Source organism: Lynx canadensis, chromosome A3 (assembly GCF_007474595.2).
Source record: "Lynx canadensis isolate LIC74 chromosome A3, mLynCan4.pri.v2, whole genome shotgun sequence".
Lineage (NCBI taxonomy): Eukaryota > Metazoa > Chordata > Mammalia > Carnivora > Felidae > Lynx > Lynx canadensis.
This window is the reverse complement of record NC_044305.1, coordinates 14,521,218-14,661,802: the sequence shown is the minus strand read 5'-3', so window position 1 is coordinate 14,661,802 and position 140,585 is coordinate 14,521,218. Positions and strand designations below refer to the sequence as shown.

General features: G+C 50.3%; 4 protein-coding genes across 6 annotated transcripts; 3 read left to right on the top strand and 1 right to left on the bottom strand.

The window, feature by feature from the left end:
- Positions 1-14,797: 14,797 nt before the first annotated feature.
- On the top strand, positions 14,798-22,116 carry MMP9 (matrix metallopeptidase 9). Its single transcript, XM_030309477.1, has 13 exons — positions 14,798-14,972; positions 15,469-15,701; positions 16,061-16,209; positions 16,494-16,622; positions 16,711-16,884; positions 17,141-17,314; positions 17,964-18,140; positions 18,242-18,397; positions 19,227-19,500; positions 19,624-19,763; positions 20,081-20,231; positions 20,324-20,427; positions 21,801-22,116. The coding sequence occupies exons 1-13, from the start codon at positions 14,835-14,837 to the stop codon at positions 21,917-21,919; spliced, it is 2,118 nt and encodes a 705-aa protein (XP_030165337.1). The 5' UTR covers positions 14,798-14,834; the 3' UTR covers positions 21,920-22,116.
- Positions 22,117-26,797: 4,681 nt separating this feature from the next.
- SLC12A5 (solute carrier family 12 member 5) lies at positions 26,798-61,250 on the top strand. 2 transcript variants are annotated; one of them, XM_030309475.1, is made up of 26 exons: positions 26,798-27,056; positions 40,139-40,233; positions 40,539-40,670; positions 40,982-41,128; positions 42,554-42,608; positions 43,103-43,233; positions 44,324-44,565; positions 45,308-45,519; positions 47,136-47,306; positions 47,601-47,699; positions 47,841-47,898; positions 49,758-49,932; positions 50,543-50,661; positions 50,969-51,067; positions 52,009-52,128; positions 52,391-52,495; positions 53,628-53,796; positions 55,622-55,817; positions 56,685-56,854; positions 57,269-57,400; positions 58,294-58,401; positions 59,526-59,648; positions 59,747-59,946; positions 60,289-60,303; positions 60,544-60,677; positions 60,884-61,250. In XM_030309475.1, exons 1-26 carry the CDS (start codon positions 26,936-26,938, stop codon positions 60,973-60,975), a joined length of 3,420 nt encoding a protein of 1,139 aa, XP_030165335.1. In that variant the 5' UTR covers positions 26,798-26,935; the 3' UTR covers positions 60,976-61,250. The 2 variants fall into 2 exon arrangements, with proteins under 2 accessions (XP_030165335.1, XP_030165336.1); XM_030309476.1 differs by lacking the exon at positions 26,798-27,056 and adding an exon at positions 34,289-34,510.
- A 2,894-nt stretch (positions 61,251-64,144) lies between these two features.
- NCOA5 (nuclear receptor coactivator 5) lies at positions 64,145-95,076 on the bottom strand. Of its 2 annotated transcripts, none has more exons than XM_030309473.1 (8): positions 94,948-95,076; positions 82,028-82,094; positions 72,997-73,323; positions 71,490-71,626; positions 70,384-70,510; positions 68,344-68,543; positions 66,673-66,993; positions 64,145-66,210 (listed from the first exon to the last, which is right to left on the bottom strand). In XM_030309473.1, the coding sequence occupies exons 2-8, from the start codon at positions 82,063-82,065 to the stop codon at positions 65,621-65,623; spliced, it is 1,740 nt and encodes a 579-aa protein (XP_030165333.1). In that variant the 5' UTR covers positions 82,066-82,094; positions 94,948-95,076; the 3' UTR covers positions 64,145-65,620. The 2 variants fall into 2 exon arrangements, with proteins under 2 accessions (XP_030165333.1, XP_030165334.1); XM_030309474.2 differs by having other exon boundaries at positions 66,650-66,993; positions 94,948-95,075.
- A 17,153-nt stretch (positions 95,077-112,229) lies between these two features.
- CD40 (CD40 molecule) lies at positions 112,230-123,710 on the top strand. The gene is made up of 9 exons (XM_030309472.1): positions 112,230-112,333; positions 116,094-116,172; positions 116,506-116,631; positions 116,886-117,032; positions 117,386-117,479; positions 120,079-120,140; positions 122,278-122,364; positions 122,475-122,503; positions 123,123-123,710. Exons 1-9 carry the CDS (start codon positions 112,283-112,285, stop codon positions 123,285-123,287), a joined length of 840 nt encoding a protein of 279 aa, XP_030165332.1. The 5' UTR covers positions 112,230-112,282; the 3' UTR covers positions 123,288-123,710.
- Positions 123,711-140,585: the final 16,875 nt, after the last annotated feature.

The following is a 140,585-nucleotide window of genomic DNA, read 5'->3' as shown; positions in this document are numbered from 1 at the left end:
GTTTCAGGAATAGTACAGTGAGCACTCCTGTAATCTTCATCTCGATTCACCAGGTTTTTGTTTGTTTTTTGTTTTATTTATTTTTTGTTTTTGTTAGATTCACCAGTTGTTAATATATTGACACATTTGCTCCTTCTACGTTTAGATTTATGTTCATTTATGTTTATATTTATATATTTTAAAATTTGTTTTAATGTTTATTTATTTTGAGAGAGAATGTGCACGTGGGCTGGGCAGGGGCAGAGAAAGAGGGAGAGCGAGAGAATCCTAAGGAGGCTCCATACTGCAGAGACTGATGCAGGGTTCGAACTTACGAATCACCAGATCATGACCTGAGCCAGAAGTCAGCCGCTTAACCAACTGAGCCACCACATATACACATATATATTTAATATTATTTTGAGAGAGTGTGTGTGCATGAGCAGGGGAGGGGCAAAGAGAGAGGGAGAGAGAGAATCCCAGGGGGCTCAAACTCACGAACCATGAGATCATGACCTGAGCTGAAATCAAGAGTTGGAAACCAACTGAACCACCCAGGCGCCCCTCTGTTTATATTTTTATAAATATACGTAATACTTTTTTCCTGAATCACAAGGGAGTTAGTTGCAGACATGTTCATATTTCACCCCTAAATCCTCCACCTCAATCACTGAAGAATATAGACCATCGTCTACACAACCACAGTACAATTATCCAATATAAAATCTAAATTCAAATTTCTCCAATTATTCCATGAATATCCCTTAATATGGGCTATTTAAGCCTAGGACCCAGTACGCGATTTCATATTACTTCTAGTAGCCATCTTCTCCTTCTCCTTCTTCTTCTTTTAATTTTTTTAATGTTTATTTTTTGAGAGAGAGAGAGAGAGAGAGACAGACAGACAGACAGAGTTGAGTGGGGGAGGGACAGACAGAGAGAGGAGACAGAATCCGAAGCAGGCTCCAGGCTCTGAGCTGTCAGCACAGAGCCTGATGCGGGGCTGGAACTCATGGACCATGAGATCATGACCTGAGCCAAGGCCCATCACTTAACTGACTGAGCCACTCAGGTGCCCCTCTTCTTCTTCTTTTTTAAATCATTACTGGGGCACCTGGGTGGCTCAGTCGGTTAAGCGTCCAGCTTCAGCTCAGGTCATGATCTCACGGTCCATGGGTTCGAGCCCCGCGTCGGGCTCTGTGCTGACAGCTCCGAGCCTGGAGCCTGCTTAGGGTTCTGTCTCCTCTCTCCATCTGCCCCTCCCCCACTCACACTCTGTCTCTCTCTCAAAAATAAAGATTAAAAAAATTTAAATCATTATTACTGCATTTAAATTTTTCTGGCAAAATGAAAATTTTTCTGGCAATTTTTTTTAAGTAATGTCTACACTCAATATGGGGTTCAAAGTCATGACCCCGATATCAAAAGTTCCATGCTCTACGGACTGAGCCAGCCAGGTGCCCCAAAGAGTTGCCAATCTTGTGTCCTTTCCCAAATATTTTTGAACATGGACTGGTCCTTGACATTCAAAATCTGCCAGTTGCTGCTAGAGACTAGCAGCACAGTTCAGGGGAACTTTCTGTGATGATGCCAGTGACCTTTAACCTGCACCGTTTGGTGGGGTCGCCGCTAGCCACATGTGGCCTTTGAGCACTGGAAATGTGGCTAGTCAGACTAGGGAACTGAATTTTACCTTTTATGTAATTTTAATTAATTTAAATTGAAACAGGCACATGGGCCTCGTGACCATAGGGGTCGGACAGCCTGGGTCTAGACCAGCCGGTACACAAAGCTGGGAGCTCAGGCAAGGTCTGGGTCTGAGTATTCCTGTCTTTAGCCGGTCATCACTGTCACGTTACAGACAGAGACATCCGAGGTGCTGAGTGGTGGGGGGTCAGAGAGGGAGAGGGAGGGGCTCTGAAGTGTCACTTGGCCCTCCTTCCCGTCAGCCCACTGGTCCCCACGTCACTTCTTCCTCTGTGCTCCACACACATTGATTTAAATTTTTTTAAATGTTTATTTATTTTTGAGAGAGAGACAGAGTTGAGCGGGGGAGGGGCAGATAGAGAGAGGAGACAGAACCCGAAGCAGGCTCCAGGCTCGGAGCTGTCAGCACAGAGCCCGACGCGGGGCTCGAACCCATGAACCGTGAGATCATGACCTGAGCCGGAGTCGGACGCTTAACCGACTGAGCCACCCAGGCGCCCCTCCACACATATTTATTGAGCACCTACTTTGTACCAGGCCCTGAGAATAAAGGATGCGTGGTCTCCACTGTGGCTCTATCAGAGGGGATTGTAAATGTCTGCGAATGTGTTTGTCTTACACACATCACTCTGTCACTCACTGAGGTGAGGGGCCCGGCTCAGTGCCCGAAACTTAGAAGGAGCCTGGTAAACGTCTGCTGATTGACTGACTGATTGGGTAGGAGGAATGAAGGTAGGGGTAAAGTCTTCCAGTTGTATTCGAGAGGCCACGACCGAGAGGACAGGAGAGAAGGTGCTGTTTGCCGAGAAGAGTGCTGGTCCGATTCAGGAGACCCAAGTTCCCGTCTGGGTGCCGGCCCTGACTTGTCCTGCGTTCTTGTTCTTGGCAAACTTCTTCCCTCCTCCAGCCTCAGTTTTCCTAACAGTAAAAAGAAGTGGCTGGGCTAGATCAGGCCTCGGGGTCCTTGCGAGGGACATGGTCAACAGAGGTGGGAAGCAGAAGGACACCTCTTCATCTGTCTTATATACTGGGGATTTCTTGAGATCCAGTTGCCTAAAAGCGTTCTGGGCCTTTAAAAGTTGGGAGACTCCTGAGCCAGAAGAGGATCCCAGAGTTTGTTAGGTCAGGCTGAGGACAGCCTGCGTGGGGTTTTTGGGGAAACTCCTCGGCTCTTCTTACAGACTCCAGATCTGTGCTGGGCCTGCATCTGCCCAGAGATGCGCTTGCTGGGACCTTCCTTCCGAGGTGGTGAGCCAATCCCTGTGAGGAACGGGGGCACAATTCAGGAGGGAGCCTTGAGTCTCGGGGCAAGAGGGGAGGGGAGTGTACGTCTCACCCACGCAGGGACCGAAGGACCAGAGCCCCAGGGTGTGTGTAACCTGCCTCGCCCCACTCATGCATGACTCAGGCTGAAACTGGACGCTAAGGCAGTCACTCTGTCTAAGCCTCATAGGCCAGTATCTGCAGCACCGTTCAATTTCCTTCCCTCTGCCCTTGGGGAAAATGCTGTTGCCTTGACAAATTGGAGGTTATCAAGTCTGAAATCCCCCGCTCCTTTTCCACATGGCAAACTCCTATGCAGTCTTCAAAATCTGGCTCAGGTGTTGTTTCTGAAGCATTCCCTGACTTCTGACTTCTCCATAGAATCAATTACCCCCTTGGGCGCCTGGCAGGCTCAGTTAAGCATCTGCCTTTTGATTTTGGCTGAGGTTCGTGCGCTCAAGCCTGAGTTGGGCTCTGCGCTGAGTGTGGAGCCTGCCTGAGATTCTCTCTCTCTCTCCCTCTCTGCCCTCCCCTGCTCATACGTGCTCCCTTTCTGTCTCTCAAAATAAATAAATAAACATTTAAAAAAAGAGTTAATCACCCCCTCTTCCAATATGCAGACTCTGGAGCCAGACTGCTTGGGTTTGAACCCCTACTTTGCCACTTCATAGCTGTGTTTCCTTAGGTGAGCTACTTAACTTCTCTGTTGTCTCTATTTCTTCATCTGTGAAACGGGAAAAATAATAGCCCCCGCTCACTGAGTAGCTGTGAGGATTAAATGAGTTAATACATATAAATACTTAGGACAGTGCCTTAGGATAGTATGAATTAAAAAAAAGCTGACTAGCATGACTATTATTTTTCTGTGCTTAAGAAACACTTGCGAATATAGTGAACACAGTGGATAAAGGTCCTGTCCTCATAACCATCTCAGCCTGTGGGGAGAGATAGATGAATAAACAGGAAATTCACTCTGAATTATGAAAAATGCCACAGCAAGGGAAGTGGTGGAGTGAGGGGAGTCATGAGAGCACAGAAGAACCCCACTTCCCAGGTTGGAGTAATCAGCAGTCTTTTCTTGGAAGAAATGATATCTCAGCTGAAATCTGAAAGATGAATAAGATTTAGCCGGACACGAGAGGAGGGCAGAGAGGGGAGGTGTGGAAGGGTTGAGGCAGAATGGGGTGGTGGAAAGTGCAAAGGTCCGGGGGCCAGAGCGTGATGCCTTCTAAGAATGAAGTAGCAGGAGTGGAGGAGGTGGGTGGGTGCCCCCCTGTGTGTATGCTGGTTATTGAATGCATGTCTTTGTGATCTGTCTCCCTTCCTGGTTTGTGAGCGCCTACAGGACAAAACTCACATTTCCTTTCATTCCATATGCCTGCCTGATGCCCAGCACCCAGCCCAGCACTCAGCAGGGCCCAATAAATGTTTACTGAATGGGAATGAGAGATGAGAACCTTGCCTTTCCCATCGGGGGGCCATCCCCAGCAACCTTTCCATTTGTTCATACTTGTGAGTTAGGCATTCTTAATAGCCCTGGGAAGTCAAGTTCATTCATTTGTTCAGAATTGTCATCTGCTGTGCAGCCCCAACTCCTGTGAATTGGATGGTTCTGTCAGGACAAAGTCAAGTTTCTGACCCAACCAGGTGATGACAGGTCCCACTCCTGTGAGTCCCTCTCTGGATACCATTGGTGCCTGTCACCTTTCCAGCTTCTGTGTGCATACAGATCACCTGGGGTCCGTTCAGGTGACACAGATTCTGATTCAGCAGGTCTGGGGCCTGGCCTAAGTTTCTGCATTTCTTTTCTTTTTCTTTTTTTATTTTGAGAGAGAGAGAGCGCTCAAGCAGGGAAGGAGCAGAGAGAGAGGGAGAGAGAGAGAATCCCAAGCAGGCTCTGCGATGTCAGCACAGAGCGCAACGTGGGGCTGGAACCCACGAACTGCGAGATCATGATCTGAGCCGAAATCAAGAGCATAAGTCTTTTTTTTTTTTTTTTAATTTTCTATAGTTTATTTATGTTGAGAGAGAGAGCACACATGTGCAAGCAGCGTGGGGGCATAGAGAGAGGGGAGACAGAGAATCCTAAGCAGGCTCAGCACTGTCAGCACAGAGCCTGATGCGGGGATTCAGCTCACAAACCAAGAGATCATGACCTGAGCCGAAATTAAGAGCGGAACTCTTACCCAACTGAGCCACCTGGACGCCCCACATTCTGCATTTCTAACAAGCCCCCGTGTGATGCTGAAGCTGTAGGTCCAAGAATTACACTTTGAAAAGCAAGGCGCTAGACGATGTTGTCATTTTTCCTGGTCACAGTGCTGAGGGTACAAGGAGGCCTTGGCTGCCAGGCTAAGGAGTTTAGTCTTTATTCTGGAGACACTGGGGGGCATGGAAGCTTTCTGAGGGCTGAGCAAGAAGCTGAATTTGGGGTGTGGGTGCTGGGGGTTAGGGGGGCTGAGCTATAGCACTACCAGGTAGGAAATGGTACCTCCACGCAGAGGGTGGAGGGTGCTCTGGGCTGAATTGTGCTCCCCCCCCATTCATATGTTGAAGTCCCAACTCCTAGGACCTCAGAATGTGCCTGTATTTGGAGACAGGGTCTTTAAAGAGGTAATTAAGTTAAAACAAGGTCATTAGGGTGGATGCCAATCCAATATGACTGGTGTCTTAGAAGAGGAAGAAATTAGGACACACAGTTGTTCAGAGAGGGGACCACGTGCAAAGACACGAAGACTGCTGTCTACAAGCCAAGGAGAGAGGCCATAGCAGAAACCAACCCCGTCGACACCCTGGTCTTGACCAGGATGTCCCTGGGGGGCTCAGCTGGGTATCCAACTCTTGGTATCAGCTCAGGTCATGATCTCATGGTTCATGAGTTCGAGCGCCGCATTGGGCTCTGTGCTGACAGCGCGGAGCCTGCCTGGGATTCTCTCTCTCCTTCTCTCTCTGCTCCTCCTAGGCTCTGTCTCTCAAAATAAATAAGCTTAAAAAACCCAAAAGGGTCTGTTGTGTAAGCCGCCTCCTCCCCCACCAGTCTGTGGTACTTTGTTATGGCCCCCGAGTAGATGAATACAGACGGATGGATTTAAGAGAATTATACAGTTTGCCACCTGTTTGGATGACACGGGAGATGGGGCACACTATAGGATTATATACAGATGGTTGGGAAATTGGGAAGACCAGGGAGGAAAGAGTGCTATGAATGGCATAGAAGCAGGCAAGGGAGCCTGGGGGGAGGAGCGGGGCTGGAGAGAAGCGCATCAGAACCAGACACTCAGGAGGGTGGAGGAGAAGGAACAGAATGGTCCTTGTGTCAACTGGGGGCCTTGGCTGCAAGCAGGCAAAACTGGTTGGGTCTACCTTAAAAAAAATGAAAGGGAGGAGAGGGGAGGGGAGGGAAGGGAGGGGAGGGGAGGGGAGGGAAGGGAAGGGAAGGGAGGGAGGGAGGGGAGGGGAGGGAGGGGAGGGGAGGGGAGGGGAGGGGAGGGAAGGGAAGGGAAGGGAAGGGAGGGAGGGGAGGGGAGAGGGGGGAGGGGAGGGGAGAGGGGGGAGGGGAGGGGGGAGGGGAGGGGAGAGGGGGAGGGGAGGGGAGGGGAGGGGAGGGGAGGGAGGGGAGGGAGGGAAGGGAAGGGAAGGGAAGGGAAGGGAAGGGAAGGGAAGGGAAGGGAAGGGGACTGAAAAGGATTCTGGAGGCTAAGTGAGCCAGAGGCAAAGGAAGCTGGCCTGCTGTGAGCAGGGCGGAACCATGCTGCAGGGACAGCCCGTGAGGACTTGAGGGCTCCTGGCACCCCCTCCGCTTGCACCCGTTAGCAGATTCCTTCCCAGCCTCCAAAGGGGTCTGGAAAAGATATTCGGTCCGGGGTGGCTCTCATCACTGCGTAATCAGATTATTGCTCCCGTTATAAAGATGAGGACACTGTGTGAGTGGGCAAGGGGCAGGGAGAGAGAGAGGGAGGGAGACGCAGAATCCGAAGCAGGCCCCAGGCTCCGAGCTGTCAGCACAGAGCCCGATGCAGGGCTCGAACTCACCAACCCTGAAATCATGACCTGAGTGGAAGTCTGACGCTTAACCGACTGAGCCCTCAACCTGGGTTCTTCTGAAGCTGGGAAGGAATCTCAACTACCCCTCCCCACCCCCACCCCCTCCCCCGCCCCCTCTCCGAAAGCCTCTACTGCTGCTCTCGTCTTTTCCCATTGGAGAAATCCCGCATTGCCTCTCATCAGGAGCTGGGCTCCAACCGCTGGTGCTAGACCTCGGGAGGCCTCCTGCGTCTGCCTTCCTGCTGCATCCACGCTGAGCCCGTGCTATCGGCCCTTCAACCCGGCAACCCGGCTTCAGGTGTATCAAAGTCCCAGCGCGGCAAGAGGTTCAAACACATCTCGGCAGGCTTCGTGAATTCATTAGTTTTATTTCTCTCCTCCCTTCCCCCCGCCCCCAACAAGCCACAGGGTTGGGCGTTGGAGGAGGAAGGGGGCCCCTGGAGCTCAATATGCAAATGTATGCAGATCACATCTAAATGAGGGTGTCCCAGGATTAATGGGAAAGAAAGGCAATCAGAGCAGGCCTGGGGCTCTGCTGAGGTGCAGCCAGGAAAGGGCTCCCCGGGGAGGGTGTCTTAGGCTGTTTCAGAGCGTGTTCTTTGAAGCAATGTCTCTGCAGCACAGGGGAAGGAAGAGCTGCGGAAATTGGTTCTGGATACTTCCTGGCAAAATGTTCTTGGTTGCTTCAACTACGTTGCGGGTGGGCTGGAGGGGGGGGCGGGTAGAATCTCTGAGCCTCTCTCAGTTACCACGACCTGCAGGGGCTGCCCCTGTCGCTGATTTCTAAACCAGGGGAGCTTGGTAACACCCAGTTCTGGGCCCCACTGATTACTGAATCCGAATCTCTTCAGAATCTGTACTTTTTTTTTTTTTTTAAAGTCCACAGCCTTGGGAAATACTGGTACAAACCAGGGGTTCTTAGTCTGGAGTCTCTTACAGGCTTCAGGGAACCCGTAGAGGATTGTTTTCAATCCTGAGTCACGGGTCCTTTAAAAAAATACAAAAACAAATAAACCCACAACGACGCCCAGGCCACGACCCAGACCAATTAAGTCAGAATCTCTAGGGGATGAAACCTAGGCATCATTATTCAAAAGAAAATCCCCGGAGACTCCACAATGAACAGTCAAATTTGAGAAGCACAGTGGAACAGGTACTCTCATAAGACGTTTGTTATGAGAACCTACGTTCTCTTTTGGGCTGTGTAGCTCCAGGCCCTCTACCCGATATGCAAGTTTCAGGAACCTCTCCTGGGAAGCAAACTACCCTTAGGGCTGGTGTTCAGCTGGTAAGCACAAGTTGTTAAAATATTGAAACATTTCCTTGCCTACGCATTGGTAACAGGTCCTACTCTGAGCCTTCTAAATGCCCCAGAGCCCTAGCTAGCAGCCCCTTCTCCCAGACTCCTAGAACAGCAGATCCAGGAACAAAAGGGTTAATAATAGTCACCCCCCCTTTCCCCCGCCCCCCTCCAATGAGGGGCCTCTTGAAGTTCCTTGGATGGAATCAGTCTGATCCGTTGGGGTCCTGGTTGTTAAATATTTGAAGTCATTAGTCCTTATAGTGCTGTGGGAAGCATCAACTTCACAATCAGAAAGGCTAATTTTAGTACTAACTGTGTGACCTCGGGGCGAGTGGCTTTTTCTCTCTGAGCTTCAGTTTCCTCATCTGGAAATGGCTCTAAAGCCCCTCCGGTCAGCAGGGGGATGCAGCTGTAAAGCAGAGGTTTCACACTTGAGCCTGCATCAGAACCACATGGCAGGCTTGTTAGAGCAAACATTGCTGGGTCCCACCCAGAGGTGCTGATTCAGTAGTTCTGGGGTGGGAGCAGTGGACCATCTGCATTTCGACCAAATTCCCGGTGGTGCTGATGCTGCTGGTCCGGGGACTACACTTGGAGAACCGTGGAACTAGAAGATGCATGAGAAAGTATGCCTGGCCAAGAGGAGGGGCTCAGCGCAGGTTTGGGAAAGGGGCAGTGAAGTCACCAGTTGTCCTGTGTGCAGTGTGGACTTCTCCCTCCTACTCTGGTCCCAAGGCTCTCGATTCATCAGGCCAGGACCGACTGGATGTTTACCCTAGGGTTCATTTTTTTTTTAAGTTTTATTTATGCATTTTGAGAGAGAGAGAGAGAGAGAGAGCGCGCGCACGCAAGCAGGGGAGGGGCAGAGAGAGAGGGAGAGAATCCCAGGCAGGCTCTGCACTGTCAGTGCAGAGCCCGACAGGGGGCTCGAACCCAGGAAACTGTGACATCATGACCTGAGCTGAAACCAAGAATCCGATGCTTAACTGACTGAGCCATCCAGGTGTACCCCCCCCCCCAACCCCCCTCAGCTCCCTGGATGAATGTTCGACCACTGAATGTTTAACCTGGGATTTCCAAGGAGTAAGGCTTTCCTCAATCCCCTACCCATTGTGAACAGGACCAGATTTAGACCTTTAGGGGCTGCTACCCCTGAGAATATGGTGCCCTTCCCCATATGTCATTCAAAACAAAACAACGCCAAACCCTGAAATGACTATATAAGGAAATCCCCTGAAGATCCGACTTTTCCCGTGCTGGCTACTGTAAGGATTTTTTTCCCCAAATATCGACAACAGTCTTTGTGACAGGGAGCGATGAATAAGCGAAGCACAGATGATTTTTAGGGCAGCGAAACTACTCAGTATGATAGCACGGTGATGGGGGCACGTCATGCTGCATTTGCCCAAACCCACGGAACATACGCATTGAGGCCTTGCACTATGTCAATGCAGGTTGTCGGGTCATACCAAATGTCCCACTCTGGTGGGGGATGTTGATGATGGGGCAGCTCTGCCTGTGTGGGGACACGGGGCATGCGGGAACACTCTGGGCTTTCCTCTCAATTTTGCTGTATAGCTAGTAAAGCTGCTCTAAAAAATAGAGTCTTTTTAAAAAAATGTTTATTTATTGGGACAGCGCAAGGCGGGGAGGGGTAAAGAGAAGGGGACAGAGGATCTGAAGTGGGCTCTGCGAGGACAGCAGAGAGCCCGATGCGGGGCTCAGACTCAACAAACCGTGAGATCATGACCTGAACCGAAGTCGGACGCTCAACTGACTGAGCCGCCCAGGTGCCCCTTAAAAAACAGAGTCTTAATTTAAAATACCAACCCAACAAACAAAGAGTCTTTTAAATGTGTATTTTGGGGCTGCACCTGCTTTGCTGGGAACCCATGCATAGCAGTGGGTGATACAATGTCAAGGGAACTGGTCCCAGGCCGTCTCTTTCCCGGTCAACTGGCACATCCCCTCTTATAGACACAAACCTCTCACTGTAACGGAACCTCCCTTAGACTGTTCTCTGCCCTGTCCAGCCCCGCTTAATATTTTATTTTCCTTTTTATCCCCCCATTTTTCTCCCTACAGAACCCAGCCAAATATCCCACACCCATTCTCTCTGTTGATCCCTCCAGCTTGACTTCTGGGGACCCCACCCTGCCCCAGGCTGCTTCCCCCACTGACTTCCTTCTTGTCAGATCCAGTGACCTGATCTTAGCACGGGATTTGGAGTCAGAAGGGCTGGGCAGGAGCTCTGTCACTCACCGGCTGTGTGACCATGAGCAACCTGAAGCACTTCTCTGGGCCTCGCGTCTGCCACCTTGAAAATGGGCCACAGTCTCTGCCTCCTGTGAAAGCTCAGACTCAAATAAAATGGTAAGAAGTTCTGCCATTGGATCCAAATCAGAGGTAATAAGGTACGTGACAGCGCTGGAGAAAGAGTTAAGTGGATTGTGCATGGACTACGGAAATGGATGCCCACCGAGGTGGTTAGCAGCACATGCCGAATGTGGTGGAAAGAACAGGGTGCTGGTGCCAGGTCTGGGTCGAATCCCAGGCCTGCTCCTGGCTGGTTGTGTGGACCTGGCAACTCCCTGTGCCTCACGGGTTCCTCACCAGTGAAAGAGGTTTGTGAATCCTAATTCTTAGCAGAGAGAGCATTAAAATAGCAGAATCATGACGGCTAACGTTACTTTTGGTGTGTGTACCTACCGTGTGCTAAAAACTCGCAATGTACACTATCACTTGATCCCCACCACAACCTTTTGGGTGAGGACCGTCCTCCCTCATTTTACAGATGAGGCCATGGAGGCACAGACAGGCAAAGTGACTTGCCTAAGGTCACACAGCCAGATGTAGTAGGAGCTGGAATTTGAACCCAGGAGGTCTGATTCTGAGGTCTACACTATATGGCTTCCTTTTGGAGGAGCTAAAAAGAGATAAGGGGGAGGGATGAGATTATTATTAAGGCCTCTGAGAATCGACCTGGTGATCGCCACTACCCGGGGCTAGTGTGGGTGGGGGCGGGTGCTTGGGTGGTGCTCTATCCCTGGGGCAGTGTCTTACAGTATACCCACACCTTTCTGCTTCATCCCAGACAGAAATGTCTTTCTCATTTCCTGCCAGGGCATCTCAGGCCTGGCCGCCCCTCCCTTCTCTGGCAGGTTCGGGAGGAACAGGGTTGGAATTCCCCATCCTAAATCAGGGGAGAGGTTCCTCCCCTCGTGAGGCTGACCCCAGTCTGGGGGCCTGGTGTTACTAAGGGCAGCCCGCAGGGCTGTGTCATCCAGCTGGTGACTCAGGGCTCCGGGGTCAGCCCCCTCCCCATCTTACGGGGTCTCCACCTGAAGGAGGGGCTTAGAGTCCAAGCTACGACCCTGGTCAGGGTCAAGGGGTGCCCACCTGGAAGAATATCCTGCTCTCTGCCTCCTCCTCTCCCAGGGCCTTGGCTAAACTTGTGGTATTGGAAGGAGGGGCTGAGGGAAGTGGGGAAGGGGATGTGGTAACCAGAACCGCTTCCTGCCATTGCCGTGTTGAAAGCCAAGCTCTTCCAAGTTCCTCTTGATGGGGGCTGGGGAGCCAGGGGATAAAGGAGGAAGCTGGGAGGGGGGTGAGAAAAGGAGGGGTCTTGTTTGGATTAACTCCAGGAATCAAGCCAGAGGTTCCTGGCTAGGTGCCCTCTTCCTGTCCCCCCCCCCGCCCCCCCCAATTTGGTCAAAACAGCCAGCTGCCTAGAGGCCATCAGAATTAAAGTAGCAGCAAGCACTTTTTCCATGTGCCAGAGACTTTGTACCTGTTAACTCATTTGATCCTTACAACTCCATGAGGCAAGCACTATGATCACCCCTGTTTTACAGATGGGGAAACTGAGGCACTGACAGGTTATGTCAATTACCCAGCTCACACAGCAAGTTGGTGCCAGAGCTGAGATTGGAACTTAAGTAGCCTGGCTCCAGAGGGCAGGCTCATAGCTGCCACTCCTTAGTGTCCCACCCATGCTGTCCCCGGCTTGCTCTGGTACCTAAGAGAGGTCAGTTCTCTACTCTGGGCCCGCAGTTTCCTCATCTGCATAATGGAGATAGTTGGAGTAGATTGGTACACTTCCCTCTTGTGACGGTTGTCTCTCTGGTAATTCATTCAATTTCTCCCGTACTGGACTCTGTTCCACTAGCACAGTGACAAAGCTATCTTGGTCACTACCGTAGTCCCAAATTCTTAGCACAATGTTTGGCCCATAAAAACTCAACAAATACTTGAGTAAATGGTCTTTACAGACTTGAGGATCATCATCAACGGTTTGAGTATATGATAAACGTTTTGAACTCTTTATATAAAAAAAAAAATCAACGTACATCAGTGGTTCTCAACTGGCAGTGGTTTTGCCCCTCCCACCCACCCAGGGGACATTTGGCAATGTTTGGCAACATTTCTGGTTGTCACAACTGGCAGGGGGAGGTGCCACTGGCATCTAGTGGGTAGAGGCTGAGGAGGCTATGAAACATCCCACGATGCACGGGACAGACCCTCAAAACAAAGAATTATTGGGCCCCAAATGTCAATAGTGTTAAATTTGAGAAACGTGACATACATACATACATATGACATATTTTGTACAATTGATGGTAAGTTGGGGGTGGTTCGTGGATTCGCCTAAAGCTTGCGTCTGCCACCAGGTGAAGACCCCTGGATTGGAGGGTCTCTTTGTTTCCATCTCTAAAATGATATTGCTCAATGACCTTGAACTCTCAAATCTGGAATATAGTTCCCCTGGGTCCCCTGTCCTAGCCTCTGGTTCCCCAAAGGCGTGAGCCTGCTCCCTGTTCTTCTGTGGGTGCAGGGAATTAGGGGAGAAGGTGCCGGGTTTGAGGTCTCTTCTTCCTCCCTGCCTCCCCTGGCCATGTTGGTTCCCTGTAAATGGCGGTAAATATGAAAGACTTCAGAACCAGGCAGCCTTAGGCTTGAATCCTGGTTCTGCGAATTAACTCTCTGTGTGGTCATAGGTGAGTTCCTTAACTGCTCTGAGCCTCAATGTCCTCCTCTAAAAATAGGAGAGGGTACTCATTAAATCTACCTCGCAGATGGTGGAATGAGATGCTTACAAGCAACTTCTCACAGTAGTCTCAAGAAATATATTATTATTATTATGGTTTGGAGGTGAAGTGACTTGCCCAAGGTGACACAACTGGGAAATGGCAGAGCGGGGACTGAACACCAGATCTAAAGTGGATGCCCATTAATTAGTGAACTCTAGAGCTTCAGCTTTTCTAGAAGGGAAGCGAAATGTCCTCGTCTCAAAGATTCATTTATTCGACAAGCACAGAAAGTGCGTGGCACGTAGTGAGCCCTTTAAACCCAGCTTATTGGACGGCTAGCGTTGCCCTTCCCAAGGGATTCCTCCCGGAAGGCAAACACAGATCCTTCCCCACCAGGGCTGGCTGGGAAGAAGAGAGGGAGGTAGGCACAGGGGTGATAACCGGGGCTACAGCTTGGGCTCCTGGAGAAGGGCTGGAGAACTGAAGGTTCCCCAAGATCGTCCCCTCTCCACCATTTTGTAGTTGAAGAATCCAAAACCCAGAGAGAGGAAGACATTTGTTGTAGCTCACATGGCAGATTAGAACCCAAGACCCTCGGAGTCTCCCGATTCCAAGTTGGAATCACCATCTTCCCCCAGGTCATTAAAAGCAACCATGGCCATTCTTGAGAAATTGCACCATACACTGGAGTAAGCACTGTGTAGGTATTTGATCTCATTTTATCCTCCATCAATTTAAGGACAAAGGGTCCTTTTTTATAGCTGAGGAAACAAGTTCAGAGTGGTAGGACATTTGCCCTAGGCCCTGAAGGAAGAGAGTGAGGCCTGTGTGCTGGCTTCCAGATGCCCTAAACTTCCCCCTTTACTGTCCTGAAAGACTCAGCCTGTGGAAGACGGCTGGGTGGGGGTGGGGGGGTGCCCTGGGGGAATCCCGCAATTCCCCAATTCCTGCTGCTCCTTCCGTCCCTAGGTGAGGCAGGGAGAGGAAGCCCCCCACCGTCGCCCTTGGGAAAGGCTTCAAGGGAGGAGAGGACAGAGCCTAGCAGTGTGGGGAGGGGCCCATAGATGGGGTGTGACTGGGAAGGGGGAAATCTCTGGGTTCAGGAAGAGGCCTCGGGGAATCTCTCATCCCCTTCCCTTAGGCTGACCGCTTGGGGCCTTCAGGCACAGAGCTCAGGGAGCCCTCCAGCCTCCCTTCCTTGCTTTCATTCAGTTCTCCTAAGCTCTGCATTTTGCAAAACCCAACCCTTCCCCTGTGGGCCTGTGGTTTCCTGTGGGTCTGGGGTCCTGCCTGACTTGGCAATGGGACTGTGGGCAGTGGGGACAGGAGGAGGTGGTGTAAGCCCTTTGTTTGCCTGCTCATGCTGGGGCTGCCCCCCCCCCCAAACACACCTCATCCCCTGAGTCAGCCCCCGCCTGGCAGGGAGGGGCGGGGTTACTGATTCAGTTAATAGCGCCTGCTTAAAGCCCCCACAAGGACAGCTGCACCTAGACACCGCCACCCTCACCATGAGCCCCAGGCAGCCCCTGGTCCTGGCGCTCCTGGTGCTGGGCTGCTGCACCGCCGCTCCCAGACCACGCAAGCCCACCGTTGTGGTCTTCCCAGGAGACGTGCGAACTAATCTCACTGACAGGCAGCTGGCAGAGGTAGGCTAATACCCCTGCATGTAGTTAGGGAGGGCTGGCCAGGAGTCTCAGGGAGGGCGTGAGGCTTCAGAGGAGATTCTATCGGGCAAGTTGAGGGTGATGGTCGTGCCTGGAGGACAGAGGTATCTGGGATCGGGCCCTCAGGGGTCCTGTGGAGGCTCTGGACGGGCGATGGCCAGGAATGGCTAATAAGGGTTTCCTAGGTGGGTAATGGGACGTGATGGGGGTGGTGATGCTTTGGAGGGTTCTGGAGTGGGGTGAACAGGGGTAAAGGCTAGGAGGCCCTGAGGTAGGCTGGGCCAGGGGCATGCAGGGGTGGGAAGGAGACGAGGATGTCTACAGGGGAGGGAGTTAGTGGGTGGGCATAATCACTGGTATCCAGGGTACCAAGTCCTGGAGAGCTGATAGTCCCCGAGTGCCTGGAGGATGGAATCCTGGCCCGTTAGGGCCGGGCAAGAGTCAGGGCTCTGGAGTATCTCTGCCCTTCCATCCACAGGAATATCTGTATCGCTATGGCTATACTCATGTGGCGGAGATGAGCGACGACCAGCAGTCCCTGAGTCGGGGACTGCGGCTTCTCCAGAGGCGCCTGGCTCTGCCTGAGACTGGCGAACTGGACAGAACCACCCTGGAGGCCATACGAACCCCGCGCTGCGGCGTCCCAGACCTGGGCAAATTCCAGACCTTTGAGGGCGACCTCAAGTGGCATCACCACAACATCACGTACTGGTGCGCGGCAGGGCCCCGAGAAGGCGGGGGAGGGGGACGGGAGGGCCAGACCCCGCGCGGGCGGCGGCGAATTCGTCCCTCAGACAGACCCCTAGGTTTCGATGTGCAGCCTGGGGCAGGTGGCTCCGCCTCTGAGCCCTCTGTTTCCCCTTCAGGGAAGTGGGCCTGGCAATCTGAGTCTTCCTGCTAGGGCCCCTGTGAGTGTCCCAAGAGAAAAATGCGTCTGAAAGTACCTTGTAGGTGAGAATGTGGAACGCAGGGAACATCGTGCCTGCTGAAGTCGCTGAGACACCGGGTGTCGCTACCGCCCCGGCTCCGGACTCACTTCGGACCTCTGTCCTCTCGCCTTTCACCTGTAGGATCCAAAACTACTCGGAAGACTTGCCGCGCGACGTGATCGACGACGCCTTTGCCCGCGCCTTTGCGGCCTGGAGCGCGGTGACGCCGCTCACCTTCACGCGCGTGTATGGCTTCGAGGCAGACATCGTCATCCAGTTTGGTGTCAGGGGTGAGAAAGCGAGAAGGGGGAGGCCGGGAGGGTCTCGGACGGGGACAGCGGAGGGAGGGCCACGGAGAGAGGAGAGCGGGCACTGGACGCCGCTTGGTCTCGCCTGTCCCTGCAGCCCTGGCCGCCTCTGGCTTTATGCGCCCCCTCCTGCCCGACACGGCGCAGCGCGGGGACGCAGGGCTCGGACAGCTGCTGTAGGCGGGACCTCAGCCCACGCTCAGGGCAGCGCACGGTCTGCACGACTGCTCTCGGCCAACCCCCTCCTCCTGCACCTGCTTCTCTAGAGCACGGAGATGGGTACCCCTTCGATGGGAAAGACGGGCTCCTGGCACACGCCTTTCCTCCCGGCCCAGGCATTCAGGGAGACGCCCACTTCGACGATGAGGAATTGTGGTCTCTGGGCAAGGGCGTAGGTGAGATCCCGAGCCGCCCGGGCTCGCATTCCCTTCTCTTCTCACGCCCATCGCCAGCCGCCCTGACCCGGTGCCCCTTCTCCTGCAGTGGTTCCCACCTACTTCGGAAACGCAGGTGGCGCCGCCTGCCACTTCCCTTTCACCTTCGAGGGCCGCTCCTACTCGGCCTGCACCACGGACGGCCGCTCCGACGACATGCTCTGGTGCAGCACCACCGCCGACTACGACACCGACCGCCGGTTCGGCTTCTGTCCCAGCGAGAGTGAGTGCGGGGTCGCGACGGGGGTGAGGGGCTCCCACCACCCTCGAGGGTTCGAGGTTTTAATCCCGGCTCGGCCACTAGCGCTGTGTGGCCTGCAAGTGACCCTCCTGTTTTCTGGGCCCAGTTTCTCATCTGTGAAACGGGGAGAGGAGGAATGGAGTACAACCGATGGTCTGTGGGTCAATAAACTCGTGACATCCTCCCCCCTCCCCCGCCTCCCGTCCTCCCCTCCCCTTAATTGTATGGGCTTCCTCAGGACTCTACACCCGGGACGGCAATGGAGAGGGCAAGCCCTGCGTGTTTCCGTTCACCTTCGAGGGCCGCTCCTACTCCGCCTGCACCACCGAGGGTCGCTCAGACGGCTACCGCTGGTGCGCCACTACGGCCAACTACGACCAGGACAAGCTCTATGGGTTCTGCCCAACCCGAGGTACCTCTGCCCCGCCTACCAGACTCAGCCTCGCCCCCTCGTTCCGCACTGGCCCCCGAAACGAGGCTCCCCCACCCATCAGCGTGTCTCTCCACTCTTCGTTGGTCCTCAGGATCACCGTGTCTCCGCCCGCGATCACGGCCCCTCCCCCTGACTTCCACTTGCCCCCGCCCAGCCGCATCCCTGTGCCTTGGCCTTTCAGCCCAGACAGCTTCCTCTCCCTTAGTCTCAGGTCCCCAGGCCCTGCCCACCAGCCTAGCCGGGTCTCAGCTGTGCCCCCGGCACCCTAGGCTTTTATAAAAAGAACACCAGGGGGCGCGCCCGGGTTACTCAGTCGGCTGAGCAGCCGACTTCATTTTATCTCAGGTCATGATCCCAGGGTCATGGGATGGAACCCCGTGGCCTCCAACCCCCAGCTGGGCATGGAGCTTGCTTAAGATTCACTCTCTCTCTCTCACACTCGCTCTCCCACCCCCTCTGCCCCTCCCCCACTCGTGCGCGCGCGCGTTATCTCTCTCTCTCTCATAAATAAATTAGTAAGTAAATAAATAAAATAGGACACCAGGATTATCCAGCTCCTGTGCCACCAGCCTCTGGCCCCTTATTGGGCCCACTCAGCTGGTTCACTCAGCACCCTTTGTCTCTCCAGCTGACTCTACAGTGACCGGTGGCAACTCCGCTGGGGAGCTGTGTGTCTTTCCCTTCATCTTCCTGGGCAAGGAGTACTCAACATGCACCAGGGAGGGCCGCGGAGATGGGCACCTCTGGTGCGCCACCACCTCGAACTTCGACAGAGACAAGAAGTGGGGCTTCTGCCCGGACCAAGGTGGTCAGGGTTCCAAGGTTGGGGGCAGCAGTGGTGGGGGAGGGATGGCCAGGGCTGGGAGCTCGGCTGGGCTCACATCTCAAGGTCCCTTTTCCCTCCAGGATACAGCTTGTTCCTTGTGGCAGCCCATGAATTCGGCCATGCTCTGGGTTTAGATCACTCATCGGTGCCAGAGGCACTCATGTACCCCATGTACAGCTTCACGGAGGGCCCCCCCCTGCATGAGGACGACGTGAAAGGCATCCAGCATCTGTACGGTGAGGTTATTGGGCAGGGATGCAAGGAAGGGCGGTGCCTTTGCTCTTGTACCGAGAATGGGGAAATGGGGATCAGCGAAGTGGGGACCCCTCCACATTTATCTGCGGAAGAGCCTGGGGTCAGTGGGTCCAATTGCTGTCGGGTCAGTGCTTGGAGAAGATGATAAAGAGCCCAGATTCTAGAGTGAGACAGATGTGGGTTCAAAAGCCAGTGCAGCCACTTCCAGGCTAGGTGACCTGTGGTACGTGACTTCAGCCCTCAGTTTTCTCACCTGTGAAATGGGGCTAATAATGTTACCTGCCTCATTGGGTTGTGAGGAGGTTTAAGTGAGTTTCAATATTGTCTGACATATAGTAAGCACCGTGTAAGTGTTTAATATTTGTATTGTTATCATCACTATGATCATTAGTATTATTCCCTCATTTTAAAAATGGGAATAGTAAAGAATCTATTTGATTTTTTTTTTAAGTCAAATGAACTAATGTAATTTTATAAAGCTCTTAGCACTAAGTTTGCCACTCAGTTTGAGTGCTCAAAACCCAGTTCTTTCCCACTAGCCTGGAGAGGGGGAGAGCTCCTCCATGTCTTCTGTTCATAGGGCCTGGCCCAGACTTGACATAGCCCAGGGATTAGATAAGCATGATCGGAATGGAAGGTGAATGTATGAAAAAAAAAAAAGCCAGCCTGTGATTGGGGGAAGGTAGGCTCCAACATCTAGAGTGAAGACAGTGAGTGCCAGGGGCCTCACTGATGCGTTTTGGGGAACATACGTTCCACCAGCACAGGTGTATGTAGCAATAGAAGGTCTCATCCAGTGTCTCTCTTTAGGTCCTCGCCCTGAACCTGAACCACGGCCTCCAACCACCACCACACCTGAATCCCAGCCCACGGTCTGCACTACGGGGCCTCCCGCCACCCGTCCCCCAGAGCGCCCCACTGCTGGCCCCACAGGCCCCCCTTCAGCTGGCCCCACGGGTCCCCCCACTGCTGGCCCTTCTGAGGCCCCTACAGTGTCTTTGGATCCAGCAGAAGATGTGTGCAACGTGAACATTTTCGACGCTGTTGCGGAGATCGGGAATCTTCTGCATTTCTTCAAGGATGGGTGAGGGGGCAGGGATATGTGGCTGGGGGAGGGGACTCAGGGGAGGGCCCTGCCTGTTCCTCTCCACCCACTGGCCTTCGGTTCAAAGTTCAGTGGCCCGCTGGTCCCTTCTCTCATTCCCAGGAAGTACTGGCAGTTCTCTGAGAACCCAGGACGCCGGGTGCGGGGCCCCTTCCTTATCACCAACAAGTGGCCTGCGTTGCCCCGCAAGCTGGACTCCGCCTTTGAGGACCCGCTGACCAAGAAGACTTTCTTCTTCTCTGGTTAGTTTCCTCCTTTCTCCTCCCCCGCCCCCGCCCTCCTCATCCTTGCGGATCTAGGAAGACCCGCAGATCGAGTAAAATCCGTGAAACATTTCATGCGGATTAGGAACAGGCGCCCCCTTCTGGCGGGTGCAATTGAGCAGCTCTTCACCGTCCTCGTGCACCGTCCGACGGAGCGGTGGGTTCTGCTCCTTGGGCACCCAGATTGCCGGCAGGTCGGGCGCGGAAAGGTCTCGCTGGGTTCTTCCTCTTGACATTCAAGGACAATGTGTGGCCACTCCCTGCCCCCACACCGATGTGGCTCTCCTCCCCCGCAGGGCGCCAGGTGTGGGTGTACACAGGCGCGTCGGTGCTCGGCCCGAGGCGTCTGGACAAGCTGGGCCTGGGCCCGGAGGTGGCCCAAATCACTGGGGCCCTCCCGCGCAGCGGGGGTAAGGTGCTGCTCTTCAGCAGGCAGCGCTTCTGGAGGTGAGAGTCTCGGCGACCGCCGGCAGGGGGACCCCGGGCGCCGTCCGCCCGCCCTCCGGCTCAGCACCTGTCTCTTCACCGCCTTCCTGCAGGTTCGACGTGAAGACGCAGACCGTGGATCCCAAGAGCGCCGGCCAGGTGGAGCAGATGTTCCCCGGCGTGCCCTTGAACACGCACGACATCTTTCAGTACCAAGGTGAGGGCTGCTGATGGGGGTCAGGTCCCTCCCCGGGACACTTCCCACACTTGCCTGCCTCAGTGATTAGTCAAATTCTGAGGGAGAAAAAAAAAAAATCCCCTGGAGATTGAGGCAAATGCTCCAGCACAGGTACATTCCCCATAGAGGCAGGGACCTTTCCCAGATCATAAAGGGACACAGAATTAGAACCCAGATTTCCTACCCACCCCACCCCCCAGCTGGAAGTTTACCGCCTCCCCCCCCCCCCTCCAGTACAGAACAGTGGTTTGCATGGAGGCTCATTCCTCTATTAGACAATATTTATCAAGTGTTATAATATGCCAGGCATTGCGTTGACGCTGGAGATACAGTGATAAAAAAGGCACTTCATTACTCTGCGTCTTTGGGCCAGTCACTGCTGCTCACAGAACCTGTTTCCTCATCTGTAAAATGGGGACGCTAGCTGGGGTTTTCCTTGTCTTTTGCACCACTCACATGCAATCAACTGACAAGTTCTGTTGACTTCATTACCAGAATGTTCACTTCTCACCATCTCCCTTGCAAACACCCTTGTTCAAGCCATACTGGTTGCTCAATACCATTACGATATTCTCTAGGAGTAGAGAGTGGTTAGGAGTAGAGGGCCATGGTCTTGGGGGGAGACTCCAGACCCATTCCAAGGTAAAAACAAACAAACAAAAGAAAACTATGGGGATCTGATCTGCTCCTCAGACCCTCCCAACACTCTCCTGTCATTTCCTCTGCTCCACACCATCCACACCGGCCTCTGGCTGCTCTAAACACAGCAAGGTCAAGGTCACACCGAGCTTAGGGCCTCTGTGCCAGCTGGTCCCTCTGCCTGGAGGTTTTCCCTCAGACTGTCACTGGGCTGCCTCCCTTTTGCCCTTCGGGTCTCAGTACTTAGGCTACCTTTTCAAAGAGGCCGTCTCTGACCCTTGTTCTGTATTCACTGACTTGCTTTTATTTCCTTCATAGCTTTCTACGTTGCCACAGTCTCATTTATTAAGTGTTTGCTTGTTAATCATCTCTCTTACCCCACTAGAGTGTAAACAGCAGCAGAACTGAGATCATGCCTGCATTTTTTCTCTCTGCTGTATAACAGTGCTTAACGCTATAAATATTTGATGAAATGAATGAATGAATGAACGTTGAGTGAATTGTTCTGAGCACGTGCTGTGTGCCAGGCTCTGTGGCGGTGCTTTGGACGTGGAGGTTTTCTGCCCTCCGGCATCTCTGTGGGGGAGATGGAGGCATTGTATGAAAGATCTAGAAAGGGCAAGAGGGACGATTGTAGAGATCTTGCTCCTGTCTCTGTGTGTGTTTGTGGGAGGGTTGGAATCACCCCTCTTGGGCTTGTCTTTCCCCTGCAGAGAAAGCTTACTTCTGCCAGGACCGCTTCTATTGGCGTGTGAGTTCTCGGAACGAGGTGAATCAGGTGGACCAAGTGGGCTACGTGACCTTTGACCTCCTGCAGTGCCCCGAGGATTAGGGCTTCCCATCCTGCTTCAGCGCTGCAGAGTGGGTCCTCTGGGGACCATCCCAATGGGGAAGGAGCCAGTTTGCCGGATACAAACTGGTGGGTCTGTTCTGGAGGACAAGGAGGAGGCGAGGTGGGCTGGGCCCCTCTCTTCCCACCCTCCTCTTTTGTGGGAATATTTTTAATAAACTTGAATCCTTTAACCTTGAGGAGCAGATTTCTTTACGTATGTATGCATGCATGTGTGTATGTAACTGATAGGGCGCCTCCTGTGTGCCAGGTAGTGTTCTAAGCACTTCATAAATATTAACATTCATCCTTCCTATTAGGAAGATATAATGTGATTACTCCTATTTTACAGCTGGGGAAATGGCCAACCTATTATTCATTCATCAAACATTTATTGAGCCCCTGCATGGAGCCAGGCTGTGTGCCGGGCCCTGGGGAAGGAGAGATGAGTTGGACTATGTTCCTCTCCTCAAGGACCTCTCAGGGTCCTCCAGCTGTAGGTCCATGAGTGCCCTCAGGACTTGCTTAAAATGCAGACTCCAGGCTCTGTCCCCAGAGAGTCCCACTCAGTTACCAGGATGATTCTTTGCCGGGTGGGGGTGGGATCACCCTTGGAGAGTGTGCAACGTGTGGTCCTTTATTCCAGAATAATGGTGCATCTCTGTGATTCTGTATGTTGTGGTTGAAGGCAGGGAACGTTCCTCAGCCAAGGTGACGTCTGAACTTGAATCTGGAAACATGAGCAATAGTTTCTTCCCGTGCAGGTAGAAACTGTCTTCTTACAGGGTAATCTACCACAAACCATTACACCTAAATATGGGCCTACTCTAACTCTCACACACGTGTGCACGAAACGGCAGATAGAAGGACATTGATTGCAGCATGGTCCCAGTAGTGAGAACCTGGCAAAACCTCAGTGTGCCGAGGTCAGGCGGGGGATAAGTGAAATATGGATCACAGACATGATGGTGGTATTCACCCCGGGCACACTGACTCTGCCAGACAAGGTTCCATGTGCTTGATGTGTGTTGACACAGCTAATCTTTAAAACAACCCTAGCAGACAGGTACTACCCTTACCTTATAGGTATTATTGCCCTCCCCCCTCCCCCCATTGTACAAATGAAGAAACTGAGGCACACAGAATTACACAACCCACCTGAAGTCCCAGAGCCAGTGAGTGGCCACAGTGGGATTTGACTGTAGGCTCTCGGGGCAAATGCTGGGAGAGGAGAAAAAGTGGGGGGGCGTTTGGGGGAAGTACAAATGGCTCAGAACTCTTGTGTGTGGTTTTAGGGGGTAGATGAGAGGGGAGCAGAGAGGATTCTGGAACGGTTGAGGTAGAAACGTTGGTCTGGACTAGATGAGAGAAGGTCGGAGTGCCAGGCTGAGGATGCCACAGGACAGAGAGGGACTGGACTGAAGGGTTGGGGCAGGTGAGTGGAGGCGATGGGCTTGTTCAGATTGGATTGCCTTCCGAACTTGGGCCCAAGTGGGAGCGTCCTCCTGAGATTCCTTTGGGTGGACTCACACCCACCTCATCCATTTTTTTTAAGATTTTATTTTTGAATAATCTCTATACTCAACGTGGGGCTTGAACTTACAACCCCGAGATCAAGCGTTGTATCTTCTATCGCCTGGGCCAGCCAGGCGCCCCCCCCCCCCACCTCATCCATTTCTTACTGAGAAATGACCCATTCCCATGGGCATACAGACATTCCCTCAGAAGGCTTGTTTAAAGCCCCTCTGAACCTCTCTCCCTCTCTCTCTCTCTCTCTCTCAATACAGTTCCATTTCTCTACCTCTCGCCCCCACCCACAGTAAAACTTCCCCAAGTACAGTCTCCACTCACGGTCTCCACTTCCTCAATTTCCATTCCCTCTGCAACCCTTTTGAGCCTGACTCGCGCACCTCTGAAATTTTTCCTTTCAAAGCCACCTATGCGTTTCCTGTAGCCAGGTGCCACGGGCACTCTGTGCTCAGCCTACGCATCTCTCAGCTCGTTCGACACAGTTGGTAATGCCCTTGTTCCTGAAATTTTTCTTCACTCGTTTTCTGGGTCACCCCTTCCTGGGTCTCCTCCCAACCTCACTGGTGGATTTTCCTCTTTGTGACCTCTAGATGACAGCACGCCCTTGCACTCAATCCTTGGACTTCTCTGTGTACACTCATTGCCTGTGATCTCGCCCAGCCCTACAGCTTTGTATCTCTCTACTAAAGACTCTCAAGTTTATATCCCTAGCTTTAACCTCTACCCTGAACTCCAGATTCCTATGTTCAAGGGCTGACTCCACATGCTCCTTAGGTGCCTGACAGTCTTCTCAACCTAATGGGTCCAACTGAACTCTTTGGCTCCACCTTCTGAACATGCCTCTGTGTTAGTCATCACTACCTTGATAAAGACATCACCTGCTTTCAGGTCGGTCCTAAAATCTAGGTATCTGTTAAACTCCTCATTCTAGTAAGTTTCTCAGCCCGGGCACTCTTGACATTTGGGGTCAGATTTTCTTTTCTTTTTTTTTTTTTTTGGATTATGGGGAACGCTATAGGCTGTTTGGTGTCTTCCTCCAGGAGGTCGTGGGATTGTGGACAGATGGCAGACCCACTCAGGGTCAGTCCACATCTCCCCACCTCATGTCCCAATGTGGGGGTGTGGAGATGTGATGTGCAGGGAGGAGATGGGGAACGTGTGGCCGACTTAGGGCAAGCCTGGATGGCACAAGTGGCATCTACCCACTTGATGTTCAGTAACACCCCTCTCCAGCTGTGACGATCAAACATGTCTCTGAACATTGCAGGCGTTCCTTAATGGGCAACACTACCATGTTGAGAACCATGGCTCTAATACAGTAAACATACGGACAAGTCCACGTGTCATAAGGGTACATTTCAATATACACTTTCACATACCGAACACAACTGTGTAACAGACATCCAGATCAAGAAACAAAACGTCAGCAGCACCGCGAGAGCCCCTGTCATTCCCCCTTGCCATCGCTACTCCTCCACACCAAGGGTTACCACCATTGTTCTACGAGCTTACATAGATTTTGACTAGTTCTTACTTTATTTAAATAGTGTTTTGTGGTATGTACTCTTGTGTCTGGCTTCTTATGCTCAAGGTTACATTTGCGATCATTCGTCTATATTGTTTGTGAATTATAGGTTGTTCATTCACGCTGCTGTATAGTTTTCTACCGTAAGGATGTTGTGCTATGTTTTTTATCCATTTATCTTTTTATTTGCCCATTTTATTTATCCGTTTTATGGTTAATGGACATTTCGTTAATAGCCCAATTTGAGGCTCTTAGGAATAATGCCACTATAAACGCTCTTGTAAATGTCTTTTGGTGACCAGGGGCAGCCATTTCTTTGGGGCATTACCTAGTTTACCTAGTACAGCGATTAATGATGCAATTAGAAATGTGTCGAGAAATTGCATAACGAGAAGTAGGATATTGTGTATTCAAATGTGTTAAATCTTACTTATTCATACAAGTGCTTTGGCAGGGCACATACTTGGGGGTAGAATTGCTGGGAAGATAGGTATGTGCGTGTTCCGCTTTAGGATGTATGACCAAACAATTTCCCAAAATGGTTCTGCTCATCTGTACTCTCACCAGCGATCCATGACAGTTTCCGTCCATGCAACGTCCCAGGCAACGTCCAATTCAGCAACGGGGTCTGTAGGTTTTATTTCCAAAACGTATCTTGAATAGGATACCTGCCACCACTCTAGCCAGGCTTTCATCGCCTCTCACGTGGGGGTCTGCAGGAGCCTCCGAACTGGACTCCCAGTTCCCACTCCTGCCCTTCTTTAGTTGAGTCTTCGGGAAACAGCCAGAGTGATCCTGTCAACGTAGAAGTCAGATCACATCATTCCTTTGCTCAAAAACTTCCAATGGCTTCTCTTGTAAATTAAAAAGGAATCTGGGCTCCTCCCTTAAACTTTCAAGAGAACACAGGATCTGCCCTCCTCCCCTCCTTCATCTCCTATCACTCCAGCCTCCGTTCTCTCTGTTCCAGACACACTGGCTTTCTTGCTGCTCCCTGAATGGTCCAGGCTTATTTTCGGCCCAGGGTCTTTCCACTTTCTATCTTCTCTGCTGGAGCGCTCTTCCCCCCAGATCTTTGCATAGCTGGTTCCTTTTCATCAGTGAGGTTTCAGCTCAAATATCACATCTTCTAAGGGATCTTCTTAGATCACCTTCTAAAGTAGTCTTTCCCCCTAGTCATTAACCCTGGGCACTATTTTTTTCTCCTTAACATGTACCATAATCTCAAATTATCTTGTCTATGCTTTTGCTCACTTACAATCTTTCTTCCCTCACTCCTCATTAGAATTAAGCCACATGATGGGCGCCTGGGTGGCTCAGTGGGGTAAGCCTCAGATTCTTGTTTTCTGCTCAGGTGATGATCTTGCGGTTTCGTGGGTTTGGGCCCTAGTTGGGCTCTGCGCTGGCAGCCCAGAGACTGCTTGGGGTTCTCTCTCTCCCTCTCTGACTCTCCCCTACGCGCGCTGTCTCTCTCTCTCTCTCTCTCTCTCTCTCAAAATAAATAAACTTAAAAAAAAAAAAAGAATTAAGCCACAAGAGGGCAGAAAGCCAGTCAATCTCAGTCTGTATCCCCAGTGCCTAGTACCGTTGCCTGAAACACAGGAAAGCTCTCAAGATGTGTTGAGTGAATGAATGAGTGAATAAAACCCAGGTGTTTAGTAGGAGACCCCAGCAGAGGTGGGCCCGGGCTCCTGGAGCCACACACTGGGGCCCCCGGTGTAGGGACAGCTCTCAGCTGCGGGTGGGATCCTCCAGCGCTTCCCGGAACTGAGAGCCCATGGACTTGAAGCGAAATGGCTACATTCAGAGGCTCAGCACAGCGGGCACTAGGACCCTGCGCGGCGCCGCGCCCGGTGGGGGGCGGTGGACGGGGGGGAATCCGCTCTTTCTGTCTGCTGGAGCCGGGCTGCAGCCACTTGTGCGATCTGGGCCCGTACCGCCGCCGCCCGGCTCCTTTCCGCACCATGAGCCGCAGGTTCACTGTCACCTCACTGCCCTCCGCGGCGCCCGCCGGGACCCCTGACTTAGAGTCCCAACTGCATTCGGCAGCCGATCTCCGCCACCTCTCAGGGGAAGACGCCAAAGGTAGAGGCCGCAGGGGGCGGGGCCTGGCGGCGTGGGGCGGGGCGAGAGAAGGGGCGGGGCCTAGGTGGGCGGGTCTTCTGTTGGAAGGGGCAGGGCCAGGGATTTGACAGTGGGGTGGTCTCAGCCTAGGGCCGGAGATGGGAGAGGATCGGGGACCTAGAGGGGAGGGAAGGAGGCTGGATGGGAAATGGTGAGGAGAGGGGCCAGATTCGAGGTGGGCGGGGTCACAGGGAAGAGGGTGGGGCTATAGGCGAAGGGGCGGATCTTGCGTTGGAGGGACTAGAGTCCAAAGGGGGCTGAACTGGAGGGCACCAAAGGGGCGAGGTCATTTCGGGTAAGGGGCGGGACCGGAGAGGAGAAGGTGAAACCAGGGAAAGAGGAGGGCGGTAGGATTAAGGGGTAGGTCCAGAGGCAATGGGAGGAAGCAGGATATTTCTGTTTGGGGGCAGAAAAGGGCGGGGCCAGAGGGAACGGGTTGTGCCAGGAGGATTGGGGTGGGGTCGAGGGCGGGAGGTAAAATGAGTCCGGGTCGCTGAGGCTGGTGCCGGCTAGGCAGGTGATTGGTGCCTGGAGGATCTTCCAATCCTCGGCTTCCCTGGAGGGGACAGCGCCTGGGGATCCCGGGAAGGAGATGGAAGAAAGAGAAGTTACTTTTGGGCCGCTAGATCTTGGGAGAATTCTGTGGGGTCTCCAGTTCCGACCCTTGGGGACCCATTTAAGTCCCTCTGCTCCAGCCCCAGAAGAGGGTTGGGTGGAACAAGCTCAGGCTAGATTGGGGGCGTCTTCTTCGAGGACCTATTGCTGTTGTCTCGTAATGGAAGTTACACCCAGGGTACAGAAGAGGAGAGGGGAAGGATCCTTCTAGCTCTCAATGAAGAATTAGCACCCTGGATGCTCTCACAGCCTCCTCCCCAGGGGGCACTTGTCAGGGGTCCCCTTCCTGGCTCTGAGCCCCTCAGGTCTGGAAGAAACGCAGCGAATCGGCTTGGAGTGGCCCCAGCACGGGGAGGAGGAAGAGCCTCCCCGGGCCGCCAGGGGTCGCTGCTGAGCCGCAGGTGAGCTCACCCGGACTGCAGTAAAACTAAGCACCAACCACCCTGGAGGGGGCCCTTTAGGAGCTTCTTTAGCGAACCCCCTCGTTGTGTAGATGACCAAACGGAGGCCTGGATTTCCTCAGGGCTCCAGCCCCTGAACCAACCGCCTCCTGGACATGACCATTTGGATTTCTTGGGGTCCCTCCATTCTTCATATTTTCTGTCAACTGTCTGTAGCCTTTCTTATTTTCATGAATGTCCTTTCCATCCTTATAATTTTAAAAGTCAGAACTCCAGGAGCTATTCTCAATGCCTCCTTTTCTTTTCCCACCAGATCTAATTGGTCCTCACATCTTGCCTACCCCTCCCCCCCAACTGATCCTGAATCTGTCCCCATCTCTCTTCCTGTCACCATCACCCTGTACAAACCTCCATCATTTCTCCCAAGGCCTCAGCCACGGCCACAGCCTCCTCACTGGTCTGCCTGCCTCCAATCCTGTCCTAATCATCCTCCACACAAGCTCCCCATCGCTTTTAGGATAAAGGCCAAACCCATAGTCCGTATTTGAACTCTTTTCCTCATTTGCTCCCGGGCATACCTGTCCGTGTTCATCTTCCCACCTCCATTAGCTGGGAAACTCCTACTCGCTCTATGGGTTATGGCTCATTTAACCTCTCCTGAAAACCCTTTTCACTTTCCCTTGCTTCCAGGCAAAGGCAGTCATTCCTCTCCTGCCCACCCACTGTACCATTAGAGCACGTGTCCCAGTGGATGCACGTTATTTACTTGTATGTCTCCTACAACTCAAAAGCAGGGACCATATCCTTTTATCTTTGTGTTCTGAGTTCCAAGCCCACAGCCTGGCACTTAGTAGGTGCTTAATGTTTATCAGACGAGAGGGGAGTGTCTGGAAGCTTCCGTTTCTCCTCCTCTTGCTCTCCTCTCCTCCCATTTCCCATCCCCTGGCCTGAGAATAAGATGGCCCTCTCTCTCATTCCAAGGTGATTGATCGGTCTTCCCCTTCCCATTTCCAAGCTCCTGAATGTTGAAGTACAATATGGCTCTCAGTTTTGGGTGTGCAGGTATGTGTGCAAACTGGATGTGAATCTGGAATGCTGTATGTTCATGGCAGAGGTGGTGTGTGTGTGTGTCTTTGTGCGTCTTGAGGGAGGAGCATCCCACGCGAGCTCTGATGACCTGTGGGGCGGTCAGTGAGTCAGAGCTTATATGTGTCACTGTATTCCGGGGTGTTGATGGGCATGTTGATGTATTTCCGTGTTTGTCTGTGGAGTGGGTACCTGTGTATATGAGTTTATTAGAAGTTTCATCTTGGGAACGCTTTGGGTGACTTTTAACCTCTTTGGCCCCGAGACAGCGTCCAGCACCTCCTCCTCGCTAGGTTACTGCCTGGGGAAGTAGAAAAGGGCTCCCTAGGGGAACCCAAAATCTGGTGATATCTTTCCCACAGCTGTTCTCGTGTCCACCTCTGGCCCCAAGGAGATGTTTTCCCCACCTCTTGTCCTCACCCAGGCCCACGGGGACAGATGGCAGCATGTGGAAGGTAGAGTAGGGTTGGGAGACGTTTGGCAGGTCACTTGTGTACGAGCGTTGTCTTTAACTCTGGACCAGGCGAGTGGAGTTTGTCCCCGGAAGTGCCTCCTGCTGCCAGAGTTTCAGCTATAGTGGGAACATAGCTTAGAGGGGTGACAGCAGCAAATCAGAGGCTGATCCTTGAATCCACCACTAACCCTCAGCTGCAGCCCCCATGCCTCATTTGCCTCATTGGTACCATGGGGAGATTGACGGTGACTTGGCTGGCTACAAGTGGACCCAGGGCCAGTTGTTACAACTCTGAACTATTTCCCCACCCCTTTACACCACTTCCCACTGTGCCTCAGTTTCTGGTGGAGGGAGACAGGGCACTGGAAAGAACCCTGGGCCCGGGTTAAGGCTAACGGGGGTTGAGATGTGTTCCCATGAGTGACAAGGAGCCGCCTTATGCCAGGGGGTAGACCACGGTACAGCCCATCCACGCGCTAGCTCAGCCTCTGTGCTGTGGCCTTGGGCACGTTGCTTCCCTGTCTGGGCCTCAACTTCCTCATCTGTAGTAAAAAAAGATTTGAACAGGAAGCTATCTGAGGGTCATTCTAGCCCTAAGAATGCTAGGATTCTTCGATGATCTAGAAGGGTGAGGTTCTCTGCCTCTCCCATACCCAAACCTCATATTTCAGTCTCTCTATCTGTAAATTGGGAGGAATGACACTGAGTTATTGGTATAAATATATGATCCGGAGATCTCCAGCCTGTTCAGGTTGTTGTGCAGTCACCCCTTCCTCAAGCCAGGACTCAGAACCTTACAGCCCAGTACCTCAGCCCAAGGTGAGCCCTGGGAATCTCCATGGCAACAAACTGGTTATGAACGGGGCTGCAGTTGCCATGGTGACGGGCTGCTCTCTCTCTCTCTCTCTCTCTCTCTCTCTCTCTCATCCCCCTCATCTCCCCTCCCCTCTTCTCAATGAACCAGAGCGATCTGCGGGCACCAGCTCTCCAGGTGGGGTGGGGGTGGGGGTGGTGGGTGCAGTGAGAAGGGGGTCCAGATTGAGAAAGAGGGAAGACGGGTTGAATCTGTAGGGGAATAGGGGGCTGTTGGGGTGCCATTGCCATGGTGACAGGGCTGCAGCCTGTTAATTAAGCCCCTGGTTGCCACGGAGACGATGGTGGTTGACGTGCTCTGCGGCGAGCCCTGTGTGTGTGGGGTGTGCTATGCGCTGGACTCATCAATTCACTGAGAGGGTTTTGGGTCTGGAGGACCGGCATGTAGTTTGGGGAGAGAAGAGTGAAAGAGGGAGTTCGGAGCCTTGGCTCCAGGAGGCCAAAGCTGGGGTGGGTGGCTTAGGTCATGGGGGTAATGATACGCAGATAAGGATGCACAGGGATTAAGCCATAAAGAGGAACGCTATGCCTGCCTCGTGTGGCAAGAAAATCCAGTCAGGTGGCTCCAGCTTCCTCCAAATGGCCTCCTACTCTGGTTCCCCGGATGGAGCCCTGGCCTGGAGGTCAGGGAGCTGGATTCTAGTCCCCAGTCTGCCACACGTTCACCCCATGAAGAAAATTTGTACCTTTCCGCTTCGAGGCTTTAATTTCCCCGTAAATGAGGGGTGGTCAAAAATAACTTATAAAGCCTCGTCCAGTTCCCACATCCTGACACTCAGACAGCTTCTGTGAAATTTGTTTCTCTGTGAGAAGCATAAGGTGGGGCGGGGGGCCGTGAACTTTAGAGCTTTCAAATTCAGAAACAGGACGCTTCCTAGCTCTAGCATCTTGTGTTGGTTTAATGAGAGCATCCCCCTAGCCCTAGGGGAATCTTCCTAGGGCTCTGGGTGGAGATGAGATGCTAAGCTGACAGCCATGTTCCTGGGGCTCAGGGCTGAGGGTCACCTTACTGGTGACCTTACCGGCCAAGGCCAGGCTGGCAGTGCAGAAGATGCCTGCAATGTGTTTTCTCAAAGTCTCGTGGCAGAGGGTTGGCCTGAGGCCAGAATAGGTATCAGTCTCCTTCAGAGGCGGGGGGTGTGAACTGAAGGGGCAGGGTCTCCCCTTGGGTCTGTCTCCTTACTTGGTCTGGGCTCCTTAGGAAGGGCTCCATGGCTTTAGTCTGAGATAAATGGAGTGGGCATTAAGAGCTTTCAGAGTGGGAAGAAGTCCCTTGGATTTATGTGGCCTCACCCTTTCATTTTGCAGATGGAGATACTAAAGCCCAGAAAGAGCAACTTAATTTTCCCCAGGGGTACACAGAATTTGGGGGCAGACAGCAGGAGAACATCACTATCTCTTGAATCCCAGATGTCCTGTGAGATAGAAGCTCTGGTGAGGGTGGGCGGAGGGGGTATCCAGGGGAGGAGGTATCACTTCTGCCTTCACCTATACTCCCCTGGGATCTAGGTTCCTTCTGTGGGTGGGCTTAGTCCCTGAGTGGCCAGGGCTCTGGACCACAAACGAATGGAAACAGATCCAGGGGAACGTCCCAGATCTGAGATTGCTGGAGAAAAAAAATCTCAGCCTTTAATTTATTTCACAGTACTTCTCGGACAAACATGCTACACATTTTGCTATGTTACCTGTCCCTACAGAGTAGTGGAAAACCACGATGCTGCTGCTCGTGGTGGTGATGGTGGGGTGTGTATGTAGTGGAGTGTTTACGAATTCTTGAACACTGTTATCCACCTGCTGTCCTTTTAACCCCTGCCACCACGCCAAACCCATCTCACCTTTTTTGTGGTTTTCTCCCTGGGAAAGCCAAGAAAACCAATTCTTAGACCTTGTCTGAATAGCTAGCTCTCCATCCTAACAAGTCCTTCCAGCATCCACAAAACCCAGTGGCAGTGACACCTTATTGGTGGATCCCTCAGAAGCCCCTTTCCGTCAGCTGCCAAAAACTGTGATCAACCTGATCTGAAGCCACTGACAGATGCGTACAAGGACTCTGAACAGCAGGCCCTGTCCGTGACTCTGAAAAGCCGTGCCCTTGAATGGGGTCTCCAGTCATGTGGATGGCTTTTTAGGACCCTTGGAGATCTTCTGGGCCTACCTCCAGTTGCAAGGGGTACTTCAGTCCTGCACCTCTGAAGCCTGACCACAAGAGAAAGGAGAGAGCTCCTTTTTAGTAGCCAAGGATCGGAGACGGCTGAGCAGTTTGGTTTGAATGTATCTTTGTCCCTTCTATTGGAGGCAGGACCAATTTTAAAAGAAATTATGTTGAAGAAGACTCCTAAATTGGAATAAAGCAAACTGGATTTTAGACCGAATCCTGCCATTCACTGGCGTAGTGTCCATAGGCAGTAATTTCTCCTCTTTGGGCCTTAGCTTTTTTTTTTTTTTTTTTTTTTCAGTCCATAAGGTGAAAGCTGTCTATTAGATAAGATGATTGATGTGATCCTCTCCAGCCCTGGGACTCTCCTGGAATTTAGAGGGCTAGTGCTGGGGGTTAGGGTGAGTCTGAAAATAATTTCCCCTTAACCTGGTCTCCCCTTTGGGTGTTTAGATCTTCTGGAGACACAAACGGTCCAAACCTGGGATGCTTCTTCCTGAGATGTCTCCACCACTGGCTCAGGTCTGGATTCTAGGGGTTGTGAGAGGTCCCAATCAAGCTTCTGGAGGACTGGTGTCAGGGGAGGGGGAGGAACACAGAGAGCATGCTGGCTCTGGAATCCTCAGAAAGCAATCCTGGATTAGGGGATTAGACACTCCTGCCCCAGGAGAAAATCTGGTCCCAAACCGACTGACGGCCTCATTCCTCCCTCCCCCACTCTGTCCCTGGCCTGCCTCCTACCAGTTTGCCCTCCCTGGAGGCTGTACCATCCTAGTGGGGAGTCTGAGATCCCTAGAACCTTACCGCTGCCTTCTCTCCTCCTCATCGCATCTCGTTCCCAGGGTCATTCTATAGTCAGAGGGTCCCTGCCTTGGACTCCTGGGATTTGTCTTGGGGGTGAGATGCTGGGATGCAGTCTAAGCACAATGAGAGGGTTCACTGCAACTCCTCAGGTTCCACTCCTCCCATTTTAAGACAGAATGAGCCAGACAGCTCAGCCCAGTGACCCTGAACCCCTGGGGGCAGCACAGGGCTTCAACTAAGGGCTCTGGCCTCAACACACCCCAAGTTCCAACCTCTTGACCAGCGATTTGGGAAAGGGTCTGGTTCTCCACTCTTCTTCAGGGCTGGCCTCCCCAGCTCTGCAGGCAGGATCCCCAGAGACCCGTATTCCATGGCGCCCCACCCCCGCCGCATCAGTACTCCTCGCCTTCCCCCTAGGGGTCACCCCAGACCCCTAGCCAGGCAGCCGCTGCGGGGCCGCCTCCCCGCGGCCGCGACCTAGTTCCCTGCCGTTATTTTTAGGGCGCGGGATGGCACCTGCCCACGTGCCGGCCCCGCCTGCGCCGGGGAGTGGGGGGCGGGCGGAGCTGCGTCTGCTCGTGGGAGGCGAGGCCCCCGTCCCCCGCAGCACCCCCTCCATCCCACCCGTACAAGCCCCCAGTTTTCGTGCGAGGGGGCCTCCAGCCGCGCTCTGCCCTCCCCTCGTCTCCTCTTCTTCCTCCCTCTCGCGCTCCCCCCCAAAACCCCGCCAGTGGCTCACGCCTCCTGCATACGGGATGAGGTGAGCAGCGCCGCCGCTGAGAGGGGGCGCGCGCGGGTGTGAGCGTGTGTCCGTGTGCGAGTGTGTGTGCGCCGGGCGGGCGGGCACTGCAGCTTCTTCCTCCGTGGAGCGGAGAGCGAGAGAGAGCTAGAGCGAGCGAGAGAGCGGCGAAGGCGGGCAGAGGGGCGCGGGCGAGGCGGAGCAGCCATCCCCGGGCCCGGCGCCGCGCCGCCACCATGCTAAACAACCTGACGGACTGCGAGGACGGCGACGGGGGAGCCAACCCCGGTAAGCAGCGGCCCGGGGGCGGCGAGGGAGGGGGCGGCGAGGAGAGGAGGCAGCTCTAGGGTTAGAGGCAGAGCGGGGGCCGCCTCCTTCAGAGAAGAGGCTGGGACTGACCTGGGCGGTGGGCGCCCACGGCGGCCTGGAGCCCTACTCCATTGGAATGCGCCAGGCGCTGTCCAAGGTGCTGGAATGCGCCGCGCCCGTGGCAGGGCTGGGGGCCGAGGGGGTTGCCAGTGCCCACGGTCCGGGGGCAGACGTGGGTTAGCTAAGCGGGGGAGGCGGTGGGAAGGGGATGGAAGAGCTAGAATGGGCTGACGTGGACCTCGACGGGCGGGAGGAAGGGTTCCTTTCCTCAAGAAGGGACCCCGGCGTCCTGGCGCAGAGCGTTGACCGGCGACGCGGGGAGGGGGTGGGGGGGGTGCAGTCTGCTGCAGTCCCTCGCTCTGAGACTTTCAACTGAAAGGTGGGGGGAAGGTACCCATGGGGGGTTGGAACCATATGACAGCCCCCGTCCGGGCTGTGGTGTCTCCTTAAGGGGACACTTGGTGCAATCGGGGGCCCCCCTCCCCCAAAGCTGCCGGAGGTCCGACCTCAGACTGAAGCGTACCTCCTCCGGAGATTTTCAGCTCTACTTTGCGGAATCTCCCTCTCCCTCTCGCATACCCATGGGTTCCTATTCAGGACGGGAAGCAAGATCACCCTCCTTTCTTCCCTCTTTCCCCTTCCTCTCTCGGTACACTGGGATGGCAGTGAGGTTTCCAGGGCGGGGCAAGGGGGAGGTTTTCTAGTCTGCTCTGCTAGCTTCCCCAGCGAGGCCTCAGGAATGGGGTCCCAGCAGCTGAATCCCCAGCGGCGCCGCGGCGCGGACACTGCGGACGCGCTGCGGTGGGTGCGGAGACTCGCTAGGAGCTCGGGGGCTTGAAGCAGGTCCTTTCGCCGCTCCTGCTTTCTGCCGCCCTCCTCCACAGTTTCCCCGCTCTGAGGTCTTCGGGCCAGCCACCCCCTCGGGCTCCCAGGCCCCCCGCCGCCCCCCAGCGGTCTCAGCCATCCATCACGGCTGTCAGCCGCCCCCACCCCCCACCCTCCAGCGGCGCTGCGTCCCTTGCGCACTAGCGCGCCTCCCGCTCAGGCTGTCTGCGCTCCGCGCTTTCAAACGGTCCCCTGGGCATTGCTTGACCCTCTGGGCTGAGATTCTTGCAGACCTCCCCGGGGGATGACCAAAGAGCCCCAAGGACTGAAAGAGCGAGGTCTTCCAGGGACTGGCAGCCTAGACTTGAAGTCTTCCGGATCCTGGATCCAAGTCAGAGCCAAGTGGCCGCTTGGGAAGGCTGTGGGCACCAGGGTCCCCAATTCTTTGTCTGAGACCCTCTTTTCCTTCCTGACGTTGAGTGGTATACAGAGGTCAGAACCACCAGCTAGCCAGCTAGTTCATCCATCTCCCGGGTGACCCTGGGGTTACCTCATCCCGTAGCCGACCCCCTCCCCAGCAGGCTTAGGCTCCGGGGGAAGAGGGTTTGGCAAAGTCGAGTCTGCGACAGATCCAGGCATCCCGACGCGGTGCCCCGGGAACGAGTGTGTGTGTGTGTGTGTGTGTGTGTGTGGGGGGGGTGTCATTTCCATCTGGGATCCCCTTCAGATACCTCCATTCTGAAGACAGGGACTCAGCCTGAGAGAGAATCTCTGCTCCCCCCAGATACGGGGTATGGTCCTATCCCCCAGCCCTGATTTCTCTATCCTGAGATTCCTGCCTTACTGGGCCTTGGGGTTTCCATGGGGTCTCCGGAGGCCTAGAAAAGAGGCATCTATCTGTGTGTGTGGAACAGGAGTCCAGCTAAAAGCTCCCTTCCGTTCTACCCCCTCCCCATTAGTTACTAGACTCTGAGTGTAGCAGGTCCATCTGGAGACTTTCTCTCTATGTGTAGGGTCCAGGACCTGGTCAGGAGTTTGGGGTCCCAGAAAGATAAGGCCTCCCGGCGATGCCTGAAGGTGATGGTAGGGGGCTCTAAGGACCTGCTGGACTTGAGGGAAGAGGGACTATCAGATTGAGAGCCTCTGCCATCTCTGATTTTAGGTTCTTGGGGATGTAGGGGAGGACCTGGGAATGCGAGGTGCTGACCTCAGGGAAGTGGGAATAGCCTGAGCAGGAGGGTTCATCCGGACTAAGGAAGAACCCAAGGATACTGTGTCTGGCCCCCACGCCTCCTATCCCCTTGGGGTCTGACGCCCTCCCCCACCCCAATCTGGCTTGGGGATTCCCCCAGGCCTGGCCCCAGGCCCCCGGGGGAGGCTCCTTAGCCCTCGCCGCTCGCCCGTTTCCTCCCCGGGAGCTCTGGCCGCCGCAGCTTAATTGAAAGCCGATTCGGGCTGAGAGCTCCCAGGGGGCGGGGGCGGGGGCGGGGGCCAGGCGGAGAGGGCTCAGCCTCAGTCTGGCCCTGCCTCTCGCGCGCGCGCCACTCGCCGCTACCCGGCAGCCTGCGTCCTGGCTCTGGGGATTCGGGGCGAGTTCCCCCTTCGCAGTTCCCCCTGCTCCTCTGAGAACTCCGGAAGCTCACCCCTCTCCCCTCCACCAGTGCGCCCGCCGTTCCAGGGAGGGGACGAAATCAGCCCCCCGGCAGAGGAGGCCGGCGGCCTGGCATCCCGTCCAGATGGCAGGTGGAAGGGCGGGACCCAGGACCAGCCTATCGAGCCGCCCTCTCCCCGGCCCTCATCTCCCAGCTGGGAAACGGCCCCGAGTCTGGCTCCGCGCAGCGCGTCGCGTTACATAAGCGGCTGCGGGCGCGTGGCCGCCTCGGCTCGGCGCTGCGCTCTCTGCCCGCGCGGTCGCCATGGAGACCGGCGCGGGACTCCCTAGAGCCGGGTCTCGGGCCAGGACGACCCCCTCGCGGCCCGGCGCGTTCCCTGGGACCCCAGGAAGGAGGAGGGGCTTGGGAGGGGGCGGGAAAAGTAGAGGGGAGGGGCTCTCGTGGCCTGTAGTCCCGACGCGGAGCTGACGCGGCGGGGAGAGGTACCCAGTCCCACGGGAGGCAGGGCCCCTAAATCTTCCGGCTTGGGGAGAGGTGTGGGATGCGGAGGCCGGGCTGGGTGGGGCACCACGAACATGAATAATAATCGTACTTGTAATAGCAGCAATAGTTACGCTTATGTGCTAGGCACACCCAATAGGCGTTATTCCCTTCAGCCTCAGAACAGCCCTGAGAGTTAAGCACGATTATTATCCCTTTGCAAAGGTGGAAACTGAGGCTTAGAGAGTTTAAGTGACTTGCCGAACATGTTGGCACGGCCAGTGAAGCTGGGACTGGAGCCTAAATCTTGACCCCCCCCCCCAGCCCTTTTCCAAGAAATTTGTTATCCCCCTGAACCCTTCTTGTTCCCACAACCCAGTGTGTTGATGAAGCATCTTGTCGGCATTTTTAAAAGGAGGAGGAACCCACTTCTCTTTTATTTCTCCTGTTCTCTGGCCCCGGGCAGCTCTTCTGAGATCCTGGGGGTCAGGAAGGAAGCCGGGGGGAATTTATCTCCAAATACTTTTTCCTCCTGAGAAAGACTTTTTCCACCCCCCACCCCCCCTTAGCATCTATTATGTGCCAGGTTCTCACTGGGAGGACAGATCTGCTACTTCCAGGCACTCAGGTATGTGAGGAGAAGAACGAGCTGATGGTGGCTCCCTGTTTAGGGACCAGGAGCTCCTGGCTTGATCGATGAGGTGGAGGTGGTGGCAGGAGAAGGTGGTGGGTGTCCCTTGAGCTGGTGAGGCATCGCTTCCCCCTTCCACAACTTTGAGTCAGGATGAGACTGGATTTGTAACAGGTCATGCTCTAGGGGTGGACCCTGGCTGGGTGACTAAGGAAGATTTCCAGGAGGTAGGGAGGAGAAAAACGGGGGAGGATTGGGAAGATGGAGGTGGAGAAAGACATGACAGGAGACCAGGGAACAGGAAATTCAGAATATGTAGGGCCTCAGGTTCATTTGGGATTTGTTTATTGGGGACTTTCTCCAGATGTCTGCTCCTGGGATTCAGCCCTTGAGCTGAGAAAGGGTGACGGCTGAAGCCAAGGGAAAGTGCCTATGGGGGTCTCCTATGTCTCTTTGAAAGGACCTCTGCTAGGGGCCCAAAAGACTTACTCCTTGGGTGATCTCATCCAGATTCATGGTTTGACACATTTCCTCCACACATTGTCATGGGTTACCCTCATCTCCTTCTCCTGCCCAGCCTTTCTTCTAGGGCCCAGGCTCTGTATATCCAAGAGCCTTCGGGACGTATTCACTTGAGTGTCCTATACTGCCTTTCCCTCAGTCAAATTCAGCTTCTTACCCACCCCCAGTCTCTGCCTTTCCCACATCTATTAAATAGCACCATCACCCACTCATTGACCTATGCTAGAAACCCCAGACATTATCCTAGGTTTCTCCTTCTCATGTCCCCAAACATCTGGCATAAAAATATGTGCCAATAATTCTTGGGTCTGTCCATTGTCCTGCATTGCTCTGGCCTGGGTCATCCTCAGCCCTTGCCTGGATTACTGAAAGTCTCAAACTTTCTTTAGATGAAATTCTCCATCTAAAGGCCAGAGTGATTGCTCTAAAACACAAGGCTGTTCATGGCACCTCTTTGGCTGAAACTCTTCAATGACTTCCCATTGTCCTCTGGATGAAGTCCAAAATCTTTAACATGGCCTGCTAATCATTTAAGGACTGAGTCTACACCTTCTGAGGCTCATCTTTTCATAGGTCACTCTCCACCTTTCAGCCCCTCCCTCCATGTCCCTTCTTCAGACTCCAGCCAGATCAGGCTTCTTTCAGCATCTCTGACCCACTCTCTTCACTCTTCCCTCTGGGCCATCGAACATGCTGTTCTGCAGTTCTCTCTGCCTGGAACACCCTCCCGCCTCCCTCCCAGCGTAGCTCTTACTCATCCTTCAGTTCTCAGCCTACTTGTCACTTCCTCTGGGAAGCCTTCCGTGACCTCCCAGGCTGGGCTGAATGCCTCTCCTGTATTCCCACAGTCCCTTATTCATCTCCTATCACAGAATTTACCACTCTGGGTTGGAAATTCATGAATACTGTTTTATCTCTTCTGCCTGTGGTTTCCCTGAGGGCAGAGATGGTGTCTTCGTGTGTGTTTTACTCCCTCTCCCTCCCATGCTGATTTTGGCACATGGTAGAGATCCAGTAAATATGTGTTGACTGAAGATGCATGAGGGGCATAGGGGATGCCACATGGGTCACTTCTCCAAGAGGTAAAGTATCCTTTGGTCCTCAGGCTTTAGTATTCTCTGCCTTTGTCTCTGGGAAAGAGCATGCTTTCACCCCAGAACACCAGCGTGGTCCCAGTTATGGTCGAGGAGGGGCACCTGGAGAGTCTAGAGTGACCTAGTGAATGAAGAAGGACCCCCCAAGGGCAAGGAAGCACTCACATCTTCATTAAAAACCTACTACGTGCCAGGGAATGCACTAGGCTCTTTACACATCCTGTCAACTAAAATTCTACAGGGTGGGGGGCATTACTGTTAGCTCCGTTTTTCCAATGTGCAAACTGAGGTTCAGAGAGTCAAAGTGGCCACATAGCTGGATGCCCAGGCAGAAGGATGGCAACCCATTGGTGCCAGACCCCTGACTCCTCTGCCTTCTCAGGTGATGGCAACCCCAAGGAGAGCAGCCCCTTCATCAACAGCACTGACACAGAGAAGGGAAGGGAGTATGATGGCAAGAATATGGCCCTGTTTGAGGTGGGTTGCTAGTTTGTGTGACACCCCATTCATCCGCCACTCCCTCCTTCTCTCCCTCTCTCCCTCCCTCAGGGACAGTGTCCTCCTCTCCATTTCCTTCTCCTTCCCTTTACCCCTGCTACTCCCTCTCCTTATCCCACATCCACTTTCCCTATTCTCTGTGCTTTTTCCTCCTCCTTCCCCATCTCATCCCACCCCCAATGGTTTGCTTTCCTCACCCCCATCTCTCTCTGCCTCCTACTATGTAGCTCGCCTCTCCTTTCCTGGGCCCTTGTGTCCTAACTCTACCACCTCCACCTCCACAGGAGGAGATGGACACCAGCCCCATGGTGTCCTCCCTGCTCAGTGGCCTGGCCAACTACACCAACCTGCCCCAGGGAAGTAGGGAGCATGAAGAGGCAGAAAACAATGAGGGTGGAAAAAAGAAGCCAGTGCAGGTGAGGGCCTTGGGGGGAAAAGGGATGGGGGAGGAAGAAGGGGTGGAGGGGACAAAGGGTGGGGGGACAAAAGAGAGTCAGTTGAAGGGGTGGATGATGGAGGCAGAGGGATAGGAGTTGGGGCTGAGGGTGAGGAAGGGATAGAGGTGGAGGGAGGAGAGGGGAGGGAGGGTAGAGACCAGAGGAAAGAGGGATGAAGGGATGGGGACGGAGAAGGGAGGGGAGTGGGGGATTGAAAATAGGGGGGAGGAGGGGTCTGGGTGTTCATAGTGACTATGGGCTGCAGAAACTGACACTGGCTTCCCCGGCAGGCCCCACGCATGGGCACCTTCATGGGTGTGTACCTACCATGCCTGCAGAACATCTTTGGTGTCATCCTCTTCCTGAGGCTCACTTGGGTGGTGGGCATCGCAGGCATCATGGAGGCCTTCTGCATGGTCTTCATCTGCTGCTCCTGTGTGAGTGACACCTCCCCCTCTCCTGACCGTTGTGGCAGACCAGGGACCTGGGGTGGGGGAGGGGAAGGGGCAGCAGGAGACCTGAGTGTTTTGTAGGAATCACTGCGTATGATCTTTGAGAGTAAATCAGGTCTGATTGGTCCTTCCTGCATCTCACAAGCTGGTCCCTGATAGCCACTAACCAGGTTTCGCCTGGATTGTGTGTGTGTATGTGTGTGTGTGTGTGTGTGTGTGAATGAGCGCGTGTATAATTACACAAGTAATGCAGATTCATTGACGAAAAAGATAGGTGTACAGAAGGAAATAAAATTCACCTAGAAAACCCCAGTGGTTAACATTTTTGTAGGCCCAGACTCACAAAAAATGGGATTATGTGTCACAAACAGCTTTGTAATAGAATCCTTTCCATCCTCCCTAGAAAATCAAATATTCACGGAACACCTATTTCTCATCATGTTTACATTTCTTCACACATGACCCTTGAGCCACCTCGGCATGTGAGGTGGCCGCTACTGATGGTAGAACGCCTATTTTATTTCTTTTTAAGTTTTTGTTTTCACAAAATTTCAGACATACAGAAAATTTGCAGGAATAGAACAAATATCCCTTCCATCAGACTCCCAAATGTTAACGTTATTGTATTTATTCCATCCTCTCTGTAAGTACCTTTTTTCCCCTGAATTTGAGAGCAAGTTGCAGACATGATGCCTCTTTATCCTAAATCCTTCAGTGTGTGTTTACTAAAAATGAGGACATTCCCTTATGTAACCACAGTACAATGAACAGAGGCAGGAAACTGACACTGATACGTTAATAATGTCTTAATAGTAACACATTAATAATGTTTTATCTGCAGGCCTTATTCAGATTTTGCCAATCATGTCCTCACTAACTGAAGAAAATTCAAGATCACGTTTATACTCATTTATGATATCATGATTTTAGCCTCCATTAATCTGTAACAGCTGCTCTTTCTTTGTCTTGCATGACATTGACACTTTTGAAGAGTAGGGAGCAGTTAGTTTGTATGATGTCCCTTGATCTGGGTTGGTCAGATATCTCCTCATGACCAGATTCAGCTTAAGCATTTAGGCAGGAATACAGTATACCTATTTCATAGATGAAGAAACTGAGGCTTAGACAAGTGAAGTGGTTTGTCCCAGATCAGACAGCTGGTCAGAGGCCAAGCTGGGATTTCCAGAGCTCTCTGATGCTATAGCTTGTGCTTCCTCCATGTGCATGGTGAATAAGAGATTTTCTTGACCAGAAGGACTTGGCAGGGGTAGAAGTTGGAACAGGACCAGAGAGAAGCTCAGCAAGGACTTGTGGGTTTGGCAGGTGTTTATGGGGTATAAGGTTTGGCACTGACCCAGGGCACTGCGGCCCCTGCCCTAGCTGCCACTCTGATGATCTCTCTCCTTGCAGACAATGCTCACGGCCATCTCCATGAGTGCAATCGCAACCAATGGTGTTGTACCTGGTATGTGATGGGGCTTCTTGGAGGGGAAAGGGGTCTGGTTGGTCAGGAGGGGGCCCAGATAGTTGGAAGGAAGGACAGAGCCATAGGCTTTGGGGTCATCAGGACCAAGAGAGGCAATATTGAAGACCTGGGGGCTGGTCTATGATGTTTGTGGGGTAGGTGGGGACAGTGGTATTAAGGGGGAGGAGGGAGGGAGGCAGATGATGGAGTTGAACAGGGCAATGCAAGATCTCCGTTTGCCTGAGACCCTCCTCTCCGTCATCCTATTTTTCTGAGCCATGACCTCCTTAGAGGGGTAATTAGCAACATGGTAATTAGTGCTGCAAAATCCACTCAGAGTGGCTGGCTGAGTCTCCCACCAGTCGTAGGGCTGTAGCCTGTAAGACGTGAGGCACAGAACAACCCCTTTCCCACCTCTGTCCTGGAGCCCCCTCACCCCCAGTGGCAGCCCAGTGCCCCTTGAACTTCTCACTGACACTAGGTTCTTTCTGCAGCTGGCGGCTCCTACTACATGATTTCCAGGTCTCTGGGCCCAGAGTTTGGGGGCGCCGTTGGCCTCTGCTTCTACCTGGGCACTACATTTGCTGGGGCCATGTACATCCTGGGCACCATCGAAATCCTGCTGGTGAGAGGGGTTGAGGAGGAGGTGTGGGGCCCCAGGCTGTCAATCAGTTAACCAATGCTCCCTGGACACCTCCTAGGGAGAGGTCCAAGCCACTCAGTGAGGCCAAAAGGAAATCAGATGTGGTTCTGTCTTTAAAAAATTCACAGTCTAGTTGGGGAGACAAGATACAGTAATTACGTAACGTGAACAGCTGTCGTTCATCAGGCACCCACTGTGCTCTCAGCAGAGTTCCAATTGCTTTACAGTCATTATCTTGAATCCTCACAAGGATTAAGTATTATTATGCCCATTTTACAAATGAGAAGCTCAGAGAGGTGACATGACTTGCTCAAGGTCACTCAGCTACCAAGTGGCAGAGGTGGGTCGATAAGAGTTAATAGTGGTAGAAATAATTAAAGTAATGTCACACAATAGCCATATCTGGTGATTGCCTACCATGTGCCTGGGACTGTGCTGATTTCTCTGTGAATGTTAATTGTGCAGGACTGATGACCAATGGGTTGCAAAAGAGAAGAAGGATGTGAGGGAGCCGAATAAGAGACATGTTAGGAGTAGTGACTGATGAGAAGAAATAGGTGTTTGAAGGAGAGGCTAGTGATGTGGGTCTCGGCTCAAAGCAATTCTGCTCAATGCACAAAATTGGAAAAATATCAAAGAATGTAAAAAAGGAAATAACAACTGCCTGAAGAAAATCACCATTAACATTTTGGTGTATTTCCTTCCTTTTTTTTTTTTTTTACCATGTGAAATTGTATTCTGTCCTTGTAAAATAGACTCCATAGATTTCCCTAAGTAACTAGAAACTCCCTTTGTAATATCATTTATAAGCGAAAATAACTTTTTTAAGAATATAAACATATTAACATTCAGTCTAAAAATTTTAGAAAATACAAATATGCCGTAGGAATAAAAATGATCACATTTACTCCTATCATTGGATGTCATTTCCAGTCTCATACTACTGTAAATATACCGTGATGAGCAAGTATTTTCCAAAGCTCTTCCTGCACGTCAGGTTGTATCCTTGGGGGTGATTCTTAGCTGGTTCTTGCTGTGTCACTCACCTGACCTCCTTGCCCCCTTTCCACAGGCTTACCTCTTCCCAGCTATGGCCATTTTTAAGGCAGAAGATGCCAGCGGGGAGGCAGCAGCCATGTTGAACAATATGCGTGTGTATGGCACCTGTGTGCTCACTTGCATGGCCACTGTGGTATTTGTGGGCGTCAAGTATGTCAACAAGTTTGCCCTTGTCTTCCTGGGTTGTGTCATCCTCTCCATCCTGGCCATCTATGCTGGGGTCATCAAATCTGCCTTCGACCCACCCAACTTCCCGTAAGTGCTGTTGCTCTGAGCCTAAGGCATCGTTCTCCTCCTCCCTGGTTAGGTTTCAGGGTCTGCGACGCCAGTCTCTGCCAACCTCCCTCTCCTCATCTCTCAGAATCTGAGTCCTTGTGGATTTAGAGCAACCTCCCTTGGGAAGTAAAATCTCTCCTTGTTTGGGGGAAATCTCTACAGGGTGGGATAATGTTTCTGGAGGTGGGCAGAGTTTCCCTTGTGAGGGTCAATTGCTTGCTGGTGGAGCAGACTTGGGAAGAACCAAGTGGGATTATTTCTGAAGGGATGATTCTGTGTTAGAGAAGCATTTCCTGGCAGGAGACAACTTCCTGGAATAGGGCACCTTATTAGTGTTGGATACCTTCTCTGTTGGGGGAAAGGTCACAGAAGAGAGGGTCTAGAGTCTCAAATCTTTGTGGGTCCTGCCTCTTTCTTGAGGACAGATTCCCTTAAATCCCACCGCCCAGGACTGCACACAGAGACTGCTGTCCATGGTTCTGAAACATAGCATTGTACTAAAGTCGTGGTTCTTTGCTGTGGCTGCATATTAAAATCACTTGGGGGAGCTTTGAAAAAAAAAAAAAAAACACCGATTCTGGGCTCCATCCCAATTAAATCAGGATCTCTGGATATGGGGCCCTGAGATCTGTGTTTTTTAGAGCTCCCCTGGTGGTTCTATTGTGAAGCCAAGGCAAGGTTATGTCCCTCCCCCATCTTCCTCCCTTGTTGCTCTCCCTAGGATCTGCCTCCTGGGGAACCGCACACTATCTCGCCATGGCTTTGATGTCTGTGCCAAGCTGGCTTGGGAAGGAAATGAGACGGTGACCACACGGCTCTGGGGCCTTTTCTGTTCCTCCCGTTTCCTCAACGCCACCTGTGATGAGTACTTCACCCGAAACAATGTCACGGAGATCCAGGGCATCCCTGGCGCTGCCAGTGGCCTCATCAAAGGTCTGGGGGGAGGGAAGAAGGCTGGTGTCCAGGGAACACTACAGGGATTGTGGGTTAAACAGTCAGGATTAAGGAACTCTACTTGGGATTCACTTAAACTCAATCAGTTTTAATTGAGCACCTACTCTGGGCCATCTTTCCTTGGCGTCTTGGAGGAATAGAGATGAAAGGGAGCCTTCAATATCTTACTACCTAGTAGGAAAGAAAGTCATCAGTTTAAACAAGTATTCACCACTCATCATCTCCGTGGTGTCTAGCACTGTGCTAAGCACCAGGAACATGATATAAATAAGTCACAGTCCTTGGCTTCAAGGAGTCCAATGGTGGACACAGATGTATAAGCAAATAAATTACAATATGAGTTGACGTGCCTTCAATGAACAGAGACCTCTCAGGGGAGGGAGTGGTCATGTGTATAAAGGGGCAAGACAAGGCTTCCTAGACTCATCTGAGGAGGGTTTTGAAGGAAAAATAAGAGATTTTGAGTTATACTAGGGGGGTAAAGGAATTAAGGCAGAAGAACAGCTTGCCTGAAAGCATGCAGACAGAGAAGAGCATATTGTGTCCTTCCAACCACAGATAATTTGGTATGACTGGGGCATAAAGTACAAAGGAAGGAGGGGCAAGAAATGATGTTGGAGAGGGTGGCATAAGCCAGATTGTGGCAGGCCTTGGAAGCCATATTGAAATGTTTGAACCATGTCCTGAGGGCAATGGGGGCCATGAAAGGGTTTCAAATAAGGGATGGACATGGTCAGTGTTATTTCTAAAGGTTCTTTTTGGCTGTTAATATGGATGAGGTAAAGGGAGAGAGAACAGGGAGTCCAGGAGGAGGCTGATGCTGAGTTCAGGTGACAGATGATAGTTTTCTGATCAAGAGTAATCGAGTGATGTCTATGGGAGTGGAGCAGTGGTTCTCCCCCAGGGCTGTTTTGCCCCCCAGGAGGCATATAGCAATGTCTGGAGACATTTTTGGTCATCGCAACTAGATGGTTGTTACTGACATCTAATGCATAGAAACCAGTATTTTGCTAAACATTCTACAGTGCTGTAAGACAGCCCTCCACAACAAAGGATTATCTGGCCCCAAATGTCAATAAGGCTGAAGTGAGGAAATCCTGAAAAGGAGAGGAGGGGCATATTTGAGAAATATTTAGAAGGGATAATAGACAGAAATTGGAGATGGTTTTGAAACAGATATGGGGAAAGGGAACAGTTGAGGGCAATGTAAAGCTGTCTGAATTAATGATGGTGCCATTTACTGAGATAAGGGATACAAAAAAGGAGCTGGTTGTGAGGTGGCTGGCCAGTGAGACCAGTTTGGGACATATTGAATCAGTCTGAGATAGGTCTTTCTGTGTATTTTTACCCCACTAGACTGGACTATTTGAGGGCAAGGACTAGATGTGATTCATGTGCAAAGCCTCTGCACATGGCCTGGCCCAAAGCAGGAGCTTAGGGAATGTCAGTGGAAATAAAATAGAGCCAAGGCCTTGAAGGAGTGAGAAGTGGTTGACCTTGACCCTTCTTTTTCTGCCCACCCCACCTCCTGGCCCTGGAGCTCTGGTACCCTGACTTCTGGTTTTCCTCCTAAGCATCATATCTCCTCCCCACAGAGAACCTCTGGAGCTCCTACCTGACCAAGGGGGTGATTGTGGAGAGACGTGGGATGCCCTCGGTGGGCCTGGCAGATGGCACCCCTGTTGACATGGACCATCCTTATGTCTTCAGCGACATGACCTCCTACTTCACCCTGCTGGTTGGCATCTACTTCCCCTCAGTCACAGGTGAAGGGGAGCTCAGAGAGGGAGGACTCTGCCTGAGAGTGATGGGTGGAGAGAGTCAATGATGATGTGGGGAATTTCTTAGTCCAGCAATCTCATCACATAGGCAGGAGCCAAAATCCAGTTCCCATTGCACAGATGAGGGAATTAAGGCCAGGAGAAGCCATGCCCGAGTTCTCACACCAGTCAGTATGCCAGGACTAGATCCCAGACTTCCTGGCTCCGAGGCTGGTGTCCTTTCTTCTTGTTCTGTCTTGTCTCCTGTGGCCCCTGTACTAGCTGCTCCTCTATTCGCAGGGATCATGGCTGGTTCTAACCGTTCTGGAGACCTACGGGATGCCCAGAAGTCAATTCCCACTGGCACCATCCTGGCCATTGCCACCACCTCTGCTGTCTGTATCCTGCATTGCTGGGCTGGGACCACCGTGGATAGGGAGGGCTGGGAGGAGGGCAGCTGAAGCTGCTGCCTCACCCAGCTGGCCTGGGAGCAGAAAGGGGAATGTCATCCTGGGGATTCTCCTTCATCCTCTGCTACAGACATCAGTTCTGTTGTTCTGTTTGGGGCCTGCATTGAGGGGGTCGTCCTGCGGGACAAGTAAGTAAGGGAATTGGGGCTGATCCTGTTCTGGGTAGTGGGTGCATGGGGCCAGGTTTTGGGAAACAGACCCCGCAGAGAGTGTTGAGTCTGTGCAAGGGGACTTGTGGGAGGGAGATCACAGGCGATTGCTTGCAAGCTCACCTTCTTATATTTTATCTTTCTCCTGTCACTCCAGCTCAAGAAACTTGGATGGTGTCTCGTTGTTTTTAGGATAATGCTACTTTCCTTTTTTTTTTTTTTTTTGCTTTAAAATCTATTAACCCATTTAACATTTCTTAGATATCTATATGTTGGTCGCTGTCCAGTGTTCTAGGAGAGAATAAAAATAAATAACACATGCTTTTTGTCCTGAAGGAGCTCTTTGGGGGCTGATAACCACGCTCAACAACAGACTTGAAATGTAGAGCAGTAGGAATGGGCTCTGGTAGTGCACAGGAGGCCGTAATCCAGTCTTCAGAGGGTTGGGGAAGAGGAGGTGATGCTGGAAGTGCCTTACACACATTTTCCCACTTATTTTTCTCACTTTAAATGTTGAGTAGAGATCAGTTAGGTAACTAGGAGTGGGAAGGGCATTCTAGGTGGTGGGAACAGCATGAACAAAGGTGGAGGAGAGAAACAGTAGTGTGTGTGTGTGTGTGTGTGTGTGTGCGTGCACACACATAGGTGCCTATAGCTGTAAGAAATTCAAGCTTCTGGAGCCTACACATTTGAAGGGTATGGGCACGCACCACTAGGAGGGTAAAGTAGGAGGTCTTGTCACAGAAGTCAGTTTCCATGGCTCCATCCTGGCTTCTGTAAGGTGGGGAATGGGGACATGCGTCTGGAGCCAGTCCTGGAAGCCTGGTTTTTGGTACCAGGAAATTAGAGCTTTATTTTATTAAAAAAAAAAAAATAGAGGAAACCCTGAAGGGTTTTAAGCAGGGGAGTGACCTGGCCAAGTGGACAATTTGCATATATTACACTTATTAGCTTTTAGGGGAACTTAATCTCCACTTATTTCATTTAATCAGAGACCCCCCCCCCTTGGGGTGCCTGTGTGGTTTAGTTGGTTGAGCATCTGACTTCGGCTCAGGTCATGATCTCACAGTTTGTGGGTTCGAGCCCCACATTGGGCTCTGTGCTGACAGCTCAGAGCCTGGAGCCTGCTTCGGATTCTGTGTCTCCCTCTCTCTCCCTCTGCCCCTCCCCTCCTCAAAAAATAAATCAACATTAAAAAAATTAATCAGAGACCTCCCACAGAACTGCAAGGGATTCAGCAGGCCATCCGGTAAAACCCTTCATCTGATTTTGGAGTCCTTCAGCAACAGCCCATTTGAGCACACCTCTGCTTGCACACTCCAGCCACAGGGCTCTCTCTACATACTGAGGCAGCATCATTCAATTTAAGATAGTGTCACTGTTAGAAAATGCTTTTCTATGCTTCTCACATTAGATATCATTACCATAAATGAGGCCAGAACCCCATTTTTCAGATGGAGACACAGGTTCTAATAAGCCAAGAGATTTTTTCCAGCTTAACATATTACAATATTGACCATTTACTAGAATCACTATTAGTGTCTTGTTCCAGGCATAGTTCAAAGCATTTTACCTGTGTTGGTTCCTTTTATCTTGTCACCAATCATACGAGATAGGTTTATAATGATTCTCATTTTATAGCTGAGGCAACTTACCCCAGGTCACACAGACAGAAATGCCCAGGACATTAGGAGCTTTGTCTCCCCCCTTGCTCCTAGAGAGCCTAGTCCTGTGATGGGTGTACAACTGGTCCTGGGGTTGGTGTGGGAGACATGCCCTGGAGATCCAGGTGGCATTGCTCACCCAGCATCTCCTGTCCCCTTGCTGCTTCATTCCAGGTTTGGCGAAGCTGTGAATGGCAACCTGGTGGTGGGAACACTGGCCTGGCCATCCCCTTGGGTCATTGTCATCGGATCCTTCTTCTCCACCTGTGGGGCTGGGCTGCAGAGCCTCACGGGGGCCCCACGCCTGCTGCAGGCCATCTCCCGGGACGGCATAGTGCCCTTCCTGCAGGTCAGTGAGGGGTGGAGTGTGGGAAGAACAGCCCATGCATTATACCGGTCAGCCAAGCCACTGCCCGGAGAGGCCACCGGGTGAGCCAAGGCCCCCTAGGGCCCTGCTGCTCTGCACTACCAATAAGAAGTATGGGTGTGCCTTATTTGGGATTTGGCCCATGGTCAGTGCTATCTCTTTGGGCAGAGTTGTCTGCTCTTAGGGGAGAAACCATTAGCCCTCCTTTGGCTGAGTGATCAGGCAGGGAGGTAGCCAAAGGGCAAGTGTGGCTCTCTCCATGGTGCTTAAAAAAAAAAAAAAAGATTTATGGAGCACACAGTCATGGCCACTTGCTGGCCCCTATAGCGCCTCTCCATCTGTCCTACAGGTCCTTCTTTTCCCCTTAAGGGGTCATTTGAACTTCATTAACTGAAGTACCAATGTCAGAGTGGGAGAGACACAGCCAAAGACTGGCATCCCCTTGGGTAAGGGTGAGGAATACAGCATCCTCTCCCTACTTCCTCACTGGTTAGGGGATTCCTGCCTCCATTGCACTGGTCCCCAAGACTGGACAAGAGAGACAAGAAGTGCCTAAGATCTCAGACCTCTATGATGGTTGCTCTGTCCTCAGGTCTTTGGCCACGGCAAAGCCAACGGAGAGCCAACATGGGCCTTGCTCCTGACGGCCTGCATCTGTGAGATTGGCATCCTCATTGCATCCCTCGACGAAGTTGCCCCCATCCTCTCTATGTGCGTGCTGGCCTCTTGCCCTCCCCATCAGCTCTGGGGGGGGTCTCTCTACCTGGATCCTCCAGTTGTGACCCTGGATAGCCCACCCAATAATGTAACAACCTGTCTTTTGTTATATGAAGATTCACTCCCACACACATCAGGGTGTGCTGAAAGGGGATCTGGCCCTTGAATCCCATTCCAGAATGTGATCTGGCCACCTCCTCCGTTTCTTCTCCTCTTTCCCCCCTTTCTTTCCCTATGTTTCTCTTTCTGTTTCTGCCTCCCTTTGCATCTCTGCCTCTCCTGGGGCCTTTCTGTGTTCTAGGTTCTTCCTGATGTGCTACATGTTTGTGAACCTGGCCTGTGCCGTACAGACACTGCTGAGGACCCCCAACTGGAGGCCACGCTTTCGATATTACCACTGGTGGGTGCCCTGTGCCCTTCCCTGCCTAACAGAACACTCTCCTATCTCCACCCCCACCCCCACCTCACCCTAGCCCATCCCCTAGGTCTAGGGGGTCCCAAAATTTTAAAAAAGGAGTCCATTTCTCCAGCTTTTGTAGCCCAAGTAGCATGAGAAAGGTTCTGGAGAACCTTATAACCACAAATAATAATATAACACAGTCGTGAACAGTCTCGGCTATAGTCCCTCCCTCCCCACAATGCCCAACGTCTTTCAGTCTAGAAGAGGAAACCTCAGTGTCCTCAGCTGTGAAATGGGGATGACAACTGCACTGACCTCAGGGGCCCTCGTGAGTGTTACAGGGTTTAGTGCATGGAAGATTCTTATTATGTGGAGCCTGGGGCTCTTCTGATAATTTTACTTTATGGTCCTTCATCCTCACAATAGGCCCGTGGGGCAGACAGGGCAGGAATGACCATGCTTGGTCTACGGAGAGGGAACGGGCTCAAACAGGGGAAGGGAGTGGCCCAAGGTTACTCAGAAAGTCTCCGGCAGACCTGGGCTTGAACCCAGGCTGCCTGACTCCCGTCTCAGTGCTCCTGCTTTGCCAGTTCCCTCCTCCTGGGGACACACTCTTCCCAGGAGATCTTGCCTACAACTCTCTCCAGACACCTGTGCCTCAGAAACCATCTGGCAGGGTGGTGTGGCAAGGTCTAAGGCACTGGGACAAGGCAGTGTGTTCTCAGGAGTTGGGGGGGGGGTGTCATGGAGTGGTGCTGTCTGTGGCTGCTCATTCACCCAGAAGCTCCCAGATTCCCATGGTGCTCTTGGAGATGATGGTGTGAGTTCCCACAGACCTGAGCTGCCCTAGACCTCCCAGTTCTTGCCTTGTTGTCTGAGCTCCGGGAACCAGTGACAGTCCTGCTGGGACTCAGAGGCTGGGTCTTCCTCCCATTGTTCAGGACACTCTCCTTCCTGGGCATGAGCCTCTGCCTGGCCCTCATGTTTATCTGCTCCTGGTATTACGCCCTGGTGGCCATGCTCATTGCTGGGCTCATCTACAAATATATCGAGTACCGCGGGTAAGTGTGAGGAAGTGGGGAGGGCTGGAAGGGGGTAGGGATGAGGTAAGAGTGGGGAGAGGCTGGGGCTGGAGGGGAGGGAGAAGGGTGATGGGGGTGGGATTGGGAGATAGAGGACAGGAGTTGAGGGAGGGGCTGAAGCTTCGAGAAAAGGAGGTGGCAGAATGGCTGCACATTGTCTGCTGGGGCAGCCACTTGTGTGTGCGTGGTTCTTCCTGACACCCCTGGCTTTCTACTCTGGTTGATCCCCTTGGGTCCCCAGGGCAGAGAAAGAGTGGGGTGATGGGATCCGAGGCCTGTCCCTCAGCGCTGCACGCTACGCCCTCTTACGCCTGGAGGAAGGGCCCCCACATACCAAGAACTGGAGGTAAGTGGCCAGGAGCACGTGGGAGGGCCCAGGGGAAGGACAGGAGGGGAGCAGGGCCTGACTCTCCCTCACCTGTTTTGTTTGCTGGGTGGTGTTCCCACCACAATGGTGTGTCCTTAATGTCTCCTCCTCTGCTCAGCCTAGTCTGAACCTTTCCCACCTGCGATACCCGGGGTCAGGCTGAGCAACCATCCATTCATCCCCCTGTTCACCTCATCATGTGTTTAAAAACATGTGTGAATGCATGATCTGTACCGGGCCCCTTTCCAGTCTCTGGGGACCTAGAGAGTGAATAGTTCCACGGAGCAGGCACACACGGAGACAGATAAACGTAATATCGTGTAGCATTTGCTCTGGGAAAGGTGGACCCATTCACTTTGAGAGTTATAGGGGGCTTCTAGAAATTTCTAGATTAAGAACAATCCCTCCACTTTATTCGTGTGAACATCAGGGACCAGAGAAGGTCTCAGAGGCCACGGAAGGCAGAACCGGAAGCAGAATCTTTACCTCCACCTCTCAGCCCCGCCTGCTTTCTAGCTGATTGCTCTGCAAGCCCAGCCCTCGCTCACCTCCCTCAGGTCACTTTGCCGAGAGGAAGGCCTGAACTCTGAGCTCTGACTAGGACACTGTTGGCTTGCAGTTGCTGATGTCTACTAAACTGGGTCTTCCAGAGACCAGGGCTTTGCATTGTTTGTGAATTCTTAAATGCTAGCCCAGAGTGCTCAGAGAATGCTCTTAAACTGATGGTTGGTTGGATGGATGGGATGGCCAAATGAAAAAGGAAGTGAATGGGTAAACAGATGAGTAGATGGCTAAGTGTATGTATGTATGGGAGGGTGATTGGTGAATAGATGAACGTGTGAATGGTTGGTGGCAGGTGGATGTTAGATAACTAGGTGAATAATGCATATATAGGTAAGTTAATATGGATGTGAGTGGGCGGCTGAAGGATAAAATGGATGGGTGGGTGACTGGGTGGATGGATGAGTGAGGTGGACAGCGAGATGGGTAAGTGGGTGGGGGTATAGAGGACGGATGGCTAGTAAGCTCACCAGTGTTTTGGTGTGCGGGGGCGTGGCGTATGGTGGGTAGAAGTTGGGTGGGTGTTGAATGGATCTTGAATCCTTTTCAGGCCACAGCTGCTGGTGCTGGTGCGCGTGGACCAAGACCAGAATGTGGTACATCCACAGCTGCTCTCACTGACCTCCCAGCTCAAGGCAGGGAAGGGCCTGACCATTGTGGGCTCTGTCCTTGAGGGCACCTTTCTGGACAACCATCCCCAGGCCCAGCGGGCAGAGGAGGTGAGAGGAGTCCCTGGTGGGAAGGGGGCAAGGACAAGTCCCTTGACTTGACCCTTTACACTTTGCCTTCTTACCTCCTTTGGGGTCAAAGGTGGCTCATGCTTTTCTTTCTTCTTTCTTAGAAGAGGAATCTAAGGACTCAGAGAGTGAGTTCCTTAGAATCCAATTCTCAGAACCAAAGACCATCAGAGCCAAAAGGGCCCCACTTTATGGATAGGGAAACTGAGGCTTAGAGAAGTCAGGTCATTTGTCTAAGGACAGAAAACAGACTCAAATTAGGACTGCGTGACTCCTACTCCAGGCTTCTCCCTGCCAACGTATAAATCTTTCAAAGTGTTTTCACATCTATGATTCTTTCGACCCTCACGCCGCGTGAAGTTGGCAGTGTGAGTATCCACATTTAGTACAAGGGGAAACAGGCCCAGAGAGGGAAGACAGCTTGCTGAAAGTCACAGAGCTGGCTGGGAGCATAGGCAGAATTTGAGCCTGGGTCCCTGGCTCTGGGTCACCTGCTTCTAAGAGCACCGGTCTGTGCTCTTAGTGTACAGGGCCAGCGTGGGCAGGGGCGGCTGGCTTCTGTGTTATGGGGCACTAACACGTGTCTGGAACCTGGTGGGTAGCTGAGCAGGTGGGTTCTGTCTTCGATCCAGGCTTCTCTCCCCTGGGGGCTGTGACTAGTTGTGGAGAAAGGAAAGGGGGCCGGAGGGGGGAGAGGAGAGATGGGGAGGAGTACCCCTAATGGCTTGTGACAGTTGCTGTTTCTGCCTCACTGGGCCGTTCACACCAATCTGTCAGGGCCCAGGGCTGGAGGCCTCCACTGGTCAACTTCCTTCAATATGGAGTGGGTGAGAAGGTGCTGCGAACCACACAGCGGGCTGGGCCTGGGGAGATGGGGGGTGGATAAGACCAGATCCCAGGCCTCAAGGTGCTCACAGGCTAGTGGGAAGACAGAACGTACCCAGAAGGCTCTCAAGCCTTCCTGCTGTTGGTAGATGCTTCACTAGGGTTCATATCATCAGAATAATAGAATGTGTTGCGTGCTTCCAATCTGTCAAGCAGCATGCCACCTTACCCACATCATGGCCTGTAATTCTGCCCGTTCCTCAGTGAGGTAGCTGCCATCCCCGTTTGACGGATGGGCAAACTGAGGCTCACAGAGGTTAAGCGACTTGCCTAAGGTCACACAGCCAGGAGGTGCCCGAGGTAGGAGTTGAAGCCCTCTCTGCTTGACATCGGGGTAGGGGTTTAGAGCGTGGGGGATGGTGTCAGAGCCCTGGAGTTGAACCCCTACAATAACATACCCATTAGCTGGGTGGCCTTAAGGAAGGCTTAATTTCTCCGAACCTCAATTGCCTCATCTATAACATAAGACTAATAAGAACCCTACCTTCACAGTGCAGGTTGAGTGTGCATTGAAAATGCTTCTCATTATGCTAACTTTTAAAAGTTGTTAAAAACAAATCGTCGGGGCACGCACAGCAGCCCAGTTCCGTTCTGGTCTGGGTGGGGGGTGGTTTCTGAGAAGGTGACATTTGAGTTGGGCCAGCAGGGTGTGATATGCAATGGGGGGAGGGTCTCGGTGGGGGTGGAGGGCTTGCCAGCGAAGGCAGGGTGCGGGAAGTGTGGGCTAAGGTCACCGACGGCTTTGCCGGATCCACAAGGAACGGGGCTCTAGGTGATGGGGAGCCATGCGCGATTCTGGTGCCAGAGGCTGACGTGATCGGAGCTGAGCTTCGAGAAGATGGGGACAGTGAAGGGGAGAGACAGCCGGAAGGGAGGCCTGAGGCTCGTCCTTGTCTGACGCGCCCCTCCCCCCATCTCCCAGTCCATCCGGCGCCTGATGGAGGCAGAGAAAGTGAAAGGCTTCTGCCAGGTAGTGATTTCCTCCAACCTGCGTGACGGCGTGTCGCATCTGATCCAGTCCGGGGGCCTCGGGGGGCTGCAGCACAACACCGTGCTGGTTGGCTGGCCCCGCAACTGGCGGCAGAAGGAAGATCATCAGACATGGAGGAACTTCATTGGTAACACTGGGTGGGCCGGGGACAGTGGTGGGCGGTGGGCTCTCCCTCTTGGGCCCGGGGGCTCTTTCCCGGGTGTCGCACATGCGGGGGGTCGGTGCTCAGAGCTGGCCATGTGCCAGGCGCTGAGGACTCAGGTGTGAGGGACATAGTCTTGGGCCCTGCAGAGCTGACTCAGCCCCGAGAGAGAGAGTCAGTGGAAGGCAGCGGAAAGAGCTACAGCTGCGAAGTCAGAGAGGCCTGGGTCTCCATCTCACCTCTGGCCCTTCCTAGCTGTGTGATCGTTCACAAGTGACTCACCCTCTCTGAGCACTAGACGCCTTGGTAGTAATATAATAGCGGACATGTATGGACTGTGTTCTGTCTGCCAGACAAGTTGAGCCTCTCTCTAAGCCTCTTATCCTCTCAGCGGTCCCGTGTGGGCTGGCGAGGCAGTGTCATCTCCCCTTTACTGGTGTGAAACGGAGGCCCAGGCCCGGAGAGATGGAGGAATTTGCTCCAGCTCACACAGCTGGGCGCCTAGAGGCTGCCCTGTTGACTCCAGGCTGTTCTGGCTCCGGGTGGATCATAGTTAAAAGCAGTTGAGAGGATAAACCAGGCCGTGCACGGAAGAGCTCCTGATAGGAAGGGCAGGTGGTCTCATTGCCGCTTGACAGGTGGGGAGACTGAGGCCCAGCAAGGTCGAGAGGCTTTCCCCAACCCAAACAACAATTGAGTGATGAGACCTACGTAGATGCTGGTTTTCTGACTACTCAGGCCAAGGCCGGGGCCGGGTGGTGGGGGGTGGGGTGCTGGGTGCCAGGAACCTTGGTGCAGGAAGGGACCGGGGTCGCTCTTCTCCCCTCTGGCCCTCTCCTTGGCCTTCCCCAGAGCTGGTCCGGGAAACCACAGCTGGTCACCTGGCCCTACTGGTCACCAAGAACGTTTCCATGTTCCCTGGGAACCCTGAGCGCTTCTCCGAGGGCAGTATCGACGTCTGGTGGATTGTGCACGACGGAGGCATGCTCATGTTGCTGCCTTTCCTGCTGCGACACCACAAGGTGAGCGAGTGTGGCTCTGCGTGGCTCGTGGGCTCTGGCCAGGGCCAGCCTCCACGTGAGCCCCTCCCCGGGAGCTCCTGGAAGAGGGGGGCTGATCACCTCCCTTCCCCCGAGATGTTAGGACCTGAGTGTGTCTCCTCTGGCGGGTGTCCTTGCCTTGTAAAGGAGAGCGCTGCTTCACCCTTGCAAGTGATACTTTAATGGGGACTCTTACCTAAGCGGGGGAGGGGGGTGGTTTGTAGGGAGTGGCCTCCCAGGTAGAGGATTTTGGGTCTGTGTGTGTGTGTGTGTGTGTGGCGGGGGGGGGGGAAGGTGGGTGGGAAGGTTGAGGGACAGGGTCCTCTCTAGGTTCTGACCTTGAATTTTCTCACTGCGTCTGGGCTGGGCTTTTCTGGGTCCCCTTCACCCCTCCAGGTCTGGCGGAAGTGCAAGATGCGCATCTTCACCGTGGCCCAGATGGATGACAACAGCATCCAGATGAAGAAGGACCTGACCACCTTTCTGTACCATTTACGTATCACCGCGGAGGTCGAGGTCGTGGAGATGGTGAGTCCCTACCAGCCACCCCTGAAGTTCTGGAGTCCTAGCCGGCCTTCTTTCCTCTTGGCCCTAGCACCAAATAGGGCGACCCCCAAATCGATCAGCTTATGATGCTGGATCCCTTCCCCATCTTACCTACCTCTTAGCCTCTCTTGGAGTAACCCAAGAGTCTGCCCATCTATCCATCCATCCGTCCCTCTCTTCTTTACAAGAACAGCCAAGTCATTATATGTAAGGCACTGTCTCATGCCATATATATATATATATATATATTCTCACAACAACCAGTGAAACAGATACAAGTATCAGCATTTTCATTTTACAGATTAGGAAGCTGAAGCACGGAAAGGTTAAGTAATTTGCTCAACAGGACAACCAAATGGCAGCGCCAGGATGCAAACCCTGGCAGGCTGACTTCAGAGTCCAGGCCCCTAGCGATTACACCGCATGGCCTCTCATCCATCCGTCCCCCTCGGTTTATTTACGCGTCCACCCATCCCTCTGTGTATTCATTAATGTAGTCATTCACTCAACTACCCATTCATCCATATATGTATTCATTCATCACTTTGTTCCTTTAAAATTTCTTCCCCTTCTCCATTCACCCGGGTAATTAATTAATCTGCTCATTCATTAATTCACCCATTCACACCCTGGTCCTGTGCTGGGCTGAGGAGGGAATGAGCAGCATTGTCTTCAAAGAGCATTGTCCTCTGCTTCGTCCTTGCCTCCCACAGCTATTGGTTAAACTAGGTCATTAGAGAGAGAAGCCCTAGGCTGGCAGAAGGAAGGGGGTCCGCCTCCCTTCCCTTGGCCTTGCACCTGAGCTCATGCTTTCTTCCCTTGCCCCTGTCACTCTACCCTGCCCCCCGCCCCCCCCCCCCCCCGTCCGCCCACAGCATGAAAGCGATATCTCGGCATACACCTACGAGAAGACATTGGTGATGGAGCAGCGTTCTCAGATCCTCAAACAGATGCATTTAACCAAGAATGAGCGAGAGCGCGAGGTGAGGTTGCCCTGGCTGGGCTCTGAGAGCCTCAAGCTGCTGCCGGTTCCGGGTCTGCACAGGTTAGGGATGGCCCGGGGCTCACACTCCTGGCCATTGGCACGGCCTTCACCCTAGAGCATTACTCATCACCCTTATTCCCTTCAACCCCACCTCCCTAGCAGCAGGGGTACTTGGCACCTACCAAGCCTGCCAGCCAGGATGCAGAGGGCTTTGGCACGGGTGACAGATTTTCCTCTGTATGTGACTTCTGGGGCCCAAGGGAGAATCGTGGAAGCTAAATATGTATGGATGATGATTCCTCATGGGCGTGGGCTCCGAGTGTGGGGGATCATGTGATAGACCCTGCGAGAGTGGGTAACAGATGGTTATTTAGGGATATAGCTGATGGTTGGCAGTTGGGGGCATACCTCCTAGGGTACGCTTGATGAGTTCTCAGGGGGTAATGATGATGAGCCCCCCACGGGGTATGGGTGTAAGATCTCCCAGGTGTGAGTAACGTGGACCACTAGCGCCCCGAGTTGGGATGAAAGCCCACCCCTTGGTGAAATGAGTGATGGTAACTCTGTGGCAGGGGACTGAAGAGCACTGGGGGGCAGGTGACAGGTTGCCTGTGGAATTGATCCTGTAGGTGAGAGCGACAGACCATGGTTGAGGGGGTCTCCCAGGTGTGGATAATATATTTCTCAGATTTGGTTAATGGATCTTCAGGGGAATGAGTGGTGGGTACCTTTTTGAGCTGGGAAAGGTGAACACTTCAAGGATGTTGTCCAGGGTGATAGTGAACACAATAAAAAAAAACAAAAAACAAAAAAACGGCATGTGCACTGACCAATTAGAACTGACACTGGAGGGCGGGTGCTAAGATAGAGCCCTGCTGGGCCAAGTGTTAACCCTTTGCTTGCTGGACGGTGGGGAGGTCAGGGGTTCTGCAGACGAATTGGAGCGGCCAGGCCAGCGGGGCCAAAGCTCTTTGGTATGGAAGCCTTGCAATGTTTGAACAGCTGGTACGGCTCCCAGAAGTGTGCATCGCGGCCGAACATCAGCTCTCCTGGAGGTAGCTGTTTGCAGGGCACGGGTGGTGACTCCTAGCCGAGCTGGCGCTAACCTGTGTCACTCCGTAGATCCAGAGTATCACAGATGAGTCTCGCGGCTCAATCCGGAGAAAGAATCCAGCCAACACTCGGCTCCGCCTCAACGTCCCAGAAGAGACCGCTGGTGACAGTGAGGAGAAGCCAGAAGAGGAGGTGTGCGCCTGGGTGGTTTGGCCCCAGCCGGTGGGAGCCGCACCTCTGGCCTCGGCCAAGGGAGTCACGTGCTGCCTGCCCCTTCCTTCATCTCCCAGGTGCAGCTCATCCACGACCAGAGCGCTCCCAGCTGCCCCAGCAGCTCTCCGTCCCCCGGGGAGGAGCCTGAGGGGGAGGGCGAGGCCGATCCTGAGAAGGTGCATCTCACCTGGACCAAGGACAAGTCGGTGGCCGAGAAGAATAAGGGCCCCAGTCCCGTCTCCTCGGAGGGCATCAAGGACTTCTTCAGCATGAAGCCGTAGGGGCCTGGGGGCTGCGGGCTGGGGGCTGGGGACTGGGGTGAGCCCGCAGGGTCTTTGCTCCCCGTGGCACAGCAGATGAGCAGAGGAGGTCCTGGTGGGAAGACCCGGCCCAGACCTTGTCTGGGCGTCCCCATCCGAGGACCTGGGGTCGGGCTGATTGCCGAGGGTCGGCGCTCCCAGGGGCGCCGTGAAGAAGCGAAGGGGGGTGTGGCCGGGAGAGCGGGACCGGCGAGCACTGGGTGGGGGAGGGGGAGGATGGTGGCCCAAGTGCTCAGCCCCTCCTTCTTCTGACCCCTCTCTTGTTCTTCCTCTCTTTGCTTCTCTTGTGTTTCCTGAAGGGAGTGGGAGAATTTGTAAGTGCTTCAGGATTTTTTAATTCTCTCTTCTGGGTTGGCCAGGGTCCCTGCTCTCCTCAGTCTATCACGAACCCTCAGCGCGGGCCCCTGGCCGTTTGGGGTCTCTGAACAGCCCAACTTGGAGAGGTCTGGGGTTGACCGGTGCCAGCGGCCCAGTGCGCCTGGGGCTGCAAGGGCACTGGGTCCTGCTCTCCGGCTTCGGGCTCACGCGCCCGCCTCCCCTCCTGCCTCCCCCAGGAACCAGTCCAACGTGCGGCGCATGCACACTGCCGTGCGGCTGAACGAGGTCATCGTGAAGAAATCCCGGGATGCCAAGCTGGTGTTGCTCAACATGCCTGGACCTCCCCGCAACCGCAACGGTGACGAAAATTGTATCCAGGACCTAAAGTGGGGCGTGCGGGAGGGAGGCGGACGTCCGGGGCAACGGGGTCCTCGTCCTGGGAGGGAAGAGCCGAGGCGTTCCCGCGTCAGGAACCTCAGACCGGGAGGCGGGCCCAGGGGTCCCCGGCGTCCGATCGCGACCCTCCACTCCGTCAGGGCGAAGGGGACGCGGCTTTTCTCCTTGACTGGCGCTCAGACATGGAGTTCCTCGAGGTCCTCACCGAGCACCTGGACCGGGTGATGCTGGTCCGCGGCGGCGGCCGCGAGGTCATCACCATCTACTCCTGAGAGCCAGGACCTGCCACCCGGGCCCGAGCGCGCCCGGCCGGCGGCCCCGGAGCCCTCGCCGCGCCCCCCGCCGCTGTCACCGTTTACATACAGACCCTGTGCCCGCGCCCTGGCCCCTTTCCCCGCTGCCTGAAGCCCGGAGGCCACGCCGCTCGGGGCTGACTCGGAGGGGACCGCCCCGCGCGGAGGCCGGAGCCCGAGCGCCCCGTTGGCTCGTCGCTCTGCGGGCCCGGCCTCGCCCCGCCGGAGGAGACGCTGCAATAAGGCCGGGGAGGCGCGGAGGGCGGAGGCGCGGGGCCGTGAGGAGCGCCCGCGGGCCGCGCGGCCGCGTCCCCTCCCCAGCCCCGCCCGGTCCTCCTCGGCGCCCCGGCGCGGGCCCGGCACCCGGGCGGCCCGAGGGCGCGCGGTGGGGAGGCCGCGCTCGGCCCGACCCGCCGCCCCTCCGCGCGGGGCCGCGCCTATACATAGTGTACAGGAGACATCGCGTGTATTTTTAACGTCCCCATATTTCTGTGACTAGAAGCGCAACGGACTTCTCTGCTCGCCGCCTTCGAGCTCTCCCGCTGGGGGCACGCGGGGGAGGCGGCGGCCTCGGGAGGCTGGGTTTTCCTGGACGTCCGCGAGTTTGGGAGCAAAAGTGCTTTCGGCCCAGGCGGGAGTCGTGGTCCTGGCCCCTCGACACCCCCGCTCCGCTCTCGCCTCCTCGCCCTTCCCGCGCGCCCCCGGCTTCCGACCCTTCCCGCAAGTTCGTTTTGGAGATGGGGTGAGACCAGCGCCCGGCTTTTCCCGGATCCGCCTCCCAGCGGCTGCGGAGACGCGCGCAGCCGCCTCTCGGCTCCCCGCGAGCCGGAGCCGGGACCGGGGAGGGGCTGCTGGGGGCGGGGGTGGTGAGCGGATGGGGGGGGCGGAGAGACCGAGGAAGCCCCGCCCCCGTGCCTTCTTGGGGGAGCGGGCGTCTCTTCTCGTCGGCTGGTCGCCTGCTCCCCCTATCCCATGGCTCCTCGCCAAAGACTGAAACCGGGGAGCTGGAGGGCGTCCCCTCCCCGGAGTTGCGTCCCTGGGACAGGCGAGGGAGGAGGGGAAGCGATTTGGGTTTAGGGGCCAGACCGAGCGGGGAGGCCCCAGCTCTGCTCCTGATGTTCCCTCCCCTGTCCCCACCCGGCAGCTGGCAGCTCCGGCCTCGGGGACCCAGCCGCCTTCTCCCGCGTGCCGGGGCCGGGCCTTGCTGCCCAGCAGCGGCCTCCAGCTGCGTCTCCCGGGCACCCGGGCCTGGGGGAGGGCTGGAGTCGCCATGTGCTTTGTTCTAAGCGCCTCTCTGCCCTCCTCCAACCGGGACCCAAAGCCTTTCTTTGGCTTCTCCAGCTCCGGTCCTTGGCGCTTCTGCTCCACGCAGCCCGGTCGGAGGCGCCGTCTATCCCTAGAGAAGGCGCATTGGGCGGGCTCCCTTCCCCCAGGGCACGTCACGAAGGGGGACAGGCACTGCATGCTCGTTCCAGCGCCCTCTGGGACCGGGTTCAGTACCTCCAGCTCCAGGTCCCTGACATTTGCACCTAGTTAGACATCCTGCCCACCTCCCAGAGCTGGGGCTACTGAGTACTCCTGACCTCACCACCTCCTTCCCTTTGAGCCCAAGGCGGAGAGCTGGAGCTGTTGCCGTCTATAGACTGGGTCAGGTGTGGCTGGAGGTAGGTCTCCGTATCTGCCTGTTAGGCCAAGGCCCTCTGAGATTTGATAAGGGGGCAAATGGACTCTCCAGAAGGTTGGAAATATTAAGACACCAGGCCCCCCCACCTGACCCCCCTGCATCTTTCAAAAGACCTCCGAGAACCACAGCTGGGTCTAGCCTTCTGGGGGCCTGAGCATCCCCAGGCTAAGCGGCAGCCTGGGCAGAAGGGGAAGGGGCTGTATCAACACCACCAATTAGGGAACCAAAGCTGCACTATCTGGGCCCAGAATGTCTGGTTGGCAAGAGCAAAGTTTCTGTTGAAGAAGACAAACATCCCATAACAAAACCCAAGTTTTCTGTGCTACATGTGCAATATTTGTTATGAATGTTATCACAGGTCATTCATCAAATTATCTTTATAATCATTGTAGCTAGATGTTTCATGTCCATTCAAGTGACTTTTATTCTGAGTGCAATATTTCAATAGCCTCGTAGTGAGAACTAGTGTTGCTTTTGTTTTAGCCGATCTATGTGCAGGGCAATGCAATGAAGTTGAAAACCCTTGTAAATAGGAGAGGTTGCAAACCAAATCAAGATTATTTATTACTATTATTAGGCCTGCCTTTAATTTTCAGTGTGTTTCAGTATTCCGCATTCCGCCTCAGTACTGATCTTGTGTTCTTTGTGCCAATATGGAAAGGAGCGCGTTGGTTCTTTCCTTTCTTGTTGAATGCTCCTCCGCTCCCATTTAATGCTTTACAGCTTTTACTGTATTTTTTAGACTCCCGTCTGCACAAAATGCAATAAAAATAATTTTATTATACCCTTCACAGCCTGAGGTGTGCTGTATGGACCCTCGAGGGGGAAGGAGCGGAACTCAAGGTGGCTCTTCGGAAGGAGCCCTGCCTCATCACACCCCGACCCACGGTCCCTGGCTGGGCTGCTCCTCAGGGTCGGGTTGCCTGGGACAACCAGGTCAGGCCCGTGCTGGTCCGACCTCGCCCCCTTCCCCAGGCTCCTGGCCCTTAAATGCTCTTCCAGGCGCCCACTTTCTATGACTCTACGGTTCTGCCAACTCCCCACATAGCGGGTAGAACACAGGGTGGCAGCTGAGGCCAAATCAAAGCGGGAGAGCACCCTGCTCCACTGGCCAGCGGCCAGAAACGGCCTCCTCAGAAACGTCCCTTTCCCAGAGTGAGCGGACAAGCCTGCTGCCACACTGAGAGTCCACCACAAACAAGCACGTTTAACACAGCATCATAATTAGCCAGCAGGCTTTTGCTCTGACCTGATGTTAAAGCTTCTGACCGGGGGAGGTGTGGCAGAAGAGGACTAGGGTCAGAGGAGGTTTTCGGGGCTGACCGCAACCACAGAGATGAGGACAAGAGGGGGCAGGCGTCACGGCAGACGGAAACCAGTCAATGTTCCGTCAGGGGCCCTCACCTTCTGACTGGGGAGGGAATGCCTCTGCAGTTATTCACACCCCAAAAAGACAACACAGCCTTTACTTTTTCATTTTAATAAAAAGTAATCATCTCATCTTATTAACAACACAGAATTCCAAAGAGGAAAAAAACACTATAGAACACAAACAGGTCAGAACATAAAACGCTGCCATCGGGGACCTTGAGTTTTTGAAAGCATTGTTTGCTCAGCCACTGGCAAGGACTCAGCTGAGGTCCCTGCCCTCCCTCATCCCTGCAGGGGACCCTTGAGGCTGTGACCCACAGGGCTCTGATGAGCACCATCCCTAGGGAGAGGGCAGCTTCCTTTGGCTCCATAGAGAGCAGCAGCCAGAAGTCCTCCCTCTAATAATTTCACTCTGGCTCAAAAGTTATGAACAACCACCTGTATCAAGGACATGTCCAGCTACCAAAAGTCTGACATCAAAATGGTCCCTACCTCCTGCTGCTCAGAAACAGAAGAGTCCAAATGAAAATAAGAGCCTGATTTCTGAGCCAAAAGCTCAAAACAATCACTGAAAAAAAAAAAAAAGGTGTTCCCTGCCAGAGTCTAGAGTTGCTTTCTCAGAACCTCCATGAAACTAGCACTGGAGAGGGAGAAGCTGACAAAAACGTTAAGGGGGTGAGAGTGGTCAGGGCCCAGATTACAGTTCTTGTTGAACTGCTGGTGACTGGAGCTGTTCAATCCATTGGAGATCCTCCAATGAAATGAAAAGAAAGAGAAAAAAAGAAAGGAAGAAAGAAAGGGAAAGAAAAAAGAAAAAAAAAGAAAGGGGAGGAAGGAAAAGAAAGAAAGAAAAAGCAAGAAAAAAGAAAGAAGAGAAGAAAGAAAAAAAGAAAGAAAGAAAACCCCAAACTAACAACCCTGGATTAGGCAGAAAAGTGCCTGCTTCCGTGGCCGCCACGCACTCTCCTAGACAAACCCCAGAGCAGCTGCTTTATGAATCCTCCGGCAGACCCCATACACATGGAACGGGGCACGAGGACACCGTGCTTGCCCAGCCCAGGCTGGCTTTCTGCAACCCTAGGAAGCAGCTGCAGACAGGAGCTTGAGCTCTGGTCGGCCTGTGTGAAGCTGAAAAAAACCTTGGTAGGTTCAAAATGAACAAAGGTGGTGGCGACGGACATGAAAATGCTGTTCCAAACTCAGTCGATCAGGGCGTGGCTTCTTCCTTCTCCCCAACCCCCAAATCCAGCTGACAGAGACCAGAGAAACCCATGAAATATAAACTGAGCCCGGACACCTATACTGCCCAAGTGACCCCAGAGATATTTATTTTCTACAAAACAAAAACCAAAAACAACAAAAAAAGATACACCCCCAAATGCAGTATAAACTCTGACTCTGGAAGGAATAAGCAACAAAGCCTTGGGCAGAAGAGAGAGCAGGTGGTAGAAACATTCGATGTAGACCTGGAGAGGCGCAGAGAACATCCTCCAAATAACTCTATTTGAACGCAGTAGGTGGGAGGAGGCCAGGGGATGAGGGGACTGGGGACAGTTGAGAGACTTAGCCTCAGTAATGCCTCTGGTAGGATCCCAACGGGGCCGGGGGCCGCCCCACCTGTGCTGTAGTTTGGCTAACCAGGTGGGAGAGAGCAGGGCCACTCTGGATCAGGGTGTCCAGAGCCTTCTGTACACTTGGATTGTCAAAGTTGATACCTGTGGAAGACACGGGCCTCTGGCTAGCCATGTTGCTAGCAGGTGCCAGGCGACTGGAAGGCTGGCCAAAGAGCCCTTGGGAAGGAGCCCCAGGCCTGGGGCCCATGTTCCGAGCAGATCCCGCCTGTCCCAAAATGTTTGGAGGCTGATTGCCAGAGGCCTGTGATCTTTGCTGAGGCTGGCTGTTCGCTGCCGTGGAAAAATTCTGGTTCTGGGTGTTTCCGGCAGCGACTGAAGGGGATGCAGAGCTGCTATTGGCCACAACCGTGCCACTATTGAAGAGGCTGAGGATTTTGGCCTGAAGCTCTTGCTGGGAGGTGGGGGGTGCAGCTGGAGTGGGTGTAGCAGAGGGGAGCACTTGGCCGCTCTGGAGCGGTTGGGAGCTTGGCTGTGTCTTCAGCGAGGCACCCGAGGTCGCCCCGAGTGGTTGGCGGGAAATCGGGCCTAAAAGACAGAAGGAGGAGGTATCTAGTTGAAAGTACCCTCCGTGGGCAGGAGGCTTAACAGCCAGGGAAGAACAACAATCACTGATCACATCAATCACATAGTACACAGACTATAACGTCAATTTCCCAAAGGAGCTACTTCATGGTATATGCTGTCTCCAGAAAACAGCCTAGGTGCCCCAGAGGACTACTTAAAGGAACAAAGGGCATCCATCTCGGTGACCAGGTAGCTGGCAATCTTAGCCCACCCATCGCCACATTAACTACAGGGACTGGAATTCAGTACCCAAATGTTAAGTTATCATTACATCAGCAAGGATGGCCCGTGGGAGAACCCAGGGGACGGGCTCATTCCCCTTACCCACCCCAAAGAGCTTGGGCCTGCCACCCTCCCAACAGAGCCTGGGGGTTAGAGAAATGCAGAGTCAGAACTTCACCTCGGCCCTGCCACGTAGCTCACCAGGCAGAGAGTCGGTGCTGCTCCTCATAAGGCGCTCCTTCCGCTCTCGCAGATAGTTGATGATCTTGTCAGTCTCCTCGGCAGTGAGGTACCTGTTGTCTGCCAGTAGGTTGATGAGGCTTTGGATGGCTGGAGGGTGCCCCCCGCGCACTCCTTCCTCGGGGCCTCCGCGCTCCCTTTCCTGCAGGATGGCTTCATCTGCCATCTTGGCTGCCTGTCTGGCAATCTCCTCTCGCTCCTTCTCCCGGCACTCATTCTTATAGCGCTCATAATTTCTGGCTACCAGCACCATGGCGTCTGCCTGGGGCATGTTGCGATGCTCTGTAGGAGAGAATGACAGGAGTTATTTTCTCCCATGACAGTTGTGAGTGCCCAACTTCTGGACTCTACCAAGGCTTTTCTAACCTCAAACCAGCCAGAAAACCATTCTGGTGACAAAAAGCCTTACGATGCGGAGCAGAGTGGGGGAGACGAAGGCTGGAAAGACAGGTGAATAGATTTCTTTGGTGGGGAACACACACACCTTTCACAGAGCTGGTTCTTCGGGGGAATTCCTAGATCACAGACTTGTAGTAAAAACCAAAGAAACATGACAGTCTCCCACAGATTCAAAAAGACCACATGGGGAATAACCATGGGAGGCAGGCTGCAGGGGGCCAAAAAGCTCTTCTGTAAAGTCTGGCTCTCTACTGTGACACTCAGGATAGAGGTGGCCTACTGTTTCTGAATTCATCAGTTCAAAGGTCATGCGTTAAGATCAAATATGACCCTAAATAACCTCCTCTCCTTACCCATGGGCAACGTGACCTACAGGGTGGTGAGAAGCCTCAGAACGTCACAGAAATGCCCTTACACATCTTGAAAACTACTGCTCAGAGACACAAATGACCTAGTGAGAGCCCTATGTATTTTATGGTTATGGGTAACAAGTCAGGCAAAGAGATTCCGATGTGGTGGAAAAAGGGCAAAGTCCAGTCTGGGCTGGAAGAGCAATGGCCAGGGCTATCGGTTGGCTGAGTCCTAACATCCTGAGTGCGATGTACTAAAAAGCATCTTCAGGGAAGGGCTTCAAGGACTTCCTGGGCCTCCTCCCTGCTCTCCTGCCCCCTCTACTTCTCTAGCACACTTGCAGACTGTCCCGTCGCCTGTCGTGTCCTCAGTCCCTTATTACAAAGTCTAATGAAAGCCAAGGGTTCTAGCACGCTCCATGCGGTGCACATCTGCCAGAGGTGTGCCGGCACCTGCTCTCAATGGTGAGAGCTGACGGTGCATGTCTCTTCCCAACCGTCCCTGAAGTGACTGCATGTTGGTGGCTTGAAACAAGACACACAGGGGGAGCATTTACACCATCAGCAAATGCTGTGAACCACAATGCCTCCTGCCCCCTTCCCAGAACTAGTGGTTATACATTTACCAGCATCCCGCTATGTATACCTGAGAGCTAAATATAATGTTTTCCATATAGCAGACCCAGAACTGCATCCACTGAAAGAATATCAGACGAGTAAGTGACTATGCAAGTCTCCTCCAGTGTGCTTATAAAAGGGACCCACCATCTTTGAGCTGACATACGAGTCATTTGCCCCAAACCTGCTTCTTCTCAGTAGGGCATCAAAGAATTAATGGACTAGTGACTATCTCTGGAATTCTAACCCACTCGGGCCTCCGTACCTTGTGGGGTTCCGAACATGATGTTGACTGTGCACGAGCGGTGAATCTGGTGTTGCTGGGTGATGACGATAGCAAAAGGAGACCCTCCCCTGCTAACATCCTCCAAGGCTTGTGACAGTGACACCTCTGTGTTGAGGAAGATCAAGTCCACTACCATGCCTAGGTCTCGTACCTTCCGCCCCACAGATTCAGCATAATCTCTGTAGGAACAAACAGGATCCAAGTGAGCACTCCCTGACCAGCTCCCAATCTGTATACTGTTGCACCTCAGCCAGCAGTGTGTGCTCCTATGGAGAGTTCAAATCTTAGCACATCCCATGTCTCCCTAGTGCCCTCTTCAGGCTCCAAGAATCTAGACCAATTCCATCCCTTACACCAGAGTTCAGAATGGTTATGCCTAGCTCAGAATGGTCACATATTAAGCTACCAACAGCACAGTCCTTAGTACCCAGGTCTTTTTCTTGATCCTGCAGAGCAGTGGTCTTTCCTTAAACACCATCCTGCTGCCCAAGACTTGAGGCATGTACCTGTCTCTGGGGTGCTGCACAATAGAGTGGAAAAAGCATGGGCTTTAACGCTAGGAGGAGTCTGGATCCCAACCTTATCATTTACTTACAAAATTGTGAGGATTTAAGCAAATCCTTCAACCTCTTACAAACTTGTTTCTTTACCAACAAAACAGGAATATGGCTCCACTCATGTCATTCCCTTGACCTTCTCTCCAATCTAAATTAGATCCTTGATATATTTCTTCTCATAGGGCTCATCACCAATACCCCCATTTTTGTTGTCATCTGCCCAACTAGGGTGTAAGCTCCACCACAGGAAGGGGCCCTATATACTTGCATCCCAGTACCTAGCTTCGCCATACACGTAAGAGAGGAGCTCAATGAACACACATGTAACGTGATGACTGCGAAGATTAAAAATAATTTAAGTAAATCGCCTAGCAAGGGATAGCAGAGTAGGTGCTTAGAAAATAACAGCTATTATCCTGTGTCAAGAAAAAAAAAAAAAAAAACAAAACTATCCACAGTTAAAAGTGGCATCTATCTCTAAACAAGGCAGCCCAGAGCCTGGGAACTCTGCCTGCTGCTTGGTGTCTCGACACCTATTTCCCTAGTCTCTGCCTTGAAATTAGCTCTTTAACCTCAAACTGCTAGAAAACACATGAAGTTATTTACTAACCACCTGGGGAAAGGGAACATAGCCAGTGCCAAGCCTGCAAGCTGCTACGCTCCCTTGTGCCTCTCTGCTCGGTCTCTTCAGGAAACAATGTGAAAAAGAGGCAAGCAAAGAGGTACTGTGAACTCTGGATTGGCTAGAACGGTTTCCTGACAGTTCTGCAAGATCACGGCACTTCATAAAGAAGGCCTGGCAGGCCAATGCAGAGACACGTGCCTCCCGAAGTGGTGGGGATTCGGGGTGGCTCCATGAAGGGGGCATCTATTGCTTTGCATGACCAACATATATTCCCTCTGCAGTTTTCCTTTGGGAAAGCACCCTTCTCCTACTCAGTCCACATGATTCCACAGGCCTAATTCCACCTGTAGCTCTAGGAATGGGGCACATGACCCAGCCCTGGCTAATTGGGAATCTTAGCACCGCTGGTTCAAGGATGGGACAGTGAGCCAGGTCAGTCCAATGAGAAACAATTCCAGGCCTTTAAATGGAAGCACTGGGAAACAGAGGCTTTTGCTGAGACAGATGTATAGGGTTAGTGCCATTCTGCCTTTTCCAGTAGAAAGCTTGCGTGAGAACGAGGGTAATACAGGGACCAAGTCTTGATGACGTGGTTTGTCACTGGATGTGGCCATACCTGATATTCCCAGTCAGGCAAACTAAAAATTTCCCTTTGGGGCGTGAGCCAGTTTGCAATGGGTTTTCTGTCAAGCCACAACTGACAGAACTCTGGCTCAATGTAGGAGAGCAATGCTAGAACCCACAGCCCAAGTTCAGTGGGTACGGCTGCCAAAGGAAGTCTTCATTTCTCTTCTGACCATTCTCCTTACTCAGGAGAAATAACCGAAGGATTCTTACTTAGTCTGCTTGTTGACCACAATCACAGAACAATCAACAGGCCTCTCAGCATCAAAGCGTCTCTGGATTTCCTCAAAATACTGACGATAAAGCTCTTCTCTACGCCGTTCCTCACGTTTCAAACGTTCTGTAAGACACCGACAAGGAAAACTGAAATATGGACTGTGCCTTTCTATAAAAATAAGCCACAGACCTTACTTTAAATCCTACAAGTATGTAGGCCAAGGTCGTAATATACATATACTCTGTCTGAGTTACTCTTCTGGACTACCTCCTAAAAATAGCCAGTATTATTATTTTTTATTACTATAAATTCATTGAAATGGAATGGCTGGATTAGAGGGCATGGTCACTTAAACACATCATCTGCTGCATACTGCCAAACTGCCCTCTAAAGGCTGTTAACTTATCCCTTCACAGGGGTAGATTACCTAGTGCTAATTCTCTGCATCTTGGTCAACATTGGGTGTTGTCATTTTTAAACATTCCTGCCAACTTGACAGGTAAAAGATAGTATTCCATTACTATTCTAATTTGCATTTTGGGGACAACTATTTAAGACTCTCATTGACAGGTATTTGTTAATTTGTTCCGGAAAAAAAAAAAAAAATCATGTGGTAAAGTTTTATTACAAATTAAAAATGAGGCTCTTATTTCAACTACAAAACAATTACGAGATCTTTAAGGATGTATTGAGAATAATCAGGCTTTGAAAAAACATTTTGTCTTTATCTAAAAAAGAGACGCTATTAGGTAAAAATTACATATAAAACAAAAAAACCCCACATCACATCCCGCACAGAGAGTGCAGACAGTTGTAGTTATTTGGTTAACAGGCAAAAAGCAAGCACTTATTAACCCTCTCCAGCTGTAATCTTTTGTTCATTTCTTATTGCTACAATTTTGTATTTACTTCTTGTTACATGACTAAAGATGATGATAGTAATCTTGCATTTTACAAATTATTTTCAAGCTAAATGTTCCCTACATAGTAATAGGCTATCTGTATTTCTTCTTTTTGTGGATTGCTTAGCCAAGTCGTTAGTCCCTTTCCAGGTAGTTATTTGTAAAGTGTTCTATCAGTAACAAATAAACTGCTACTTTACCTTTTGCACGAGACTGACTTTCTGGGCCTGGAGGGCCTCGTCCATCAAAGCTATCTCTGTAACGGTCAAAGTAAGGGTCGTCCTTCCTCCTGCAATAGTCATCCATTCGCAGGTATCGGTCATAAGAGCTTTCTCTCCTGAAAAGTGGGAGAAATTTGCACAAAGTTAAAACTCACCTATCCTGCAAAACTCAGATATAGAGAATTCTTCAAGACCCAGTCCCCTGTGAGGAAACAGCACAGTAAGGCAGTGGACTCTGGGATTAGACAAACGAGATTCACTGCTTATCAGTTCGGTGGCTGTGACTCTTAACCTGCCTTGCAAAATGACTGGGAGGATGTACAGAAAGCTCTCACAATAGTTTCTGGCTTAAAGTAAATGCAAAATAACTAATAGTAATGACTGATATTAATTTTGAGGACTCCCATCCCCCCTGCCTGTGCTTCTTAAAAAATTGTTATTTAAAATACATACAAAAATACAAATATTTCATATAAATCTACACATAAATTTCTCATCACCCTGAGCAGAACACTCATTAAGCAGTAACTCTTCACTTTCCATCCCTATAACCTCTAACCTATTTTCTGTCTCTGTGAATTTGTCTTCTCTAGATATTTCATGTAACTGGAATCACACATTATTTGTTCTTTTGTGTCTGTCTGGATTACTTCATTTAGCATGTTTTCAAGGTCCATCCCTGTTGCAGCAGGTATCAGAATTACCTTCCATTTTATGGCTGAATAATATTCCACTGTATGGATATATCACATTTTTTAACTCATTCACCTTTTGACAGACTTTCGGGTTTTGTCCATCTCCCAGCCACTGTGGAGAGTGCTGCTCTGCACATTTACATGCAAGTATCTGTTTGAGCCCCTCTTTTCAAGTCTTCTGGGTACACACCCCAGAGTGAAATTGATGGGTCAGAGCAATTCTACTGCATTTAATTTTTTAAGGAACCGCCTGCCAACTGCTCTCTACAGCGGCCATACTATTTTACATTCCGACCAACAATGTTTGAGGCTTCTAGTCTCTACACCTCGCCAGTGCTTGTTCTTTTCTTTTGTTGTTTTCCTTACTAAATTATCATAGCCGTCCTAGTAGGTATGAGGTGGTATCTCATTGTGGCTTTAATTTGCATTTCCCTGTTGACTAATGATGCGGAGAGTCTTTTCACAGACTTACTGGCTACGCGTGTGTCTTCCCTGTGTTTTTGCATTGCCAAAACAATTTGCACTCCATCTTTTTTGTCCATTTGCACAATACTACCTTTCATAGGCTACAGGGAGAGATCCAGATTCATTCACTAAGCATAATTCATTGAACATTCACACATTCAGCAAATATTGAGGAGCACAACTGCCACTCGCTAGACACTGGAAACCTAAGGCTGATAAAGTCACTGTCCTTACAGAGTTTCCAATTAGTTCAGCAGAACACCCACAAAAAAAGACTGTTACAAAAAAACCCCAACAAAGATCTACGCGGATGGCTGAATATGTACCTGTACATGGGCTCTCGGGAGTCTCTCATATCTCTGTATCTGTCATACATGGGGTCCCGGTGATCCCGAAAATCCCTAGAGTCTCTTAGATCACGAAAGTCTCTGAGGTCCCTCATGTCCCGAGCATCACGCATACTTCTGCTGTCTCTGTGATCCCGAATGTCTCTGCTATCTCTGTGGTCCCGCAAGTCTCGGGGGTCTCGAATGGCTCTGCTATCCCGGGCATCCCGGCCATTTCTGCCATCCCTGGGCTCTCTCCTTGGACTTCCTCGAATTGGGGATCGATCACGTCTTGTATCTCGACCATCTCCAAAGCCATATGGATCTCTGTGGGAGGTAGCAAGAAGAAGCTAAGACAAAGAAATTGAAGGTAGCCAACCCTTCAGCTCTTTAATGGAGGAAGCCCCCACCCTTTCCAAGCATTTTTCTCTAAAACACAGCAGCCAAACAGTGAGAACATGACTACAACTTTAAAGACAGTCACCCATCTCATCAGCGAATAAAGACTAGTAGGTTCCAGGATCTCAAAAGATTAGGACATCAGAGGAAGAATGTATGACCCAAAGCCAAATGTCTTGACTGCGGTCATAGTATTTGTCAGGTTTCAGGGAGTAATTCGGTATTCCTTACACCATGTTATCATCTCCACAGGTTTTCAGAGTGAAAGCATCTTTCCCCTAGAACCTGTTTTTTCCAACCAGACTTGTTTGAAAGAGATTTTAAAAGGGGGGGGGGGGAGTTGGAGGGACACAGTAAGGGGCAAGACTCATGAAGAAAAAAGGAGCAAATGCACAATCTCATACAAAGGAACAGTGATCAAAGTAGTTGTCCCTGAAGTACAGAAAACTTCACTTAAAATATATAGTACGATAATCAAATTAAGGGAAAAAAGAAAAAGTACAATATGATACACACACAGTAAAGTAGAAGAACACTCAGCTTCTGTCTTTTCAACATAGTTATTGAGTAGTGGTCTCTCTTAATCTGAGTTTAAGGCAGAACCCAGTTCCCTCCCCTCTTTTTAAACAGTGTTTGAAGTCACAGACATATTTGTGCTGATCTCATTCAATATTCTTCATGAGACATTCCACTCCACTGGAAACTCAACCTATCTAAAATTAAACATCTTATTCAACCCATTTCTTACTCAGTCCCATTCCTGACTTTTTCACTTCTGCTGAGATTCATTCTTCCTAGTTACCAAGGTTTAAGTTTTTGAAAATTAACGTTGATTCTTTCTTTCCTATCCCCATTAAGTCACCTGAATCCTGTTCATTTTTCCTTTTCATTCCCCCTGGATTCATCAATCCAAACCCTTATTTTTATGCTCGGTACCAACAAGTTTCCAAAACACAAACCAAAAACCAATCTTCCAGATTTCAATTCATTCTACACATAAATATCAGATTAACCATCCAAATTTCCACCTGTTGCCAATCACGGCTTGACGCTCACATTTCTGTGTACCCCTCCATAACAAATCTGGACTTTCCAACTATTATCCCTCCCCCATTTCCTGATTCAACCCCCTCAGGTCTGTTCTTATGACTTAACTCATATGATTCTTATCTGCTTCAGGATTTCTGTTCATATGATTTTTCAACTTGGAATATTTTTCTTGCACTTAATGCAAGTATCATCCAATCCTCACAGGCAAATTCATGTCTCAAATCGTCCAAGAAATCTTCTCTAATCTCCCTAGTAACTGCTGATCTTTCTGGCTGCTCAATGCTTAGAACACTTACTATTTCTATTACTCATCTTGATATAGTTACGTTTTTACAACAATGTCTTCTTGTTTGACCTACTTTAAGGATTACCTCCTCCATAAAATCTGCCCTAAACTCTTGAACTTCCCCAACAAATATGTTCCTCCTCCAGTCCTTTCCATCTCGATAAATGCCACATCTACCTACACTGTTGCTCAAGCTAGGAAACTGAATGTCATCTCTTCCAAAGTCCCAACTGTTTTCCAATCATATTTTCAAATTCTGTCCATTCTTTTTCTGAAATTGATGATCAATTCTGCCCATTTCTTTACCTTCATTAATACCACTAAAGGCCAACTCATAATGATCTTTCCCTAACAAAGCAAGAGACTTCTAAAGTGGGGAAAGATTTCCCCATTTCTGCTCTTGCCTCTTTTTCTAATCTTTTTTCCAGATTATTCTAGGGTGATCTTTCAAATACATAAAACCTTTTACTGGTTTCCCACAGTGTTCAGAATTCAATCCAAAATCTCTACTAAGGCTGGGCAGGTGCTGCATGGTCTTGGCTGTTTTCTCCAATCTTGTCCCCTCCCCTCCCAAGTTCACCATTATCTTGCCACATTGGCCTTTCAGCTAGAACTAGCCAAGGCTTTTCCTGATGCCTCTACTTGAGCGGCAAAAACAGATCTGCACTCATTCTCTATGTCTCAGCACAATGAATGTTTCTTACCCCTGATTCTAACAGTCTAAAAGTTTACTTTCTGCCCTTAAATCCTGGCCACGTTTTCTCATAGCACTGTTTTTGTCACTTATCACAATTTGACACATCTATTTACTTGTTTAATGTCTGCTGTCAGACTGTGAGTCCATGAGGACAAGGACTGTCAGTGTGACTCTCCACTATAAACCCACTATGTAGGTTTATAATGTCTGGCATATGCAGCGAATGCTCCATGACTATGTGCAATGAACCTTGCTCCTGTACATATTTCTGTCGCTGCACTTATCACACCGTTCTGTAATTATGTTTACATGGCTTTTCTATTAAAGACTAAGCTCTTTTGACGTCTTTGGATCCCTAGGACGACAGCACGGAGCTCAGTGTTTAATGAACTGAATTTTCCAACTGAACTATAAGCCTCTCATGAGCAGGCATCCTGTTTCGTTTATACTTCCATCATCTATCATGATTACACATTACTAGGCAGCCATCATGATGCCTTGCCATCAGCTTGGTAGAGAGCCTCAGTTCCACTTCATCCACAAGGGCACAGCAAAACCAATTTAAATGCCAATTTTGCATCTATGAAAAGTCCTTGTCATACATTTTAAGGCTCACAAGTACTCCTGATTTGTGGGAGCAAACATATGGGAGACCAGGGAATTTAAATGAGGTACTAAGCAGTTTTCCTATTAAAGTGCAGACTGACCAAGATTCTTACTCTGGTTTTTCTTATTAGGTCATATAATCTTCCTCACATGTATAACATCTGCTAGAGTATATAATGTGGGCAAACACTCAAGATTCTATGGGAAGGGACAACCATTAAGTATTTTTGGATTAATGACCGGTAGATAAACCTGCCTTGGGGAGCAGTTGGAAGCAGTCATTAGAGGTAGAATCAGATTTCAAGTGTTCTTGGCAATCAGGGATGAGAGAGATCATGAACCTGACAGACCACAGACCACACACACAGCCTTTGGGTGTTGGAAATGAGGGGTGGGGATAGGATAAGAACACCGAGTCACAGCACATTATCACAGCCTTAGGATAACTATAAAGGCCGTATCACTCTCCTTCTTTTGAATCCACTGAAGTGCCTTACTTACCTGTCAGAGTCCATCCCTGGAGGTTGACCATAACCCAAGATTCCCAAAGTCTCGGCTCACGCTTCCAGTGTGAGAAGGCAAGCACTCCCTTTCCCTCAATGAATCTAAAGTCCATGTGTAACAAAACTACTAATTCCCCCTCAATTGCCTTCTGGGTAAAATGTAGAAAAGATGATATTCACAAGGTGGAAAGAACCAAAGGAATGGTGGAAGTAGGAACAGACAAGATAACAATTCTCTAAAATGAAAAGGCAAAGCTTTTCTCCTTTCTCCAAAAGATGAGCAGTATGGCAGAAGCTGTTCTTCTGGAGACAAAAACAAAAAACCTTTTAGGGTCACTGTAGGACCCAAATCAAGAATTCCCCAGAACAAAAGGGCTTCTGCTGCTGGCCCCAACATCTTTCTCAAAACAAGAACCAGCTAACAAAAGGGAGGTATAGCGTGCAGGATTCAGAGTGCCGCAAGGACGAAGCCCCTGAACAAGATGCGTGACCTTAGATAACAAGTGGGTTAAAAGCAAGTTTCTGGAGCCCAATAAGGCTCAATCTCATCCCATGGCACCAGAGGTGTTTTACTTAGACCAAATGCAGTGTACCCTTAGGTACCAGGTCACTAGAGGCTAAAATGAAACCGAACCTTTAAACTGAACCAGTTAGAGAAATTTCAGCACTGGAGTCCACAAACTGAAGGCAGATGACAAACACTACTAAAACTGTTATAAATTTCTCATCTATTCAGCTGGGAAAAGAAGCCAAGTGCTCTTTGCCTTGAGAGAAATATCATCATATCATTTGGAAACACGTGACAGGGAAGGGAAGGGTGGGTGAAGGGAAAAGCCATGGCTCAGGTGGCAAGTGATGCGCTTCTGGTAGAAGTGCTTCTCTTCCTGGGGACTAAAGAGGTGCGCAGAGCACTAGGCGTTTGAGAGCCTACAGAGTAAGAACGACAAATGACCATCTTGGAAGAGCACGATGGACTTTGAGCTTTTCTTCCTCCAGAGAATGAAACCTCAAGCCCAGGATGGTGTTCTTTGTCCTTGGCTCCACAGAACATTCCGGAGAAAGACCTCGGTCCTTTTTTGTTGGCATCTCCGTTCCGCCTTTCTGTTCAATAGAATATTTTCCTTGGGAGGGCCAGTTTTTTGTTTACTCCTGAAAAAAAATTCTCCAATAGCTCTTGGTACTTCTGTTCTGTCACAGATACTGTCCACAAATATCATGATCTAAATGGCTGGCTGCTGTGTGATGTCGATCCCCCACCACGATGGCTCCGTGCTACTGAGAAACAGAGACAACAGACTTGTGTGGAATTTTGCCATTAGGTGACAGCAGGATATGGGGTGCAATGAGGTATCACACCTCACAGATCCGAATTTTGTTAAGTGTCCACGCTTCTCCCTAGGAAGCACACTGGTGATTTTCTCAAGCACAAATATGACTTTTCTGTCGGTGGAGGTGGCACTTGCTCTGAGAATCGACGGCTGTTCTTTAAGTGTTAGTGCCTGGTATCTTAACTTGTGAGGCTCACCTAGAGCTAGCGCTGTCTCATACCCAAGAGCAAGTGGTCATCAGAGGAATCAGCGCCGTGGATATGCAGAAATCACCTTGGGCCACGTAAGAAAACTGTCTACAGCTAGGGTATTTCTGAGGAACCGATCTTGGACCACCTTCACCAAAGAGGCACCAGGCCTAACATCCTTAACAAATACGTGGGAAAAATTCTCTGCAGAGCTTTTGATGTACACAAATTAGTTCTATTTGCTCTTTTTTACGCCAGGCAGGAAGATTTAGGAAATACGGCGTCTCATTTGGAGGTCACATCTGTGTCGGGGTATGCTCCCAAGACCTGGATTGCCAGGGTGTTGAGCTGAAGATAGAAACGGAGAACATCTGAGGTACAGTCAGAATCACGGTCCAGTCTTTAAAGAAGGTAAAGGCCAGCGCCTAGTACCAAAGCTAGACAACTTACGTGGTAACTAAGCAATGTGCTCAAGAGTCCAATGAGGCGGTCCAAGGGCTAAATGATGAGAATTCAGGCCGAAATTTGATCCGGAGCAGGGATCCCTGATGCAGCCATTCTGTGCTTGGCTGGACCAATACTGTTAGAACTACACACTGACAGCTGGAGTCATCAGGGAGGCACATTACTGAACAGAGAGCAATGCCAGCAGAACTGTGGCTTACGGAGACGTTTGAAGAGGTGACAATCCTGTGAAAACTCCCAAAGATACGGAGGTGTTTTGACACTCAAGGTTAACGTCCAGCAAAACAAGGTGTTACGGAGGTCTCGCCAGCATGCTTAGAAACTATTTTACCAAAAGTAGCAACACCGAAGACCTAAAAGTACAACTTAAGGGAAATATTTGCCACAAATACACGCCCCCCCCGCCCCCCCCTGGAAACATTGCATTCCCTATGGCAGGGGACAAATGATTAGGGTTGCCAAATGAAGGTAGTTTGGCTGTTGTCAAGAGACTGGAATTACTTCAAGGCTTTGACTGGAAGTATGCACCCAAAGAGTGGTATCTAGTGTTCACCCTTGAAGAAACGATTAGATTCTTCCAGGCTCACTAGTCATCCATCTTGCCTACTTATTCCATTTTATTTCTGCCCTCTTGGTACACCTTAAGAGACAATACATGATCAGTACGATGATCAAAATGTTAGTATTCTGTTTTGAATATTCAATTTTTCTGGCTTTAGAGTTTCTTTATTAAAAAAATGTTTTTTAATGTGTATTTATTATTGAGAGAGACAGCATGAGCATGGGAGGGGCAGAGAGAGGGGCAGACACAGAATCTGAAGCAGGCTCCAGGCTCTGAGCTGTTAGCACAGAGTCCGACACAGGGCTCGAAATCACCAATTGCGAGATCATGACCTGAGCCAAGGTCGGACGCTTAACCGACTGAGCCGCCCGGGCACCCCTGGCTTTACAGTTTTTACATTTTTATTCTTAAAGGTAAAAAACTGGGACTCTCTGCTCAGGTTTGAGATGGGGCTCAGAACAGATTTTATTAAATGCGAACATCTTTCTTCCTTGAACTTTGTTAATAAGCATGACAGTATGACACTTCATCACGTTAAATAACATGCTGAGGAACCCAGTTAGGGACACAGCACCGAGGGGGAAGACTGACTTTTGATGGAAATTGAATTAGTCTACCTGTGCCTCCTAATGATTGTAAAAAAAAAAAAAAAAAAAAAAAAAAAAGCAGGAAGCTACTGTCCTATCTATATCCCAAATAATCTCATTTTAGAAACTGTTACTGAGGAAGGGGGGATTTTAAAAGGATCATATGTATGTATCTAGTAGGGAGAACGTTTTAAAAGGCCCCCTCTAACGTTGTTTGTATGTTATTAAAAAAAGAAGAAAAGCATACAGCTGTTTTTTCCATTACAGATGAAATTACAGAGTGGCATTTTAAGTTGGGATGAAATTAATCTTTTTAACTTAATGTCCTGGCAATAGCTATACTGGATTCCAAGCAGAGGAGATGGTTATTTCCCCAACACTACCAATGTTTGCTGAATACCTATAATCAATTGGAAATATTAAAAGCAGTTGGTTAAGTGTCATTAACAGGATGACATCAATCCACTACTCTGTATTTTGCAATGTGCCTTGGTTTTTTGTTGTTATTTTGGTCTGTTTTTTGTTTTCTTTTTTTTTGCCTGAAAAAACACACAGATATTATCTAGAGATTATAAGTATTGTGGGGAAAAGAAAGAGTGGAGAGGATTTTACTAGTGGAGTCAGGGTCTACATAGTTACCAATTTCATATTCCTTCTGGTAAGCTACCTAGTCCAGAAACACAATCAGAGCTCCTTGGAAAGTGGATACACACTGTTATCTCCTTTTAAGCCACTTGGCAACCACAGCTTCCAATGGAAGCCCCATATTTCTGACTGTTAGTTAGATGCAAACTCTTAGCCCTCTGTAGTCCATGTTTACTGGGGCAATGAGGAGCACAGATGGGACTTCCTAACATCTCCAGTATGGTCTGATGCAGCATAATGGAAGCAGACATCATACGGAACTGCTGCAGTTCTACAGGATTCATTTAAGTTCTTCAGGATGCTCACACATACCCACAAAATCAACCAACACAGTATTTACCTGCGAGCTACAGGCATCCCTTATGGTGTTAAAGACAACAGACATAATGCCAACGTATATGCTCACTTCTGCAGCGAGACTAATGGAGGGCCAGGGCATCCACGTGGCAGCTATAGTGTAGCTATAGTTGTGGTGTCAGATGCAACTCCTCTGCACCGGCAGAGTGCTCAAAGAATCCAACTGAAACCACCACCTTGCTGCTACAATCTGCTTGAACTCTGCCGAGCAGTCGTGTATAATCTATTCCCGCTAGCGTAGAAAATACCCATCCTTCACATCGAAGTGGGACGATATACACCAAACATACAGCAGCCATTCTTTCCTATAAGTGGGTAACAAAGTATAGGTGTCTCAAAGGACAGCTGTATGTTATGTGTAAGTGAGTTGGGTATATCCCGGGTGACCTGTGGAGCTCCTAGTACATTGCAGACTAGGATTCATTGTACTCAGCAGTGTTCAGTTCGTTATAGGAAACGTAGTCTATCATGGTATATAGTTTAGGTATATAGTTTATTGTGGAAAATTGGTATTTTTACTTAGAGGAAAAAGCAAAATCCATACTGAGTATTCATTTGGGCCATGAAGAGACACCAGATATGAAATACAGCGTATCTGCCTGCAATCCACACAAAAGTGCACACACTGCATCTGCTGGTTTGGAGACTGTATCTTTGATGTAAATGGCAACATTACTAAGACCCTTCTTTGAGAGAAGGGGCCAATATAATGCATATCTCAAGGGTATACATCAGGACAACCTCTCTTGTATATATTAGAAGAAAGAATATATTAGGGAAATGCCTTTTATTTCCAGAAAAGCTAAGAAAAAGGGAGACTTTTGAGAGCTGGAGTGTTTTTTGCCCTTTTTTATTTCCCCTCGAACAGTAACCCAAGCATGCGAGCAAACAGGGGATCTGCAGCACAGGCACAGCAGCAATCTCTCAAGCAGCACTTTCCATAAACCTGGGTTAACATCTGGACCGGCAGCCATGTGGAATGAAGAGTCGAATCTCTGATGCCCGCTGCAGTGCAGCAAAGCACACACCAACGACCCCGGGGCACTCCTCCTGCTGTGGAGGCTCCCATTGACACGTGAGCTGGGGACAGAGAGGTTTATCCTCTTCCAATTGCCTGCAACTCACGTTGCAGGCTGAACTTGCTGGGTTTGTCACCGAAAACACAAAGCTTCTCTGCATCTCCTGATGTATGTTTAAAAAAAGCAGCAAGGCCTTTCACACAAGGTTCATGTTCTTATTGTTTGCTTGAGCGTTTCTGATTTGTTGGGGGGAAGAAAAGACCCTTGATGTACGAAGTTGGGCTTAACTCCCCAGAGCCCAACTCTCCCAAGGTAACTCACTGCTTCAGGGTACTTTACCTTCGTGTGGGGCTGGGTCTTGATGGAGCCGTATTCATATTTCTTCTTTCCGCTGCCTTATTAATATCTGAAAAGAATAATCAACCCATCTGTTCAATGCTACGGAATAAAAACAAAATCATCAGCACATTTCAAATGAAAGCAACAACAAAAAAACTACAATGACAACCAGATGGTGTAAGAAAATCCATTCAGCAGACACACTGTCACTTGGGCAATTTTTATTAAGTTACGGCAGTACATTGTCACGGTTTCGTAAGGAACGTCCCTCAGTTTTCTAGCTGACACAGTTTGTATAAAACGGGTTATGTCAATGCTTAACACTCTGCCAAGTCACAAACTTAACAACTGCCCCTTCCAAAAGGGGAAACGGTTGTCTTCTAAACTCTTGGAGAGCCAGCTCTAAGATTCTTTTTTGAGGGAAGGAGAGTGGGAGAAAGAGAAGGAGAGAGTTTAAAAAAAAAAGAACAAAGGCAAATAATTCCACTTTATGTGACAAAGAAGTAACAACTAGACCCTGCTGTCTTAAAACTTCCAATATCCCATGAAGCAGGCCTACTTTTAATGTGCCTTGTGTTGCATCCCATTAGATAGAATCTTCCAGAATGACATGGAGGAAATTAATTTTCTTCCTAAACAAAGTATATTATATGTTAACATCTATAGCCCTCACAGATAAGTAGCTAAGAATAAGAATTGGCATTTGGTATAATAGGGTTAGATAACAAAACACTTCACATAAGAAGTTTTCATTAGAGAAGACTGGCATTTACAACTAGGTAAGGGAGAACAGTGGAATCATACAAACTTACTTAGAAAAGCCAATTTGTGCAGTTAAAGCCTGCTTGCTAAATACAAATCTGCTTTGCAAAAATGAAGTGAATAATAAAAACACCATGTATAAGAAAGAAATGATGAAGTATCTAAAGAAATGTACCCATCTATGTCCAAAGATAACACAGACCAATTTTTATATGACTTAAAAATGAATAAATTCATTCATAATTTCATTCTTTAGTTGAATGAAGAAATAAAACTGTGTCCTGCTATGGTGTAGTTTTGTTCCCCTTGTTCCATATTAAGTGATTAGTAGTGTATCTAATGACATTAAATGGTATTAAGCACTCACATAATTAGAGTGCTTTAAAATTGTAATTATGTATTTAAAAAATTCCAACCAGAGTCCTATGGTGTGAGAGACTATAGTAATAACCAGAAATTTAAGAGGTCTGGCACAGACTTTACCCCGCTATGTTGTCAACTTTTGAGTTCCTGTTCAAGTGAGAACGATCTTCACTTCCATTTTAAGTCAGAGTTTCTATTATGTCTAGGAGAAGAATGACTTTTGATAAATTGAAGGTAACATAAATTTAAACAGTAAGAGAAGCACAGTCCACCCTAAACTGCCTCTCACATTTTCAATTAAGCAGACACAAGCTATCATCCAGCTACATATCCAAGAGAAATGAAAACATGTGTCCACACAAAGACTTATATGCAAACTTTCATAGTAGCATTATACATAATAACATATTCAAAACTGGAAACATTTCAAATGTCGGTCAACTGGTGAATGGATAATCAAAATGTGTTATATCTATAAAATGGAATACTACTCAACAACAGAAATAAATGAACTACTAATAAAAAAAATCAGAAAATAATATCTATATAGGACTTGGCCTATAATCTCTGATCATGGCTTTGGTATGGCAAGTGGCACTTTCACAATTTATAACCCTCAAAGTTAATGAACATCTGAATTACACATTATATAATGATAGGCCTTACAGGGAACACCTAACTCTCTTCTATGTAATTGTGAAGAATATCAGTTCAGGTTTAGAAAGGCCTACTGACCTAGTCTGCTCTTTAATATGGAGTGACTATGATTCAGAGAGAAATGTAATCTCTTCGATTGTTGAGGTAGTTTTCAGAGTATCTCTGGAATACACTGAGGGTGGTGGTGGTGGTGTAAAGATTTCTTCTAAATAAACACTGTAACTCCCAGTAGGATTCTATATATTATTAACTGGTTGTGAATAAAGAAAACTCACCTAAACATTGATTGACTTGAACATTGCTTATGTTAGAGTACAGAATATAGGGTACTCTTTTAGTAGGGAAGTTTCTATCAATGCCATATAATTTGCCCATATGATATGAAAAGGACTATTACATTGTGTAATTATATCCTGTTCTGTGAGCACCTACATACAGGACTGCAGAGACCAAGGCAGTCATGTATGACATACCTCTGGAGCAAAACTGGTTCCAGTTAGACTGAAGGAGGTAAATATTTTACTTTGAAGTTAGTGAAAAGTTTTTGTAATTATTTGAAATATTATTTAAAATTCAAGAATCATTTATCTTTTTGTTTTTTACTTATTTTTATTTTTTAGAGAGAGCACATGCACAAGCGGGGGAGAAGCGCATAGGGAGAGAGAGAATCTTAAGCAGGCTCCATGCTCAGTGTGGAGCCTGACGCAGGGCTCAATCCCACGACCCCAGGATCATGACCTGAGCTGACATCAAGAGTTGGATGGACGCTCAACCTACTGAGCCACCCAGGCATCCCAAGATTATTGTATCTTTAAATGATTTTGATTGTAATTTGCCTCCTCATCGAATAGTCTAAAGCAATTATACTTTGATGGTGTGACTTATGTTTCTTCTGCAAAAAAGAGAACTCTCAGACCATTTTCTTTTTTCCCTTACGCCAAGTGTTTGGTTATTCACAGCTATTTAAGAGTTCCTTATACTTCCATCTTGGATGAGTTATAGAGAAAATGAGACCTGGAAATTTCTGATCGTTTCAGTGCCACCCAAGAGGGCTGCTCAGGTTACAGGACAGCTGGGGGGCAGGTTTCAGTGAGAGTTATGAAAACAAAACTATCATCACCACCAATCCCAATACACAAAACATCCTAACACATGGTCACCCAGAACTTCTGGAAAACCTATGAGTTCAGAAATACAGGAAGAATAGAGAAGCTACAAAAGTACAAATAACTTCAGGGAGCTGATCAGACAGTATAGCAAAGATTTAAAAAGTCAAGGGAAAAAACCCTTGCCCCGTTACTTTTTTTTTTTTTTTTTTACAATTTTTTGTTATACAACTTAATAACCCATCAACTGGGAGGCTGGAGGTTCATTTGAACAAGTTTCTCTTTGAAAATGCAAATACTGGGACTGGGAAAGAGGGCTTTTGTATTAATTAGTTGAATCAGATTATTTTCTTCCTACATCCTTTCAGAGACATGTAGTCCTATGCCAAGGAAATAGAAATGACATTAATGTAAAGGAAAAGAAAAAAAAGAAGGAAAGACAATTTGGGCACCTTCCTGGACATTAGGTAGGGAACATAATGGGAGAAAATGTAACCAACAAGAGGGTAGTGGAAACTTTAATGCTTCTTTCTCCTCCTGCTCTATCTCATTCTGGCCAAATGCCTGTAAGATCAAAAGTCAGTCTCTTAGCGCCTCTTTCACCTCGGCCTGGTTGGTACCTCTATACTTTGTTAACTATACTAGCAATGTGAGCACCACTGGAAATCACCATCACTACGAGGTACCTTGGCCTGAATATTTTCTAAGTGGTTTTCTGAAAATGGTTAAAAGCACTTTTCAGGTAAGGATTTTTAGACAAGAAAAATAACACCAACTGAAGGGATCTACATAAAAGGAAAAAAATTAGAAAATAATCTAGAAAACATGATGTCACAGAGGAAGTGGCAGAGCTGTTTTAAGTCACAAAAGATTGGGTTAAAGAACTTTCAAAGAACAACACAATGCCTAATGTACAATTTTATTTTAGACTAATATGCTAGACAAGGTTCACACAATGGTTTTTGTATAATGCTATAAATAAAAATGCATGTTTCATTCACAGCACCAAGAGCTGCTTTGCTCTTTTTATTAAAAAATTTTTTTAATGTTTTTTTTTTTTTTTTGGAGAGAGAGAGAGAGAGAGAGAGAGAAGGAATGTAAGGAGGGGCAGAGAAAGAGGGAGACACAGAATCCAAGGCGGGCTGTAGGCTCTGAGCTGTCAGCACAGAGCCTGACGCAGGGCTCAAACCCATGAACCGCAAGATCATGACCTGAGCCGAAGTCAGATGCTCAACCGACTGAGCCACCCAGGTGCCCCTTTAATTGTACTATCATAAAATCAATTCCTTTCAACTTAAAACCAATTAATTTTTTTTTTTAATTTCTGAGACAGAGAGAGAGAGAGAGAGAGAGAGAGAGAGAGAGAGAAGACAGTGAGAGCAGGGGAGGGACAGAGAGAGGGAGACACAGAATCCAAAGACAGGCTCCAGGCTCTGAGCTGTCCGCACAGAGCCCAACGTGGGGCTCGAACCCATGAACTGTCAGATCATGACCTGAGCCAAAGTTGGACGCTTAACTGACTGAATCACCCAGGTGCCCCTTAAAATCAATTTTTATCACAAGCTATCACAATGGAAAACCATGAAGACTATGCTAAATAAGTGCAGTATGAATCGCTGCACTTAGTGACACCACCACCATTGGCTGTTGAAAGAATCCAGAAGCCTATACAATTTTGTCAAGTGATTACAAATGAAATAAAATTCTCCAAAGCCTTAGCTGAAACCACCTAAAAATCAGTTACTACTAAATTGAAAATATGTGATTATAAAGATAATGCCACTTGGAAAATCACACTGACAATAAAGTGGTTATCACACATTAAACGCCCCAAATCGGGAGAGGAAAGGACAGCACTTCTCATTTAAACTATACTTGTGAAGATGACGTTGACGGTATAACATCAGGAATATTATAACCAGTTATACTATAATGAGTTAAGGATAAGAGAATGCTCTGCTTGTGGTTTCTAAATCAACCCTTTAAGCTCACTTTAAAAACTATGCATTCCCTCTTATTTGATTATCTCCTTCATTCTCTAATTAAAATAATTATTCTATCTTTAACTGTATTAGATTATTATTCCTCAGTATAGGAACGGGGGAAACAATGATAACTTATATTTACAGAACGCTGACTCTGTCCCAGAGTCTGAACTAAGAATATTATGTGCATTACCTCATTCAATCCTTTCTACAACTCTTGGAGTTAAGTACTATTATGATCTCTATTTTGTGAATGAGAAAATTTGAAGTTTAGAGAAATTAAATGACTTATCTTAGGTCACATGATCATCAGGAGACAGAGCTAGGATTCAAATCTAGGTCTGTCGGACACCAAAGTGCTTAAACATTATGCTATGCTGCCCCAACAGGGAGTGGAAAGACAGGGTTTCCATTATGAACACTTGCTAAGACTCCCGGATCAAACTGATAGAACCTGGAAAAGGCCCAGTCTATGCTAGTCACTCCAATGTTTAAGTACCCCAGACACCCACCTATCACCTCAAACCAGTGTTAGTCCTTGAACAATGCAGGGGTTAGGGGCACTGAGCCCCAAGGACCCCAAAAACTTAACAATAGCCTATTGGTAACCAGAAGCCTTACCGATAATATAAACAGTTGATGAACACATATTTTTGTATGTTATATGTATTATATAATGTATTCTTACCATAAAGTATGCTAGAGAAAAGATGTTACGAAAGAAATCATTTACAGTACCAAAAAAAATTTTGCACATAAGAAGCCACACAGTTTAAACCCATGTTGTTCAAGGGTCAACTGTACAATGTTTCTGGCTTTGCTACTGATATTCTATTCACTTCAACACTTCAGACAAACATTCTCTATCAACATTTAATTTCCTACCCCTTTTACTTCTTTTCAGGAAAGAACACTTGCCTGGGATCAGCATATCAGAGTTCTAGTTCTACTTGGTGTGTGTGTGGGATGTGGTTAGTCAAGTCATTTGATTTCTCTGAATCTGATGAAGTGGATATTCCACCTGTGTTGGTTATGTTGATTCAAGGAGAACATCAGCTAAGAGAAAAAAAACTCACTAATTTGGATTCACAAAGATTGAGCTAATCTAAACTAGTAAAATAGTCTGAGCTACAAAAAATTTCAAGTATAGGTTTATTTAACACAGGTAAAATTTCAACTAAACTGTGCAAGTAGAGATCCTTATAGAACTAAATTAATAAACTGGAGAGGATAGTTCATAACCAGCACACCAAATGCATCTAGGCCTACTATGTACTATGTACCATGCCTTAGACATATGGAAATAAAAAGGGTAAAGTCTCTGCTTTAAAGGAGTTCGCTGCTTAATAAAGGAGAGCAGGACACATACAGATAATCATAATATAATCTAAAATGGGTTTATAGCAGAGATAATAAAGGCCTAACTCTGTGTACATGGGTGTCGCAGGGGAGAGGAACAGGACAGAGAGGAGACTGGAAAGAGTAAGGGGCAGGGATGGCCTAAAAGTAACATTTAAACTGAGTCCTGGAAGATGAATAGGAGTTTACCAGAAAGAGAGAAGTCATTTGGCACATGCAAAAGTGAAGGAATGGCGTGAAGAACATAATTAGAAATACTATAGGAAGTTTAGTGTAGGGAGTAGGGGGATAAGAGGAAGAAAAGAGGAATTACAGATGCAAGCCAGAATCGGAAAAAGGTCACAAAAAACTTTGTTACTGAAAAGCAAGAGATTGGTGGCAAGAGGGCCTATATAAATTGAGCTACCATAAAAGAGTCTCAATGAAGCCAAACTAATGAAGGCTTACTGTATGTATATTATCTAAAAGGGGGGGGGGGGGCGGGCAAGAGTATTTAAACCTCAGACCTTAAAAATATTGCCTATTCAGGTACGAGACAAATATTTAAAAGGTTATCTTCAGTAAAGGGATATAAAATAAACTGAGGGCCAGAGTCAGTAATTAATAGCTAACAAAAATGAGTTAAACCCACCGTTCAGGAAGAAACGGACAACCAAGCACCCTTCCTTAGTTTCCTTCTAGTATCTTTTAAAAATTAAAAAAAAAAAAAATAAATAAAAATTTTAATGTGGTAAAAAACACACAATATACAATTTATCATATTGGCTATTATTTTCTTTAAAAAAATTTTTTTTTCAACGTTTATTTACTTTTGGGACAGAGAGAGACAGAGCATGAACAGGGGAGGGGCAGAGAGAGAGGGAGACACAGAATCGGAAACAGGCTCCAGGCTCTGAGCCATCAGCCCAGAGCCTGACGCGGGGCTCGAACTCACGGACCACGAGATCGTGACCTGGCTGAAGTCGGACGCTTAACCGACTGAGCCACCCAGGCGCCCCGACTATTATTTTCTTAAAAAGCAAGCTCTACACCCAACATGAGGGTTGAACTAAGGATCAAAAGTAGAAGGTTCTACTGACTGAGCCAGCTAGGCCCCCCTCATGTTAACTATTTTTAAGTGAGCATATTAAGTTTATTCACACTGTTGTACAACAGATCTCCAGAACTTTTTCATCTCATAAAACTGCAACTCCTTATATCCAGTAAACAATTCCCCATCTCCCCTCTCCGCATTTATATACAGACACATTTTTTCACTCTTCACACTGCACTCCTTTACTGAAGATGTATCAGCACGACCTGAGAAGATAGTTAAACACATTTTCAGGCCCCATCGCAAACTTTTAGAATCTGAGGATGAAGCCTAGGAATCTGTATTTGAACAAGCTTCTCAGGTGATTCTTGGCAGGTATTTGAGAACTATATTCTGTTTATCCCTTCAGCTTATGTACAACATATACTTAGATCCTCCATTTAGAAACCTCTTTAAACTCCTGTATTCAAGGGGTAATAACCCATGAACATAATCTGTTACAAAGAAAATGTCATGACAATGGTTAAAATCTGTCAAAGTACAACTGCTGGAAACAGTAAACATAATCACATAGCTATCCCCAAAGGAAATGGAATCATCAACCCAAGTTTCCATAGTACTAAAGATAGTATCCAATTATAAGGTCTGTGCCCCTGCTCCCCAAGGAGAAGTGTGCACCAACACCTTCTCTTCGATTTCATCTGACCATTTTAAAAAGTACCCTGAAAACTTACGCGTCTTTTCCCTATTACCTAGTTATGAAATAGCAAGAAAAATATTAACCACTGAGCTTGCCACTTTTTGATAGCATATTATCCACTTCTTTGGCTAATAAATGGCAAACTACCAACTAAAGTTTTCTCTAAATTCTGCCAACCAGACTTGTTGGTATTGGTTTGCTGGCAGGGGCTGAAACTCCTGCTTCTTCTGAGGCAATTGGTTTTCATATCTAAATGCATCTCTCTGCAAGAAGAGAAAAATGGTCACACACAGAATTTCATATCCACACCGCTAAAAGCAAAGTGGAGCAAACCTAAATTTAATAAGCAGACCATGGAATCTTGGTAAGTCTGCTGTCTTTGTTCACATGAAAGTGAAATCATCCTACTGATGTGAATGGAAGGAATAATACTGAAAACTGCACAGATATTCTAACTATTGCTATTACCTCTAGTCCAGACTATCAAGCCAAAAAACATTTTAAATTACAGTTTTGCTTAAAATGTATACAACCATAAACCAGAGTTGTTAACTCCTATTAGTAATCTGAGATACGAACAGATTAGTACTAGAATCTACTTCAAACTTCTATTTCCAGTGAAAACTCATTTTCTAAAGCCTAAATCAGAGGTCCTCAAACCTTTAATGTACGTAACAACCGCAGGGGTGGGTTCTGAAAGGCAGATTCTGTAGCCCCCAGAGCCCCTCCAGAGACTGTTCAGTTAGCGGGGGAGGGGGTGGCGAGCTGCATCCACGGATATGTATTTCCAACTAGCTGTTCTAGTGACTCTGATGCTGTCCTACTATAACTTTTCAAAAAAAAGGTTCGGTTCATAATCTTAAGTTTTTGTACTGAACGGAATCATGTTTTTCTTAGTTTTTCTTTTTGATATCAAGAATAATTTCCAAAGAGAGATTTAAAAATAAATTTCTTGTATCATCTCTGATGCTAAATACATGTTATTATTATCTCAATCTCCAACTGCATATAAGTATATCCACTTAAGGCCAAATTACTTATAATTCAAAGTTCTCCAAAGCTTGCCCACTAACTGTAGGATCAACCTAATCTTCAGTAATTCAATCATTCTAGATCCAAACCAGGGAACCACTCAAGATATTTTATAGAGATAAAGGTATAACACTGCTTTATAAATGCTCTCCAATGCAACCTAAGTTTTCCTGATCTTTCCCTAAAGTTGTCGGTCTTTAGGCAGGTCAGTAATAATGTTGTTTTGAATTGAAATAAAGGGAAAAGAGTCTTATGGTGTGCAAAAGTGCTGATTCTTTGAAGAGAATTGTTTAATTAACAAAAAAGTAATTCGTCCGGCTGACCTATTATCTCTTATTTTTTTAGTGATAGCATAAAGAATGAAAATGACCATCCCTATAAATATTCATATCTGGTGGTAATAAAACCACCATTTAAAAAGCAGCAGGCATGCTGGTATTATATATTTAGCTGTCAGTATACTTCATATTTCCCTAATGTGCTGCTGCTTCAGACAGTGGCCTTACCCTGATCCTTTCATTAACACTTCTCATTAATGAAAGTGGAATAGAGGGTAATTTTCTGTTGGTCACTGCCCTTTTAACTTCTTGAGAGTTTAACTCTGCTTAAGCCAAATAGTCTACACAAATGCCTATGCTGTTGACAGGACAAATCTTTTGACACAAAAAAAGCTGACTGAGCTTTAGAAGCACTTGTCTCAAAGACACACGGTAATCATTAGTAACCACAAGGTATAGAGAAGAAACAGTGTGGCAGAAAGAGTAGTCAGGTTTGGGAGAACACTAGGACCCAAGATGTTTGTAGGATAGCAAGAGAAAGGCACCAATGATATTTTCCTCTCTTGGACATCTATAGTGCACATGTTTAGCATATTAAAGCCTCTGAGAAGTTCTAGAGTTAAGGACACCTCTTTATCTCAAAATTTCCCAATTTTGCTTGACCACAAAATCTTTTATCTTCAACAATACCTTGAATATGTTCTACTAAATATGTGATTCGGGCAAGAAATCTAACCTGAGTCATTATTTCCTCATACGCAAAGAAGATACAACATCATAGCCTACCTATCTATCTCACAAGATTGGCGGGAACAAACGCGTTGGTATCGTACACCTGCTTTGTAAATCATACGTGCTGCTGGTTGTATGCTATCATTACCACTAAGAGTAATAGTGAGTTTAGGAACAGACCTTTCATTCTCTACGTGGGGAGTCAAAAACAAAGAAGCAACGATAGTTGAAGGGAATATTAAATACATTTCCTCCAAAGGTTTCTCATTCTTAAAAGCACAACTGAATTCCAAGAATTCTCACAGCAGTAACAAGCCATACAAAAGCACTGCCATCTGCAGGCCACAGGGATGGAATGCTTGCAACGGTTCTTAAGAATGAAGTTTCCAGCCACCAGGCACTCCTGTTCAGCACACGCCTGTAGCCTCTGCAACGGACTTAGCTTTTGAGCACAGGGAGACCGAGGCTCCTTTTGCTGAAGTTCTGAAACTGACTTGAGTAAAAAGTTCCCCTGTCTTCTCTACACAGGACCAACGCTGAGAAATGTGAAGAAAATCACTCTGGTCTTCTGTAAGTACTACATTGTGCTCATACCAAAGTAACCCCAAGGAGTATGGATTTTTTTTTTTTTTTAACACAGCCCTTGAGGAAACACTTTAATGATCCGAACAGACTTTTTTGAGTTTCCTTTCAATGAATTAGAGTAAATCTGCTCTCTCACACATTAAGTTTATGAACAGACTACAAACAGAGCAGGCTGTTTACATAAGTTAACCGGTCAACGCCTCCCTTTCTTTGGAGGACCTAATTAGCTTTATTCAACAATTCACCAATATGACCTAGCAAATCAAAAGGAGCTCCTAATGCCTTCCTTTTTTTTTTTTTTTTTTAATGTTTTATTTATTTTTGAGAGAGACAGAGACAGAATGCGAGTGGGTTAGGGGCAGAGCGAGAGGGGGACCCAGAATCCGAAGCAGGTTCCAGGCTCTGAGCGGTCAGCACAGAGTCCGACGCGAGGCTCGAACCCACGGACCGTGAGATCATGACCTGAGCCGAAGTCGGACGCTCAACCGACTGAGCCACCCAGGTGCCCCTAAAGTATATTCATTTTTGAGAGAGACAGCGCGAGTGGGGGAGGCGCGGAGGGAGAGCCCGATGCGGGGCTTGAACTCCCAGACCGCGAGGTCGTGACCTGAGCCGAAGGCGGACGCTCAACCCACTGAGCCACCCAGGCGCCCCAGCCTAATGCCTTCCTTAAACGTACGGCGTTCACCTGCCTGTAACATTGGACAACCTGCACCTAGGAAAAATTTTTCCACGGGGCCTTGAAATACGATTTCTCCGGCACATTCTACAAGGAAAATTACTGTTTCTGTGCTTTAGGTTAAAAGATCGTGCCAGAGGTTTCAAAGAGCATCTGGAAGGTGACAAGAGGAGCTGAAAGAAACACAAAGGAACCAGAATACGGGAAGAAACATGTTAAATAGCCACGTGATCTCCAATACCCACAGTGCAAAAGCTTGGGTTTTTCGGGTTGGAAAAAGGCAACGTGAAAGTTAGTTTTCACACCCAGACCGACTCACACAGAAAACATTACATCTACAGTCGTCAAAAGCCCAAACGGCTCCATCGTCGGGTGCAGAAAGGGTCAGGAGGCTACCACACCACAACACGCAACGAGAAAACGGAGGCGGCACACCCCGTGCGCTCGAGCCGACGCTTCGTGCAACTCCGTGGGACTGCCACTTGTAGGTCAACACCGACAACACTTTGCAACGAGAAAGCTTCTCATGTTACCGCCCCCGAAGATCCTGGGGGGCATTTCACGGAATCCGCTATGCTTCAGAGAGAAATCCTGTGCACAGAGCGAAAGCCAGGACCGCAATGAACCCCACACTCGCAGGGCAGCGTTTCCCAAAGCGTGGAACGCACAATAATTTCAGCAGGAACAAGGACGCGCTGTTTATTTTAATAGACAGGTATTTATTTATTTTTTTTATGAGCATTGGAAAAATAACTGGCTTTCCATCATACGGTTTGGGATTTACGTTTCCACCTTAAACAAATGTATTTAAGAAGGAGGAAAATAGAGGCAGTTCAAAGGAAAAAATTAACATTTGGGAAATAAACAGCAGTACAGATGGTACACGGACGTAGAGGTGCAACGCGAGAGACTGAAATCTGGGAAGCGCCGTCTTAAAAAAAAAAAAAAAAAAAAAAAAAAAAAAAGCCCCCGGCGGGTAGTCGGGAGCGGAGTGCCCTGGGTCACACTTGGGGCGCTGGCTCTGTCGCTAATTTCCGCGAGAACCTCGGGCACAGTTTCTTTCCCCGTCCTTTGGGGCCGGGGTCCGCGTTACAAAATGGGTGGGGGCGTCACACGACACGGAGGCGCCTCGAGGATGCTGTCAAGGGGCGGCGAGGAGGCGGCGACAGGGACCAGCGCTCGGTTCGCCGCACGGCGCTGCACGCCCCGTAGAACGCCCGGAGAGGCGGGCCGCCTCGCTCCGAGTTCGAATCCCGCCTGCGCCACCGACTCGCTGAGGACCCGCAGGCGAGCGACTTCACCGTTTCGAGAAAGGGGCGCGGGGTGTGCAGCCCTACCCTACAGAGAAGCTCGGAGGACTACGGTCGGCGGTTCGCGCAGAGAGGCGGCCGCGGTGCGGCGCCGCCCGGACCGGAGCCCACCACGGGCCGCCCGGGCCGGCCGGGCCTGGGCTTGACGGGAGCCAGAGGCCGCGCCCCGCACCGGGCATGCGCAGCTCCGCGCGCACCCGGAGAGAAGCCGAGGCCGCGGCCGCGGCCGCGCGTCGAGCGGGCCCTCCCGCCTCAGCCTCCCCATCCGGCCCCGGCCCCCTCAACCGTCGGCCGCAAGCCCCACGCCTCGGCAGACGGCCACCGCTTCCCGGCACTCACCGCTACCAGCGCGGCGGGCTCTCGGCCGCTCCTTCGCCTCAGGCCCGCCCCTGCCGCCTCCACCTCAGCCCACCTGCCCGCCGTAGGACAAAGGCGCCACCAACCGACCGGCGCGGGCACGAGGCAATGGCGGCCGAGGCGGAGAGTGGGGGCAGAGGGCGCGCACGCAGCGGCAGGCGCGGCAATGTCGCAAGAGCGCGCGGGTTTACGGCAGGGCTGAGTTGGGCGTCGATCTCCTTAGCAATGAGAGAGAGGAAGTAGCTATGGGGCGGCGGTTGAGAACGCTAGGGGTTGCCTAGTAACGGCGTCCCCCGCTAAGGATGGGTCCCGGGCCTGGTTCCCTGATACCAAGAGGCTGCTCCTTTCTTCTAGTCTTCGGAGCGTCTTCCTTCCATTCTAACTGTGGAAACGGCTCACTTAAATCCTGAAATACTTTATTTAGTTTTTCATAAAACGAAACAAAACCCGAAACACCGTTAGATATGTGTATTGGAGAGTAGCGTACATACTCCTGCAACCTCCGGATCTCAAGGAACAAAGACAGCAGACAGGTAGAGAAAATGTTTTATTTAAATTCACATTTAAATAGGCAGTGTACCCTATTAGTTTCGCTGGCAAAAGGCAGCTTCTGGTGATAGAGTCACAGGTTCTTTTTGAGTTATTTCTTCCTGGAATATTTATTCAACGTCAAAAAAAAATTTCACGGAATGTAGGTGCTGACTGTGAAGCATGTAAAATGTTGTATCGTTCATTTAACTCCCAGAATAATTTGTCGGAGGGAATGGAGTTTGCTCACATGATTGTAAATATTATAATCACAGCTATTGCTATATGAATCAGGTAGGCTTTTTTATTAGTTAGGAAATGCCTCACACCCTGTGGGGGTCTAGTTTTTCTCCTTGTGAACAGTGCATGCCAAGCAAACACGGTGGCTGTGGAATTTGAACGCTATGGGAAGTCAGATTTCTCTGACAACCACTCATTTGCTCATCCCTTCACTCGTTTGCTTATTGAATGTTTACACTTACTAGGTGGCCCTATGCTTTATTAGACACCTACTTTCAAAGCACTATCATGAGCAAATGCAGACCCATGTCTGCTATCTTGGAGATTATTGCCTAGTGGAAAGAGAAAATAGGTGAATTACCACACTTGAGTGTGTAATTACAGGTAAATGCTTGAAGGAAGGAAACAGGGATGCATTGTATTGTCTAGTTTTTCTCACCTGTGACAAATGCAGGGTGTGCCTGATGCCTATGGACAAATACACTTGGTCTTTAGATCTTTTTTTTTTTAATTTTTTTCAACGTTTATTTATTTTTGGGACAGAGAGAGACAGAGCATGAACGGGGGAGGGGCAGAGAGAGAGGGAGACACAGAATCGGAAACAGGCTCCAGGCTCTGAGCCATCAGCCCAGAGCCTGACGCGGGGCTCGAACTCACGGACCGCGAGATCGTGACCTGGCTGAAGTCGGACGCTTAACCGACTGCGCCACCCAGGTGCCCCGGTCTTTAGATCTTTAATACAAAATTCATCATGGCTCATTTTCTTCATCTGTAAAATAAGGATAAGAATAGCACGTGCCTCTGGGGCGCCTGGATGGCTTACTCGGTCGAGCGTCCAACTTCACCCAGGGTGGTGATCTTGCGGTCGGTGAGTTCGAGCCCCGTATCGAGCTCTGTGCTGACAGCTCAGAGCCTGGAGCCTGCTAAGGAATCTGCGTCTCCTGGTGTCTCTGCTCCTCCTCCACTCACACTCTGTCTCTCTCTCTCTCAAAAGTAAATAAACAAAAAAATTAAAAAAGAATAGCACGTGCCTCATAAAGTCAGTGTGAAGTTAAATTAGGTAGTAAGTATCATACACAAAGCTCTTAGATTCATGCTTAGCTCATCGTGCAGGCTCATCAGCTCATAGATTTCTTATGATCCCACGGTCTGTGTCTTTGTATAGATTTGTTTGTGTTCACAGTTTGTGAGACATCCCTAGAAAACAGCGGCCCTTGGGTTTTCATCGGCTACTCTGTTCCACAGGCGGAATAAATAGAATAAATGTCACTGGGAGTTGATCAACGAGTCCTTGTTCCCCAGGACACTGGGGTGGGAGTGGAGGGGACTTTGTTGTGATATTAAGTTCCTGGTGAACCCCAACAAGAGCTAATAGCTCCTCAGAGCAAGATTCTGTCAACAAAGTGGATCAGAATGGGACTATCCCCACTCAACAAGTTCTGTTGTATGTTGAAAGGAGTGGCTCAGGGAACTATGGAATAGCCGCTCTAAGACTCCTCTCAGCCATCAGGGAGACCAGTCTCTATGACACAGCTATCAATGTCAGTACCGTTTTGTACAGCTGTGTGTGGAAGTCAGAGTAATGACCTCTGAAGGGTGTCCATGTCCTAATCTCTGGAGCCTGTGAGTGTATCCCCTTACATGGCAACAGGTGTTTTGCAGATGTCATTAGGTTAAGGATCTTGAGATTGGAAGAGGATTCTGAATTACCCAGGTGGGCCCAATGTCATCACAAGGGTCCTTATAAGAGGGGAGTAGGCGGTCAGAGTCAGAGATGTGATGATGGAAGCAGGGGGTAGTGAGGGAGAAAGAGGGAGAGAGAGAGAGGAAGATGTTACTACACTACTGGCTTTGAAGGTGGAGGATGGGGCCTTGAGACAAGGAATGCAGGAGGCCTCTAGAAGCTGGAAAAGGCAAGAAAACAGATTTATCCCTAGAAACTCTAGAAGGAACACAGCCTTGCTGACTCATTTTTAACTTTTGACTTTCCTCCCTTCAGAAAACTTAATAAATATATATTTTCCTTTTCTAATGTTACCATGGTTTATCTTTCCCCTTTTAATAATTTAATCTGATTAACATTGATTTTGATGTATGCTGTCACATCATACATTATGTGTTATTTTGATTCCAAATTAGATTCCTTCTTTCCCCAAGCTATTTCAACACCAAATAACAGCTCCAAACCATTTTTGTATCTCTTCTCTATCATATAGCACTTTTTATAGGAGGATTAAATTCAGGGCTCCTCATTGATTCTGTAATATCTCTTTCTTTTGGAGACAATTCACAGAGTTTCAATTATTATTACTCTAGATAGCACATATTTAGTTGTTTTGTTTCCAGAGCCAAGTGAAATATACTTATGAAAGTGTTTAAAGAGCAGGTAATGTTTAAAGAGAGAAAATGTTTAAAGAGCAGGTAAATAAATCTTTTATGCTACTCAGATTGCCAGGGCAATCTGGTTAATCCCTCCCTTCACATGAAATTCTCAAAGGATCCGTCTCTAAATTTGCCTTCATATGTTGGGGTATAGAAATACAATACAAGTATAATAATTATAAAAATGGTTAAGGATGATGGCAGAGAGTAGGACAGTTCGGTCGAGTCCTGGCTCATTGTTTCCTGGAGATTCTGGTTCAGTGAGTCTAGGGTAGAATACTTAACAATAACAACAGCAACAACAACAAAACTCTCCTCCCAGGTGTACACACCATGGGGCTTGGTGATTACAGAGATAACATACCTAAAAGGCATTTACCATGTTTCAGGGTCTCTCCCAAATTACTCAAACTGAGAATGAGAGTTGGAACTGGATAACTGGCCGAGTCAGTAGAGGCAGCATCTGAAGGATGAATGTTCCAGATTCAAAACTTGATGATGTAAAGCAAAAAAAGCATTTTATTCTCGTTCATAGTTTCTGGGGCCCAGGAATTCGGGAAGGGCTTGGTTGAGTGGTTGTGGCTCTGAGTTAGACAGTAGCTGCAGCTGGAACAGCAGGGGGCGGGCTGGAGCAGCTGGAGGCTGGCTGGACGTCTTTCTCTCCCCACATAGTCTCTGGGTCTTTCCGTGCAGTTTCTGCATGGGCTACCTTGGGCTTCCTCATAGCATGGTGATCTCAGAGCAGTTATGCTGCTTCCATGGTGCTCAGGGCCCTGGGAGAGTGGCTGAAAGAACCAGGCAGGAGCTGTATTGCCTTCTGTGACATAGCCTCAGAAGTCATATAGCCTCATAATGCTTGTCATATTCAAGGCCCTCCACTCAATGGGAGGAATAGCAAGGACTCGCTGGGAGCAGAGCCTGTGGGTGGAAGATGAAGCTGTGGCCACCTTTAGGGAATACAGTCGGCCACAGAGTTACCCCTCGTCCCCATATCCAGTGCACCAGATCCTTCCCCCTAACGTTTCTCGAATGGGTCCGCCCTGACCACCACCCAGTTCAAGCTGTCAGCACTCCTAGCTTGCACCTCTTTGCTTATCTCCAAACTAGGCTCCTTGCTTTCACCTTTTCTTCTCTCCAGTTCTTTCTCTTCTATAGCTAGAATATTTTTATACAACAAATCTATTGTCACTCCCCACTGTCCTTGGGATAGTGATAAAGCTGGTCCTGATGATCTGGAACTTTGCCATTCAGACTCACATTATGCCACTGTCTCCCTTGTTTTCCAACCTGCAACCCCACTGGTATCATTTCAGGCTCTACATTCACCACATTCTTTCCACCTCAGGGCCTTTGTACCTCCTGTTGCCTCCGCTTAAATACTCTCCCAACCCTTTTCCTGCATCACCATCCTCCCTCCTCCCTTCTCTGCCACCTCTTTGACTAATTCTATTCATCCTTAAGGTTGTGAAAGTAATTAAAGGGAAACCTCACTTAGAGTGGAGTTGGGAAGCTCTCAAGGGGAAGCTCTCACCCACAAACTTTCCAGCGCAGATCCTTTTGCTTTCCTGGGCAGGAAGAAATTCACTGGACTACCCCAACAGGAAGAAGGAGGATTTCCTCCTTGCCCAGCAACAGCCCAGCCAATGAGAAACTGCCACCACTCAGCCAATGAGAAACCATTACCACCCTGAACTCCTGTTTTGCTCCAAGGGAATTTTGTTCAGAGCAGCCCCCTCCAACTTCCTCCTTTCTCTCCACGGAGTAATGTTCCCCCATTTTGTTCTCCAGACGCGCCCTCGGTTTACCATAGCTTGTATGTCCCAAATAAATTCCTCTGCAGTTCCCAAATAAACTTTTTTTTTTTTTGGTAAAATAACTGGCTATTTTATTTTTTTTTAATTTTTTTTTTAAAAATTTTTTTTTTCAACGTTTATTTATTTTTGGGACAGAGAGAGACAGAGCATGAACGGGGGAGGGGCAGAGAGAGAGGGAGACACAGAATCGGAAACAGGCTCCAGGCTCTGAGCCATCAGCCCAGAGCCCGACGCGGGGCCCGAACCCACAGACCGCGAGATCGTGACCTGGCTGAAGTCGGACGCTTAACCGACTGCGCCACCCAGGCGCCCCAGGCTATTTTATTTTTAAGGTTAATAAAATTTTCTTTAAATCGTCACAGACCATGGATTCAGACTACTTGAGTACAAATTCTGGCTCTACCATCTACTCACTGTGTGACTTAGGGCATGTTGCCTAACCTCTCTGTGCCTCAGTTTTTTCCTTTGTGAAACAGAGATAGTAATAGGATCTATCTATCTAAAAGGATTATTGTGAATGTTCAAACCCACATATGTAAGTCAACATCTGTAAAACACTTAGGGGGCACCTGCCTGGGTGGGTCAGTCAGTTAAGCGTCCAACTCTTGATCTCAGCTCAAGTCTTGATCTCAGAGTCCTGAGTTCAAGTCCTGCATTGGGCTCCATGTTGGGCGTGAAGCCTATTTAAAAAAAAAACCCACGAAAAACACTTAGCACACTTAGTGCTTGTCGTGGACTGCACAATAAGCATTAGCTGGTCGTGGTTTGTCAGCCTGTTGCCCACTCGTGTAGAACTGTGCACTTCTGTCTTGAAATTACTCTTCCAATCAGAGACCATTTAATGGGATGTGAGGAGAATTTGGGGAGTACCTCCTAATCTGTGACTTTGGACCCCCAGCTAAGGATAAAGGGGTGCTAGATATTTTATAAAGCAGAGGCTTTAACCCGGGGTTCATGAACTTGGATGGGAAAAAACTGCTTCTTTTCTTTCATTTACCTCTGACTAAAATGAAGCCTTTCTATCTTCCTTTCTTTCTCTTTCTTTCTTCTTTCTTTTTCTTTCTTTCTTTCTTTCTTTCTTTCTTTCTTTCTTTCTTTCTTTCTTTCTTTCTTTCTTTCTTGTTTCTTTCTTTCAAGAGCATGAACAGGGGAGAGGGGAAGAAGGAGAGAGAGGGAGAGAGAGAAGGAATCTTAAGCAGTTTCCATGCTCAGCATGGGGCCCAATGGGAGCTCAATCCCACAACCCTGGGATCATGACTTGAGCCAAAATCAAGAATCGGATGCTCAACCAGCTGAGCCACCCAGGTGCCCCAAAGCGTTTCTTTCACTTATGAATGCAAGCAACAAACCGTGATACTGTCAGAGCCTGCTACACTGTCTCCAGTAGAAATCACAGATATTTCATATCACATTACAATTATTGCAGATGTCTTGAATTATTGTTTGCACTCATCACTGCTTTGAAATTATGGAAATTTTAGACTTGCCACTAGATCTTATTATGTAATCCATTAATGAAGATGCTCAGTGCTACATCACAGATTTGTCTTTTTACTATTTTGATGACTGTATGTCAATATACATAATTGGTTTTCTTTGTACCTCTATTTATCACATTTTATGCATTTAGAAATGTTTTTCTGAAAAGGGTCCAAAGGCTTCTCCATATGGTCAGAGGACTCCACAACACACACACACACACACACACACACACACACACACACACACACGAGAATCCTGCTCTAAAGAAAGTAGTTAATACCTGGGATGAGAAGCTCTCTTTAGGGCATTCTAAGAGGTGAGCACTTTCTTTGAGTCAGCACTCTCTGAGGACTCTCTCTCTCTCTCTATATATATATCCTTATTTAATCCTCCCAGCATTTTAAGAGGTAGGCATTATTACTATCCCTGGGATGTAGGGAAGAAAATTGAAGCTTGGGTAATTGGGTAAATTACCTACGGTCACAGAGCAGTGTACCAGTGGTCGAGTTCATGCTTTTAATGCCTCCAACATCCTGCTTTCCATATAAATCTAGTCCTCCCACTATCCTGCAAAGCAATTCTCCCATTCTTCCATTTGGCAGATGGGGAAACTGAGTCTCAAAGAGAATAAGTTATTTTTCCTCACAGTTAAGCAACATAGGATTCAAACCCACATCTGTCAGGCTCCAAAGCGCACATGTTCCACTGTGCTCTGCAGAGCGAATTCAAGGTGCCGTGCAAATGTAGCCTGGGAGAGCTGACAGTTTATCAGATATATGACTCAGGTAGACCTTTCTATGCCATCCATCAGGATTAGACGGTTTGGAAAGAAATGACTGCTTTTACTGCTCATGCTGTGGGGTTACAGAGCAACACGGGGCGCGTCTTCATGGATGTGAAATACACACTGGCATTTGGGAAACTCCATTAGCCACTATTGTCTAGACAGAGAGTTAAAAGTGGGAAGCCGGAGATGTAAGAATACACAAGTAGGAAGTTCTGTGTCGGCCTCACACTGAAACAGAAAGAACCATGATTTTGAAACCATTAAAGATGAAGTTGGTGAGGATCAAAGTGGTCTTGTGACCTGTAAATCTAATGAAATGAAAATGAGGTAATGGTATGTTTTATAACTATTGAGGGTCTGAGAAGCTGGAAATTATCTCGGCGTGAATACCATAAGGGAACAGGGAACAATGGAAGCCATCTAGAAAAGGATCTTTATTCAGCTTTATTTATAGCAGGTATTCATCTGGTCTTTCAATACGGGGACCACAAAGGGGCTTGTCTCACCTTGCTGGGTGTATGAAAGCACAAGGCTTGTCACAGTCCCTTCTGCTTCCTCTCACAGAGCCCAGCCTGTACCAAGGAGGGAAAGGCAGAGGGTGCCTTGAGGGGGGTGCTGAATGGCTGGTGCTGCGGGAGAAGGCAGAAGAGCAGAGAGAAGAGGAGGGGAGAAGAAAAGAACTTAGAAGACTCTTCCTGTCATTGCCCAACCCCCATTCTCTAGACCTGAGCTGTCTAACTAGCGATGTGTGACGATTTACATTTATTAAGAGTAAATGGAATTAAATACCCACGGCCTTAGCTGCGTTAAGTATATTCCAAGTTAATAGGCACATATAGCTTAGCTAGCTGCTCTCACATTCGATACAGATCTGGAGTGTTGGCATCAGCACAGAAGTTTCTGTTGGACAGTGTTGATAAATACCCAATTCCTCCCATGAGTCTAGGAGCATTCAAAGTCCAGGACGAGTGGAACCCGATGGCTGTAACATCCCTGGCCAACGGGAAGGTAGAGGATTAGAGTCTTCTGAAATGGCACACGCGTCCCACATTCCGTCTCACCTTAGGTGAGCTACCTGTACTCTCTAGGATGCAGTTTTGTTCTATTTCTAATATTAATGATTAATAACATTTTTTACTGGATATTACAAGAAAATTACATAATTAATTAATCCTTATAACAACCGTGTGAGCTATTAGGTCCATTTTACAGAGCAGAAACCAGAGATTAAAGATGTACTCGGAGGGAGGGGTGGGTGGGTGATGGGTATTGAGGAGGGCACCTGTTGGGATGAGCACTGGGTGTTGTATGGAAACCAGTTTGACAATAAATTTCATAATAAAAAAAATAAAGATGTACTCAAGGGGGCGCCTGGGTGGCTCAGTTGGTTAAGCATCTGAGTCTTCATTTCGGTTCGGGTCATGATCTCACGGGTTCACGAGATTGAACCCTGCGTCAGGCTCTGTGCTGACAGTGTGGAGCCTGCTTGGGATTGTCTCTCCCCCTCTCTCTCTGCCCCTCCACTCATGCTCTCTCTCTCTCTCAAAAATAAATAAATAAAAAAGAAAAAGGAAAGAGTGTACTCAAGGTCACAGTCAGGAGCAGAAGAAGGCTTTGCACCCAGGCCTCTGACTTCAGAGGCCACATTTCTGTTCATCAGTCTACACGGTCTCCTGCTGCTAGTTTCTCATCTGCAAACCAAGAGGTCTTACGTAGTTGGAAGTCTCGCAGAAACAGAAACTGAGATAAGGATTTGAGTGCAAGTAATTTGGAAGGTGACCCCACGAAGCATCAGTGGGGGTGTGGGGAAGTGAAACAGGGAGGGAAGGAAGCCATTACGGGCTAGGTTCATGTGCTGATTGTGCCGTGGACAACTGGGGGTTAATCTTCACGGGGCGGTAGTGTAGAACACACACCGCTGAGTTATCCCACTCAAGGGATGAGGGAACTAGGGTACTGACTCCCTGACTCTTTATCTGTCATTGGTAGAAGGCTGCTCCCAGGGGCATTCCCCCAGGCACTTCTGTCCTGCCCCCTTCAAGGGCTAAATATGCTCAGGCGGCCTTAAAAGGCCCTTCAGGAGAAGGTCACAGGTGCTTGAAGGAAGGACAGGAAGAGTGAATATGGAGGACATAAAAGTGGGGTAGCAGCAAGGTGCTACCTAGGGGATTGTATAAGTGGTCTTTCTGCTCTAACAAACTAGCGGCTAGTGGTGCTTGATATTAGGTATTTTACATCATAAAATCTGAAACTATAAAGATTAGCAGTCTTCCAGAGCATGGCTATGGGGAGAGCCTCGAGGTACAATCAGACATCTGAGTTGATTTTCAAGATGGGTGACACAGTATGGGGTGCCTGGGTGGCTCAGTCGGTTAAGCATCAGACTTCGGCTCAGGTCATGATCTCGCAGTTCGTGAGTTCAAGGCCCACATTGGGCTCTGTGCTGACAGCTCAGAGCCTGGAGACTGCTTTGGATTCTGTGTCTCCCTCTCTCTCTGCCCCTCCCCTGCTCGCGCTCTGTCTCTCTCAAAAATAAATAAGCATTAAAAAAATTAAAAATATGGGTGACATAGTAAAGGGTTAACATTGAAATCATACAAACAGCTCTTCATTAGGGCTGGGACTTATCTAATTCAATGCTATAACCTCAAAAGTGACATATAGCAAATGCTCAATGAATATTTGTTGAATGAACACATGAATGAATGAAATTGTTAAGAAAAAGACATTCAGTAAAACAATGGGCAAAGGATATATTCAGTTAGTTCATGAAAGAGGAAACCCAAATGGTTAATAAGCATTTGATAGGATGCTCAATTTCAATTATAACTGAGAAAATGTAAATCAAAGCCATGAGACCTCTCTCTTCACCCATTAACTGTCAAATATTAAAATGAATGACAACATCTAGTGATAGAGAGCATACAAAGTAAAGGTCCCTTCACACTTGTACATTTCCCAAGTGTTTTGTAAATAGTGTTCCCATTTACAATATACATATCTGCAAATTCCACTTCTAGAAATCTATAGAAATAGAAGCACAAATGCCTAAGCGTATGGGTACATGTGGTTACAGCATGCTTCGCAGCGGTAAAAACCTGGATGCAGCCTGAATGTACATCAAAAGAAGGATGATTGAATCAGTTGTGACAAGCCCCCATCACAGAATATTACCCAGTTATTAAAAAAAGGAATGTGTCAGATCTGTGTCTGCTAACCTGGAATGATTTCCATGATAGAGTTAAGTGAGAAAAGGGCCAAAAAATGGCAAACATTCCTTTTCTTACGGAAGGAACAAATATATTTATAAATGTGTAGAAGGATACCTATCAAGCTGTTATGGAAGGGGGGGGGCGTAAAGATAAAGACAAAAAAACAGGTATTTACAGAAGTGGAAATAATGCATATGATACCATGCTATTGAAAAACATAAAACAGGAAATCTATCTAGGATCTCCTCAGAAAAGAAAAATCTGAAGGTACGTATGGACAAGGACAGCAAGGTGACATGTACAAATAAAAAGCTGATTTAATTTTGGAATGGGACCATGGCTAATTTTTTGGTCTATTTTAAAGTATCTCTTTCGTATGTATATCTTGAGCAGGAAAGGTTTGATTATTCATTGGGCTTTGGCTATACGAAAAGATGCAGAATTGGATCTTTTGATCCTGATTCCCAAACTATTCTCTCCGCCCCCCCCCCCGCCCCCCACTAATCCACTGAGAAGAGGTTGCCCTCAGGGTTTGACATTTTTAAGGCACTCGGACTTTTGATTTTTGAGGGATATTTCCTCTGTACTATTGGCCAAGAGAGTATCTGCTTCCTTTAGTTCTGGGGCCTTGCTGTGTGCCCAAGATTAGGAGGGGAGGGAGGGAGAAAGGAGAAAAAAGGCCTTTCTGTGCAGGGAACTGCAGCTGGTGGTAATGTGACGAAACATTGCAGTGCAAGTGGACTGCTTTGACCATTTAGCCTAGGAACATCCTTCTTGAGGGGAACGTCGAAGGGCAGGACTCACCAGGGGCCAGGAGGACTCAGATAGTTCTTCCCACCCCCTGGCAGCCAGAATATGGGGTGTAAGCCAAGTGTGGCCACTCTAATGTCCCTTCCCAAGACACTGAACTTCGAGGGATTGATGCTCAAGGTCAGGGTCACTTACTGACCGTGTTAGTTATCTATTTCTATTGCCATGTAAGAAATTATCCTAAAACTTAGCGACTTGAAATAATGAAACATTTATGAGCTCACAAATCTGCAGTCAAGGTGTCAGCTGGGGCTTCGCTTATCTGAGACTTGACTGGGCCTGGAGGGTCCACTCGTCTTATGTGGCTGATGGCCGGAATTGCCGGATCCTCACCATGTGGGCCTCTCTATAGACTGCCTGAACATTTTTCTGACGGGACAGCTGGCTTCCCAGGTGGGCCTGACAAGGGAAGAAAGAAGAGAGGAGAGGAGGAGGGGGAGGGGAAGGGAAAGGGGAAAGGGGGAAGGTGAGAGAGAGAGAGAGAGAGAGAGAGGGAGAGAGAGAGAGAATATTCTGTAGAGCACAGAAGCCTGAAATCTCAGTTTTATGACCTAATCTTAGAAGTGACGTGCCATCATTTCCCCTTGTTTCTATTGGTTACACAGACCAACCTCGGTACCGTGAGGGTGGGGACCACAGAGGGTGTGAAGACCAGGAGGTGGGGTCATTGGGGGCCATCTTGGAGGTTGGCTAACACAGAGCTGGTTTGTAAGACCTGTAAGACCTGTAGCAGAGTCTTGACTATGTCCTGCCTCCTGCGGTTCCTGCTGGAGTTTGGTCCTTCAGCCTTCCTGTCAGTTCTATGAGCCACCTGACACCCTCCAACAATGTTCTCTTCTATTTAAGTTCACCAGCTCCGTCTTGTCTTGCTTGCAATGACAACTGTGACTAGAACAGGTGCCATGAGAGAGGACAGCGGTGGGGAAGCGGGTTGCAGCAGAGGAACTTAACTTTAGATAAAGTTATCAGGGAAGAACTCTCTGAGGGTGTCATTTGCCCGGAGATCTGAATGGTGATGAAGAGTCAGCAGATGAAGAGTGGGAGGAGGGGCCTTTCCGGCAGAGGGAACAGCACAGACAAAGGCTCTGAGGTGAACCAAGAAGACTGGATGGCTGGGGTGTAGCCTGCAAGTGGGTGTGTAGAAGGTAGTATCATCAGAAGTCAGATTACTCAAGGTCTTGAGGCCACTGTAAGGGATTTGGATCCTCTCCCCAACCAAAGCCATCTCACATTCCAGACATCAAAGCTTGACAAGGCTGAGGACAAGATCCCGAGGTCTAGGAAATCAGAATCAGCCAAGTCAGTAAGTGGCTTTGACCAGATCATGCTAAAAAAATGTCTATAACTTGTCAGTTCATCCATCTTTTTTTTTTTTTGCTGGCTCTCAGGTTTTCTTAACTTATGGTTGGGTTCTTTTCTGAGTTTCGTAGTCCTTCTGATAAATCCCACCCCAACTATGCTGAGCTGAAAGGAGAGATTTGTGTTTACAGTTGGGCCTGGGAACCCTAGCTAGAGAGCCTGGTTCTCTGGTGGAGGGAGATGAGCAGCTCCCCAGACAGTGTGAGAATGATCAGGTAGAAGCGACGGAGCCCTACAGTCTCATTACTTTATAGTCCCACGTTCACTCAACAAATACTTGCTCGGCATCTAGCGTGTGCCTCGGCTCTGTGTGGGCCTCAGGCTACAAAGACCGTCCTCTCCAAGCATCAAGTTAGGCATGAAGGATGGCCCAATCCAAAGGTTACTGAGTGGGAACTCCCCATTACTCAGGAATTGGTACCATGTCCCACGGCCAAAGCAAACAGGCCCTGTGTAACCCGCATTCTGAATGGAGCCTGCCAGGTTTACTAAAGGGGGCACAAATGGCTCAGATCCCCTAGCTATAAGCTCACTTTCCTCTTCCTTGCCCAAACAGTAATACTGGGGAGGGAGGAGTTCTTTGGTTTTGATGAGGAATATAGTGTTCATTGTGAAAGCAATTCCCTTTTCTCCCCCTTTTCATTGGGAGTCCCTTCTGGAGATTGAGGGGTGGCTGCAAAAAGGGGATGCTGGGATGCTGTTCCCCAGTGGGGGTCAACTTGGTAGTGGACTTGCTGATGTCCCCCTGGGTCTGTCTGAGCAGGGGAAGAGAGAGGTGGAGAGAGGGGTCACCGTGGAGCCGCTGGCCAGGACGTCTTGAGTTTCTCTGGGTCAAGTGGACCCAGTAGTAGTTAGCTAAGCTCCTAGTGTTCCACCGGAGCAGGCTGACTGCAGAGCAAGAGGGTCCCACCAGAGGCAGAAGCAGAGGTGGTGGGGCAAGGTGGGGAAGCTGAAACCTGAGCCGGATGCCCCCTGTCAGAGGACTGTGCAAATGGGGAAGCCCACAGAGATATACTCATGTGCCCCATGAGAAACCATTTGTAAACACTTGCTACTCCAGGTTAGCCCGGGAAACAGGGTCAACCCACAGGGAGGGAGCTACTGTGGAGGGCTCTTCCCATTCCCCCTTTCCCAATTTCAACAAGGGGGAGGGTACTGGGGCATGTTTCCAAGCCGGCTAGGCTCCCCTCCCCCATCCTTTATTCGAACTGGCAGGATCCTGGCTCCAGTCAACCCTTGGATGAGTAAGGGAGAAGACAGAATGAGATTTAAATTGAGTTTGAGAATAAAGCTTTCAAGGATGGAGGTTTAGCAACAGAAAGTGATCCAAAAGTAATGCAATCTGCCCAGGATGTCATTAAGGGATGGAAAAGGGAAATTCACCACAGCATAGCTGAAGGTAGAGATTAGGGGGGAAAGCTTCATTATTATGCCCTATCAAGTCGAGTCGCCTCAGTATACCGGTTCCGTGAGTAAACAGAATAACTGAAATACAGTGTGGTAGGGCTGGAGGCTTGCTTAGGTAAGCAGCTGCAGGGTTCTGAGAGGGCAAGGGGAGGTGGGTGGGTGCACATTCCAGGGTGGCCGATGCAGAGGGCTCTGCTTCAGCACCTGAGCTGAGACTTGAAAGATGAGAAGGGGTTGATCCAATGAAAGGAGAATGGAGAAGGTCTTTCCGGCAGAGGTGGTGGCACAGTCTGGAGCAGAAAGTTGAGGGCAGAAGGAGCCCATGGCCTTGAGGTCCTGTGAGCTTAAGGAGTGAGGGCTCTAGGGAGTTGCTTCAAACCTAAGAGCAACACAATGGGATTTTCATATTAGAATCATCTGCTCACCAGATTCTGGCTATGTTGTGGACTTGACCTCCAGGCCTGCTTCTTACCCATCCATGTGGCCCTGTGACTGCCCCCCTCCCCACCTCCTGCAAAGGGCATATCTTGTCATTCCAAAATCCTGGGTCCCCACTCCTGGAATGTCTTTTGCCCTATCTTTGAACCCTTCCTAAATAGTTCCCCTCTTTGACAGGACTCTGAAATATTGCCATCCTCCCCATAAATCATCTCGCTTTCCTCTTCCAGTATATTTTTCTCAGCCCAGGAGGATTCTGTGCCTTCTCTTAGCCTCTCCCCACAGCACATGTCTCCTTGGGATATGCATATACTAAAATATCTTCCCTTTATCTTATCTGGTCTTCACCCCATGGGGCAACCCGAAGGCTACTATTTATTCTTCCACACATTAATTTAAGCAGCTTTAATTACGACCATGATATGTTTTATATAATATAATTAACGTTTTAATTCTGTGTACTTGCTTCCCAAGGCAGTTTTGTGAAGGGCCCAATTTTGGAATCAAGCAAATAAAGAATAAGTAATGGCTGAAGTTATTATAGCAACGCCCTCCCCCCTCCCAAAGGAATTAAAGCTGTGTTTGCTTTTTGAAGTGGGTTAAAAAGGGAAAAGATAGTTTAATATTCTCTTCATCCCAGGCATGTTTGGTGGCTTTCGTGAAGTCCCCTGGACTCTGATTTCAAGAGTTCCTGGCTTATCGGTGTCTGACCACCAGCTTGTGATGTGTTGCGGCTACCAATCAGCTTTGCATCTCCTGCCCCCCACATCCTTCCTGATGGAGGATGTACTGCAAATGAGAAGTTACTGAACGCACTTACTCATTTATTCACTCAGCAAATATGTATTGGTGTCCTATTACGTGCCCCGGACTGGGATGAAGTCAGCCTTGCCTTCAAGGAGCTCACTACGTGCCCCGGACTGGGATGAAGTCAGCCTTGCCTTCAAGGAGCTCACTACGTGCCCCGGACTGGGATGAAGTCAGCCTTGCCTTCAAGGAGCTCACTACGTGCCCCGGACTGGGATGAAGTCAGCCTTGCCTTCAAGGAGCTCACTACGTGCCCCGGACTGGGATGAAGTCAGCCTTGCCTTCAAGGAGCTCACTACGTGCCCCGGACTGGGATGAAGTCAGCCTTGCCTTCAAGGAGCTCACGGTCCAAAGGGGCCAGACAGATGGAGTTCTAGTCCAGCAGGCTAATGCTGTGGGAACATGGAGAAGGGGCTAAGGAAGGGGCGCAGGAAGTTAAGAGGAGGTTTAACCAAAGAGAAGGTGAAACTTAAACTGGTTCCAGGAAGGAGAGGGGAAAGAAGGAAACAGCAAGACACAGTAAGAAGACAAGAGCGTTTGAACGTGGGGAGGAGAGTATGGTGGAAACCAGTGTGCATGGGAGGACATGGCAGGGAGTGAGCATGGGGAGACAGGTGGGGGTAGAGTGGAGAAGAGCTTGCTGGGTCAGGAGGAGCGGTTTGGACCATCTTGAGGATGGGGAGCCCAAAGAGGTTATTCAGCAGGGAAGTGTCCGGAGCAGATCAGACCTGGGGTTTGCGAAGAGAATTGCAACAGTATGAACAACGAGAGAAGGAGGGAGTGGGGGACGGTTAGTTAGTTGAGAGTTGCCTGGCCCATAGTAGGGGCTCAAAAGGTACCAAGTGAAGGAGGGAGGCTGTTGGGACAGCCCAAGTGAGAGATGATAAGCCTGTGAATCAGTGGTGGAGGTGATGGAAAGGAGGGTGCCCTTTGCAGCAGAAGCCAGGAGAGTGGAGTTAACATCCCCTTCGTCTCCCATCCTGTCTGATTCCATGCAGCCTGGCCTTTTGGCCTGGCCCAGAAATGCAGAACGTGGGGAATCGTCACCCCAACAACCAGCTGTCTAGTTCACATGCCTCAGGTTGCACTGGCGACAACCAAAGCTCAAGGGAAGTCAACCCATCAGAAGGAGAGTCTCAGTCAGAATTCAGGGATTCTATGCTGCTGAGTAGACCGTGTTAACACTGGTTGAAGAAGGGCCAGAACCCGGGCAATGTGGGCACAAGGGTGTGTGTGTTTCTGCAGAAGGAAAGAGTCCCGAGTCTCCCGAGATTCTCACGGGGTCCTGCGCTCCCACACAAAGGCTGATGTGCTACTCCAAATGCCTGTCTCCAGGTGACAGATGGGAACGGAGGCGTTGGAATAGAATCTGGTGGAGACGCATGGATGGATGGATGGATGGATGGATGGGGAGGCTGGGACGCTGCATCCACAGGAGGGAATTTCCTTTGAAAGAGAGGGAAACTTTAAGCTGGGAAACTGTTTTCCTTGAAACGCCACCGGAGCCATCCTCTCCCCCACACCCCAGCTATGGCCTTCCCGGTTTCTGGGATGCGGGGAACTTCCTCAGGCCTCTGCATCCGCGGTGGGGACACTTTCGGTTCTGCCGGAATTCCCGGAGGCTGCGGGGGGGGGGGGGGGAGAACCGTGGGGGGGGGGGGTGTCCCTGGGGCTTCTTCCCAGCACGCGGGGGATCTCTCTTTTCCGCCTTCGCGCTCCGAAAACACTGCTAGCTCCTTGCCCTCTTCAGCTTGGCCTCTGAGTCCCAGGGGCGAGGAGGAAGTGCACTTCCAGGGACCACGCGCCCTCCCCCTCGCCGAAAGCACGTCCCTAGTCTCCCGGGAGATTCGACTCCTAGGAACATTCGGGGGAAATCCCCGCGCGCAGCCTTGTCAGGAGCTCCGCCTCCCCCAACGATGCTGGCCGCGATTGGTCCCCGAAGACCCCGCCCATTTCCTGGGCGGGCGCGCGTGGGGTGGGGCACCGGCCGAGGGAGTTACTACGCGCTCAGTGCCCGCACCCGTACTCCGCCGCTAGGTACTCACCTCGCCATGGTTCTTCTGCCTCTGCGCTGTCTCCTCTGGGGCTGCGTGTTGACCGCCGTAAGTTGAGTTTCTGCTCCGACCCGACAGGGGATTTGGGGATTTGAGAGTGGAGAATGGGAAGAGAAGCAATATTTCGGGGAAGGGAACTTCCTAGCTGATTTTGGGGGATAGAAGACGGGGTAGAAGGTGCGTAAGGTACCCCGGGTCCCGGCTGCTTCTGTGTCATCCCAGGTTGGGGTCCCAGGTAGCCCCAAGAGGGCGCGTGGTGGGGGGGCACTGCAGGAAACGTGCACCTGCGGCGTGGACGGGGTTGGGATTTTGGGAGACTCAAGCCTTTATTTGGTCGGGAGGCTGGAGTCTGGGTTTGCCTCAGAGGCTGGCCACGCGGAGACTGCTGAGCGGTTTCAGAGATGAGAAGGGAGGCCGGGCAAGGGCAGGGGCGGGTCTGGCAGGTTTTCTGTCCCTTTAACATTGTGGACAGATGGCAGGCAGCCTCTGTGAGCGGTTATCATGTCCTGGCCCCCTGGGGCCGCCTTCTTGCAGGGTATCTTGTGGGAACAAGGGTGGGTGCAGAGGCCCAGGTACTTCTTTGAGAAGGCAAGGGGTTTTTAACACTCCCACCCCACCTCGACCCCCAAATCCTGGGTGATCCAACCTAGGAGGAATACCCAAGGCTGTGTCTCTGCCTCCTGAATTTAAGATGACATAGAGGACCCCTGGGGGAGATGAATAATTCAAGGGACCCAGGGAGGGGTGAGGAGACCAGCAGGGGTTTCTCCAGGCACCAGAAAGTCTCAGTTATGCCCAACCAAGCACATCTCCGGGATTTTCAGAGGCCCACACTTGACTCACTTTTTGTTCAAATGTATTTTTGTAGTTCCTCATTCTGGAGGCTGGGAATCCCCCCAAGTACCTGCCGCTCTCATTCCAACCTCTCCGGCCTCCCCCTGCTTTCAAGGGCCGTAGTTTCTGGCATGAAGTCTGGGCAGGAAAGACCCATGGAGGCGTAGGGGAGGGGAGTCAGCAGCAAGGGAAGAGAGCAGTTGGGGAAGCTGCTTTTGTCCCAGAACTTTCATTTTCACTCTAAGCAATGGTTCTTAGGGAGAAGGGAGTTGGGGGGGGGCGGGGTGGTGTTGGAGCTAGTGAGAGGAGGAAGAGGGCTCTTGTAGGAGGATTGGAGGGAGAGCCAGGGGATTCAGGAAGAAGGGTGGTCTGGGCTTCTCAAGAGCACACTACCAGCTCTGGCTCCAAGTAGAGACTGGGCTATGACAATAGCAGGGACTGTTTTTGAGACTTTCCTTTGTGTCAGGCTCTGAGCAAAATGCTTTACACGCATTCTTGGTCTGATTTTTTTGACTCCCCCATTGTACAGATGAGCAAACGGAGGCTCAGAGAGAGGAAAGAACTTGCCAGAGTTCTCACAGCTAGGTGGAACCTGGATGTAAATCTACGTCTGCCTGATGCCCACGCCCGCCTCCCCAAGCCTAGGTCCTGAGCTGCTTTGTCAGAAGGATTAGAGCTATGGAGTGGGAGCTGGAGATTGACAAACTTTCAGAGAAGAAGCCGTATTTCTCATAGATTTGAACATGGCATAAAGGACTTTCGTTGCCCTGGGAGTCTAGTGGGAAAGTCCACAGGGTTGTAGGAAGAACATTCACAGGATGTGGTGGTGGAGGCAACAGACCTTCATACTTCCTTCTCCATTTGGAGTAAGATTCACTTCTGTAGGTAATTTTCTCACTGAATGAGAGCCACCAATTAGGCAGAATCCTGGACAGCCAGCCAGTTAGCCAGGGCGGTAGTCATCCGAACAGATATTCACATATATATGATAATTAAAAGTGCCTTTTAATGAGCACCTCCTATGTTCTAGCTGCCGTGCCCGGCCATATACATATATTCATTCTGATTTTCACAACCGAATCTGTGGGGCAGGCATTACTCCCATTTTAGAGATGCGGAAACTGAGGCTAAGAGACAACATAACTAGTAAGTGTTATGACGTCAAGATTGCAGCCTTACACTGTTGGATTCTCAATCCTGTGCTCTTTTCACTGGCTGTTTCCCAAGTGTGGCATGATTTTAGGGAGCACAAGTGTACGGGACTAAACAACATAGATTTGCTTTACAGTTCTGTTAAAATCCTCCTTTTTTTCAAGGAGGAGGTCTTTGGAGCTAGAATATAGTTAAAACCTCTCCAGCATTTGCTAATCCTCCTTTTTTTATTATTTCTTTATTTCTTTATTTTTAAAATTATTTATTTATTTTATTTGAGAGAGAGAGAGAGAGAGAGAGAGAGAGAGCGTGAGCACGAGCAGGGGAGAGGGGCGGAGGGAGAGGGAGAGACAATCTTGAGCAGGTTACCGCTCAGCACCGGTTCCACTCTCAGTGCTGACCCCATGCGGGGCTCAATCCCACAACCCTGATCTGAGCCGAAATCAAGAGTCAGTCACTCAACTGACTGGGCCACCCAGGTGCCCGCTTTTTGAAACAAAAGCCAAGGTCAGCAAGCAAAGCAACCGGCTGGGTTTTAATAACGTTGTTTTGCTTCTGTTGAATTTATTTTTAGTGTTGCCTTTTATTTATGAGAAGTGATACTGGTTCTTCTCTGATGGCAGCGCTGTAAGGTTTACATTTAAAATAAATGTATTCGGGGCACCTGGGTGGCTCAGTTGGTTAACTGTCCAACTTCCACTCAGGTCACCATCTCATGGTTCGTGATTTGGAGCCCTGCATTGGGCTCGCTGCTGTCGGTGTAGAGCCTGCTTCGGACCCTCTGTCTCCTCCTCTTCTCTGCCCCCCCCCCCCGCTTGTGTTCTCTCTCTCTCTCTCTCTCAAAAATAAATAAGCATTAAAAAGAAATAAAATAAGGGGTGCCTGGGTGACCCAGTCAGTTGGGCGTCTGACTCTTGAGTTCAGCTCAGGTCACGATCTCATGGTTTGTGAGTACGAGCCCTGCATCGGGCTCTGCGCTGATGGTGCGGAGCCTGCTTGGGATTCTCTCTCCCCCATCCCCTCCTTCTATCCCTCCCCTGCTTATACGAGCGTGCGCATTCTCTCTCTCAAAATAAATAAATAAAATAAACTTAAAAATAAATAAAAATCACAATGGTTAAAAAATAAAACAAATGTACTTAAATTAATGGTACCTGGATGGAGTAAAAAATAGTGCAGTTGACGGAGAGGGGGAGTATTGACAGCTGAGTTCTTATTCAGATTCTATCACTGTGTGACCCTGGGCAGGTGACCCAACCTCTCTGGTCCTTAGCCTTACCATTTGTAAAGCAAAAAAGTTGGATTTTTTTCCTTCCAGCTTCACAGTCCTGGCATTTCACGAGAGAGGGGTTGGATAATCAGATGATGAGGGTTTGGAGAGGGAAAAGGGGTGGGGAGCAGAAAAATTGAAGGAAGCGGCCAAGTGCTAAATATAGCCTCAGCCAGGCCTAGGACCAGCTGCCTAGCCAGCCTCAGGACGCCAGGGGAGGTACCGGAGCCCTCGTTTGCTCCTGGGTGTTTGGGAAGAGGAAAGACTCAGGCGTCAAGCCAAAAGGAAGATCTGTTTAGTGCCGAGAATATTGCGATGTCCCAGTGCAATCGCTTTGTAAAATGCCAGACCGATCCTCTGGGTGCTTTTATAATCACGTCAGTTGGCAGTTTAGTTAAAAACAAACACACCAAGTAATATGCAGGCTCCAGTTTTCTGCTTTGGACTTCCACTTCGGTTCTAACCTCTGTGCTGGCTGACTTCCACCTTCCTGCCATAGAGGCTGCAGTAGAGATTTCAAGATCCCCTCAAATCGTCCAATTCTGTTTTTAGGTCCACCCAGAACCACGCACTACGTGCAGAGAAAACCAGTACCTGATAAACAGTCGGTGCTGTGATAAGTGCCAGCCAGGTGAGCGGCCGACCCTCCAGCCCCACAGCGGGACCCTTCCTGGCTTCCTGGTGGGTGCAGGCCCCGTGTGTCAACTGTAAACTCGAGTCTCAAATGACCCCTGGGATTTTCCCCATCCCCGCCCTGCAGGCAGAATGTCCTGGGTCCCCTCTCTGCCTACCCGGGAGTGGGGCTCCTATCTCTCCCATGTCCCCCACCAGACTATGAAGTCTAGAAGGGTCCGAGACTGTCATCTTTGAATCCCCTGCCCTGAAACCCAGCCTGATCAGTTTTTGATAAATGTCTTGACTCATTGAGCCGTCTGGAGCTGCTTCATTTCCTGATGTTTTCCAGGAGAGAAACTGGTGAATGACTGCACAGAGGTCACCTCCACGGAATGCCTTCCTTGCAAAAAAGGCGAATTCCTAGACACTTGGAACATAGAGAGACACTGTCACCAGCACAAGTACTGCGACCCCAGTGCGTGGGCTGCTGGGGAAGGGGTGCGCGGGGAGTCAGGCTGATAGTCTAACTTATTCCTGACAACGCAGCCGTTGCTTTTTAATAGCCAGGGTCTGTTCTGATTGGTTGGAGTCTGGGTTGTACCGGTTGTTAAATAATTTGATTCCTATCCCTACTTGGAAGAGGGTCTGATAAAAGCGGGAAGTGTGAGGGGCAGATCCCCCAAGCATGGCTCGTAAGGGGTCCCCATCCTTCCTGCCATCTCTGCTCAGACCAAGGGCTCCAGGTCCAGAGGGAAGGCACCTCAGAAACTGACACCACTTGCACATGTGACGAAGGTCTACACTGTACCAGCGACGCCTGTGAAAGCTGCATCCAGCACACCCTGTGCCCCCCTGGCCTTGGAGTCAAGCAGGTTGGTAAGTGGCCTGTCTGGGAATTGGCTCTGCGGGCAGGAGAGAGGAGCTGACACTCACGGTGAGGGATTGGGCAGTGGGCGCTCGGTCTCGGAGGTGGAGGGACCACCCTGCATTGGTACCTCTACTTGGTGAGCAGGAAATGGCACCTTTCTTGTCCTGCCTCCAGCCCTGGGTATCTGCCTTGGTTGGGCAGTGGGAGGAGGCTTCTTAGGGGCTGCAGCAGTCGGGGAAGCTCTGTGCTGGGGGACAGCACTTGACATAGATAGTTCTTCTGGCCCTTCCTGTCCACCTGTTTCCTTGAGAGTCGGGTGGGTGGTCCCCTGTGATGACGAAAGCCACCTCCTCCCTTCCAGCTACAGGGGTTTCTGATACCATCTGCCATCCGTGCCCAGCCGGCTTCTTCTCCAATGTGTCATCTGCTTCGGAAAAGTGTCACCCTTGGACGAGGTACAAGGATTCACCCCTTGTTTCCTGCCCTGAGAGGGGTGTGGGACTACTTCTATTCTACCCGGCCACCTGTCCTTCAGCCCCTGCTCCCCATGCCCACACACTTGTGCACATAGAGAACTTCTAGAGTGTCCACACGGTTGACCCAAAGGCCACTTTTCAGCATTTTTTTTTTTTTTCTGCTCTGTCTTGGCGGTAACAGATACTGCTGACCTCTTGATCTTCATGAAACTCCCTTCTTGGGGGCACCAGGACACCTCTCTTGCTTTCCTTCTACTTCTCCTCTGCTCCTCCTAGCTGATTTCCTTGGCCTTTGTTCTAGGCTCTACTCCCCAATCACTTTGCCCGCCTCCCCCGGGCATCTCATCCGTATCCATGGTTCCCAATCAGCATCTATTGTCTGGATCTGTCTCCTGGGTCCAAGACAGTCATATGCCACCACCAAGGGTCCAACTCCACGCAGTTGACCCACAGGCACCAAATGGACTCACTTGCCCGCCCCTCTCACCCTCTGGGAAGACACTCACTTGTGTTTGGGCACTTGTCCCGTGGTCCCTCCCTCACCTCCAAGCCCACATCAGGCACCAGGTCCTGTCTATCTAGCCTTCCAAATGTTTCGGGATTCCTTTTCTCTCCAGTGGTCATCCCTGTGGTCATCCCTGTGGTCATCCCTGTGGTCTGGATGGTGCCTTCACCTCCTCACCAGCCTCCCTGCCTCTGGTGTCTCCTCTTCAGCTGTGTCTCTATCCTCTTGCCAAAGCGAGCTTTCTAGTTTATTTCAAATCACAGTGCTCCCTATTTAAAAGGCTTCGTGACTCCCTGTGCCTTTAGGATGAAACGTGGACTCCTTCACCTGCTCCCCTAACTTGCGGCACCATTTCCTGACTTTTCCCCACATGCTACTTGCGATGCCCTCAATGTGCTGTTTCTCCTCTTGCATCAAACTCTCCTGCCTGGAATACCCTTAAACACCTGCCCAATTATTTTTTACATTTAATTAAAAAAAAAATGGGTAAGAGAGGCTCATGAAACACAAGGCACGAGAGAGCCTATGGCGGTGAGTTTCTGTTCCTTGGCCACTCAGTTCTCCTCCCTGGAAGCAGCTCTTCCCCCTGTGTGTCCTGCCAGAGAGTCTATGTACAAATAAATAAATGCACACGCATGCAAACACGTATTTTCCACACAAATACTAGCATCTCGTATATACTTTGTCATTTGTTTACTGTCTGCCTTGCTCCAGTAGACTGCAGATTCCTTCAGTGTAGGGACTTGGCCTTTTTTTTTTTTTTTCTTCTTCCGGTGATGCATTCCTTATGCCTAGAACAGTGTCCATGCATAGTAAGTGCTCAATTAATCTTTACCGATAAATGTTGAATGATAACTGGGGGCACCTTGGTTAATAAGATCAGAGCCCTGAGTTCCAGCCTCACTGCAGCTTAGAAAGTTTGCGACCCTCTGAGCCTCAGTGCCCTCACTTGGAGAATGGGAATGACCTTCATCTCACAAGGCATGAGGAAAAGACATGTAGGGGTGCCTTGTAGACACCTAAGCATTCTTATGTATGTGCTTTCTTTGAAGCTTCTCACCCTTTTCCCACTTTAGATGTTTTTTTTCTTCGTGGTGTCCTTTTCTATCCGTTCCTCCCCACCCCTCCAGCGACCACATCTTCATCATCCCATATTGAGACTCCTGCGCAGGCCTCCCAGCTGTCCACTCTTCCACAATTTCTCCTCCTGCAAGCTCTCCGGCCAAGTGAGTCCTCTCACTGTTGGGGCGTCTGGTTGGGTGCTGATGCGACTTCCCAGCTGAATCCAGTTGAAACCTTCATGGCTGATTACCGGTGATCTGGTTCTAAAGACCCAATTTTCCATAGTTCCTTAATACCGTTTGGCACGCCCCTCTCCCCCACCTAATCCCTCAAATCACATTGTCCTGCTTCAGCTAGAATGTTCTGCTGCTCTAAGTTTACATCCTTCAGGGCCGCTCAGATCTCCCTTCCCTAGGGAAGTCTTTCTGGACGAGCTTTTAACCCAGAGATTCTCAACTGAGCAATTTTTCTCCCCAGGGGACATCTGGCAATATCTGGAGATGTTTTGGTTGTCACAACTGAGGAGGGGCTGCTACTGGCAACTAGTGGGTGGAGGCCAGGGGTGTTGCTGAGTGTCCTATGGTGCACAGGACAGTCCCACAACAGAGAGTTATGTGGCCCCACACGTCAGTAGTGCTGAGGCTGAGAAGCCCTGCCTTAAACTGAATTCATCACCCCTCTATTCCAGCCACTGTGGGCTTTGTCTCCCCTTCTCTGAACGATTCCCAGTTCACTTTGACCTATGTGACAAACTTTGGCCTATTATTCCTCCTTGAAGATGCGCAATAATGTTTTCTCCGCACTCATGACTTCCCTAAGAACAGAGTCTGTGTCATTCCCATAATCACCAGCACAGGGAATTGCACACAATACGTGCTCAGTGAACCTGAACTTGTTGGTTTTGATGGTCTCCCTCCGGGGTTGGAAATCTTACAGCTGGGGAAATGTAATGTCTCTTTCTCTAACTGTGTGTCCGTGTGTGCACATGTGCGTGCACCTGTCTGTGCACAGGTGTGAGACCAAAGGCCTGGTGGAGCTTCAGGCGGGGACCAACAAGACGGATGCCGTCTGCGGTGAGTCTTAGAGAAGGGACTCTGGCAGCAGGCCGGGAAGGTGGCGAGCTGACAGGGGACGCAGGGTCGCACAGAGACACCTGGTGCGGAAAGAGAGAGGTGAAGTGAGAGGAGGCAGTTTGGGATTGAGGTGTCCTAGCTTTGCCACTTACCTGTGGAGCCTGGGCAAGTCCCCTCCCCACTCTGAGCCTCAGTTTCTTCATCTGTGAAATGGGCTGATGACAGCACTTCCCTTCGTTGGTTGGGGGGAGTGCCTGGCATGGGTTCCTGCACTTTGGAGATACTCCACCCTGCATTTCAACACCAGCGTGGGCATGCCACTGTTTCCTCTCAGAGCCTTGGTTTTGATTTTATAATGAGGAGGTTGGCCTACAGTAGCACAGGCCACAGGCCCAAATAGCTGCAGGGACTAGGCAGGTCATGTTAATGAGCAAAAGAGTCAGGGGTAAGAAAAATAAACTCTGTTTCTTCTTCAGACCCACTTTCCTCTTGGCAGGGCTGGGACTGGAGTGAGGTGAGCGAGGCAGGCAGGTGGGCAGGCAGAAAATGCAGTAATCAAGATAAATAACGTTAGATACATTTTTTTAAAAAAACAAAGCTAATATAAAAAAAAAGTCTAGAAAGAATACAATATCGGGGCGCCTGGGTGGTGCAGTCGGTTAAGCGTCCGACTTCAGCCAGGTCACGATCTCGCGGTCCGTGAGTTCGAGCCCCGCGTCGGGCTCTGGGCTGATGGCTCAGAGCCTGGAGCCTGTTTCCGATTCTGTGTCTCCCTCTCTCTCTGCCCCTCCCCCGTTCATGCTCTGTCTCTCTCTGTCCCAAAAAGAAATAAACGTTGAAAAAAAAAATTAAAAAAAAAAAAAAGAATACAATATCAAAATTTACATAAAAACATGACCCAACCCTGCCTCACTTGCCTCAGCCTAATCCCAGCCCTGGTTCTAATAAAACTTTATTAAATGTTTATTTATTTTTGAGACAGAGACAGAGCGTGAGCGGGGGAGGGGCAGAGAGAGAGGGAGACACAGAATCCAAAGCAGGCTCCAGGCTCCGAGCTGTCAGCACAGAGCCCGACGCGGGGCTCGAACTCATGGACCATGAGATCATGACCTGAGCTGAAGTCAGATGCTCAACCGACTGAGCCACCCAGGCACCCCCAACAGAACTTTATTTAAAAAACACATCTTGGGGCGCCTGGGTGGCGCAGTCGGTTAAGCGTCCGACTTCAGCCAGGTCACGATCTCGTGGTCCGTGAGTTCGAGCCCCGCGTCGGGCCCTGGGCTGATGGCTCAGAGCCTGGAGCCTGTTTCCGATTCTGTGTCTCCCTCTCTCTCTGCCCCTCCCCCGTTCATGCTCTGTCTCTCTCTGTCCCAAAAATAAATAAACGTTGAAAAAAAAATAATAAAAAATAAAAAATAAAAAAATAAAAAACAGACATCTGTTGACGCCTGGCTGGCTCAGCTGGTAAAGCATGTGACTCTTGATCTCAGGGTCATGAGCTCAAGCCCCATGTCGGGCATGGAGCCTGTTCAGTTAAAAAAATAAAATAAAATAAATAAAAATAAAATAAAAAATAAAAATAAAATAAAAAGCAGGCAGCCAGCCTGTGGGCCACAGCTTGTTGATATGATTTTTCAAAACATGACGTTAAAACATTACTCTTCTTGATTACTGAGGTTTTTTGGTGTTCCCTTAAATTTTGTTGCAAGGTGAATGTCTCACTTGCCTTCCCCTAGTTCCTGCCATGCACCTTGGTCTTTTTTTTTTTTTTTTTTTGTCATTTTCCCATTTAGGATAGAGACTTAGGTACAGAAAACCCTTTACTTTCCCCTCCATCCTTCTATAACAAAGGCAGCAATGCCGACATCAATGTCGATGGACCTCAGCATTGGGCAGGGAGTAGGGAGGGAAGGGGCGTGTGGGGAGCCGGGAGAGACAGCTGTATCGCTACTCAGTGCTGGTCACACTAAACACATCTGGCCACATTTTGTCAGGGCCACCTGTTTGAATCCTGTGATACAGCTGAGCTCAGACACTGGAGGATTTGAGAGTCCGGCAAGGGACAGAGCAGCTTGAGGCACGGGGGTAGGGGGCCGCTGCGGGTGGGAGGCCGTCACCGAAGTCTTGATTTCTCCAGGTTTCCAGGATCGGATAAGAGCCCTGGTGGTGATCCCCATCACGATGGTGGTCCTGCTTGCTGTCTTGTTGGTGTCTGCGTATATCAGTGAGTCCCCAGGTGGGGAGGTGATGAGGGAAGGGGGAGAGATTGGCTTTGCCAACTCCCCATCCCATTTGGTTTTTTCCTTCTCTCTCTCTCTCTCTCTCTCTCTCTAGGAAAGGTGACCAAGAAGCCAGAGAATAAGGTAGGTCAACCCTGGGCACCGGCTGAGGGTTTTGGCAAACTGGAAAGAAAGCCTGATTCGTTGTTGCCTCTATGGCAGTAACACTGATTCAGGGTCTGCCCCTGTGGCCAGTGGGGAGGCGGCAGGACTGGCTCCTCTCCGCCCCCCAACCCCTCCCCGCCACGATGCCCCCGCCCCCAGTGCTGGCCGGAGGGCTCTTCCGGTTCACTCCCCTGTACCACCAAATTCCGGCACCTTGGGAGCTCACCTCCCCACAGAACAGCCCTGGCACCTCTGGTAAAATCTGACATTTGCTGTTCCTTCCCGGCATTTGATACGTGGGGAACCACGTCTCTGTGGCCTTGGTCAGTGGTCAGGAGGTGGGGCCCCCTTTCCAGCCCCCCTGCTCCTTGGATCCAAAGCCTCCCGCTCTGGAAGCCTCTTGACACTCTGTGTGGCCAGCAGGGGGCAGGAGGCACCCACTGACTCAGCACCGACCCTCCTTTTGGGAAAGGGGAAGGGGCTTCCGTGTGTGTGTGTGTGTGTGTGTGTGTGTGTGTGTGCGCGCGCGCGCGCGCGTGTTGGGGGGGGTCCCCTTCTGCAGGATTGCCGGGGGTAACCTCCCGCCTTGGCTCCCCAGGTCCTCCAGCCTAAGGCTGTGTCGCAGGACCCTGTGGAGGACTTGGAGGTCCTTCCTGTCACCCTCCACCCCATTGCTCCGGTGCAGGAGACCTTACACGGGTGCCAGCCGGTCACCCAGGAGGACGGCAAAGAGAGCCGCATCTCGGTGCAGGAGAGAGTATGAGGCGGTGTGTGCCCAGGAGTGTGGCGGCATGGGAAACGGGCACGTGGCCGGAGAGCCTGGAGCTGCTGGTGCTGCAGAGGGAGGGTGCGGGGCGCCCCCGGCCTGCACCCCTGTGGTGCAGAAACAGAACCTTCCACCCCACCCTGGAGCCCACTGATCCCCCGACTTGGAGCCCACTGATCCCCCGACTTGCTTGTAAAGGCGGAGGCAAAACTTTTGGGGGGCCGTGTAGGAATATCCACCAAAATCCTCCCGCCCAGAGTTCAGTGGCCAGAGATGTATCATGGTGGTTTCGACGAGCCCAGGAAGACGTATGCGTGAATATCCGTCGCGGTGTTGTTTGTGACAGTGGACAATTGGAAGCCACTTAATTGTCCGGCAGCAGGGGACTGGCTAAATAAAAGTGTAATATATTTTATACAACAAGATCTCAAGAACACTGTTGTGGAACAACAACAACAAAAAAAGCAGGTTGCAGAATGATGGGTATGAAAGCATTTCTTTAAAAACACACACACCCCAACAGCATGATATGTCGTCTGGGGTTATGTGTATGCACAGAACATACCCGTGTATGTGTAGGTATAGCCAGTGTTCAGAAGGATACACAGAAAACGCACGGTTCCAGGAGTTGTAATGTCTGGGTTGGGGAAGAAGGGTTGGCGAAGGGTTAAAGGAAGAATTGGCTGCCCTCCCCCCCAAACGGAGGGTGAGTTCATACAATGCTTATGTAATTAAAAAGTCATCAAACATGTATAAAGGAAAACGGGGGTGGAAATGCTCGATGACATGAGCTGTTTAACTTACTGTCAGGCTCACAGAATTAGGGCACTTTCTGAGGATAATAACAATGTCCCCAGGCTGCTGTCCTTCCAGGGCGGTTTCCATGTGTGCTCGCATTTGGTGTTGTGTTTTGCAAAGCACTCTCTTCATTTTACTTATGTTCGCCAAAAAACGGCCTTGAGGGCAGCCAGGGTTCCACATCCCTCCCTCTTGAACAGAGGTGAAAATGGAAGCCCAGAGAGGTGAAGCCACTTGCCTGTGGCCACACAGCAATTCTTAGGGACGCCACTCAGAGCTTCCCCACTCCCCGTCCTGTGCTGCTGCTTCCAGATCTTCCTGCTCTCTGGAACCTACATCTGTGGCTCCTTCCTGGGGAGCTCCTGGGCCTCCCACTTCCTTCTGACCTCCCGACTGCTACAGGAGCTTGCAGCTTCTTGGTCAGATGGTGCCCCCTTCCCCCCCCCCCCCCCAGCAGTATCTGAGGTTAAAAATAAACCATCCTGTTCTCTTTTCCTGCTGTGCCAACTGAGGGGGAGCCTAGCCAGGAGGAGCAGCAGATGGGGTGGGAGCAGAGGGGAAGGGAGGGGAGGGGAGGAAGGTTGTAGGACGAGGAGAGGGAAGAGCCATGCAAAGCCCCTGCGCAGAGATTCACAGTGAAGATGAGACCGGGCTGGTTTCACCCAGGGATCTCAACCTTTTCCCCAGTACAAAGCTGCTTTTGGATTTCCCGTGTGTCCTGCTGGCTGGAGGGTGGGGGTGGAGAGGGCTTATCCTGGATGGAGACTGAGGGCAGCTGCAAGCCGAGAGAGGGGCACCTGGCTTGGCAGGCTTCCCAGAAGGGCTTTGAGAACAATTTGGATGCACCAGGTGGAGACGGTTGGTTTAGAAAGCAGAACAAAGTGGTGGCGTCATGGGGTGGGGGGGGGGGGGGGGGAGGGGAGCTTTGGGACCTCACCCTTATTCTCTACCTAGAGTCCGAAGACTAGCGTCACTCACTTCTGCGCGTGGCAGTATGGTGGCAAGAGGCAAGAGACCCTCCTCTGTCACCTGCTGTCTGTGTGACCTTGGGTATGTCATTTTCATCTCGGACCAGCTCAGTTTCCTTATCTGGCAAATGGGGATAATACCCATAGTAGATGGTATTGAGTCTTCTTTATTTTCTCCTGGGTCAGAGGTTTTCAATCTTGAACATGTGTCAGACCACCTGATCAAAACCTGACTTGCTAAAAGATTGCTGGGCCCCCATGGCCAGTGTTGGGGTAAGTCTGGATGGAGCTCAGGAATGTGCATTTCTAGCAAGATCCCTAGGTGACGCCAATGCGATGTGGTCCAGGGACCACACTTTGAGAAGTACCGCCCCTCCCTCGGCATTCCTACATTGCTACGTCCAGATGAGCCATGGGTTTCCTATTACAAGCACTGGAGATCGATTGCCTTGGGGCTCCCCCCGGTATTGGGTGCAGGTGTGCGGTGGTCAGATCTACCCAGGGGAGTTGATGACCCAGAATACTCTCCACTGAATAGGAATGAAAGGTGGAGAGTAGATGCCCCAGCCTCCTCGCCCTTGGGAGGGACAAATCTGAAGGCCTCGAGCCCCCGTGCCCCTCTGCCATTGGCTTCCTCCCCTCTCCCCCCTCCCTGTCTCACTTCCCCACTCCCCCACTGGTGCTTCTTGAGTTCGACCCTCGAATAAACTTACCTGCATTCCTTCCTTGCCACAGAGTCTGTTTCTGGGAGAGGTTCCCCCTAAGAACCAGCAGAACCCATACGTGGGAAGGCACAATTTTGTGTATCTTAGAGTCCCTGATAAAGGGAAGGGGTTCTTGGCAACTGTAGCGAGTTCTGCGTTCTCAATGGAGCTCAGCCAGAAACTTTCTGTGTGACCTTGGGAAAGTTACGTTCTGGTTCTGGAAATTTTCCCTCCCGATGTGTGATGAAGGGCTGGTGCCCTAGGAGTTCTAAGGGCCCCGCCAAATCTAAAAATACGTGAAGAAGGTCAACCCGCTGTAGGAGCGGCTCTGGCCTGCGCTTGGAGGAGGGTGGGTGTGAGGCATGTATCAGCCAGAAGGTGGCGCCAACGTAACGTGCGAAGACCCCGGCGGCCGCTTTTCGCGGACTTTCAAGCTGCATCCCACCCTCCCTTTGGAGAAGAGGCCTTTCCTCTCTGGGGCCCCAAAGGCCTGAGCCTCCTGCAACCTGTATTCTGAAACTTCATCCGTTCCCCAGCGGAGGCCTCCGTCTCCACTGCTTCCCCGATTTGACAAGCATCGACTGCATTCTCACTGTGGCCTCATCCTTAGCTAGGGTTGTGCACAGTGACCCTAAGAGCGTGCAAGGATCGAGTGCTCACTACGTACTAAGGCACAATGCTAAGAACTTTCTATGCATTGTCTTAGTGTGTAGGGCGACCCTACGTAACGCGCAGTCTCATAACCCATTTTACAGATGAGGCTCAGAGGCTAAATGATATGCTAAGGTCTGGAGGGTTAGAGCTGGGATTTGGACCTAATGAGGCTGACCCAAAGCCTCTGGTTTTTGCTCCTGCACAGGAGCTACAGAGTGAGGCAGGCCAGGTCGGGATCGGGACGCAGAGACTATGGCCAAGTGGGGAGGTTCCATCTATCTTTGGGGGGGGGGGGGCAGCGTCGATCAGTCCTCTCCAACGCTGCCCTGCAGGAACGGGAGTTCCTGAAAATCCAGATTATCGCCGAGAATTCAGGTTTCCGTGTGGATTCTCCCAATGCTGAAATCCTACCAATTCCAAGAACTGGAAGCATGTCACAGAGGATGGGACTTTAAGAGAGACTGGGAATGACATTGTGTCCAATCCCTTTGTTTCATATATGTGGAAACTGAGGCCCTGGGAAGGCCCAGAACCGAGTTAGGCCAAGTGTCATATGCAGCTTGTCTCTTCCTCTGCATCCCAGCTGGGAGGCTGGAGAGGCTCCTGGGGGCTCAGGCTCCACCGGGTGAATAAAGGATGGAAGCTCCGGGACCGAGGCAATTGCCTTGGGACTGGGGCTGAGCCGGGTGTATGTGTCCTTTTAATTCTGTGATACACCCCCGTCCTGTCCCCTGCCAGCACCCCCCTCCCCGCCCCCCCTCCAGCCCCCCTCCTCCCTAGCAGGCACGCACATACCCCCCCCTTCAGCCTTCAGGTCCTGTGGTGGATTCCTTGGGCAGCAGAAGTTATTAAAGACTCTGCCCCGAAGGGTTTCTCTCCCCCAGAGTGATTCTTTTTTTTTTTTTTTTTTTTTTTTAAATTTTTTTTTTTTTTTAACGTTCATTTATTTTTGAGACAGAGAGAGACAGAGCATGAACGGGGGAGGGGCAGAGAGAGAGGGAGACACAGAATCAGAAGCAGGCTCCAGGCTCTGAGCCATCAGCCCAGAGCCTGACGCGGGGCTCGAACTCCCGGACCGTGAGATCGTGACCTGGCTGAAGTCGGACGCTTAACCGACTACGCCACCCAGGCGCCCCACCCCCAGAGTGATTCTGACACAGAAAATTACAAACCCACCTGCAGGGGTGGGGAGATACAGTTTTAATTTGTAAAAAAAACAAAGAAAGAAAGAAAGAAAAAAAAAAACCCCACGTGCTGTCGTCCTGGAGTCTGGGGGCTGGGGTTGGGGACAACTTGGGGAGGCTCCTCGAGCCTACAGCCTACAGCACCTGCCTACAGCAGGTGTAGCACCGTTAAGGGAGAAGGGCTCTGGGAGGGGCTCAGCAGGGTCACTGGGCAGATTCTGCCCAGACAGATGGGGCCAGTAGGAGGGGAACCGCTCGTCCATTCCTACCCCCCTTTCTATCCCTGGGACTCTCTGCCTCTCTCCCTGCAGACTGGCACATCCCGCTGGGCTTAGGCGCCCAGCTAGTTCCCAGCCTCTGCCTCCCTCCAGGGCTCTGCCCACCCCACCTGCAGTCCCTGCCCGTCCCTCTACCCCCCTCCCCGCGGTCTGCCTGCTCCCTACCCACCCACCTCCTTCCTTCCCCCGGCAATTCCCTCTCCCCCGGCTCTCTTTCGAACAAGTGTTATTTTGGCTAATTATGAAAATCATACCTGTGTAATGCACCGCCCCCATCTAAGCAATAAACATGAAAATAAGACCACCTGTAAGCCTTCCCACCACCCCCACCAACCACAAGTTACAGGTCCTTCCAGACTTGTTTTCTGTGCCAAAACTATTTTTTTAACCTGGGCTATTATTACATACACTATGTTGTATGCAGCCATCTTTGCCTAGAGGGGTACAGTGGGCGTCTCTCCATGCCGATAAATAATAGATCGGCAACATGCTTTTTAAGTGCTGCATAGGATTCCGTGTAGGGCTGAGCCCGATTCACCTAAGGATGCCATATAGAGGGACTTTTACGCGGCTTCTCTCTTTCCTTTTCCTCTGGAGTCCCTACCTGCTTCCCCCCTTTGCCTCTCCTCATTCTGCCCCCACCTCCTCTCCCATCTTCACCTCCAGGGTCCCACCCTCCTTTCTCCTCTCCGCCCCCCATTCCGTCCAAGCCCTCACCCGGTGGAGGGGTGGAGGGGTGGAGGGGTGGAGGGGATCGTCGGTGTTTAATGCCCGCTCCCCTGTGTCAGACAGGCGCTGGCTCATTAGTGCGCCTGTCCCCCCAAGTGAGGCAGGCAGGAGCCACAGTGGCAGTGGAGAGGCCTAATTGAATGTAACTAATTATTCACTCCCTTAAATGGGCCTGGGAGGGACAGAATTACTCACTCTGAACTGGGGAGACAGGGAACTGGCCGGCCGGCAAACAAATCCCGAGGCCTGTGGAGCCAGCTCTCTGCGGAATACTAATTAGGCAGGAGCGACAGGATACAATCAGGGACAGAGCGCCTCTCCTGTCCCCCCCCCCCCCCCCCCGGGAAGCTGAGGGCAAGAGGGCAAACCTTGTGCGAATATAACCACAGGCCTGGTCACCCTGGACCCCAGGGAAGGGTTAATGTGAGGAGGCAGGCTGGGGATGAAATGTTGGGGCTGGAGGCAGGCAGGGGGGCTAATTCGTAATAAGGAGGGAGGCAGGCAGGGAGCTAATTCGTTATAAGGAGAGAGGCAGGAGGGCACAGCAGGTGGGGCCTGCGGGGGACATGCTGGGCTGGGGGTGGGTGGGTAGGGTGGCAAGGCATCTCAGTCCCCGCCCAGAGCTGAGGGGACTGGCTGGGTCTCAGGAAGGTCCCCTCTCCTCCCCAGCGCCACCAGGGCCAGACCCTGTGCTGGAGCCTGAAACCCACCATTCTCTCCGCAGCAGGTGGGTCAGCAGCCTCCTCCTCTCCAGTGAGGAAAACAGGTTCAGAGAGGGGAGGGGTTCGTCCTGGCTCAGAGCCAGCGTGGGGACAGAGCCGGGGCTCAGTCCCCACCCAGCTACGAAGCCCCAGGTCCTGACCCCTAGAATGACCCAGGCCTCATCCCTGACCAATTACATAAAGTGTCCGTGGGCTGGGGGTGTGATGCTGGTAGTTTAGGGATCGGTATTTTTTTCAGAGCTTCCTGGTGATTCTAACATTTGACCGGGAACTGAAAACCACTGGCTCTGACCTTAGTTCACTACCAGAGTCTCTGCTCGGCAGTTTTGAATTTTTGTGAATTTGTGCCATTTGTGGCTTCCCTTCCTTTATTCACGTCTGTCCTCTCATCCTGTTGGTCCCATGTGACCCCCAAGCCCTAGCCATACCTGTCACCAGTTTCCTGACCCCCAGGAGCAGGAAGGATGGGGGCAGGAAGGACTGTGTGGTTTGGGCTGATAAAGGTGGCTTGGGTTGGAGAGGAAGGAGAAGGAACAGGACTGGATGTGGCCCCAGGGGAATCTGAGCTGCACCATTCCGGGCTGTTCCTTGAGATCAGAAAGGAGAGATCAGTTAGGGACTGTGCAGCAATGGAAAGAGGGGCGAATCAGGCTATGGAGAGGTGCAGAAAGAGGCGAGTGTGCGTGCACATGTGCGTGTGCGTGTGTGTGCACGCGGGCACCGGAATCATGATTCTGCCTACCATTTATATGCCAGGCACCCCTCACATATCATGTCATTTGATCCAGACGACAACCCTTTGAGGGAATATTACTTATCCTTACAGAGGATCAAGATGAGGCTCAGAAAGGTTGAGTTAGCGGTCCAAGGGAACACAGGACACCCAGTATCCAATTTCTGGCTCTCCTGGATTCCAAATCCCGTGCTCCTTTCTTCCACGCTGCTGCGATTTTGCTATTGCGTTTGTAATCTCTTTCTAGCAGGTGTCAGTGTGGGCGTGCTACTATTCTGCGTGTGTGTGCGTGCTTGTTAGATGTGTGTGTGTGTGTGTGTGTGCGCGTGCGTGTGTGTTCTCCCTTCTGAAAGGGGCTAGCTGTCAATAAGCTTCCCACTCCGTCCTAGCACAGTGCCTCCTGCCGACCAGTGAGAGGAGGGAGGAGGGGGCAGCCGCTCCTGCTTCTGGATCCGCTCCAGTGCTCAGTGGGAGAAGGCCTCCCCTGGTGGCGGGGGCTGGTGAGGGGTGGAGAAAGGCCGGTCGTCTTGCCAGCCAAGTGACAAATAGCCTTGTTTGTCACAAAGGTGGAGAGAGGGCCCTACTGGTTCTAAGACGAGGGCATTCCCCCTTTCCCGTGCTTTCCTGCCACCCCTCACCCCTAGGTGGCAGGGAGAGAGATGGACGGTGGTCACACTAACCCCTCTCCATCCGCCCTCCCCAAGTGCGGGACACTTCATGGGAGCTTCATAGAGGGGCAGCAAATTTATGAGCCCAACACAGATTCCCCAATCACCTCGGCGGGCAATTCATCTTTCTGGAGCCAGGGACGAAATGAAATTATCGTGAAATAAATCTGTATAGATGATGGAGGTACTGATGGGGGCGGGGGCGGCAAAGAGTGTGAGTGGCAGAGGAAGATGGGGCGCCGGTGGGGGGCCATTGGCAGCCACTCCCCCTTGGCTGAGACCCAGAGAGAGGACTCTGGTGACTTTCCTCCCTTTGAAATCTTTGACTGGGGGAGGGGGCTGTGTTCCATTTATGCCTCCAACGCTTCCTTCAACCCCGCCCCCCCTGCATGATAGGATATGGGGCTGGATGCGGGGCCCTCAGATTTGTGATTGGGTCCCAAGTCACCCACACTTCCAGACTCCCAGAGTCAGAGAAAGGGGCAGGACCAACTGAACTGGAGAGCTAGACCAGGGGAGGAGAGGGGAAGGATTGGGTCCAGGGTGAGGGGGTGGGGGTAACAGAGTTAGGGTAGGACAGTGGTCCTGGGTAACGCTCCACCCCTTTCGTTACCCACCTGATGATCAATCAAAGGGTCTTGGGAGGGGCCGGGTCCTTGGAGGCTCCCTGCTGAGCCAAGTGTTGACTCTTTCATATCTGGGAAGGAGGAGAGAGCCAGGGAAGGGACCAGCGCGTGGGGCCACTTGGAGAGCTTGAGGGAGCACCTCTTGGCCAACATGTTGGAAGTAGCTCAGTACTTTAACACCCTCTACAGCAGGACTGGTGTGTTTCACCTGAAAGTCAGTCTTGGCACAGGGCAAGGGTTGGGGCAGCGGGTCCCAAGAGCTCTGGTGCCCCATTTCCCTCCCTTTTGGCCAGCAGTATCTGGTTCCCCGCCCCATCCCCCCCACCCCCAACACCTCGCATGACCTCTGGGCTTCAGGCCCAGTGAATCAGGGGATGGGCCCAGTGCTGAAGGGCACACAGGGACTTGCCAAGCCCAGAGTGCCTTCCTGCCTCCTCCTCTCGGCTCTCAGGGGACCCCCATCCACCCTGAGCACTGGGCTGGAAGTGGACGCAGCCAGCCGGCTGGGATGCGATCATCCGCTTCCTGAGCAAGGCCAGTCCTAGCCAGAGGGAAACAATGAGGGCTGAGGCCCTGCTGGGGTCACCTGGCAGGACAGCCCTCCCCCCAGCTTGTCCCGGTCTCACCTCCTTCGCCTCCTCTTCCCAGGAAGGGGCACGATGACTTTGGGGGATGAGAAGGGCCAGACAGCCAGACCATCCACACCTACTGATGTTGCAAGCTTGGTGGGGGGCCGGTTGTGAGTGCCGCCCCGAGGTACACGGGAGCGAGGGGGGGGGGCAGCCCGAAACAGACTCGCTCTGGAAATGAGATTTGCCTTGTTATCTGTGCTGGCTCAGGCCGAGGGCCTTGGGCATTAACTAACCCATCCACAGAGTTAAGAGGTGGGAGGGGCGGGGGGAGCTGAAATCGGCTGGAACGGACAGAGTGCCTGCTGGAGTGCGTGCGCGCATGCACCTGGGTGGTATGTATCTGTGTGTTTTTGCCTCCAAAACCGTGTGTATCTTCCTCATTAGGGTGGATGTCTTTTAAAAGGATGCGTGCAAGTGTGTGTTGGTATTTCTCTTTAGCGTGTGTGTGCGCACGTACGTGCACAACTACACGCTCCTGGTGGCTTTGTTTGTACACGCCCCAGTCACGCTCCGGCCCCTTCAGAAGCCTGCAGGCCCAGACACAGACTAAGGGACAGAGCCTGGTGGGCTGGGCATGCAGGGGGCCGTGTGGGGTGAGCCAGGCCCTAGAGGTGGCATGGGCCTGGCAGGGGACAGAGGGGCCATCAGCAGAGAGGCCGCTAGAGTGCTGGCTGATTGAGGAAGGGGAATTAGAGAGGAGGCTTGCAGGGCCCTGCAGGGGGTGGGGGCTCCTGGCGACCTGGTTAGAGAGCAGGTGCAGCCAGGCTCACCTGAGTCATGGTAGGTAGCCTGGGGGCAGAGGGGGAACCCCAGGGATGGGAAGGGGCCGAACTTAAGCAGGGCCTGAGGCTGAGGACCTTGAGGACAGGGGATAGGGGTCTCGGGGGAGGAGGGGACAGACAGTCTGTGCAGAGCAGACATCACCATCACCCCAGGAGCTGCCACCTGCCCAGAGCTCGCAGCGGGCCAGGCCACAGGCTGAGCACCTGTCACATAATGCTCACAACATGGAGGTGTGTTCCATCATTAGCCAGGTTCCCAAATGAAGAAACGGGTGCCCAGAGAGGTGAGGGGACTTGCTTAAGGCAGCACAGCTACTAATCCAGGTCAACTTGACTTTAGGGCCCTCCTGTTTTGTTTTGTTTTGTTTTTGAGAGACAGAGAGAGAGAGAGAGAGGGGAGGAGAGAGAGAGAGAGAGAGAGCAAGAGAGCGAGCAGGGCTAATTGAAGCAGGGCTTGAGTTCATGAATTGTGAGATCATGACCTGAGCCGAAGTCAGATGCTTAACCGACTGAGCTGCCCAGGTGCCCCCAGGGCCCTCCTTTTAACCTTTATGCCGCCGTACTACCCCCAAGCCTTTTGCTGTATCACCTGCAGAAGAAGTTACAGGGGACAGATTGCAGGGATAGAAAAAGGGAGATTTAGGAATCAATCTGATCGGCAAAGCAGACTGACTGGGAGGTGGTGAACTGCCCATCACTGGAGGTATGCAAGGGCTGACTCACTGACAACGGGCTTCTTGCAGGATGGGAAACTGGCTTCCATTTTCTCTATCACTATAATATGGACTTGAGTCAGAGCTCCTGGGGTCAGAGCTCCTGGGTGTTCATTTACTGTGTGACGTTGGGCAACCTGCTAGTCCCCTCTGTGCTTCAGTTTTCTCATGTGTAAAATGGAGAAGTGTGAGGATTGAATGGGTAGTGCATGTGAAGTGCTTAGGACAGTGCCTGGCACATAGTAAGGACTCAATAAACTCTAGCATTGTAGCGTCTGGGGCAGAGTGCGAGTGGATGGGTAGGTGTGGAGGGTCAGAGACTGCTGGTGGGAGGCATGGGACTTGAGGTGAGCAGAAAGCAAGGTGGAAATGCAGGGTGTCAACTCTGAGGCTTGAAGGGTTGAGTGGGGGTGCAGGTGACCCTCTGATGTCTAGGCTCAGTCTCCTCTGCTTTAGTCCAGACCTCCCATGTCCCTCCTGGCCACTGCTCCTCCTTCCTCCCTTCTCTTCCTGCCTAGTCTCTCCTCCTCCCTCATTAATCTGACCCCATCACTGCCCTCATCCACAGCCCTCCATGGCTCCCCTTTGCCCATAGAAGTGGTTCCCCCAGTGCAGCAGGAGACCCCGGGAAGCTGAGGGATAACATCAGGTGGACCATGATCTGGTGTCCCCTGGGGACTTCCCAGTTCGCTTTCAATGCCAGGGAGGACATCTCAGTTTGGGGGTGGTTTGTCTTTCACACCTCTTGCCACGGGGACATCAGGCTCAGACCCAGAGCCATGCGAACAACTGCATCTGCTTGGAACTCAGGAACACGATGTTTGAAAGGTAGATTTCTCCAACCATTTCCTTCTTCTCAAAACACCTTCTCCTCGGGGCACCTGGGTGGCGCAGTCGGTTGAGCGTCCGACTTCAGCCAGGTCACGATCTCGCGGTCCGTGAGTTCGAGCCCCGCATCGGGCTCTGGGCTGATGGCTCGGAGCCTGGAGCCTGTTTCTGATTCTGTGTCTCCCTCTCTCTCTGCCCCTCCCCCGTTCATGCTCTGTCTCTCTCTGCCCCAAAAATAAATAAAAAACGTTGAAAAAAAATTTAATAAAACAAAAAAAACACCTTCTCCTCTCGGCTTCTCACTCCACCCTTTCTCGGTTGCCTCCTGCTCACTGACCGCTCCTCCCCGGTCTCCCATTTCCGTTTCTCCTCCGCAGCTGGCCCTCTAGAGCTGCTTGGGGCCCCTTCTTGTCTGGGACTCTATCCAGTCCTGTGGCCTTGAACACCACCCGTGATGCCCCGATGCGTCTCTCCAGACTCAGAATTTTCCAGCTGCCTTTTGACGTCTCCACTTAGATGTCAACAGGTGTCTCTCCCGAGAAGTCCAAAATAGAGGCTTGAGGTACCCCCCAGCTCTGCCTCCCCTCCTGCCGGCTGTCGCAGGAGATGAGGAGATGGCTGAACACCCAGGAGTCATCCTTGGCTGCCCTCTCTTGCTTGCCTGCCCCATCCAATCCGTCGGCCACACCTGTCATTGTCACTGGTGAAACATATTCTGAAATACCGCTTCTCTTTATCGCTCCTTGCCCTGGTCCGAGCCGTTATCACCCTTTACTGCACATCGTAACCTCCACACCGGTCTCACTGCTGCCGCCTTGCACCCCAACAATCCACCACACCGGAGCGGCTTTCAAAAACATTAATCAGGGGGGGCACCCGGGTGGCTCAGTCGGTGAAGCGTCCGACTTCGGCTCAGGTTCACGATCTCACGGTTCACGAGTTCGAGCCCCACGTCAGGCTCTCTGCTGTCAGTGTGGAGCTCACCTCGGCTCCTCTGACCCCTTCTCTCTCTCTGCCCCTCCCCTGCTCTCTCTCTTTCTCTCCCCAAAATAAAAAATAAACACTGGAAAAGAAACCCCATTAATTAGATTACATCACCCCACTGCTTAAAAGTCTCAAAGGGCATTTTCTGTGTTTACAACAAATCCAAGCTCTTTGCTCTGGTTTACAAGTCCCCACGTGACTGGGGTCTTTTTGTCTGTCTCTCCCTCTTCATCCCGTCTGATTGCCCCCTTGCCCACTCTGTTCCAGTCACATGCGACTCAGTTCCGCCTTGTTCTCTCGTCCAGAATTCTCTTCCCCTTGATCTTCGCATGCCTGGTGCCTCCTCTCCCTCTAGCTATCTGCTTGAGGGCCACCTCCTCAGAGAGGCCCTCCCTGACCATCCAACGGCACAGTCACCCCCACACAGGACCACGTGTGCCTCTTATTTTATTTTATTATTTTTAATGTTTATTTTATTTTTGAGAGAGAGAGAAAGAGAGAGGCGGGAAGGTGTAGAGAGAGAGGGAGTCAGAGGATCCGAAGCAGGCTTGGAGTTGACTGCAGAGAGTCCGATGCAGGGCTCAAACCCACGAACCCAGGCATCATGACCCCAGCTGAAGTCAAAAGTGGTATGCCTGACTGACTGAGCCATCCAGGAGTCCCCTGTTGTTTCCACTTTTGACAGGATATAAACATTCCTTTTGTGAAAATAAAAAAACAACTCATAAGCAACTTGTATCCAAAATACATAAAAAACTCTTACAACTTAACCATAAGGGACAGATACCACAATTTAAAAACAGGCAAAGGATTAAAAAAATTTTTTTTTCATGTTTATTTATTTGAGAGACCGCGAGACAGAGCACAAGCTGGGGAGGGCCAAAGAGAGAGGGAGACACAGAATCGGAAGCAGGCTCCAGGCTGCGAGCTGTCAGCACAGAGCCCCACGTGGGGCTCGAACTCACCGAGTGTGAGATCAGGACCTGAGCCGAAGTCAGACGCTTAACCCACTGAGCCACCCAGACGCCCCTAGAGATGAGTGAAGGATTTAAATAGACACTTCTCCCAAGGTGACATACAAATGGCCAACAGGCACATGAAAAGATGCTCAACACCACCGGTCATTAGGGAAAATGCAAATCAAACCACAACGAGCTGCCACTTGACACGTGTTAGAATTTAGCTGGAGGACGGATGAAATGAAAACGACAGACAGTAACAAGCGCAGGCAAGGGTGCGGAACAATTGGAGTCCTCGCCCGTTGCCAGTGAAATTGCCAAATGGTGCAGCCACTTTGGAGGTCGTTGGGCAGTTCCTCTTCCTCAGAAAGTGAAACACGGGGTTACCGTGTGACCCAGCAATTCCACCCCTAGCTATATACCCAGGGGAACTGAAAGCAGACACGGGCGCAAAAACTTGCTCGTGAATGTCGGCAATAAAAAGGGATGGGGCCCTGATGCATGTTACAACGTGGATGAATCGTGAAACCAGTTTGCTACTTGAAAACAGCCAGTCAGAAAAGGCCACATCCTGTATGACTCCATTCATATGAAATACCCAGAGTGGGTGAACAGAAGCAGAAAACAGATTAGCGGGGGCACGGGATGGGGAGTAACTGATAATGGGCACAGGATTTCTTGAGGGGGGTGTTGAACAGGTTCTGAAATCAGAGGGCAGCGACGGATGCCCAACCCTGTGAATATGCCGAAAACCACTGAATTGTATGCTTCAAAAGGGTGGATTTTATGCCATGTGAATGATAGCTCAATAAAACCATTATTTAATTAGAAACATCTTTAAAGTATTTTTTTTTAGAGAGAGAGGGAGAGAGAGTGAAAGAGGGGGACAGAGGCAGAGGGAGAGAGAGAAAGAGTCTCAAGCAGGCTCCACACTCAGTGCAAAATCAAGAGATTTGACCTGAGCCAAAGTCAATAGTCACACACTCATCCGACCGAGCCACCCGGGTGCCCCAAAACTATTTAAAAAATAAAGCAAAAAACAAACAAACAAACTAACAAACAAACAAAAACAGCGACCACTCGAAGAAAAAGCCAACAGTAGGACAGACCCACATGGATCTCTGGCAAAAACACGGAACAGTGATTGAAGTTGGCTTAGAGGCTTAATAAGGATAAAGTCTAGACATTTCGGTTTAACATTCAAGGCTGAACTCCAGCTTCGTTCGCTGCTCTTTTCCTTAATCCGGCTACGTCGGCTGCTCCCTATTTCTGGAACGCTTAGGAATCCTTCAAGCTGCCTTGTCTTTGCAAATCTTGGCCCCTGGCCGGGATGTCTCCTCTTCTCTACCTGGTTTAATTCGGTCCAGTCAGTATTGGTGGGACAGGTGATCAGGGGATCATTGTGCCTGGTGCTGGCGATAGAGACATTGCAGAGGAGCGGGACAGACACAGTGCGGACCCTGGGCTGGTTCCCACACAGGACCAGGGAGGGAGACTGATGGGTATCCGGCAACGGCCAAGCTGGAAGGAGGATCTGGGAAGCCCGGAGCACCGCGACTGCAGGAACGCAGTGGAAGAAATGTAAGACGGCCTGAGAGACCCAGAGGGGACAAAGAGGGGCATTTCAGCTGAGGAGTTAGCCAGGCCAAGACTAAGGGGAAGAGGGTGGCAGGCGGAGGGAACAATCTGAGAGAAGGTCTGAAGCCAGAGCATGGCAGGTGGGAGGAATCAGCAGAAGGTGGACGTGGCTGGAACGTAGCCTGGGAAGCGGGGGGTGGCAAGAAATGATCCTACAGAGAAAGCTGGGCCCTTGCAGGCCATGCTGGAGACGCTGGGCTTCTAATTTCAGGGCTCCGACCACCCCTGCCATTACACGTCCATCTGTTCATTGTCTCTCCCCCTGCTGGAAAGGACGTAGGCTCTGTGCTGTTCACTGCCACGTCCCCGACAGCTGGAACAGTGCCTGGCTCATGTAGTCACTCAATAAATACTCACTGAATACATGAATTGATGTGCCTGTCTCCTCTGCTTGACTGAGTTATTTAAAGTAAGGGGAGGGGGGCGCCTGGGTGGCGCAGTCGGTTAAGCGTCTGACTTCAGCCAGGTCACGATCTCGCGGTCCGGGAGTTCGAGCCCCGCGTCGGGCTCTGGGCTGATGGCTCAGAGCCTGGAGCCTGTTTCCGATTCTGTGTCTCCCTCTCTCTCTGCCCCTCCCCCGTTCATGCTCTGTCTCTCTCTGTCCCAAAAATAAATAAACGTTGAAAAAAAAATTAAAAAAAAAAATAAAGTAAGGGGAGGGGCGCCGGGGTGGCTCAGTCGGTTAAGCGTCTGAATTCAGTTCAGGTCATGATCTCACGGTTCGTGAGTTCGAGCCCTGCATCGGGCTCTGTGCTGACAGCTCAGAGCCTGGAGCCTGCTTCTGATTCTGTGTCCCCCCCCTCCCCACCTCTCCCCCACTTGTACTGTTTCTCTATCTCGCAAAGATAAACATTAAAAAAATTAAAAAAAAAAAGATTCTCTCTCCCTCTCCCTCTGCCCCCCCTCAAAAAAAAAAAAAAACTTAAGAAAAAAAGTAAGGGAAGGGATGGATTCATCACTGTGTTCTTGGGGGCCTAACACAGAGCTTGGCATATACATTAATACATATTTACTACTAAGTCAGTGAATGAATGAATGCCTCCCCCCCTCCCAACATGGGCTACAAATTCCTGAAAGGCAGGGACTGCCCGATTTATATCCCCAGTGCCCGATACGTTGCCTGGCAGACATCAGACACGCAATCAAAGTTTGTAGAACTAAACTAGAGTCTCCTCTGGATGGAGATGATCCTCGATCCTGGCGCCCAGGCAGGAAGGGGAGAGGCCCGGCTGGCAAAGGGTCTCAGGACCTGAGGGTCACAGGTGTGCCGACAGGATCAGCCTAGATGTGCAGGGTGGCCAGGGTGACCAGGAGCACGGAGGAGGGCTTCCTGGGGCCAGAGGTGGTCTGAGACCCTTCTTCTGCTCATCGGTGTCCTAGCCCCGCCCTCCTCTGGAAACTGACAGGCAGTGCCACCAATGAGGTGTGGGAGCCGCTGTGCGGGGCGGCGGTGGGATGGGACAGATGGTAAGAGACCAGGAAACCCCCATGTTCTCCTCCATCTGTTACATTTAATTGACTTCCCGCAGAAAGAAAAAAAAAAATAAACCAGTTGCAAGGATGAAATTGCTAATTAAAAGGCCCTCTGATTAGATAGACAAATATTTACCAATTATGTTTGACCCTGTCTGTCCCCCTTATGTCTGCAAACTCCCCCATCAGCACCATGGCCGCATGACACCCAGCTGGTGGCTCTCCCACCAATCCTTCTCCTGGGGCTGAGACGGGCGCCTGGCAAAAGAGGGTAGAAGAGAGACAAATACTGGCAAATAGTTGTTCAACAAACCCGGTGCCCACTGCGCGTTCGGGCTCAGGGCTGGGCCCCAGGGGACCAGAGCAGGATTTCCACGGACAGTCATTCGGATTGTGTGCTGCACAAAGCCTCGTCCCCGGGAGAGCGGGAGAGCGGGGCTCCATGTGTTAACCCGGATCTCCCGATGCCAGAGGAAGGGAGTTTTCCTTTTTCTTCTCACAATGGGTCATTAGCTTGGCAAGCCATATTCACACGTTCATGGATGGTGCCTACTTTTTCCTCATCCACACAGCCTGGGCTAGTGGCAGCTCTGCAGAGATGAATATAATCCGGTTCCTGATCCCAGGGTTCCTGGGATAATGGCCGGGAAAAATAAGCCTATGATGAGTAAATAGTCATTTAACACATATTTGTTGAGAATCTTATGCTTGCTGAGCACTGTGTTAGGTGCTAGGGGAGAGGGAGGTAAATAATATCCATCTCCTGCCCTCCAGGAGCCCAGATGCCTTGAAAGAGGTGGAGACACACACCCGGGTCTGCCCTTCCTTTTTCCCTTCCCTTCCCTTCCCTTCCCTTCCCTTCCCTTCCCTTCCCTTCCCTTCCCTTCCTTCTTTCCTTCCTTCCTTCCAAACAGTCTGTAGGAATACCTGGGAAAGGAAAGTAATAGTTCTGGACTCACACTGCTCTATCGTATCCTGGCTGTGTGACCTTGGCCAAGTTACCTAACCTCTCTGTGCCTTAGGTTTCCTCTCTGTAAATTGGAGATCATAATGGCAATAGCATCTTGGGGTTAATAGAGTGGTTAAATGATTTAATGCATGTAACTCAAGCCTGACACGTAGTAAGTCCTTGATAAAGGTTAGCTATTGTTATTATTATTATTATTTTTAGTCTTATTGTGTGTTCCTCGGGAGCGTAGAGTTATACCGGTCCAGTTTTCTG

What these genes read in the sequence shown, in the direction of transcription:
- SLC12A5 (XM_030309475.1), top strand. Translation starts at nt 26,936, where the DNA reads ATGAGCCGCAGGTTCACTGTCACCTCACTGCCCTCCGCGGCGCCCGCC. An exon ending in AACCAATGGTGTTGTACCTG is followed by an intron (nt 42,609 to 43,102) that starts GTATGTGATGGG and finishes TTCTTTCTGCAG; the next exon opens with CTGGCGGCTCCTACTACATG. An exon ending in AGAATGAGCGAGAGCGCGAG is followed by an intron (nt 58,402 to 59,525) that starts GTGAGGTTGCCC and finishes GTCACTCCGTAG; the next exon opens with ATCCAGAGTATCACAGATGA.
- CD40 (XM_030309472.1), top strand. Translation starts at nt 112,283, where the DNA reads ATGGTTCTTCTGCCTCTGCGCTGTCTCCTCTGGGGCTGCGTGTTGACC. An exon ending in AAGTGTCACCCTTGGACGAG is followed by an intron (nt 117,480 to 120,078) that starts GTACAAGGATTC and finishes GTCTGTGCACAG; the next exon opens with GTGTGAGACCAAAGGCCTGG. An exon ending in GTTGGTGTCTGCGTATATCA is followed by an intron (nt 122,365 to 122,474) that starts GTGAGTCCCCAG and finishes CTCTCTCTCTAG; the next exon opens with GAAAGGTGACCAAGAAGCCA.
- MMP9 (XM_030309477.1), top strand. Translation starts at nt 14,835, where the DNA reads ATGAGCCCCAGGCAGCCCCTGGTCCTGGCGCTCCTGGTGCTGGGCTGC. An exon ending in CGGCTTCTGTCCCAGCGAGA is followed by an intron (nt 16,885 to 17,140) that starts GTGAGTGCGGGG and finishes GGGCTTCCTCAG; the next exon opens with GACTCTACACCCGGGACGGC. An exon ending in CGACATCTTTCAGTACCAAG is followed by an intron (nt 20,428 to 21,800) that starts GTGAGGGCTGCT and finishes TTTCCCCTGCAG; the next exon opens with AGAAAGCTTACTTCTGCCAG.
- NCOA5 (XM_030309473.1), bottom strand. Translation starts at nt 82,065, where the DNA reads ATGAATACGGCTCCATCAAGACCCAGCCCCACACGAAG. An exon ending in GTGGTCAACAAGCAGACTAA is followed by an intron (nt 68,544 to 70,383) that starts GTAAGAATCCTT and finishes TTGTTCCTACAG; the next exon opens with AGATTATGCTGAATCTGTGG. An exon ending in CATGTTCGGAACCCCACAAG is followed by an intron (nt 66,994 to 68,343) that starts GTACGGAGGCCC and finishes TCTCTCCTACAG; the next exon opens with AGCATCGCAACATGCCCCAG.